Here is a 144179-nt window from a genome sequence, read left to right on the forward strand (position 1 = left end):
CCGTGCGGTTAGGGGCGCGCAGCTGTGATCTTGTATTCCGGAGATAGTGGATTCAAACCCCCATTGTCAGCAGTTCTGAAAATGGTTTCCCGTAATTTTCCATTTTAGCACCTTAATTGAGGCCACAGCCGCTTCCTTCCTTCCTTTCTTTCCCATCTCATTGTCACAATAAGACCTACTTGTGTCGGTGCCACTTAAAGCCAATTATTAAAGAAAAAGAAAAGGCTATATCTCCCGTGACAGATGGGCGAGTACTGACCTGCAATCATTACTCGGCTACATTAACGGATCTCTACTTTTATTGGATTGTGACAGGACACTCCCGTGTACAGATTAAAAGGCTCTTGGTCTTGTATGAGTAGGGTCAGGCAGATGTTATCCGAAGTTTGCATTATTTGTGAGGTTTCAGTTTGAGCTAGCATCTTTCTCCCATGCGATAATTAAACGACATCTGAGCTTTCACTAAAACAACAATAACTTCTGTATCAACCACGTAAATTATATTCTAAGCAGGTATTTTTATACTAATGAGATTACCGGTGGTAAAATATTCATGTCATAAATTTTTCATGATTGAATTCTATATATAGTTACTGATTTTAATGTTCAATTATGACTGCAAATGATGACATGAAAAGGCTCATTGTGGGCTACCACTTGAAAATGGGTACATACCCTCGCGGAATTTCTTGCAGAACTTTGTATGTTCAACAGTTTTCCACACTTACCTGGGGTCTACCGATGACAATTTAGGTGAAATATAGGGCCTACAAAGAAAGCCCTAGATTTATCGCATTTCCTTTCACTTACTATCACTAAGATTGCCACTTCTCGGCCCCATTTTGCTGAGATTGTAGATTAAGGCTTCATGCACTCAAATCTTCCTCGATAAATGTTCTGTACAAAAGTGAAAATCATATCAAAATCCTTTCGGTGTCTTTTGATATTATTCCACACAAACATCGACAGAAACCTACCTTATTTCATACTATGTAGAGATAAGTTGTCGTATTGTGGTAGCGGTCCAAGTAAGTTAGGGTAAATAACCTGAAGTGTAATTAGGAATGCTCCATTGCTAGTAGTGGTTTGTTATTTACAACTGCGATTACGAAAGAACCAGGTGAATTGGCCGTGCGGTCAGGGGAGCGCAGCTGTGAGCTTGCAATCGGGCGATAGTTGATTCGAGCCGCACTGTTGGTAGCCCTGAAGATGGTTTTCCGTAGTTTCCCACTTTTACACCACGCAAATGTTGGGGCTGTACCTTAATTGAGGCTGCGGCCGAATCCTTCCCACTCCTAGACCTACCCTATCCCATCGTCGCCACTGACCTATCTGTATCGGTGCGACGTAAAGCAAGTTATATAAAAAAATGAAAGCAGTCCTTCTATTTCGGACCAAGTACCTTCTTAGCATTTGCGTGAATTTGGTAAGGATGAATTCATTTTATCAGAAATCACCATGGCTCTGATTAATGCGAACGACCTAGGAGTTTGTCACAAGTAGGAATGAGTACAGTGGGAAAAGAAACATTGTTTATTGTCTTTTGCTTCTGAGCTTGAAGAGAATCAAGACTGAGTGAGCAATGAGATGCAGTGGAACATCTACGTAAACGTCCCAACAAAACAAACACAATTAACATCCAGATAGGGGCGGGTACGATCAGATTCCAGAATACTCCGCTCGAAACAAAATGCTTGCCGTTACCAAGCAATTCCCAAGCGCCCGCATGTCTCATTTGTTTGTGTCAAGCCAAGAATCTCGATATTCCTGCACAGCACCTAGCGTTCGCCGTTCCATCTTGATGAAGATCGTTCAGGGGTCATTTCTAACAAGAAGTAGATAACAAAAGAATCGGATTATGTCCATGAATAAGAGCAACCTTTTATTCTTTATGTGATATTTTATATCGTAACCAAAGTCACGCGACCTCCAGTTTTAAGTAGAAATGGTAGCATAAAAAACTTGACAATTCATTTCAGAAATTACACATGCATTGGCTGGGATTCGAACCGAGGTCTTGCTAAGAAGGGAATGACGATAACACCCTGTGTCTTAATATAGATTCGTTAAGTGGAAAAGGTACACACTCTACTATTCCAAATTAACGAAGAAAATCGTAAATACCATCCGTTGAATTGCGGCCTTACAAAATTGAATTGATTTTTTTATTGTTGTATTATATTCGTTTGTCCGACTCGTTGGATGAATGGTCAGCGTACTGTCCTTCGGTTCAGAGGGTCCCGGGTTCGATTCCCGACCGGGTCGGGGATTTTAATCGCTTCTGACTAATTCTTCTGGCTCTCCTCATAATATTCAGTCAACACACCATACTGGCAACCACCACAGAAATACGCAATAGTGCTTACACCCCTCCATATTGGGTTGGCGTCAGGAAAGGCATCCGGCCATAAATCAGGGCCAAATGCACATGTGCGACGCAGTTCGCACCTGCGACCCCACAGGTGTGTGAAAAACAGTAGGAAAAGAAGAAAATGAAATGGCGTATGGCTTTTAGTGCCGGGAGTGTCCGAGGACATGTTCGGCTCGCCAGGTGCAGGTCTTTCGATTTGACACCCGTAGGTGACCTGCGCGTCGTGATGAGGATGAAATGATGATGAAGGCTACACATACACCCAGCCCCAGTGCCAGTGAAATTAACCAAGCATGATTAAAATTCCCGACCCTGCCGGGAATCGAACCCGGGACCCCTGTGACCAAAGGCCAGCAGGCTAACCATTTAGCTATGGAGCCGGACGGAAAAGAAGAAGATTTTACTATACTCGTTTACGGCCTTTTGAAACCACGTTAACAACAATCGCACATTACTGGAAGCCCACTTTGCAGCCCAAAATCATTGCATACTTTCTCTGGCAAACTGTCGTATTTCCTCTGTTCATACCCTATTCATTTTCTGTTCGTCATGGAAGCATCTGAAAATGTCGATCACTGATCTGTACTTTGTTCGGTTTAGGATGTCTTTCCTATTAAATATAGGCTGCTCATGATCCTTTCTTACCTCCCTGAACCATTTGTCGGAAACTTTAGGTTTACTGTAAAGTGTTTTTAAAATCTCTTTTGTAAGCCTATCCTCGTCCATTCTAACCAGATGTCCATAAAACTTCAGTCTTCCTCTCTTAATTGACACAATTTTTCTCTTTCTTGGTATATTTGTCCCCTTCCTCGTAACTGTACTTGTCATCCACGATTTTTCGACCCATTATCTTGCGGAGGATCTTCCTCTCAAATTTCTCGGCTTCTCTTAGTCCCGACATTCCTGTCTTTCGGAAGTATACAGACACTCAATTTTATAACTGTATCGTAGTGTCTTAATTTAGCTCGACTTGAGGTGGCTTTCTTCTTGTGTACAAGGTAAGGTAGGCAGGTCCGAATCTCCGAAGAGGTGTGCATGAGCGGGAGTTTACGTACGGTAGGGTTGCCAGTTCCTTTCCGCTCCCCCATTCCCTTACCCCCACCAACAGCGCCTGGCAACCCATCAGAATCTTGACCACGCCCAAAGTTGCTTAACTTCGGAGATCTCACGGGATCCGGTGTTTCAACACGGCTACGGCCGCTGGCCTTGTACACAAAATTGAAAATATATATTCCAATTAAATTGAACAAATCACAGGTCATGTCCGATCAAATCATAAATATCTAATCTACAGATTATACAAAAATTAACGATAAAATAAAAACACTATCTACCATATGATATTAAATAATGGGCCTTCATAATTTCTTGTATGTAAATGAAAGTATAATTTTATCTGCACACTCGTTCGGTGGTCATTCTTTCTGCCATTCACATGCCTTCCCAGAAATTGACATAACTCGCTACGACCACCTTACTTTCTGTGCCGTTTCCCACATAACTAGCTTTCTTACCGGGCGCGCAGCTGTCAGCTTGCATTCGGGAGATAATGTGTTCGAACCTCACTGTCGGTAGCCCTGAAGACGGTTTTGCGTGGTTTCCTATTTTGACGCCAGACAAATGCTGGGGCAGCACCTGAATCAAAGCCAAGATCACTTCCTTCCCACTCCTAGCCCTTTCTTATTCCATCGTCGACATAAGACCTATCTGTTCCGGGGCAACGCAAAGCAAATTGTAAAGAAAAATTTCATTGTGTATCAACCTCACACTTTCCAGGTCTGTACACCCCAAAAACACCAAGTTGCCTATTATATTTTTTAGAGATAAGCCTACACCGAGGATTTCATGTTTCTCATCCTTAATTCTTTCTTAGTTTATTCATTCTCCTTTCACAAGCATGAGCACTTACTCACTATTTTCCTTACAGTACTTCTGCAGTTTAGCACTAATAACTTCATGGCATCCTTGCTCGACTTCCATTTCCCTGTAATCTCGCCATCGCTCCCTAGTTCAACCCGTTTCCCTGAATGTACCTCCTTATAACCTTCGAAGCAAACCTCCTAACTTGTGTGTACCACTGCGGCTGAAGTGAATGCCATTGAACTCCATAGTATCAATGATATCACCAGTCACCCTCCAACTAATATCATTCCAACGCAGTATTCCACCGAAAGTAATCTCCGCTCACACAAACTTCTCTCACGCTACGTTAACCAGTTCTCACATTTCCCCAACAATTTTGGTACCTATTCTTGCTTGCCAAATGTAGGTACCAATGACAGAAACTATTACCTCCTCCTTAACCTCCTCCCTCCCTTGTACGTTTCTCAAAATCTGCCTTAACCTAATTCCTTGGTAACATTGTACCCAGTTACCGTTTCCTCCACACACTTTCTCCACTTGCCTAACAGTGCTGTTCCCCAGAACCAAATCCACAACCTCACCCATCTCATTATAATCCTCTCCCCTTCTGGTCTTCCTTATCTTCCCTAAAGTCTGTAGAACCCACTTACGCCTCCCTTCTCTCCCTCTCTTGACCCTGTTCCAACTCCCTCATCCAATCATCAACTCTACGTTTCCTTTCGCTATATTTTCCTTTCCTCTTATCTCCCGCCTCCACTGTAACACTATCCTGTTCCTCATTTTCCCTCTTCTGTTCTACCTGCAGGGAACGATACCAATTTCCCGCCGAACATATTTCTGTACTTTCCCACTGTCTGGACCCATTGACTCACATCTGCCTTCTCTTTAAAAAATTAGGGCGCCTTTCTTCCAAAATTTCTCTCCACCTTTCCCTTCCGTTTGTACGCCTACCTTACCCTGTAAATTGTTTAAGGGAGACTTACCGCCATTTCTGTCATCCTTAAGAATCTCCCTCAACTATACAACTCTTCCCTCATATTATTATTTTATTAAAATTTGTCTTGCGTCGCACCGACACAGATAGGTCTTATGGCGACTATGGGAAAGGAAAGACCTGGGAGTGGTAAGGAAGCAGCCATGGCCGTAATTAAGGTACAGCCTAATTTGCCTGTTGTGAAAATGAAACACGACGGAAAACCATCTTCAGGGCTGCTCGACAGTGGGGGTAGGACCCATTATCCCCCGGATGCTAGGTCACGGCCGCGCTCCCCTAACTGCACGGCCAACCCGCCCGGTCCTCATGCTATTTAATGCCCCCTGTTACCGTGGTTTGGTGGATCAGCAGAGGTGAAAGAAGGTGCTGGGATGAATAGGTCTCAATATACGAAATTCAAGTTAATTTAAAATTTAACAAGGTTATATTTCCTTTTCAAGATCAAGAAATAACAAATATAACAGGTACTCAGTAGCCTAGCAAAAAATCAAGAATGTACAATTACAGTTGTTACAGGATTTGGGCTCCGAGACCCAGACACACAATTCTTGAGCAATTAGCGCAACTTTACCCAAATACAAGGTTTGACAAAGGGGCAGAAAACCGCAATCATGCCCAGGAGCACTTGCTCCCTATTACTCCGTAAAGACTGCTCGAGGCACACAGAAACCAACTTTAAGAAAGAGCAACCCGCTCCCAAAATTCAAGCCTATCAAAGGCCACACCAAACTCCACCTTCAAGCTGACCTCCAAGCACATGAAAACAGGGGTAAAAATACCCAACCTACTGAGGCCTATTCCATAAAGAAACAGGACCATTACATGGCCCCCAAAATACCAACTTGAGAGGAGGCGTAACTGCACTCCTAATACATTTCTTTAAAACCTATTTGGCACTAGGCCGCTTATGCAAGGGCTAATCCCATACTACGGAGGTGACACGATTGAAAAACTTTTATGACATTACGAGTAGAAGTGAATCTGTTATAAAAACGTAGTCACCTCACAACAAAATGAATGGGAGCTCGAGAGGGTTAGGCACTCTCTATCCCAATTTGTAGTTAAAGAGACAGAATTTATACCGAGTGTCTTTTACATTTTAAATATAGGTTACATGAGGAAAGTTTCGAACCCGCCCCGAGGGTTAAACTGCTGAGCTGGCAAGAAAATAAGTTATAAAACGGCCATTACCTGATGGTTGAACTGCTGCCCGAAGAAAGAGGCGCTTCCCGCCCTCTGCTACATAATTACACAATGAGAGATGTTACTGAAGTGGCGCGGAGACCCTAAAATCAGCAGTTTATATACCCTCGTGGAACATTCGAGACTTTTCATGAATGACAACACCCGCCCACAAGCTTTTTATTAGACGGTAAAAAGATTAGATGTCAAAACTGGAGAAGACAACCAGGATTGGTGGAAAATTAATTACAGAAATTTGCGATTGGCCAATTTCAAAACTGGCGGAAAGAAAGGTTTAACATTGCCATCTTAAACAATGGCTGAAAGAAATTTAATAAAGAACAAACTTATAAATACTAAATTTATTCAAAAAAAAAAGGTTCCCTCACTTCGCACTAGGGTGCACAATTGTAGTTCTTAAGAAGTGCCATCTAGAAGAGAATGTTCACACTTCTTACTACAGAGCAAATAAATACACATCGAAACTGACATAGTTCAGAACACTTCAAAATTTACAGTAGAGACATCTTCTGAGGACTCAGAGAATTAAAGTGGAAGTTAAAGTTCCGGCTTCCTCCAGTAGAGGAGTTTCAACTGGCGCAATGTTTGAATGAGCAGAGCGGAGGTGTACCGCCCGGTACACCCCCCATACCCACAGTCCCTACACTTGTATTCCTCAGCCATTCATTAATATTTTTCACAGAAATATTATGACAAATCGACAAAAACCAACGTAATCTGTGAATTAAAAAAAGTGAAAGGAAAGTATCATTGTGTACCACACAAGGATTGCATGACAAGGCACGTAAGATACTAATAAAATAACTACACTAAAATGCTACGTAGGCGTATCGCAATTACAATAACAGGGTAAGTAAAATTATAGACATTTAGTTTAAATTACCGTACATACATAGACAAATTATCATCATTATTTCCTTCAACACTTTAACAGAAACAAAAATGCAGTTACATAGTGTCTCATATATCGAATGTATCGTTATGTGAAAAAAGCCATGTTCATAAAAAAGCAGAAGACCTTGAAAGACTAGAGATAGGAAGTTCATATTGGGGAAGTTAACCCGACTGGGACATGGTCACGTCGGACCACACGCCATAGAGTTCTAAAGTGAAGGGAATCTCCTTTTGTCTGGAGACAAATGTCATCTTATCTGGATTCCCAAATATAATCCAAAATGATGAGCTAATAAATGCTCTTACGACAGTGCGATGATCCACCGCACCTCCTCCGTTCCGAGATATGAACACCGGCCTCTCAGGGCCGTTGTGCATCCGCGGCTAAGAATAACTTGTAATCAAACTTACAGCCCGAAGTGAACGGAGGAAAACTAGGATGCATTTTCTTGGCAAATGGTAAGCATAAAACTTTTAAAGGAATTTAATGACTCTTGTTAAGATCACATAATCAAATGCATGAATAATCCTGGATAATAGAAATGTATTTAACCCTGACAAATCATTTGGATCAAACAAAGTCTTGGAGATCAATCTCCCGTTGTAAATCTGAAAGAAACCTGATTACATTTTGCACAAGCATTAATTATACATTTCATTGCGTTGGCTTTGGATTTGACCAACCTTTATTGCTATTACTTGACGTTAATTACACGATTCCCAATCCAAGAACACTAATTTGAAAATCACATCGTTTAAGACACTATTAAATATTTTGCAAATGCAAAGGTATTCCTCATGGTTTTCCATTTCTATTTGAAAAACACAACACTTTAATTAATCTGGAATTGACTTCAGGGTGATAATATAATTAAAATATAAGCCTACAAAATCGAAACAAAATGTGAGAAAAAGAAATTTATAACACTACCCGTATATTTCTGACACAAAAATCCATTAGCGGATGTGGAGTTTTGGAATGAAACCTCAGTTCCTCAAATACGATGACTTCAGCACTTCAACAGTAGGGGCAGAACCCTCATCACACCAATCAACAACAACAAAAGTAACTCACGAGATCATATTAAAAAGTACACACAATAGTTACACATAAAAGCACACTAAAGTCCTTAAGAATCCCTGAAGGAAATGACATATAACACAAAATACTGGTTGTATTCTTGGAGCAAACAAGTTAGTGTGTGACAGGAGATCCATCATGCGCCCTGGGACTTGAACTGGTGGCCTCAATTGCACCATCAACATGGGACCCTGGAAATCCCTAACTACGATCTCAACAAGATAAGCATGATATAATTTACTCCAAATCTTTATTGTTGCAAATGAGGAAACAATTATCAATGCCTCTTCTAATATGAGATGTGTTTGTGGGAGAGCCCAGTAATTATCTATGACATAAAGAGCTTATGGCCATCCCTTCAAACAGCACCCCCGCAGCCATAAATAATTGGACAGGGGCTCGCCTCGACCCAGGCAGAGTGCCTCGTCTTTAAACAAGTCTCACAACAGGAAAGCATATTCTCAATATTTGCGGCTATTTATTTCAATTCGACTGCACCGTTACATCATTATCAGTGCTCAAATCAAGTAGTGTACACTTCAATCATATTATCACATTACGCCGTTTCATCTCATCACATCTCTTATTCGCAAAAGCCTCGGGTTCACACAGGGCTCATAGCATACAATGTTTCTCTACGGTTTTCCTCGCACTCTAAACATATTACTCAAAATACAAAGATATTCAAGCGTAAGGTCAGGTGACTTTAAATAAGTAAAAGCATTTGAACTCAGCGAGTTAAAAGAAAGGGACCTTATCTACTTCGGTTTGGATGGTACTTCGAGTCCAGGCACAGCGCATTTTCACACACAGATGTAAAGCCATCACTATATCTATTCATGTAAACAAAACTACAAATAAATTTAACTTTACACACGGAGTGTTTTGCTATTCCCGCAACTGATACATTACAACAAGTAATTGTGAGGACCCTGTCATCATGCTATCATAAATACATGTGAATATTTGAAGCTGAACAAATCTACTTCGTTGGGTTATCAACAACATTAGCATTGTTCCCTCTACATAAAGCACTATCAAAGCTCATTGAAAATTTAATCCCATGCGCATGCACTAATATAAATGAAGTTAAGGTGCTTGAAATTTTTTCTGCTTCTCTAGTCTCTAATTCCCAACTGAGCTAACCCGATTTAAATAACATCCTATTGACCACTCCAAGCTATTCCCTATCTAATTATCTCAATTCAACATATTCTTATAATTTTCTACTCTAACATTATCTACATGTTTACAGAAAGAAGAATACCCCGCGTTAACAAATATTTCAAATTAATGTACTTAACGTCATCGTTCAAGTCTCAAGAGTCTCCTGGCGTTTACTCCATGATTATGTTGGTGCAGGCCGTTGTTTCACATCGTCTTGCGTCCATTCCGGGTGTCTTCACGATCCTTGGTTCATAAGCTCTTGAAAAACACTAAACAACACCACGATCAATGTTAATTCGTCTTCCCTTGTCACAGTTAATTTCGCATCATTACTAAAATTTCTAAAACTGCAATAGCCGTTTCACAGATTATGGAATGCTCCTTCAGGGTAAGTGATTTATATTTTCACTAGCATAGTTTCTGTGTCACCCGTTTATGATCCATTCATCCTCTGAATTCTACAGCTAATTACACCTCTTAATTTATACACGCAAAGTTACTTTACGGTACTATATGATATGTTTACTGCTACAGTTTATGCGACACAAAAATGACGGTGGATTCCTACGTTCGAGTTCCCGTCGCAGTTTCTGTATTTCTGCAGACAAAAATTTCTTTTTCTTACATGGAAACAGTTTACACTTCCAGTTTACAGTAATACAATTTTACATGGAACCTATCCCTTCTCAATTTGCGTGTATTTCCACACTATTTCAACCAGCTTGTTCGCGATCACCATTACGGGCTTCGTCTTTAATACACGACACTGTCTGGATAACTGTTTCCCACTCCCGAACCACGGCGGGTGTTCACGTCCCGATCTCGCGGTATAAGTCGACGACGCAGTCGTCCCGTGAATAGAACTTTCACCACCGTCTACAATATTTCCACACTTATCTATGCACTTTATAGAGTCTTTACCACCGAATTACCGTTAACTTGCGCATTACACATCCGAACGAAAGCCAAGTCAGAACACTCGCCAGCCACGTGACTGCCTCGAAAACTTCACGTTAAGTGTCCTTAAGCCCTCACATACGGATTCTTTTATAATTTCTCCCTAGTTCAGAGATGAGGAGAGGGAACGTCCCCACTCCAATTTCTATTTCTCACGTTCTACAAGTCCTACAGTATTGGCGATGCGATTTTTTGTGCGGCCCATCGATCAACAGCACTTGATGTGATGCGGAAACCAAATCGATCGGTAGATTAATTATTATCCGCGATCATAAATCAGGCCCACCCACGGTATTCTCCATTGGGCGTTTGGGTTCATTGTTAGCGTGGTCACGCTACTGCCGATTACATAATCCTTAGTGGCGTAATTTTACTCACAGTGCTATACTAAGTTCACTTATAATTTTGTTGAAGATTTAATATTAACAAGTTTGACATGACACCTTTTCTTTACATAATTTAGGCGATGTTCTACAAAAATATCGTCTAAAATCACAGTCTCATGTTGGCATTACTGTGATCCAGCATTCGCTTCGGGGGCGAAGTTATCCATATCTATCTCCCTTCCTTGTCCTACCTTGGCTTACGCTTTTAGATTGGGGGTTTTTCAAGCCATGCAACTCTTGGCTTCGATGCCACCCAGTCGGGTATGTTGCGCAATATGATGCAACCTCTCTTCCATACAAACAAGGAAGCTCGAAACATGTCTTCTTCCCATGCATTAATTTCTAAATAAATATCCACATTACTGATACGGTTACAATATTTACAGGACATGTTCATTAGTGTGTTCTGCAGAAACGATTAATATTTCAGTCACCTAGGTTCAGCATGTGTCCTGTGGCCTAGTAGGCACTTGGTCCTCAATCGGCAATGATGACTTTTTCCATGCGCGATGGTATCGACGCATATAAGGTGCGAATGGTGTCCTGGGGTATAGCCATCCATTCTGCATTCATCTGGTCCCACAGTTCATCTTTGGTGGTTGGCATTGTGTCACAGCGCCGCACCCGTCGTTTCACCATATCACACACATTTTAGATTGGTGACAAGTTCGGTGATCGGGCGGGCCAGGGCAACAGTCTGACATCCTGTGACAACAAGAAGGCACGTGTTCGTGCAGCAATATGTTGTCGTGCATTGTCTTGCTGAAATATGGCGTCTGAGGTGTCGTGCAGCATGGGTATGGCTACGGGACACATATCATTCACATGGATCAAACTGGTCACAGTGCGCTGGACACGCACCAATTGTGATTTGTGGTTGTACCCAATAGCACCCCGCACCATAAGGCATTGAGTTGGCACTGTATGTCTTGTGCGAATGCAGTAAATGTAATGCCTCTCCGACTGTCTGCAGCGAACCAAAATGCAGCCATCATATTCAAACAAACACTATTTGCTGCCATTCCTGTCCTCAGTGACGACGTTCCATACACCACTGCAGTCTAACATGCTTATGCACATTAGTCAAAGGTAGGTAGAGAAGTAGATGACGTGCCAGTAACCCAGACCGTAATAAACGGCGACGGACTATCACTCCTGATAGCATACGATATGTTACACTGTTCCAAATTGCTCTAGAGCCGAACAGGATGCAGATCTGTCCTGCAATGCCATTAGATAGATAGATAGATAGATAGATAAAGCCTTTTTTCTGTGGCGAAGTTAGGGCTCTTGGCCCTTTCTTACACGTAACCACACACATATTGTTATTATTCCATACAATGATTAACTTAAAATACCAAGAACTACAAATAACACTAATTTTTAAGACAAAAATATGAATATATACATGCAAAGAAAGAAAGATAAAGTAACTGCCTACATAATAGAGGTTTGAGGACAAAAAATTTCAATACACAACGAAAGAAATACGAATGAAAAAATACTAGTAAGCTTAATAAAAATACTAAATGAAATTTAACTAATTGTATCCTTGCAAGACTAGATCTAAGTTACATACTGTACTTACTACTGGCTAGACTACTTCTACTTCGTAAATACAATATGGATGTTTTTAATTTAATTTATATTTTCATATTAAACCAATATTTAATTTATTGTGCAATAATCTCATATCATTTTCACACACAATCACTCGTTCCACTTATACAGGTACTGTACCTTGCTGGAAGCACTTAACGAGGAACTGCTGGTAGGAGGTTTGAAATATACTTTTTGATGCAGCATCCTTGATGTCTTTGGGAAGAGCATTCCACCATCCCGAAGCGGTGATAGTAAATGATCGATGGTATGTGGTTGTTCGGTGGACAGGTATTTCTAGGAGGAACACTGAGCGAGTATCATGGAGATGTAAAGAACCAAGGTGACGAAAGTTGCTGGAGAGATAAGCAGGGATGTCTTCCGAAAGTACCTTTTCGGATGAGGTGTCGATCCTCTTTCGGGGTGGTCTGGATGGTGCGACCAGATCCATCTCGTCCTGTTCTACGACCTTCTGTATACCATTCTGTACACACCCCTTGAACTGCCGACACACGTCGTCCCACACGAGCAGCAATTTCCCGAATGGATGCATCACGTTATCTCATGCCAATAATGCGCCCTCTTTAAAACTCACTCATTTCACGGTACGGCTCTCGCATATGTCTGTGAGGTATCCTGCACGTCTGCTCGAGTCACACTGATCCACTACCTTCGCTTTATAGCGACAACGAAAGCCGCAGGCACATTTTACCAATCGGTGGTGGTGCTCGATATGGACCTTGAACTTGAGGTCCGACATGATTCCAACGCTAATCATTTATTTAGAACATCCTTATGCACATGTTCTGTGAATATGAACGTCCTATCTCTAGTCTTTCAAGACGTTCTGGATTTTATGAACATGAGTGTAGTTGATGGCGGCCGCGTGGCTTCGAATAATTACGAAAAGTGGAAAAAGTTTCGTCTGTTAAAGACATTCTCTCGGAAGTTTTCAAGTAAAGTCAAAATGTACAGCAAACAAATCGTTTGAGAAGAGTCATGGCTATGAGGAAACAATTTGCAGCAGATGCTACGTGTGCACATGTGATAGCAGCCAGTAAACGGTAGGTACTCTATAGTCTACCAGTTCCTAAATTTTACGTATTATTATTATTATTATTATTATTATTATTATTATTATTATTATTATTATTATTATTATTAATATTCCATATCATGGCAATCTCTGCGAGCGGAATTCGAAATGAAATACGTAGTTTGCGTAACAGACTGTTCATTAGATTCCACATCTCGTATAAGCCAACAGCGGTTTTAGAGAATACCCAGATCAAACGGCCGTAGTGTTAGTACACATCCCTCACATAAGTTTGGTATCGGGAAGGGCACCCGGCCATAAAGATGGGATTAATACATATTAATGCTGGCCCCAGATAATTGGGAAATCCCTCAGGAAATGGGAAGTACAAGAAAAAGAGGACTTACTTGTATTCACCTTTACTATACTATTAAACGTACTGTAACAATTTTATGCAGGTCCAGATTCTCCCTGAGAGCCCATTCCCTTTTAACTGTATCTGTCATAAATTTCCATGAATTGAAATAAGTGAGGATATAGAATAGTCCGTAATCAAAACGTGCGCGGTAGTCAAGAGTGCCTGCCAGTCCCGTGACGTTCAGCAGAGAAGCAGACTTGATCTTCCCCCGGAGAACGATCACACTTGCAAAGCGGAAGGCTCCACGTACTGTGGGAATCTAGGGAAGAGTTTTATGCTCTAATATAAACTTTATTGAGAGATAAAAGTTATTAGGGCGATATAATTCTGTCGTAAGACTGGAGTCAGTGTCTTCAAAACGTCATCTGATTTCATAACTGTGCACGAAACTCTACTCCTAGAAGTTGATGAAACTAAGGATCACAATTAGAAACAGTAATCAGTTGGTATATGCTATGGCTCCTTCGTCTTCTAGATGGGTTCTTAGTGGTGTTTCTCTGGTTTTAATACAGGCGCTAATGGAATTCACACAGCCAGCGACTTTCATGCGCGTCTTCAATAATTTAAGCAGCTACTGCAGTAGAAGCGAAAAAATGCTCCTCGTTGTAAGGCTATGTGATGGTGAGCTGAGGTAATTACGTGTAATTTAAGCAAGGTAATAGCGACGTAATGGAAATTCAGAAAAGCGGTAAGTTTTTCTACTTTTAAACGATAGCCATGAAGAATATCATGAATTTCAGGTCCGTCAACGATTAAATCTTTTTATCTTTTTATCACTTTCTAAATAATAATAATAATAATAATAATAATAATAATAATAATAATAATAATAATAATAATAATAATAATAATAATAATAATAATTGTTACGGAGATATCCGTGGAGCAGAAAGAAGTGAAAGAAGGTGCTGGGTGGAATGAGTCTAACTACTAGATCAAAAATTGAATTAAAACTTTAAATAAAGGTTATATTAATTTTAGAATCTCAGACTTAACAAACTTTTCACTTGGTGAAATAATAAAGTGACAGGTACAAATAGCAATCTTGAAACAATAATTTGAAAACCCAAGATTAGGGAATTTTACAGATTTGGGGCTTCAAGCCCTTAGTTTACAAATTCTGAGATACCGGATCCAGTTTACAAAATTTTTCAAAATCTCAATGTTTAGACAAGACTCAGAATCTTCCAATTTAAGAGCGCTTTGCTCCAACAACTTTACAGCTTTCCAGAGGCGCACCTCGCTATGCTGATGAATTTAGAAAACACAGAAAAGAGCTTACATGCTCTCCAACTTTAACTAATCTCTTACAGCTTACTTACCCTGCCCCATACAATCTCTGGCCTCTCTAGGCACAATTTACAATTGACAAATGTTAGTACGCAGGGGTATCTAGTAACCAACCTAATGGGCCTTCGTGGAAAAATAATAACAGGTTAAATTAATGGCCCGAACACAAAATGAATGGAGGCGTATACTTGCACTCCTAGATGATAAAGAATAAAATCCTAACGGGGCTCTCGGCCCAGTGATACAGGGGCTAATCTCAATCGACTGAGGTGACTAGAATGAAAGATAATGAAACGATTTACAGAAAAGAAAAACAGTTACAAAATCGTAGTCACCTCAAACCAAGTTGAAGGGGAAACTGGAGAGGGTAACGCACTCTCTATTCCCGATTTACAGTTTTAAGAGTTTATGAAATTTTACATTAGCCAAAAGAAGGTTTACATTTTAGAAAACAGGTTACATAGTTAGGAATTAGGACCTTCTCCTCGTGTAAGTCTGCGGTGATAGCTACAGAAAAATAAGTCTGGTGTACATTACCTTGGCTGCTGGTCTGCCTTGCGAGCAATGAGGCGCCCCTCCTCCTGTCTTAATACATACACTCACTCAGAAATACGGCGATCAAGAGACAAGGTAGCCAGAAAATCCGCAGTTTACATACGCGAGGGGACGGTTATAGAGGGTTCTGGACTAATCCGACACTCCCTCTCAATTTTATTGGCAAATTCAAAAGTTACACCCGAAGAACCATGAAGAAGCCTGTGATAGGCTGAAAAATAATTACAGAAAATTCCTTTTGGCCAGATTCAACACTGGCGGCATGAAAAAAAGTGTTCCCAACCTAAAAATAACTGAACATTGATACAGTTATGTAAACCTAGAAACACGAAACTTCATTAAATTACAAGTTCTTCCACATCTGATTATTGTCCCAACTTCCTGCAGAAGCAGTTTCACGTTTCGTTGGATAGATAGAGTTCATTAAGGCGCTTCTTATGAATGCGCGGAGTTGAGGCGTACCTCCCGGTACAATGATAATAATAAATTATATTATATGTATATTTATATAATATAAAAATAATACTATTTATTCTTCCCCAAATAACTGAGGTTGCCAAACAGGCGAAGAAAATCATACAATATAAACTTAGCCTTTATCTCGTCATTCCGACAGTCATCCTGCCATTGTTTCCAACTGTTCGTACCATAAAACATTATCGCTACTTTCGTGTCCGTCAGTTCTAAGTTATGAATGAGATAGCCCATGTCCACCCGGATTTCACTCATCTACAGCAATATCAATCTGGAAACACACCAATGTAGAGATAGTTTCGTCCGAGAACTTACTTATTTCTTATTTAACACCGTTGATCGCAACTGCGAAGTCACTGTTTTATCTTTCTTGAACCTTGATTCAGTTCCACGTACTACTACTACTACTACTACTACTACTACTGCTACTACTACTACTACTACTACTACTGCTGCTGCTAACAACTTTGCGTCCCTCTAACTGGAATTTGTATGGCCGGAATTTAGTCCTACAGGAGTTCTTTTACGTGCCTGTAAATTTACCGAGACGAGGCTGTTGTATTTGAGCACCTCCAAATACCATCGGACTGTGCCAGGATCGAACCTGCCAAATTGGGGTCAGAAGGCTAGCACCTCAACTGTCTGGCATTTCACTTACTATACTACCAATGAGGCAGAATACTCATCCAAATGATTGAAATTATACACGTGTTCTAGGTACGTATTCCCTATACGGCATTCAATTCCTTTACGTTTCTACATTAACCCTCTAACATCACTTTCGCCTCAGAAGTGCTAATTTTAAAATCATGCGCCTTAAGTTTTCCAAAATATTACACGGCAGACTTTTAGCACAATCTGGCATCTATAGTATCTATTGTCCCACTTTTAAAAGAATTGGTGCCCGATCAAAACTAGGTCATCACCAATCAGGTTGCCAAGCTATTTACTACATTTCTACCTAAATGAACCTATCCCTACCATATTTATGCCATTCAGCAAAAGATCCAATGATTCATGTATAGTATGAAACCGTACGAATTGGCTGCGAGCTTTCATTCGGAAGATAGTGAGTTGGACTACTTCTTCACTATTTGTGTAGTGTCTGTTCAAAAGGTGCTATTTCCACATCCAAAAAATAAATCAGTATTTCGTCCATATGCATTAGAGTAGTTGAATATTATCGCATGCGTTGAGCAAAATCCATGCGCCTTTTATTTTACTCTTCTTGCGCTTTTTCCACAACTGCTTGAGGTATAAATAGTACCTTTAGAACAGGCACTCCTCATTATTGCTTTTCCGTCGCACTGACACAGATAGGTCTTATGGCGACTATAAGATACGAAATGGGTAGGAATGGGAAGGAAGTGGCCGTGGCCTTAATTAAGGTACAGCCCTAACATTTGGCTGGTGTGAATTAGGAAAGCACGGAAAACCATCTTCAGAGCTGTCGACAGTGGAATTCGAACCCACTACCTCGTTAATGCAAGCTCACAGTTGCGCGTCCCTAACCACACGACCAACTTGCTCGGTAGTGGGATGGAACACGCACTGTTGGCAGCCCTGATGATTTTTCCGTTGTTTCCCAGTTTCACATTAGTCAAATGCTACGGCTGTACATTAATTTGGGCCATGGTGGCATCCTTCACACTCTAAGACATATCTGTGTCGGTGCGACGTAAAGCAAATAGCAATATACCATGAGCAATGAAGTTGAAAAATTAGAGCCTTCTCTAACCTTTGTAACTACATTGCTGTTTATAGAAAGTGAAACACCAAGACTGAGAGCTGTGATCACAATGCAATTTATTCCACATGTTAGGGTCATGACAAGACACAAATGATTACAATTACAGAACTGTACATGTACGGTGACCGTGGAAATTCAGTACGGCGTAGCTCCACAACGCGCTGCAATCAGAGCCACTAGACATCGTGGCATGCAATCAAAGAGCACCTGAATATGCTGCTGGGGAATACTCTGCCACGCGGTTTGTAGGCGCGTCCATAAATCATCAACAGTGGCTGCAGGAGGACCTGAACGAACAAGGTGCCGACTGACCATATCCCAGACATGTTCAATGGGTGACATATCCGGTGAAAGGCAGGCCAGGGAAGCAGTGGTATACGTCGTTCTTCGAACAAGGCTTGCGCATTTCTCGCCACATGCGGCCGGGCATTGTCCTGCTGGAATATGGCGTCTGGAACGGCCTGCAGGAGGGGCAATGCCTCGGGCTGTCAAACCTCCCTGATGTAGCGGTAGCTTTTCAGATTGCCCTCAAGGCGTAGGAGGCGAGATCGCATGTTATAGGCAATTGCGCCCCAAACCATCACACTTGGCGTTTGTCCGCTGTTCCGCTCAACAATACAGTCTGCCTGATGGCATTCACCACGGCGGCGTCTAACGCGTATGCGACCATCACTGCAGGACACGTTGAAGCGGAACTCGTCCGAAAACACTACATTTAGCCACTCAGCACGCCAGTGTCGGTGTTCACGTGCCCATTGCAGTCTACGGTGCTGGTCGTTACTGGTCAATGGAAGCCGGCGCAATGGCATGCGTACCACCAGTCCGGCCCTCAGAAGACGGCATCGAACCGTCGATGCAGACATGCCCACACCCGTTGCAGTGCTTCAACATCGAGCCAACACCGTGGACAAAGCTGTTCTGTCCGTTACGGCCAAGCGGACAGTCACCTCGCGCTGTGGTCATATTGTGTCGTTCAGTACCCTGTCGGCGCTGTGTAAAGCCCTCTTCTTTCTACTGGTTCCACATACGCCTCACCGTTGAAGCAGCGTACTCTGTACGAGCCGCAATATCACGGAACGACAGACCCATCTCCCGGAGCTCTATCATTCTGCCCCGTTCGAACGCACTCACATGCTGATATTCCCTCCTCTGATGTCGGCGAGGCATAGTGGCACTTACGTACACGTTTCCACTTCGTATGTCGGCTCCGCACTGACTGAGCGTTGCGTAACACTACCCTCACCGGTCACACACAGAAGAGCACTGCTGGGCCTACGTGCACGCCATCTCTCTGCAATTTTAAACACTTGTTAAGGTTCCACTGCCCAATACGTCCTCTGATTTTGGCGTGCTTCAGACCATTGCTTCTGAGTGTTTCACTTTCTAGAAACAGCACTGTACTTTGAGCCAATAACACATTCTTATTATCAATTCCCACTGCCCCACTGGGAGGCGATTGTGAGCGCAATTGTCAACATAAATGCCCTTGGTTGTTTGTGATAAACCGGCCCCATGGTGTAGGGGTAGCGTTCCTGCCTCTTACTCGTAGGCCCCGTGTTCGATTCCCGGCCAGGCCAGGGATTTTACCTGGATATGAAGGCTGGTTCGAGGTCCACTCAGCCTGCGTGATTAGAATCGAGAATCTAGCTGACGGTGAGATAGCGGCCCCGGCCTAGAGAGCCAAGAATAACGGCGGAGAGTATCCGTCGTGCAGACTACACGTCACCTCGTAATCTGCAGACCTTCGGGCTGACCAGCTGTCACTCGGTAGGCCAAGTCCCTTCACGGGCTGCTGCACTATGGGGTTTTGGTTTGGTTTTGTGGTTTCTGATAATCTACCCTAATTCCATAATCCAACAATACAGCCAAAATCTTATCCCTTAGTACGCTGCCATATTGCCTTCTCTATATCTGCGGAAAATCAATACCCAAATATCAAGTACATATTAAACATAGATATAAAAGAAGCAACAATATATCACAGAGAATACACGTAAAATACAATATTAGATAATAAATACTATTCTAAGCGCTAACAATTTGTAGTAATGAAACGAGAACATGATATTTAGCTCATACGTCATGCATCGTGCCGAAGAAATTCGATAGTGCTGAAACTCTATATTTCTGCATGACGTATGAGCTTAAATATCATACCTTGTATAAGGTATTACAATTAAACAATTGTGATGCAAATACTGAATATAGAGTATCAAGCGGAGATGTTTAGTGAGACCAGTAGGGACAATACGCTGCCACTTTACAGGTATGTTCCGTAAAGATTAAGTTACAGTATCTAGTTACAGGTTTACTGCGGCACCCGTTTGTTCATGCAGTCACTGGACAACCAAAGCTCTCGATCCCATTCAAACGCGTTTGATTTCGACATAGTGGAGTCACCGTAAACTGTCCTTAGCATAGCCAAAATCTCCGAAGATATTTTCCTAAAACATTAAAGAAACTGGATGTGTGCGTGCCAATCTTGAAAATTCACGTTTTTGCTAGTGGCTTTACGTCGCACCGACACAGATAGGTCTTAAGACGCTGATGGGATAGAAAAGGTCTAGGAGTTGGAAGGAAGCGGCCGTGGCATTAGTTAAGGTACAGCCCCAACATTTGCCTGGTGTGAAAATGGGAAACCATTTTCAGGGCTGCCGACAGTGGGATTCGAACCCACTATCTCCCGGATTCAAGCTCACAGCCGCGCGCCTTTAACCGCACGACCAACTCGCCCAGTTCAAGTTTCTGAATTTGCAGCATAAATACGAACAGCAATAGGTGAATGTGCCTGTGCGTGCTGCTGTTTTGGTCTTCATTGGTAAAACTAGTGTTATTACTAAAGAAGAGAAGTATAGTAGGATACATTTCAAACATCGTTACAAGTTCAAAGTTTACCGGGTGTACCAGTTCCCCAATATTCCAGATCGTACTCCCTATTTTGTTCGCTGTTGGATCAGAAGTATCAGGACACTTACCTCAAACTGAAGACAGAATTTACGGATGTGAAAATTGAAAACCACAAAATTATCTTCAGGACTGCCGGTTACGGGGTACGAACTAGGGCGACCAGATGATTACTACAAAACACATTTCCATTACCTCAGGAGAAATTGATACCCTGAAAAAGTATTCTAAACTTGGTTATGATCCCCTCGGTAACATTACTGAAAATGAAAACAGAAACCATTGTATGTTTTTGAAGTAGTTGGAGGTGTTGTGTGCAGATGAAGAGATGTGTATTTAGGCGAACACAAGCCCCCAGTCCTCAAGCCAGAGGAACAAACCATATTCAGTTAAAATCCTGCACTGTCGGAAATCGAACCAAGGGATTCTTGAACCGAAGACCAGTACGCTGATAACACTAGTTAACAAATTTAAACATTTTTTTTGCATCTGGTTTGTAAATGGGTGGATTTACCTAATTTTGGGGTGCTGAATACACTGGTAAAATCAGTTTTTCTCTATGACGTCACATTTCCTAGATATACAGCAGAATAAAAAATGGCAATAGCGAAAATTGACACAATTAAGTCAAACAAAAATACACATTCAGAACGTTTGAAATCAATACTGTTTTGTATGTATATATGGGCATGATGCCAATAAAAGGTCCAAATTAGTTCAGAAGATATTTTCACCTTTAATCGTCTTTGGTTTTTGAAAAATGCGACGACGGAGCTCTTCTTTTGTTTGCCGTTTCATCACTCTCCCTAACAAGACCCCAGCAGTAGTCACCCATCATCGAAGGGTTCCAATGGCCTTGGTAACGGTGTTCCATGGTAAGAATGTCTTGGTGAAAGCGTTCACCATGCTCATCGCTTACGGCTCCCAAATTTTCCGGGAAGAAATCAAGGTGAGAATGTAAAAAGTGAATTTTAAGCGACATTCTACACCCCATGTTCTTATAGTTGTCCAACAGATCATTCACAATGGTAACATATTTTTTGTCTTTCCTGTTACCCAAAAAGCCCTTCACAATTGCTTTAAAAGAAGACCAAGCAGCTAATTGGATATCTGTGAGTTTGGTATCAAAGGTTGGGTCTTTCAGCAATTTTCTTATTTGTGGTCCAACAAATATACCCTCTTTCAGCTTTGCCTCACTTAATTTGGGAATCTTTTCTTTTAAGTGATTGAAGGCCTCACCTTCTTTATCCAGAGCTTTTACAAAGTTCTTGATAAGGCCCAACTTGATATGAAGGGGAGGCAAAATGATTTTATCGGGCTCAACCAATGGGGTATTGTTCACATTTACGTTTCCAGGAACATGTAACTTCCTTATAGGTCATTCCTTGACTGTATAGTGGTTCTTGGTGTTACGGCTGTCCCAAAGGCACAAAAAGCAGCAGTATTTTGTGAATCCAGCCTGTAAACCTGTAAGGAGTGCAACAACTTTTAAATCACAGCAAAGCTGCCATTCATGACCCTTATATTTAATTGCCTTTAGCAGCAAAGACATGGCTTCATAAGTTTCTTTCATGTCTACTGCGTAAGCCAAAGGTACCGATGGAAATGCATTGCCATTATGCAGTAGTACTGCTTTCAAGCTGGTTTTACTGGAGTCAATAAATAGTCGCCACTCCTGTGGATTATGTTGTACACCTAGCTGCATCATCAGACCATTGGCATCTCTACATACACACATTGAATTCTGCATATCGAAATATTGAGCGAAGGAAGCACCGCTTGATCTGAAACAGGAAAATTTTGTCCCTGGAGCTAGAAGATTCCGTTGCTGCAGTCTCGACCCCAAGAGTTCAGCTTGCTGTTTCGAAAGTTTTAGATCGCGAACCAAATCGTTCAATTCCTCTTGAAGTGTCACGATATTGAGGGCAGTACGCTTCTATATGTTCAGTACTTTCTGATTCACTTGACATGGTGTCTGGTTCCGTGGCTTTCAAGTTATAGACAGGAACAGGCAACCCCTCATCATGGGGCACAGGCAAATGCACTGAAGATACATTTGGATACTTTATTTTATGTCTAGTTTTGCTTGAATGTCCCGAAATGTTTGTAAGACAGAAGTAACAGTCTGATTAATGGTCTTTAGGCTCACACCACACCATCGGAACAGCGAATGACATGGCTCGGCGTTTTCCTTTCAACCACTCGGTTAAGGTTGTAGTACAGGTTATGCAGGCAATATGAGGTGCAAAATTTTTATCTTGATCACCAACAGGACAATCAAAATACAATTTATATGCCTTCTTAACCAAATCAGTGATTGGTTTTCTTTGGGCTTTTGGAGTGAATTTTCCACACACATAACAAAAGTTGTCGGGGTGGTTTAGACAGCAACGAGATTTACTAGTTGCCATTTTTCTTAGTGTAAGTTTTAAACACAAAAAGTTTGCACTATCTTTCACAGAAAACACTCACTGAGGATCTCTTTCACACCACTGGATTACCACACCAACCATTTACTGACGATTTGTAGATCTTCTAGCTCTCCTCTGCAAATCAATAAGAAACAATTAGACATCAAAACAGAAGAACAGCAAAAAGCGAAATACTGAATACAAAAATAAAAAAACCTTTAAAAACTCAAACATGGTACGTGCTAGAACATTTTGAAAGATATATTCGGATTCTACACACCAAAATACATACTAGTTGATGTATCACATTCCAGATGCAAAATGGCTGTTGACTAGTGTAATATAAAGAGCATATAAAGCATAAAAAGCATATTATATAAAATTGAAATGCAAAAATAAAAAAGTTTCAGATATTTTCCTTCCCTTGAATTTTCAATGCCATTCCGGAAATGAGCAAATGTGTATGTTAAGGTATGATGTACTGAACTATCTGTAAAACATATCATTTTATAGCTGGAGAGGTATTTTTTAAATTTTCATTATTCACTTCCCTAGTCAAAGGAACAGAAAAACGAAAAATTATTTTGGAGACAAGTGGCATGATCTCCCGAACCGTACCACATTTATTTATGCTATGAGACTTGAAGTCGTGTGCATGCGGGGTAAGGGGTGGGTTGCTGCGCATGCGCCAATCTCAAGTCTCAAGGCCTGACAACAAACATCGGTTCCGACCGTGGTGACTCTTGTGAACTGAGGTGCTGCTGTGATGTTTCAATTTGGTAGTGAAATTGTGCATTAGTTACACATTTACTGTAATGACTGCATAATGAACACGCATCTCTTTCAGAGAGCTCGCACTGTTTATCACGGCTGATGTTTGTAGCTTACTGTAGTATCTGTTACTCCTGCAAACTGCCACGACTCCTCGTGAGACGCAGATGGTGCGTGCGTGTCTTTTTGCTCGCTAACATCAACATTTCCCTATATTTCCTTTTTCATATCAGACAAGCTGATGTACCAGAGCTTCTCTACGGAATTCTACATTTTGTACAGAATTCTAGGTTAAGTAGTGTACACGTTGTGAGTAAGATTATATTACATTCCGTAGCTCTTTTAAACATTACTCCAGAAACGAGACGGGAAAGTTACCATACGTCTGTTCTCATGTGAACACTTAGTTAGGGAATTTGTATTGTAATGCCAGACCCTCTTGCCTACTATCTGTCCCAATCAAGTTGGCTAGTTTTCATTATGAAGGCAGGCCCATTTGCCTACTGTCAGTCAATCGATCTGGGCAGTATTCATTATAATGGCGACACTCAATCTCTCCACCTGCCATTTTACATCCTTAAAAGGGCTGTCTTTTTGGTTTTCCCACCTGAAATCGACATAGATCATTGCATTAAACTTGGTAGGAATGTCGCCATTAAAAGCAATGCTATCGTATGAAATACTCGATCGAATAAAGAATCGCATATCTTCTCACTTTTAACAAACAGTACTACGCTGCAGACCTTAGAGTCCAACGTTCCCGAGCTGGAATGACCAGGCCGCAGACAGCCGTGAACACTCCTCTGCCACTCTCCCTTTAAGAGTGCACTCTTCTCATTCCAATCAGAGTAGGAATCCAATAACTGAAATAGTATGTTGATCCAGTGTGATACGTACCAGTAGTACCAGAAAATTTATGAACCAGGGGAATGGCATGCTAAAGACGAAAGATATCTAACTCCCCAGCTACTTCCCGGCAATATTCAAGCAGGCTGTTATATTCCGTACGCAGAAGTAATCCCATCTATCGGAGATGAGTGCAACAGAAGAGGCAAAGCATATCACAAAACAATGGCCAATGCAATGTTATTGTTGAATATTTTTATGAGCTTTTGACACTGTAGGCCTTCACATTTAGTTTTCTTCCGATTCTATGATATTAGGGCATCTGATGTAAAGGGAGTCTTCCTTTCTTTCATTACTTCCTCTTGTATTATTCTGCAAGGGATCGTTCCTATGCGATCTCCCTTGGTCAACTCTTGTTATTTTCTGAGCCGGACAGTATTACGTATGGAAGGCTAGGGAGTATTTCATTTTTACGCCCTTCGTGGCCTTTGTCTTCCTTAGTGTCGCATCGCTCCATTTTTTCTCTATGATTATTATTATATAAAGGATGGTTGCCTAGTTGCTCTTCCTCTTAACACAATAATCACCACCACCACTCTTATCATAGTTGGCACGGTAAAACTGAATAAGGCATAAATGATCGGAAATTGTATTCTCTATGACTATTGTTATGCAGTACTTTTTGATAGGATAATAACAGACCTAGGTATTTAAACATTAAATATGAGGTGCCTTCCCCTAAACTACCATTTCATCCAGCACGAATCAAATTATTTGTAGCCTATACTGATGTTATTTATTCACCGACTTTACATACCGATATTCATTAAGTTCTGTTTCCCCATTTCCTCGTGGCTCGGCGTAGATATGGACTTAGCAACTAAAATCGAAATTCATGAATATCTCTGTTATTGTAGCCGGTACGGTAAAAAAGTACAAGACATAAATGATCGAAAATCTAATTCTGTATAATTTATGTTACTTAGTAACTTAGAGGTGAAGCTTCCGCGGTGTGTAAAGTTATTTAGTTTATTTTTCGGGTTGAACTGTGTTGTTGTTTTCTGTACAATACGTACAGATTGCCGACGTTTCGAATATATCGCAGTATTCTTGACAAAGGATAACACATAAATCATCGGAAACTGTATTTTCTATAACCTTTGTTATGTAGTACTTTTTGATAGGATAATGACAGACCGTTGGAATTTAAAAGTCCGCCTCTGTGGTGTAGTGGTTAGTGTGATTAGCTGCCACCCCCGAAACCCCGGGTTCGATTCCCAGCTCTGCCACGAAATTTTAAAAGTGGTACGAGGGCTGGAACGGGGCCCACTCAGACTCGGGAGGTCAACTGAGTAGAGGTGGGTTCGATACCCACCTCAGCCATCCTCGAAGTGGTTTTCCGTGGTTTCCCACTTCCCCTCCAGGCAAATGGCTGGATGGTACCTAACTTAAGGCCACGGCCGCTTCTTTCCCTCTTCCTTGTCTATCCCTTCCAATCATCCCATCCCTCGCAAGGCCCCTGTTCAGCATAGGAGGTGAGGCAGCCTGGGCGAGGTACTGGTCATTCTCACCAGTTGTATCCCTGAACCAGAGTGTGAAGCTCCAGGACACTGATCTTGAGGCGGTAGAGGTGGGATCCCTCGCTGAGTACGAACGAAAAACCAACCCTGGAGGATATTCAGATTAAGAAATATTAAAGAAAGAAAGATAGAAAGAAAGAAAGGAATTTAAAAATTAAATATCAGTTGCCTTCCCCTAAACTACCATTTCATCCAGCAGGTTTATTTGTACATTGCAGTATTCCTGACAAGGAATGTATTCGAAACGTCGGCAAACTGTACGTAAGGTACAGAAAAGAGCAGCAGGATTCAACCCGGAAAATAAACTAAATAAGTTATTTAGTATTTATCGATAGGACGTCCGGCTCCACAGCTAAAAGGTTAGCGTGCTGGCCTTTTGTCACAGGGGTTCCGAGCTTCATTCCCGGCATGGTCGCGAATTTTAACCATAACTGGTTAATTTCGGTGGCACTGGGACTGGGTGTATGTGTCGTCTTCACAATCATTTCATTCCCATCACGACGCGCAGGTGTCCTCGGACACGCCTGGCACTAAAAGCCATACGGCATTTCATTTTATTTCATCGATAGGCCCACTAATAACATAAAGAACTAAAGTTTAGGCCTTCCCGTAAACTACCGTTTAACTTAGCGTGCATAAAATTATTTATAGCTAGGTTTTACTGGCTCATTCCTTGCCTTAACATACCGATGTTCATTACATTCTCTACAGCCATGTTCTCGTGATGCTCGTACATACGTACAGACAGATAGAGAGAGAGAGACGGACAGACAGACAGACAGACGGACAGACAGACAGACAGAGATGACGTCAAAATTAAAAAGGCGATTTCCTTGTTATTGTGGACACGACCAATACAGGAACATTTTTTTTTTTTACATTCTGAGCAATGTACAGACAAAACTATATATATATATATTTACTAGCAAGATACCCGTGGGTTCGAACCCCACTGTCGGCAGCCCTGAAAATGGTTTTCCGTGGTTTCCCATTTTCACACCAGGCAAATGCTGGGGCTGTACCTTAATTAAGGCCACGGCCGCTTCCTTCCCACTCCTAGCCCTTCCCTGTTCCATCGTCGCCATAAGACCTATCTGTGTCGGTGCGACGTGAAGCAACTAGAAAAAAAAAGATACCCGTGCTTCGCTACGGTATTATAATGAAATTTAGAATGGAATGCTTAACCTTTTATATATAATCCGACGAAATTCTCGATTTAACTATTTTCTGAGAGAATCAGCCAAAATTATTGATCTGACACGTTTTCTGAGAAATTACGGCAAATTTCCTCCCATTTTTCAATATTATTTCCAGCAATCGATTTCGTACTTCCCGGGCTAGATCCAGGTACTCCACCCGGTCAGTTGGGTCCCTAAATCTTTGCCATCTTTTCCTATAAGAATTTTTAATATGGATCAAATCCTTGAGGAGATCCGGCGTGGTATCGTCTTGGGTGCCTTGGCGGTACTGAACCCGCGGCCGGACCGCAATCGTAGTCATTACCCGGCCAGGACCCGCTTCCAGCGCGTTCCGCACATTTTGACGACGGTCCAGAACATTATTATTATTATTATTATTATTGGTCTGGAACCCACAGCAAGGTGCAAGACCGCTACATGGTGCTAAATTACATCTGCAGCCATTGTCATTGCTGACAATCTGATCAGCACCATCGTCGCGCGTAGGCAAGTGCGCGAGATTTCTGGCGAAAGGAATGATATACTTGCGTCCATTATTGACCTTATTATAGTGGTGAACAATTGCACGGTCAATATCATTCCTATCATTTATGTCAAATGTGTTTAAATTTTTATTTATATGCCAGGAGATTCTACTGTAATCTAACTTTATGTTCTCTAAAGGAAAATATGGTTCATGAAGACGAACCCAGGAAAGATTAAAAATGATCAGTTTTTGATCAGAATAAGTATATTATGAACAGTAAAAATCAATTGGTCTCAACTCCTTTTTCACCAGACCGCCGTTAAATTGATTTACCCCCGTTCCCCCCCAAAAATTAAGGCGTGCTTTCCTTATGTTTAAAAGAGATCCCAAATACCAATGTTCACGTCTGTTAACTTAATTCACTTTTTCACTTCATTTCACACTCCCCTCCCCCTCTTAAGTAAATTTCCCGTTAAAATACTTGTTTCCTTAAAAGTAAAGGATCTTCTAAATGCCAATTATCACGACTCTAACATCTTCAGTTTTTGAGGTATGTGTCCTCATAAATGGAATTCAACTCCTTTTCACCCCCGCCCCTAAGATGATTTCCCCCCAAAAATGTATTTCTTTGTTTTTAAAGGACATCCAAATACCAATTTTCACGTCTGTAACAACTTTAGTGTTTATTAGGTGTAAGTATCCTTATACAATTATATAATTATTTTTTAATTATTTCACCTCTCCCCCCCCACATCATTGGATTTTCCGAGAATACGTGTTGCTTTAATTTTAAAGCAGATTACAGATACCAATTTTCACGTCTGAAAAATCTTTCGTATTTGTGGCAATAGTATCCTCATACAAATAATTCAACTAATTTTTCAATTTCCCTCGCCCCTTTAGGTGGATTTCCGAAAACAAAAAATACTTATTCCTTTATGTTTAAAGAAGATTCCAAATACCAAATTTCACGTCTGTAACATCTTCAGCTTTTGAGATATCAGTATCCTAATTAAAAGAATTCAACCCCATTTTCAGTCACTTTTACCCCTCCGCCCAAGTGGTTTTAAAGAAAACAAAAAGTACTTTTTTAATTTTTCATAGAGATGAAAAATAAAAATTTCACTTCGGTAACATGTTAAGTTTTTGAGATATACTGTAGAAATTCTCATTTGAAAATATGATCCGCATTTTAATTCCCCTTAAGTGCAGTTTCCAAAAACAAATCACCTATGTTTCTTTACTTTTACAGCACGTTCCAAATACCAGATATACTGTAGATATAGTCTTTCTAAAAATTCTCCCCAAATTTTCATTCCTGTTTAACCCCCCTCAAGTGGATTTTTCAAAAACATAAAAATACGTGTTCCTTTATTGTCAAAGGAGATCCCAAATACCAATTTTCAGGTCTGTAATATCTTCTGTTTCTGAGATATAAGTATCCTCATTTAAGGCATTCAACCCTTTTTTCACAGTTTGTCACCCCTCCTATTGGGATTTTCCGAAAACAAAAAAGTGTTTATTTTTAGAGGGATGTTAATTAACAATTTTTACATCTGTACACATTAAAAGTTTTGAGATATATTATATATATATATATATACACTCATTTTTAAATCTCACCCCCTTTTCACCCACCCTTTAATTGGATTTTCTAAAAACAAAAAAAGTGTTTCTTTATGTTTAAAGGAGATCCCAAATACCAATTTTCAGGTCTGTAATATCTTCAGTTTCTGAGATGTAAGTATCCTCATTAAAGGCATCCAACCAGTTTTTTCCCCTTTTCTCCCCTCCTGTTGGGATTTTCCAAAAAACAAAATATGCGTGTTTCTTTATTTTTAAAAGAGATTCTAAATACCAATTTGTACATCTGTAAAGTTTCAAAGTTATGAGATATAGATACACTCATTTTAGAAATTCACCCACATTTCACCCTCCTATTAATTGAACTCTCCAAAAACAAAAAAATACGTGTTTCTTTATTTTTAAAGGAGATCCCAAATACCAATTTTCAGGTCTGTAAAACTTCAGTTTCTGAGATATCTGTATCCTCACTACAGGCATTCAACCCATTTTCCACCCTTTTCCACCCCTCCTATTTTGATATTCCGAAAACCAAAAAAATGCATGTTTCCTTATTTTTAAAGAAGATTCTAAATACCATTTTTTACATCTGTAAACCTTTAAATTTTTGAGATATAGATACATTAATTTTAAAATTCCGACCCATTTCCACCCCCTTAGTGACGGAATAGCCAAAAATCCTCTCTTAGCGAGCACCTACATCTTGATATGAATATATCCCCAAAATTTCATTTCTTTATGTCCAGCAGTTTTGGCTCGGCGAAAATGAATCAGTCAGTTAGTCTGTTAGGGCAGGTTATTTTATATATATAGACTAGCAAGTAAACGCGGCTTCGCTCGCGTGGATTTCGTAATTAATTAATCAAGTTCCTCGGCATTGTACTAAGACATCTGAAAATCCCTAAAGTATAAAAACTCACCCAAAATTGAGTTTCATTTACCCCAGAAATTCTTTGTAAACCGTGTTTGTGGTATTACCTTTTGGGGCTAAGACGACTATGCGACATAGAACTGTACTTGTGAGAAACAATCTTCTCTCAAGTCGAAAGAATAAATACATGTTACTTTATTTTTAAAGGAGATTCCAAATACCTATTCTCACATCTGTAACATCTTCGATTTTTTAGATATACTTAAGTATCCCCATAAAAAGAATTCATCCCCTTGGTCAGTCCTGCCCCACCACCACCCCACCCACCCCACCCCACCGCCACCACTGCACACCCACCCCCGCTCCCAACCCCATCTAAGTGTATTTTCTGAAAACAAAAATACACGTTTGTTTATTTTAAAGGGAGATTCCAAATACCAATTTCCACATCTGTATCACCTCCAGTTTTTAAGATGTGAGTATCCACATAAAATTAATTATACTATTTTTCACTTCTTTTCATCCCCCGTTAAGTGCGTTCTCCGAAAACTTAAAGGTGCATGTTCCTGTATTTTTAAAGAACTTTCCAAATACCAAGTTTATTGTGTCTAACGTGTTACGTTTTAGACATACAATGTAGATATTCCGGTACTCATTTTAAAAATTCACCTGCTTTTCAATTTCTTTTCAGCTCCTTAACTGAATTTTCCGAAAACAAAAATATACGCTTTTAATTATTTTGAAAAGAGATTTCAAATACCGGTTTTCATGTCAGTAACCCCTTCAGTTTTCTTCTTCTTGCTAGGGGCTTTACGTCGCACCGACACAGATAGGTCTTATGGCGACGATGCCCCTTCAGTTTTTGAGACAAATGTATTCTCATAAGAATAACGCATTTTCTTCTTCTGGACTTCTTTCCACACCTCTCCCGGCTTAAGTGGACTTCCTAAACCAAAAAAAAAAAAGTATTTCTTTATTTTGAAAGGAAATTCAAAGTACCAACTTTCACGTCTGTAACAGCTTCAGGTTTAAAGATATCAGTTTTTAAAATAGAGTATCCTCATATACATATCAAAGCTCCTTATTTACTTATTTTCAACCCCACACCACTTACGTCGATTTTCCGCAAACAAAAAACAAATGCGTGTTCCTTCATTTTTAAAGGAGGTTTCAAATACTAATTTTCACGTCTGTAACATCTTCAGTTTTGAAAATGATTCAACACCATTTTCAACACCCTCTTTTCCTGCCCGTTAAGTTAATTCCGCCGTTTCCAAAAGTGCGTGTTTCTTTAGATTTTTTTGGTATAAGTATCCTCATACAAATAATATAACTAATTTTTCAATTCATTCACCCCCCCGCCGTAAGAGGGTTTTCCAAAGTTAAAGGAACACGTGTTTCTTTACTTTGAAAAAATATTTCAAATACAAATAATCATGCCTCTAACATCTTCAGATTTTGAGATGTAAGTATCCTCATAAAAATAATTCAAATCAACCCCAGCCCGTTAAATTTATTCCCCCCTCCAAAAAATGCGTGTTTCATTATAATTGAAGGAGATTCCAAATAAAAAATTTTCACGTGTGCAAACTTAAGTTTTTGAGATATAAGTTTCTCTTTAAATTGAATTAAAGTTTTTCACTTCCTTTCACCCTCCCCCATTAAGTTAATTTTCCGAAAACCGAAAAACTTGTTCCTTTATTTATAAAGGAGCTTCCAAATGCCAGTTATCAAGATTGTAACATCTTCAGTTTTGAGATATTTGTATCCTCATAAAAAGGAATTAAACTCCTTCTTCACCACCCCCGCCGCCAAGTTGATTCCCCCCCCCCCCGCAAATGCGTGTTTTTTTTTCACAAAGAAGATTCCAAATACTAATTTTCACGTCTGTAACATCCATAGTTTTTGAGATATAAGTATCCTCATACAAAGTATTCAACTAATTTTTCAATTAATTCATCCCCCCCCCCCCTTATGATGATTTTCCAAAGACAAAATATTACTTGTTCCTTTACCTTGAAGGCAAATTTCTAGTACAAATTTTCATGTCTGTAACATCTTCAGTTTTTGAGATATAAGTATCCTCATGAAAATAATGCAACTCCTTTCACACCCCACCCCCGCCCGTTAAGTTGGTTTCCCCCACCCGAACAATACGTGTTTCTTAATTTTTAAAGGAGATTCCAGATGCCATTCTCCACGTCTGAAACCTTCAGTTATGAGATATAAGTTTCTCCAGAAAAGATTTAATTTTCTTTATTTCCTTTCACACTCCCCACTCAAGTGAATTTTCCAAAACAAACAGTACCCGTTTTAAAAGAGCTTCCAAATACCAATTATCACGACTGTAACATCTTCAGTTTTTGAGATAGATATATCCTCGTAAGAGGAATTCGTCACCGTTTTCACCCCCCCCCCCCTATCAAGTTGATTCCCCCACCAAATACGTGTTTTTCATTTTTAAAGGAGTTTGCAAATACCAGTTTTCACGTTTGTAACGTCTTTAGATTTTTTGGTATATATGAACATTCTCATACAAATAATTCAACTAATGTTTCAATTCTTTCACCCCCCCCCCCCCTGTTAAGGGTTTTTCCGAAAACCAAAGAATACGTGTTTCCTGATTTTTAAAGGAGATGCCAAATACCATTTTTCGCGTCTGCGACATGTTAGGTTTTGGATATATACTGTAGATACGCTAATTTTAAAAATTAACCCCCTTTTTCAGTTCCCCTTAAGTTAATTTTCCGAAAATATATGTATGTTTCTTTACATTTACAGGAAATTCCAAAGACCAGTTTTCAAATCTGTAATATGTTACACGTCTGAGATAATTTGCAGATAATTTGTTCTTAGAAATTCACTCCGTTTATCACTCATGTTCACCCCCTATTCATCGGATTATCCAAAAACACAAAAATACGTGTTTCTTTATTTTCAAAGGAGATACCAAATTTCAATTTTCATCTCTGTAACATCTTCAGTTTTTGAGATATAAGTCCCCTCATAAAAGGTCTTCAACCCCCTTTCTCCCCTTTTTCTCCCCCCTTAATGGGATTTTCCGAAAACAAAAATACATAGTTCTTTATTTTTAAAGGAGATTCTAAATACCAATTTTTACGTCTGTAATATTTTAAGTTTTTGAGATATAGGTATCCTCATTTTAAAAATTCACCCCCTTTTCACCCCTTTAGAGTTATATCCAAAAATCCTCCCTTAGCGGGCACCTAGATGTAAATATGAATGTTATCACCAAAATTTCGTTTTCTCCGACCAGTAGTTTTGGCTCGGCGATGATGAATCAGTCAGTCAGTCAGTCAGTCAGTCAGTCAGTCAGTCAGTCAGTCAGTCAGGACAAGTTATTTTATATATATATAGATTTTAGATATAGATTAGATATAGAAAACTGAGAACAGGTTTATTTATACCGTTGTTCGTTTGATTGTTACAACGTATAACACATGTGAAATTTTATTTTAAGGAATTCTACTCCACCTTTCCGAGTATTAAGTATTGTTGCTTAGAGTAAACAGTTTTTTGATAAGGGAGTATATTAGCCAACCATGTTCCCACGAAGGCGAATATGTGGCTGTGGCTGTGGTTTTGAACGACAATTTTTTTTTTTTTTTTTTTTTGCTATTTGCTTTACGTCGCGCGGGCACAGATATGTTTTATGACGACGATGGGATAGGAAAGGCCTAGGAATTGGAAGTAAGCTGCCGTGGCCTTAATTAAAGTACAGCCCCGGCATTTGCCTGGTGTGAAAATGGGAAACCACGGAAAACCATCTTCAGGGCTGCCGACAGTGTGGCTCGAACCCACTATCTCCCGATTACTGGATACCGGCCGCACTTAAGTGACTGCAGCTATCGAACTCGGTGAACGACAATTTTGACGTTCCGTACCAGATGGGAGTGTAAACTAGACATCTCTTGTTCGATCTATGACTGAGTTTTAATTAATATGTAAAAGCAAAGATGTCACCATGCCGGCCCTGTGGTGTAGGGAGACCGTGCCTGCCTCTTACTCGGAGGACACGGGTACGATTTCTGGCCAGGTCAGGGATTTTTACCTCGATATGAGTGGTGGTTCCAGGTCTACTCAGTCTGCGTGATTAGAAGTGAAGAGCTATCTGACGGTGAGATAGCGGCCTCGGTCTAGAATGCCAAATAATAACGGCCGAGAGGATTCGTCGTGCTGATCACACGACACCTCGCAATCTGCAGGCCTTCCGGCTGAGCAGCGGTCGCTTGGTAGGCCGTGGCCCTTCAGGGCTGTAGTGCCATGGCGTTAGGTTATGTTGGAATATGTCACCAGAGATCTTTTACATGCCTGCGTTGCGAGGAGCCTTTTTCCTTCGCCCTTGAAATTTATGACTACAACAGCTCAACCAAGTTTGAACCCGCGATCTTCGTATCCAGAGGCCAACACTCACCCACTGAGGGAGCTAACTGAAAAAAATCAACATCTCACTTGTCGCATAGAAATATTGTCAGATACAAAAATTTAATATTATTTATTCAAATGCTCTTGAAATATAAGTTTCCCGGGCTGAGTGGCTCAGACGTTTGAAGCGCTGTCCTTCTGACCCCAACTTGGCAGGTTCTATCCTGGCTCATTCCGGTGGTATTTGAAGTTGCTCAAATACGTCAGCCTTGCGTCAGCAGATTTACTGGCACGTTAGATAACTCCTGCGGGACTAAATTCCGGAAAATCGATGTCTCCAAAGAACCGTATGAAAGTACTTAGTGGGACGTAAAAATAATAACATTATTTAACACATCCTTTATCGCAGGCGATACATGGCAAAACGTTTGTAAACCACTCTCTGCGTCCAAAACAAATATCTATTTTGCGTGACTGTTGATACCGTGGTCAAAGCCACACAACCTCTAGTCTTAAATGGAATAAGGCAGACAGGGACATGGTTTATCTCGATCTCGCTGTGGTAATGTTTCCTGGAAAATGGCAGGTGCGTATAGAGAGGGCTGTTGTGGATTGAATGCAGTTTTTCACAGTTATTTCGATGGTCAGACAATTGGATTATAATTGAACTGATTTTGAAGACAGTGTAGACAACTTCTCTTCAGAGAACGCGTGATGCTGAGCGAGATTTCCGTGCGGTTAGAAGTGCGCAGCTGTGTGCTCGCATTCAGGAGACAGTGAGTTCGAACCCCACTGTCGGCAGACCTGAGGATTGTTTTCAGTGGTTTCCCATTTTCGCACCGGGCAAGTGCTGGGACCGCTTCCTCTCCTCTCCTAGCCCTTTCCTATTCCATCGTCTCCGTAAGACCTATCTGTGTCGGTACGACGTAAAATCCAGTGTAAAAGAAAATAATGCGTGATGCGTAGAGTTTTGAATTTCGGAGATGAAGTTCCTATGATCCTATTTGCTGACACTAGTGATACCCATACGAGAATTTCATTTCTCAGTGACGTTATTTGTTCATTTTATATTCGGACGCTATCTCGGATCGTATTATGTTGTAACTTTATTGCTCCGTATTTCCTGAGGCTCTCCTTGATCACACGGCCGCCTGCCGGGCAGCACAATCACACGCACGCAGTGTAGAACATAAATTGCGTGTATTGGGGAGCGCCCTGTGAACAATAAACAACACGCCTGCACTCAGCTACAGAGAATGGTAACATGACTTTAACAAAACAGAATAAACTGTACTTTTTTAATTAATGTGTCATTTCATTTACAAGTAATGTAGTAGCGCAGCACTGAGTAGATTTTTCATAAAACACATGACCGAATAATACATTACATTACCTACGCAAATTTGTTACAATACTGTTCCTTTAAAATAAATGCTATTGAAGTTTCATTAGAATTTTGAGTAATTTTTGCACATCTGACAGGTTTACTGCCGAGATGGTTTTCTTTCTTTCTCTCTCTTAATCCGTTAACCCCCCAGGGTTGGTTTTTCCATAGGACTCAGAGAGGGATCCCACCACTACCGCCTCAAGGGAATTGTCCTTGAGCGTGAGACTTTGGGTCGGGGGTATACAAATGGGGTGAAGGAACAATACCTCGCCCAGACGACCTGATCTGCGAATCCAGACTGAGCTGTGGCAGAGAGCGGTACGCTGTACTCTGGCTTCAGTACGTGTGACGTTGGTGCGGTAATATTTTCCAGTAAAATTAAGTAGTGACAATGGCAACCAATAGCATTAGGATAAATACAATAAAAAGTGCATTTACCGACAGGACAAATAAATCAGGGCCAGCGGAAATTCATGAGTGAATTCAGCTAACCTTATAACGTAAAGTTGATCAACTGGAAGCCATTCAACTCGACAATCTGGAAACCACTGTCTACATCAAACTAACCAGTAAACTACTGATGGAGAAGATATTACTAACTGCAAGCGGAAAATCACAGGTACGAAAATGTAATGGTTCCTACTCTGACGTTGTTATAACATGTGCAGATGTTCATAGTGAATAGGTGAGAATAATGAACCTACCACTAGAAATGCCGAACGAGAAAATAATGTCATTTTTAGCAAGTACGGGAAAGTAAGGGAAACTATAAATTAAAGATAGTCTTCAACCTACATTTGGAACATTTACAGTGGTATCAGAGCTATACTAATAGAACTTAAAACTGCCATACCACCAATCGTGGCCATAGTGGGATATAAATCGCAGGTAATATATGAAGGGCAACCTAAATCTGCTTTCACTTTTTTCTCGCTCCCCACGCGTAACCATCGACTCAATCTACATGGCCTCCGACATGCTATTAATTTGTAAGAACTAAGAGATAGCAGGGAAGAGTGGGAAGTGATACAAGGAGTATCTGCCGGTTTCCGAGTAAACTCGCTGCCACGGCAGCCTGTTTCCATGTCAGACACGTTACCAGGCGAGATTGTATTGGTTGGATAGTATTAAGGTGTGGTATTGAAGGATCAGGGAAAAACCACATAGGCAGAAAAGAGAAATAGCCTACATGTAAAACCTGATATCTTGTGATAGCACATGCAAGGAGATGGGCCAAAAAAGTCCAGTGGTAGTGTTAGTTGGGAACAGGTATCGTGCACATGTCGAAAAACCTATTCTTCGCCATTCTATCTCCCAGGGGATCAGTCCGTCTGGGCACTGCCGTGACTAGCGCGGGCCTTGCCGGTTGTGGAGCCATGCGTCAAGTACCTTTAGGGCACGCCACACAGCGCCACCTCCTTGAGGTCCCTCGTACCCAGTCTCCGATCCCGGAGAATGAGACCAAGCCCGCCGAGGTGGGAGCCTCCTGGAAGGGGGTGGGTCATGACGCCGGGCCTCCTTCCTCTCTATCCGCCCCATGGCCCGGTAAACAGGGCAACTGCGGTGGGAGGCCGGGTGGCACCTCGCGCAGTTGGCTCACACTGGCGCCTCCTTAAGCGCTGCGCAGGCCGTGTAGTGGTGATCACCACCACAGCGGTTGCACCTCACTAGGAGCCCACACCTCTCCTGCCGGTGGCCCCACCTCAGACAGCGGAAACTCTGCAAGAGCTGCTGAGGGGGACGTTTCAATCTCACCTGACTGCCGCTACCCGCTGAGGTCTTCTTCTGATTGGCTCCTCGGTCGGCTGCTGTCCTGGTAGCAGTCCTGGGTTGCGGCTGTGCGGCCCTCTTCTGGTGGGCCGACGTCTTCTTCTTTCTCCTGGTCCTGGATAGCGTCTTCTTACGGGGGATCTCTTCTCGGCTGGGGAGGAGGCCTGTCTCTGGTGGTCCTCCTCCCGGTCTGGTGTCCCTGGGGTAGCGGGTGGCTCCGCTGCGTCGCCGTCTTCTTCCTCCTCCTGTTTGGCGGGGTTGGCGTCGGTCAGTGCTAACACTCGACTGTGTTCCCTGTCCTATGGGGCGCACATCGAAGTCTGCAACTTGACAGACATGCAGGCGGGATGGGCTTGGACAGCATTCTCAGAACGCCAGGGGGCGTCCTTCTCCATTGCCATGCTGCCATCCACCGTCACGGGAGATTTCCTGGCTTGCCTCCGGGTTACAGGCCCTTCCTGGTGGGCCTGGGTCTGCGTCCACTTCGCCCTGGCAGGTGGTCGACGTTCCTGGTTGGCGGCCTTGTTGGTCTGCGTGTACTTCGTAAAGTACAGTAGTCCAAATGGGGTCGCGCCGTCGTGGCGCTCGAGAGTCGTCCTCGGACCTCGGCTCCGTCTGCGTGGCTGCCTCCTGGTAGCCAGATACGTCCAGGTGCTCCCTGAGTGCTGGTAGCCGGGCGACCTCTCCCATGAACTCGGCAGCCGCGTTGAGGAGGTCGAATATGCGGACCGTCCCTCGGTTGGTGCGCATTCCCCAGTGGTTGTGCACCTACAGCGACGGGGGTCTGACGTCCCGGGCGGCCCCTGAGCTGAGCTCCGCTTGTAAACTCGCTACGGCTCCCCTGTAGTCATAGCCGGCCGCTGTCGCTGGTAGGCTTAGCTTCTCCATCCTGGTTCTCCTGAAAAGAAATCCTGCAAGAGAACAGAAAGCGAGCTCTGAGAATTGCTCAGCTCTGACAAAACAGGGCCCAGATTACTCAGTGAGATAGTTGCGAACAGGGAACGTCACACTGAATCACCCGCTGTATTAGAGCTGGATAATATACCCACAAGCATACCCACACACACAAACCTGCCTCAGTACAAACACAGGCTGCAGAACAATACGAAGTGGATGAGTCACTTCCTCACTCCAGTGCCTTGTCGACGACACAAGTCAGCCAGGCGACATATCCACACAGCAACAAATACAGCTATCAAAACGAGACGAACACGAGTAACAACAAACATCCGACAATGGTCAAAACACAAGAATGATTGTAATGTATGTACAAAACTTTCTCTAATACACAACCACGAACAGGAAACTTTAAACACACCTGTCAACACTGAAGCGGAGAATATAATACATGCTAGGACACTGCAGAACCAGGAGAGAGGGACATAAGTATTCAACCACTGAACAAGAGCGTTATTCAAAACAGTACGACTAATAGCATGCAATGGGCCGATGAGATCGAAGCGGAAACCCCGAACCTTATGGAAATACGAGAGACGAGGTCACGGAATCAAGAAAGCTTGAAGACAAATGAAACACCAACCCAAGAAGTTGCCATTTCGAAAAGCAAAACAAAAGTAAAAACACATGGAATCTAGAGGGAGGAAACGAGGAAGCCATACAACAGCAGAGACCGCGGCTGCATGAAAGTAGAGTAGAAGAAAGACGATAGAATCTCTCCCCCCATCTCCGTTTAATTTATTAGGAGATGAAACATGCATATTTTCACGAGTATGCTGTTAACATACACGCTGATGACACTAAATATAAATTGTATTCAAATTGCAAGTAAACAGCCGCTTCTTAAAGAGATTATTCGTGACTAGGACGCGGATATGGATATGTTGCAAGAAGTGGCAACCGAAAACCTTGCTCCCATTCTCGGATACGATAAAATTAATGTTAACGAGCACTAACGCGGTACAGCCATATACATTAAGAACACTGTACTATACAGGGTGGCCCGCTTAAACGTTTCACCGCAGATATATCTGGAAAAACAAGGGATATTGAAAAATGACTTTCACGGACATGAAGGCAGGGAAGGGGCTAATTAAAGTAAATACTATGAGCCAGTCTAAAACGTACAAAAATAGTATTTTCAACATCAACTTACGTTTTTTAAATGGACACCCTGTATTATTTCGTAAGCAATCGTTAATATGAAAAATCACATGCGTAACGGCGTTTGTTTCATCGCAATAGGTCAATTACATCCCGAGATATTGCAACGTGAAGTTGACGTTTGAGATAAACGAAACGCGCAGCAGTTGCACATCGCGAGAGTCAAGCACGAATCTCACGGTCCTCTTACTTGCGATATGATTGCCGTACTACAATGCGACAGGCGCTATACTTAATGCTATTTACACTGCTATCAAGAGGGATGAAAATAAGAGAATTTCGTTACAGTAAATTTGTTGTACGAATTATGTACATTCTGAAGTAGTACATTACAGAGTAATGCAATGTACTGTGTAGGTAAATAAAATACGCAAGACAGAAACCGTTATTTACATATCCTTTTGCTGTGGCAGGAAACCCTTCTCTTATTTTCATCCCTCTTAATAACAGTGCAAATAACATTTAAGTACAGTGCCTGTCGCATCGTAGTACGGCAATCATATCGTGAGTAAGAGGACCGTGAGGTTCACGCGGGAATCTCGGGATGTGCAACTGCTGCGGGTTTCGTTTATCTCAAGCGTCAACTTCACGTTGCAATATCTCGGGATGTAATTGACCTATTGCGATGAAACAAACGCCGTTACGCATGTGATTTTTCATATTAACGATTGCTTACGAAATAATACAGGATGTCCTTTTGAAAAAACGTAAGTTGATGTTGAAAATACTATTTTCCTACGTTTTAGACTGGCTCATAGTATTTACTTTAATTAGCCCTTTCCCTGCCTTCATGCCTGTGAAACTCATTTTTCAATATATCTTGTTGTTCCAGATATATTTGAGGTGAAAGGTTTAAGTGGGCCACCCTGTATATGGAGACAGCACTCCTGCCAAATTCTTGAGGAATAAGCATACGTATTCGGAACTTACTAATTGTAAACATCTATGCCCCATCAGGTTCACATACAAGGACTCAAAAACGGCTGTTCTATACCACAGAAATCCTTCCACTTATTTGCAGATATAGAGACAATATGATCCTTTGAGTTGATTTTAACGCAGTATTATCACCCAAAGACCAAACAGGACAGCTCCAGGAATGTCCCGCGCTATCTGATTTAATATACGGGCTACACCTAAGATACGCATGGAAAGTGAAGCAACGGAGGTCAGCTAGATATACGTATTATCACCAAGGTGGCGCTGCTCGACTAGATAGAATATATGTCAGCGGGGGATCTGAGGGAGACAGATGGATGCCCAATGGAATTTTCAAACCATTGTGCTTTTATCTGTAAGATCCGGAAACCTGAGTGGGGACCAAGACGCATTCGACGAATTTGGAGGTTAAATGAATGTATTTTGAAGAACATGGACTTAAAAGAAAGATTTTTCGCTGAATAGAAAAACTGGAAATCATACATACCCCGACATAGAGATACTCTTGATTGGTGGCTGTTATACGCTAAACCTCGCACGATCTGCCTATTGAAGCCACACAGTGCCGAGAGGAGAAAGCAGTTAAACCAAACGACATAATTCTCTTTTAAATGTTTAAGACAGTTATATGAGGAGGATCCTACCGACCTTGATACATATCTAAGAATAAAGGAAAAAAGAGTACAGCTACTAACGACACAGCGAATAGAAAATTGAAGGTCTGAAGATTCAAGCGCAAGATCATCAAAATCTTGCCAACGAGTCCCCTTCCAGTTACCACCTTATAAGGAATTGCAGGAAAGGACTTCGAAAATACATCCATCACATCGCAACAACTAATGGAAAAATAATGAATATCCCCGAAATAATAAAGGAAATTGCGGGGAGCTTTTCCCAGTTCTTGTATAAAGAAGAGTCGCCCAACATCATAAATCACCTGCACCCATTCTTTGATGGTATAAGAGGAAGAATTCAGCATAGGGAACAAAAAGTTTGACCCAAGACATCACCTTAGTAGAAATCCAGCAGGAAATACTACTAAGCGCACCGAACAAATCTCCTGGTCCCGACGGTCTTGGGAGAGATTTTTACAAGACATATTGGTCCATCATTTGCGTTGGAATTGTTGCAGCAATGAATGATGCCTGTAATCCAGAAAGAAACATCGATAAGATGAAAGAAGGCCTCGTGGTTATTCTTCCCAAGATGATAAAGCCAACCAAGTTAACTGACTTTAGGCCCATAACGCTCTTAAATTTTGACTTAATGTATTCATGAAATGTGTGAAAACGAGACTAACTGCGTTTATGGAGGACGCCACATTCGAACACCAGTGTGGTGCGATACCAGGAAGACGTATATAAAGTCTCTATGTGTAATTCGGGATATTATAAGCGAGTCACTTGTCAACATTAAAAATACCGGTAAACTTCTAATAGCACTTGATTTTGAATACGCACTTGACAGGGTAAACCATAAATATATATTATTGAAACACTAAATGCCCTTGGCTTTGACACTCGATTCAGGACTCTCATGGGTAAAATTCTTAATGGAGGCTCTTCGAAGATTAACATAAATCATTATTTAACAAGGCCAATCCACATCCACAGAGGAGTACGACAAGGGTGTCAGCTGTCTATGTTGAACTTTGTTCTCTCCCTAGAACCCCTTCTTAGCAATCTACAACAAACTTTCAGTACTAGTAATATAGATATTGCCGCATTAGCAGATAACGTTTCTGTAATATTAGATCAAACCATTGATATCCAGCATTTTTGCAATGTAATCGAGGATTACGGGAGATATTCCGGTGCTCAGCTGAACCCAAAGAAGACAAAGGCGATGTGGGTTGGGAAAATGGGCCGTATCCAATGGGCACTTACTGAGTGTGTAACGTTAACATAAGAAATTAAAATTCTACGTATAACCTGCTTTAACAGTGTGCACAAGATTATCAAAAAGATCTGGACCGATACTTTGCATTCTGTAAGGGGCATATTGCAACAGGTTAGGTATAGATCTATCCTCCTGCAACAAAGAACTATATATGTGAATATGTACAGTTTGAACAAAATATGGTATCTCAGCCAAATCCTTCCCATGCCAAGGATGATTTGTAAACGTATAATTTCGGTTGTTGGTTGGTTCATTTGGCAAGGACCATTAATACGTCTTGCCGTAAAAGCACTCACCTTACCTAAATCCCTGGGTGGGCTGAGACTGATCGACGTTAATGAGAATGCACCAACCTTGTTTCTAACAAGAAACTTAAAGCTATTTCACAGAGCAGAGGATATTAAATCGAAGAATTTCCTCACGAGATAATGCAGTCTTGAACAGTGCATTAACTCACCAGCTTATTATGACATCCATCATCATGCACAGCACGCAAGATATCGAGAGTAGAGTTAAGTTTTATGCCAAAGGAAGTCGTCACATCTGCAGATGTCGCAACGAAACAGGTTTATTACTGTATACTGTCTCAACAGTATTTATCCCCTAACATAACGAAAGCAGCTATGATAATCAACTGGAATCGACTATGAAGGAATATCTCCAATCGCATACTTCCAGACTCAGTGAATATAGTTTGTATACAGTAATCCATGACATTATACCGACAAACAGCGGACTTCATATTCATATGATGAAGACGGATTCGTGTAACATCTGTCAACATAAAAATACAATCCAACACTGGCTTATAAATTGTGCGTAGATGTGGAATGCATTTAAACTGATGCTGAAGTGCATCATCGGACGTTCGAACACATATATCGCACCTGAACGGGTGATCCGCCCTACATTTACTTCACAACCACCGCAACTGAACAGTGCTGTCGTGTTGCTGTTAGGTTGCTATACCGACTGTGTGCTGAAATCTTCTGAGCCTTACCATGAACTCGAAAGAATGTCCGAGATAAGTGACTATGTTTTAATGTGCATTCAGTGATGGTTGGGAGAATATGTAGAGCAGCTAAGTAGTATTCTGTAAGTGTGAAGTGCTGTAAGTGCCAAGGGTAAAATAAATCAAGATGGACTGTATAAAAGTGTGATATATGTTTCTGCGATTCATTTATTTGTTATTTTTTAATTCTTGTCATCTACTGATGGGCATTATTGTGATATTCTGAGACATGAACTTTAGGCAATAAGAAGTCATAAAGACGGTTTCTGTTTGTGTTTTTCTCTATGTAATTGTGTGTTCATTTGTTAAACAGTTAAAATAATTGTATGTATTGACTATGATATGTAAATAAATCAGATGTGAAAAAATCTGCTATGTTGAACAGGTGCCTTGTGAAGGATGGGAAGATTGGAAGGGATAGACAAGGAAGAGGGGAGGAATCGACCGTGGCCTTAAGTTAGGTACCGTCCCGGCATTTGTCTGGAAGAGACGTGTGAAACCACGGAAAACCACTTCGAGGATGGCTGAAGTGGGAATAGAACCTGCTCTCTACTTAGTTGAGCTCCCGAGGCTGTACGGACCCCGTTCCACCTCGTACCACTGGAGATAGTTTTAAAGACAAAATAATCAAATATAAACATTAATTTATGACTGCGATTACGTTCCTGAAACTGAGGATAATTTGGAGAAACACAGCGATTATGTTCCATGAACACGTTTGTTGAAATGAAATGGCGTATGGCTTTTAGTGCCAGGAGTGTCCAAGGACAAGTTCGAACACGTTTGCTCTCGGAATGATACTCTGCATATTAAACGTTCGGAAGAAAGGAAGTTCAGTGTTATTTATTTATTTATTTATTTATTTATTTATATATTTATTTATTTATTTATTTATTTATTTATTTATTTATTCATGCATTTATTTAGTGTCTTTGTATGTGGCGAAGTTTGGGCTCACGGCCCTCTCTTACACTTAACCACAACATGCAGTAGGCCTACATAGTCACATAATTTTGAAAATAACACTGTATACAGTCTGTAGAAAATACCTGAAGTGATAGAGTAAATATAGTATTACACTCTGCTTTACGTCGCACTGACACAGATAGGTCTTACGGCGACGATGGGCTAGGAACAGGAAGGAAGCGGCCGTGGCCTTAATTTAGGTACAGTCTCGGCATTTGCCTGGTGTGAAAATAGGAAACAACGGAAATTTTTTATCAGGGCAGCCGACAATGGTGTTGGAACCCACTGTCTTCCGAATACAAGCTCACAGCTGCACGCCCCTAACCGCACGGCCAACTCGCTCGATAAAAGAAAATATATTATAATAGTTACTTTGTTAATGATTAATATTATATATCTACATCGCCTAACAATAACTCTAAATCATGCATGCGTTCGTTCGTCTAACATTCATACAAGCCGTTAACTTATTTAAGGAGAAATCTCGACAAGTCCGATTGGATGAGGCTATTGAAGTGCTATTACGTGTACTGACAAGGAAAATGTTCCATAGCCTTGCCCCAGATACCTGAAATGAACGGCTGTATATAGATGAATGATTAACCGGTATCATAAGGGTGGAAGTCGATCTGGTTTTATATCCATTGATATATGAAATGAAGTTAAAATTTGAGGATAGGTATTTCGGTGTAGATTCGTTCAGAAGTCGAAATCGTAGTGTCGCAGTATGTAGGCTTCTTAGTTTATCGAATTTCAGCCAGAATATCATCTCATAATAAGGGGAGGTATGTGTCCTAAAGTTGAAAGAAAATATAAATCATATGCCCACTGAAGTTTCATTGTTTGTACTACAGTTGCATCGGTTAGTACAACTTGAAACCAAACCCCATGACACTACAGCCCTTGAAGGGTCTTGGCCTACAAAGCGACCGCTGCTCAGCCCGAAGGCCTGCAGATTACGAGGTGTCGTGTGGTCAGCACGACGGACCTCTCGGCCGTTATTCTTGGCTTTCTAGACCGGGGCCGCTATCTCACCGTCAAATAGCTCCTCAATTCTAATCACGTAAGATGAGTGAACCTCGAACCAGCCCTCAGATCCAGGTAAAAATCCCTGACCTGGCCGGGAATCGAACCTGGGGCCTCCGGGTAAGAGGCAGGCATGCTACCCCTACACCACGGGGCCGGCTAGTGCAACGTCACAGTAACAAATTATTGGAAAAATGGGGGGTTGAATTTTTATTTTCAAACTACGCGGAAGAATGGATTGTTTATTTCTTATTGGGTGAAGACATGCATATGCCCTTCTGTGGACACTTGTTATCTGGTCATTCCAGTTTAATGTGTCATCCACGAGAATGCCTAGGATTTCAAAAGACTTCTGAAAAGGTAGCATCACCACAGAGCGTCAGGAAGGCAGATGTGTGATATAAAGTGTATTTAAAAGCCCGGAGTTTCCTATTATGATTGCTTGCATTTCATTTGGGTTAATTAATATTCAGTTCACTTTTGCATAGGAGCTAATTGAATTTAAAATCGAGTTCATTTGGTGGATTGCATTGTCAATGTCGGAAACTTTAAAGTGTGAGTATATCTGAAGATAGTCTGCATGAATGTGATGGTTACAGTCATTCAGTTGAGAAGAAATGTCTTTAATATAAATTAAGAATAAAAACGTTCCAAGAATGGAACCTTGAGGAACGCCAGATCGGTATTATGTCTTTCCAGTTTTAAGCATTTCTTTATTGATTCCTTAAATCTTCCTCCATTTTAAATTTAGAATAATTTTTTATTGAAGCCCTCCTTTGGCATACCGATACCTACAATCCATCACTTCCTGAGCAAAAAGCAATATTCAGTGGAATTATATTCGTTCGTTGTATGAATCCTCAAAATCACATGGACATCGAATTGTAGTTAGTTATCTGACGCTTATGAGCAGACTAGGATTAAAGTATTTGTTTTCAAATCCACTGCAGCAGGGTTTTCTATGCAAATCCAAGTTCACGTCGTGAATATTCACCATCACGGACGGCAATGCTCTGTAAGTCGTACGACTACTGTTATGCTGATAGACTTGGCTTAGGGAAACTTTACATATTTTAAGTTGCTACATTATTCATCCTCTATTTTTAGTTATTTCACTACATTTAAATTTCTCGTGTATAACACGGATCTATATTACGCAAGCAGCGACAAACTCCATTTAAATCTCGCATGGTTTCCATCTCGCAGTCACGAACATCATATTTACAAGCTTTACGGTATGCATATCAACTGCACCATATGCGTGTGGCAACTAAAAATATTCGCACCACGAATTCCAGATTAGTCTGATACCCAGCAGCAAATACTTAATCCTCATTCTTATTTACGTTGAATTTGTGTGGAATAGATCGCGCTTTTATTCCCATACTTCTTATTCATTTTTGATATACTGAGAAAAGTATGATAACTTCATTTCTCTCTTCCTATGTTTAATAGGTAAATGGTTGTTGTCTTCCTACAGTGGTAGTTGTGTTGTAGATTCCGAACTGTTCCATCGGTTTATTATAGCGTTATGTGGTTTTTGTGGAGGATTCTCTCTAACAATACAGTAATATGAGTGCCTGTCATAAATATTATTTTACTTCAAAACAAAATACTGACTATTTTCTTTACAGTTTTGCCATTATTATATTAATCGATCTATCAAGTAACACCACTGCCATCTTACGAAAACTCCATGCTAGCATAGGGATGCTGAACACGAGGTTAACAAACAAGACCTTACCATTCTGTCTACAAATTCAAGGTAATACTTCAAATCAGGATCTTCGCTCCACGAATCAGAGTAGTGTTTTTCCGGAGGTAGTTTCATATCCTGAAATTTTATTTTTGAAACAATAGTTCCAAAGCTGGTTATCTTCTGTGGTACAGCCGTATATAACTTTCCTTTTTTAAAAAAACAATATCGTGGGCCCGTTTACTTCCACATAGTACGTATTTACCGCACCGCCAAGAATTGATCCTCTTTCTTGTCTGAAGAGTATTTGTTTGATTATTGATAAGTTACCTGGAAATGCTAAAACGAACTTTTCATGACTTTGTCGATCTCTGTTTTCCTGTCGCAAGGAAACTATTCCTTGCTCATCTCTCGAACTGTTCCAAACTTTCTAATAATTTCAATATACTTCTGAGGATTTATGATTTCGTCCACATTTTTGTATTTCTTGCTGTGCTCTCGTACTAGGTACAGTCTGATCCGGAGTTTTCATACTATCTCTATGCATTAATCAGGTTTTAAAACCAAGCCCGTATTTCACTGGTGTTTTGAATGCGGGTATGTAGTTTATTTTGATATGGACAGTTAATACACTTAGTAGAGTATGTTACCGAGTACAGGCTACCATCCATAAATGAACTTAACCTAAAACAGCATTAAACAGATCTTGAAACCTCCCCTCACATCTAGACCTAATTTAGAAATAAAAAATATCCAGCCAATAGATGTGCTATTTCTGGAATCTCTGGTCTCTTCCAATATACAGACTTCTAACTGGCTGTTGACATCACCAAAATGGACGCAGCATTTTGTATTGGCTAGTGGCATACACTTGAGTAAGTTACCCCGTACGCTTGGAACCACCGCGAGGTACACCCGTGCACAGAAATTGTGTCCCGACATAAACCATCAATACTGCCCCACTCAAGTACTGAAGAGATGGAGAGGGAGTGAACGTAGTGCTGAAGGCACAGGGTGTGCATTGCTGTACATCCACCACTGTGCCCATTTCATTCACAACAGCCTTGTAGAGGACTGTCCGTCTGCAGCAATGCGTTAAGCGAGGAGGGGGAGAATGCCATGTTTTGCTTATGTCGGGACGCCATTTCCTTGCATGCGTGTACGCAGCAATGCTGATCATTTTCAGACATTAAAGTTCAATGGGCCAAGGCAGTGCTCGATGTTCATCACATACAGGTGTGGTGCTCGTGAAAAATCAATGAAAAAACTGGGTTCATGTACGGACATTATATGATATTACGTAGTCAACGAGAAAAAGTACGTTTGACAAATACTTTGCCTCCAAGACGTTCACAGATAACTACCTCTTATCAACCGACGTCTTAATGCAAAATAATTATGTTATCGTTAAAGGAAGTGAAACAACAGCAAAGTGACGGGAATAATTATACATTTTTCTAATCTGACGCTGTTAATGGGGGGATATAGCGAACTGGGGAAGCCTGTCTTCAAGTTTTAACGTCTGTCCTACAGTAGCGTTTGATAACATTACCGAGCAACATAAACCGTCTAGAACTCGGGACTAAATTTTTCCAACCGCTGTGCTTTCTCAGTTCGACTGCAGGTGATACATGTCACGAGTCCCTAAATAATCAGTATTTACCAGTGTAACATACAAACAGATGAAAATCAGGAAAATGCTGCATTATATTATGTGTAACTTGTTCAGTATAAATGTATGTAGCAGTTTCCTACTGCCTTTCTATCAGAGAGACATCCACTGCCTGAACGAGGATCGAAGAGAGTGTGCTACTTGAATCTATAAGATAATCCCTGATAGGTTTCTACCTGTTTTCCGTGAGGTATAATTTCGAGAACCTCTGAATGGACTTTGATGTAGTTTTCATCGTTATATGGGGTGATTATAGTTATAAATGTAACAAACATTATTTTGTGACAAAAGGAAGCCGGGTGGTGGTGCTTTTTAGGGAACGAAGTGAAAGAGAAAACGACCAACCGAGCGCCTTTTTTATTGTCAACGATAGATCCCGAAAGCTCTATAAGAAGTCCGCGAGGGAATGTATATAGGGGAAGGGGGGGGGGGGGGGGGGCAAGATGGGGACGCTAAGGAAAAAGTAGTTCAGGTACGTTATACATGTTGATAATATGTTCAGAAATAGTTCCATTTTGTTGCGTCACCATCTGTTTCTCATAGTGCACTAAAATAGTTTTTGAAAAGTTAAACACAAGAACTCCACACACAAAAAATCGTGCCTACTACCAAGGGGCAAGACGGGGTGGATGTTTCTTTGTCTCCATGGTGCTGCCACTGGCCTGGAAACTTGCATTTTTCAGTAAAAATTATACTAAAATTTGAATTTATTCCCATAACCTTGAATTACTAACATCAACGTAAAGTATTACACCATAATAAACCATCATAAGGCTCGTAGATGGCATAATGAGCAAGAATACAATTTAAATTCATTCTTATGGTAAAAATGTATGGATTTTTAAATGGCCGATTTTTTCGTGTGACCTCCTGAGAGGCCGTGTGCAGGTCTTTAAAGTCGACTCCCGTGGGCGACCTGCGCGTCGGGATGAGAGATGGAATGGATGAAGATGAATGAAACTGGGCAAGGGTGTCGAAGGAAATGGCCGTGGACTGTGAGAAGGTACCGTCCCAGCATTTGACTGGTGTTGAAAATGGGAAACCACGGGAAACCATTTCAAGGACGGCCGACGGTGAGGCTCGAACCCACGCGTCTACCGAGTCAGCAGAGAGCTTGGCCCATGACCTATCGCTGCGCTTTAGCCAGCGTAGCCACTGCTGTCTGTAATGACTGATTGAGAAATCCACTACCCTTTGCACTCAGTATTTGATCCCTGGGCCTATACCAGGGGGCATAATTTATAAAAATGAAATATGACTAGAAATTATATAAGTACCTATAGGGGAAATACTATGTATCCTAAAGGGCAAGATTAGGACTGGGGCAAGATGGGGACTAGGGCAAGATGGGGACTGGGGCAAGACGGGGACGTCCCCATCTTGCCCCAAATGTTATACTGAGACTAACGGAATAAAAATATCTTCATTTATGTATGAATTACCTCCACAAGCTCAATATATATACATTAAGGTACAGTCTAATGGATAGTGTTCAAGAACAAATGTTTTGCAATTCCAGCTTACCTCATTAAAGTCCAAAGGATGCATGTGTATAAGATCACAGGGGTGAGAAACAGTAAAAAGGCCACTCCAAGCATCCAGACAGCTCACACTGACTAGAAGTCGTACAAACAGTGTAACCTTCATCTGCCCTTCAAGCTATTTCCATTTTCAGGCCAGTGGCAGCACCATGGAGACAAGAAAACCCCCACCCCGTCTTGCCCCGTGTCCCCATCTTGCCCCCCCTACCCCTACTTGTAAAAAGTAGCCCTAAGGAAGTTCTGTCATATTATAGTTTGTAGTAAAAGTCAATCTTGTCCGGCCCCGTGGTATAGGGGGCAACGTGTCCGCCTGCCACCGGGCGGCACCGGGTTCGATTCCCGGCCGGTTCAGGGGCCTTTAATTGTAATGATTAATATCCCTAGCCTGGGGACTGGGTATTTGTGTCGTCCTTAACGTTCTTTTACTCACATTCAACACTCTACACTTCCGCAATTCAACTTACACGCAGTTTCATATCATATGGTGAAAGTAGTGATCTACACAGGTCGACCGACGCCACGAACAAATAGAAAAAAGGTAACCTTAAAATTAAAATATGTTGAGATTAAGAACGTAGTCCGCCTCTGTGGTGTAGTGGTTAGTGTGATTAGCTGCCACCCCCGGAGGCCCGGGTTCGATTCCCGGCTCTGCCACGAAATTTGAAAAGAGGTACGAGATCCGGAACAGGGTCCACTCAGCCTCGGGAGGTCAAATGAGTAGAGGTGGGTTCGATTGCCACTTCAGCCTTCCTGGCAGTGGTTTTCCGTGGTTTCCCACTTCCCCTCGTGGCAAATGCGAGGATGGTACCTAACTTAAGGCCATGGCCGCTTCCTTTCCTCTTCCTTGTCTATCCTTTTCAATCATCCCATTCCCCACCAAGGCCCCTGTTCAGCATAGCAGGTGAGGCCGCCTGGGCGAGGTACTGGTCGTCCTCCCCAGTTATATCCCCCGACCTAATGTCTCACGCTCCAGGACACTGCCCTTGAGGCGGTTGAGGTGGGATCCCTCGCTGAGTCCGAGGGAAAATCCAACCCTGGAGAGTAAGCAGATTAAGAAGGAAAGAATAACGTAATCCTTTTAAAATTTAATTTTTTTATATATATAAATATGCACTTTAGAGTAAATAATGAATAGTTTAGAAATTATTGTCCATTTAGTGAGTGCAGGAATGGCCTAAATATCGCGTTGGAAGAAAGGGCAGAGCCAACAGGCAGGCGGCCAGAAGGACCTCATATAAACGCCGCACTGAGCTACGAGCCTACGTTGTGAGGTAGCTAATGTTGTCTACAAGGAAATCTTACAAGATCTATGACTATCAATTCGAAACTGCGAAACCGCAAAAGGTCACTGTTTATTATTGTGCTTCTCAAAGTCTGCCTAGAAATGAGTGGAATGGGAAGGGGGGGGAAGGGGAGAATCGAAGTTTTTCCAGTTTTCTTTCTGCAGAGCAGTGTTTTTCTGTTTCAAGTTTACTGCTCACTTTATATTTATTGTATGGTTTGAAAAATTAAGAAGTATTAACATCCCACATTCTCTACATGATAAATAATAATAATAATAATAATAGTATCGCCTCAGCTACCGTGTGCAGACATTTCAATTTGACGCCATCTGGCTGTCTGCTCGTCAATTTCGACGTTCCGTTTTACTCTAGGCCCCCACTAGATGGCAGACCAAGTAAACCGAAACTCTCTTGGGCGTCTATGGCTGAGATTTAATGAATTTTGTCGGGTAAACACCAAATGTGTCACCAGAGATCTTTTACATGCCGACATCGTACGACATGGAGTGTCGAATGGACTTTTTTCCGCCCTTCAAAAATCCGACTACCTCTGCCGGGTTTGAACCCGCTATCTTGGGATAATATGAAACAAGACGATAAGATATTGCTACCCAGCACATTATTCCAGAAGGAGTTGACAAGAAAGTGTCATCCAACATTCTGAGGTTTTCATCGGATACCACAGGGCACTTAATGGTGCGGCTTGAGTCAAAGAATATTTTCCCGTAATTTACTTAAGCTGCCATTGGCGCGACACTAGGAAAGGAACAGTCAGCAGCTCTGAAGATGGAGTTCCATGGTTTTCCATTTTCACTTTGCATCTTGTTTGTGAAACAATTTGCTATTAGCAATAATAATAATAATAATAATAATAATAATAATAATAATAATAATAATAATAATATGTAATATTATTAATAATATTACGTCTCAATAACTACTTTTGATGTTTTCGGAGACGCCGAGATGCCAGAATTTTGTTCCAGTAAATTTACCGACACGACGTTGACGTAACTGAGCACCATCAAGTACCACAGGACTGAGCTGGGACCGAACCCACCTACTTCAGCTCTGAAGGCCAGTGCTCTACCGTCTTAGCTACCAGCCCGGCGCAATGAGTAACTATTTCCTGTTAGTTTTTAAATATCATGGTTATTTAAATAAAATATAAAACATAACAATGCAATACTGTCCATAACTGTTTCCAAGTATACGGATTGTGATTAAAATTCAAATGAAACCCTAATATGTTAGTTCAATATTTCAACATGGAGAGACTAGTAGAATCTAGCATGAACCGGTCTCTCTTACAGAGCGACAACTACAGATACGATCACAACATAAGACAGGAATGTACTGTGGTTGTGTTAACGGACCAAATACACCAGGGCCACACTTCTTTATTTGCATGCCATCCACTACAATTTGAAATTACCCCCATATCAGCTTGCATTTGGAAGATAATGGGTTCGAAACCCACAGTCAGCAGCTCTGAAGATGGAGTTCCATGGTTTTCCATTTTCAATTTATTGGCAAGCAGATATTGTATACGAATTTCGTCTTTTTGAAATTCACGTAATTTAAACCATCAATTAACAAATACACCATGTTGACGAATTTCACCAACAAACAATATTTCTTCGTCGAAATATTCGTTGTGAGAAAATCTGCTAATCAATATTTCTCTGGAATATTTTCAAGCCACTTTCACCCTATTTAGTTGATAGGGATGGCACGTGGTATGTTTGGTGAGCAATTGGCGGCCAACAGAGTAAGGAAGGATTGTAGAAAGTCAATACCCTCAGAGTAATTAACAATTTAACATGTGTTTTTACACATGTAACACATGTTATTGTACGTGTAGGGAAGTAAGCGTGTGCAAATGGGTTGACTTTTGACACGTGTGATAAAGTTAATTACACAGATATACTAATGAAACCGACAGGTTTATATGCGTAGATAACATTCACGATGCGGTGCAGCTGTTCCAGCTCTCTCTCTCTCTCTCTCTCTCTCTGACGGCTATGGATTTATTCCAATTTCCCAGTCTTGCTTGTTGTTTCGCTTAAAGAAATTGGGACAATGGAGTCGTCAAATTTCGTATAATTAATTGCTTTCATTCATAATGAATTTCATCTTGTGCTAAGATGGCTGGTCCTATTGAGATATATGACACTGAGGTTCCTAATCCAACAGAGATACCAACTCCAGTTCTGTGGAAAAGTCTCCTTCACCTCTATCCCTTCACCCTCTGACGTCGTATTCGTCCCGAAACCTCTAGATCCCAATCATGTAAAATGCGGTATATTTCACAAGCAGTGGGAAGAAATGTTGATACGATTAGAATTTTCTTAGAATACAGTACTAGCCAAAATTTAAGTCCACAGTCGAATACAGCAAGATCGATAAATCGAAAACCTGCGTTATTCAAAGTTTTAGTCTGTCCCTTTTCGCACGGGAACAAAATCCTTGATAATTCGAAAAATAATCAATAGGTACATAGCATTTTTCTAGGGTATCAAGCAGAAATTCAACATTTGTAATTCGCAACGGGAAACTACCTCACTCCTCATTTCCCTAGTACGCCTCTTCAGTGACGCCTAGGTTATTTATGACAGCTGTTGGCGGAGCTGCAGAGGATCAAACCAGCCTTCGGGCTGAAAACGATTTATGGTAATAAAAACATCTTTAATTGAAGATAAAGGCTGCGAAACCTCCACAAATCGATGTTTCATGATCCGGAACTCTGACAATCGAATCGATAACAGTTTGCACACACGTTCAAATAGAGAATGAGCACCGGTACATGCTAGAATAATTTTCTGAAAAATAATTGTACCTGTACATATAATGTTTGTTGTGAATGATCACAGAAATGTTACCTACGTAGGAGGGGTTATACTTTGATAATACATTAATTTCAATAATTAACCCTAGGAATGTCAACTAAGTAGGCCTACTTTATTTCATTGTATACCAACGTGTTGGGAGGTGGCGGGGGGGGGGGGGTTGAGGTACTTTCTGACCACCACTTCAAGTCAAGTTTCTGGAGATCTATGATGTTGATTATTCGATATATTTATACAAACAGCATTTAACAACTTATTTTATATTCCATACAATCAACTAAAGAAATCCTTCAACAATAACGGAGCTTAATTCAACATGGTCATGCTGTCAGTTCCCAACCTTTCAACAAATAAACAGCTGACTGATCTATTATGACCGGGCCAGTTGGCCGTGCGGTCAGGGGCACGCAGCTATGAGCTTGTATCCGGGAGATAGTAGGTTCGAACCACACTGGTGGCAGACCTGAAGATAGTTTTCCGCGGTTTCCCATTTTCACAGCAGGCAAATGCTGGGGCTGTACCTTAATTAAGACACGGCCACTTCCTTTCCATTCCCAGCCCTTTTCTATCCCATCGCTGCCGTAAGATTTATCTGTTTCGGTGCGACATAAAACAAATTCTAAGAAAACTGTTCTGTTGTTAAAATGCACATATTTTCAATGTTCAACTTTCAGTCTGATGAATCATAACTTTAACTGTGATTTCCACACGTTTGGCAGATGACAGTTTTGGAGGAGTAGCCTATATCTGGTATGATGAACATATGACGGTAATCTTGCTCATTTTGTTATAATTTTCACTTTTCCAACGGAATAGAGGCGTGTACATACGGCACCGACCACGTCCACCACTTGCCAGCGTTGACATCCGTTTTTATCTTGTCGTGCTCAAAATTCCTTCCATAGAAGAAATGACTGATTCCTTCAGCCCTTCGCATGTTTCAGCGTGCTCTTGGATTTGAGATTTCACATGCTGAAGTCCTAGATCCCTTAAGGACATTCTTCATTTATTACGTTCATTTTCATTCCGTGCAGGGAAATTTAACATGAAGACTGCAAAGGTGTAATAAATGGACAATGGCCACCTGCGGCTACCCCTTATGTTGAGTATTTTCTCACCATATGATGTACTAAATGCACACAACCTTTCGCCACATTGTAGTATACATTTATGACAGTTTATTTCATCGGGCGAGTTGGCCGTGCGGTTAGGGGCGCACAGCTGTGAGCTTGCATCCTGGAGATAGTGGATTCGAGCCCCACTCTCGGCAACCATGAAGATATTTTTCGGTGGTTTCCCGTTTTCACATTCGGCACCTTAATTAAAGCCACGGCCGCTTCCTTCTCACTCCTAGCCCTTTCCTATCCCATCGTCGCCATAAGACCTATCTGTGTCGGTCCGAAGCATGGCAAGTGGTAGGAAAAGTAAAATAAAATAACAGTCTTTCTCTTGGGATCTCCCTGTGAACCAATCGTTGCCTCTGAATGTTGAGTAGATACAAGGAGGAGATTTCTCTTGGGTTTGTGTTTTGCTATACATGAAACGATGGTGACAAGAACACTTCCTTCTGCGAAAGCAAGCATGCTAGAGTAAAGCCCTCTTATTTGCACCATTTTAAGCTCTTTGGGAACGTGTTTTCTATTTATCTGTTGTTTTCCAAGTAAAGTAAGATCGTGGTAAATCCACGAATCCTTCGCCAACACAACTGAAGTGGAATAGCTGCCTGCTGTGACGTTGCGCCCAGAAATCAAACGTTTCACAACTGCTGATGGAGTGTTTAAACCCTAGTTCCGACCAACATATGGCTCCACACATTGTTTTAACTGTGAGCATACGTATTAGTCTGCAATACTTCCCGGGTTTCGAATTTATGAACACTTTGGATACGCATCTGCCTCCAAAAAGTGAAAGAATTTTATCAACAACAGTATCTGTACCTGGATCATAGTAAACCATTAAATAACTGATTTTATCAAAAACCTCTCGAGCAGAAGTAGATTTGTCCAAATCACGTCTTTCAGGTCTGGTTGTTTTGTCATCAAATTTAACAAAGCGTAAAATTCAAAGAAAGTTCTGCTCATAGTTGCAACATAAAGATGTCGGTATAATTCGTATAATTGTAGACAGTTTCATACTATCTATCCTCTGCAATTTGATTTTATTCCTGATTGTTTCTATAGTAGAAAATAGTTTCTTTTAACACTATTAAGCTTATACACTCGAAGGTGTTCACAGCGTGGTCTGAGCTATTGTATGTTACACTACTTTGCCATATAATATTGACGTGATTCGTTGGAAATCCAGTCACACTTTACACCTACTGTAGGCTGCTACTTGTACGAGGCCCGTTCAAAAAGTAAAAATTTAAAAAAATACGGCGCAACAGCCACGGAGGGCCATGGCCTAACAAGCGACCGCTTCTCAGCCGAAAGGTCTGTAGATTACGAGGTGCCATGTGGTCAGCACGACGAATCCTCTCGGCTGTTATTCTTCGCTTTCTTGACCGGGGCGCCACCTCACCGTCAGACAGCTCCTCAGTTGTAATCACGTAGGCTGAGAGAACTTCGAACCAACCCTCAGATCCAGTAAAAGTCACTGTCCTGGCCGGGAATCGAACCCGAGGCCTCCGAGTAAGAAGCAGACACGCTACTCTTATACCGCGGGGACGGCTATTAAAAAATAACGTAACTTCCTTTAAAAATACCACGAAAATGTGAAATCATGGCGGTTTCCGGTACTTGACGCTGTATTAATGGTATCTTCCTGAGTAACTGTCCATTTGCCGCGCATATCTGAAACAATTAATCATAGCTCAGCAACTGTTAGTTTGTGAATATGTAGAGTATCTGTTGTGGGGAAAATGTTTATGGAGACACACGGTGGTGTGGAAATATTCTCCGAGACCGTTCAAAGCGCTGCACGTCAGCTCCAACGTGCAAATATTGTTGATGGTCTATTTCTTTGTTTATACGGTACCTACTGTGTTGTGAAACATGAATTCTTATCTGAGGGTCGGATGGTGAGCCTCTCGTGTTAAATCGTAGCCTCAAAACATTTCAGAGAAAATATTATGAGAAAAACTATAATTTAGGATAAACAAGTCCAGGAGCCTCGAACGCGACATCGCCCCAGTTCAAGCATCACTGCTGCTTCTGAATTTTGTGAAGTACACTAACAAGGGAACATCGGCAATGGTCAAGTCGTCGATCGCGATGAAACTTGGAAAACACATTGAGGTACGCGTAAAAACGATGTCGGCATCAATTTTGGGTGCCAACATTAATTAGGGCGTTAACTACGGGGCCTAAAATTTGCGACATTTCAAACTCCGCGCGATCAGCGATGAATATCTGCTGGCCAATGCTAAGCCTGCACACTGCTTGCTTGGTGACACGCCTCCGCACCTCCTCCCCTCCACGCTCCAATTGGTTCGCCACCGCAGGTTTCCCTTTGCTCCGCGCTTGCCAGCTTCTTATCTGTTCAACGGAACCGGCTCTATACTTTGCTTCTTTTCGTACTATAATTATTGAAATACTTTAAATAAGGTTCCGTTTCACACATAATGATAATAAATAACCTACACTAATATAACCGTATTTTATTAAAATGTCATATTTTCATTTCTGCTAATTCCGGTGAGTTGCCACATTCGTGGGTACAACTCCGAGTTAAGTAGCACCGGGCGTGGTCAAACGTGGGATGGGGTACTGCGTCCTACCTACGCTTAAATTATTATTTACTTCTAAAACGCCTTAAAGCTGTCGGTAGTATCCTTTAGATTTGACATATGGAATTAATTAAATTAAATCGCCCACCACTAAATAAATCTCCCACCTTTAAACAACGTTAAATACCATTTTATGTAAAGAAATTACGTACCCGGTAGAGGATCTCATTGAATGTAATGAGATTCGGTATCTCGGGATATCAAAACCTGGTTATAGGTCCAGATCATCTTTTTATGTCCCCTCGCCCCCCCCCCACCAATTTTGTGTACGCTATTAGTTGTGTCATAACGAAACGACATCGCGGACTAAAACAACAACGATTATAAACTCCGAGTTTGAAACTACTGGTATTTTCCGTATTGCGTACTCTGGTATAAGGAATAGGCCTATAGGTAGAATGTGTTTTTATTTGTGCTTGTACTGAACGATTTATTCATGTTTTGCAGTGACAGGCACAACACATTTCAATTGCAGCAATGGTTGTCGAATATAAATAAATTTAATGCATAGGCAACTTTGATATGAGTATGACATGGAATGTAGTAAAGTTTGACTTAATAAGAAAAGCCTTGAAAAATAAAAAAGATGTGCATTTATATAGACTATGCAGTAGATGTACAGTAATCACAGGCAGGCCTGTAGTCTTACTGTACCGGTACTTTTGCGTTATAGCTGAAAAAGGTCTATGTATTCAACAAGTACCGATATTAAAGTATCACACTACCGTCTTCTGGGTATAATGGCAGTTACATACACAAAAAGTTAAATGGCTATTGTACGAACTGGTACAACAACATACAATTACAAGGCAACACAATAAATGACTCCGTATACATTACATCGGGCAAACTCCCCGCCAGTAACTGATAGTTAAAAAAACAATCTTTGGTCTATTTGAAACATTAAAAAATAGTGAAAAGGAAACCGAAACAAAACACAATTAACAACAGGCACCATACTTTTTCTTTGCTAATTGCTTTACGTCGCACCGACACAGATAGGTTTTATGGCGACGATGGGATAGGAATGGGCTAGGAGTCGGAAGGAAGCGGCGTAGCCTTAATTAAGATTCAACCCCAGCATTTGCCTTGTGTGAAAATGGGAAACCACGCAAAACCAACTTCAGGGCTGCCGATGCAAGCTCACAGTCGTACGCCTCTCACCGCACGGCCATCTCGCCAGGTGCAAACGTTTTCATAAACATTTCAGAAAACGTAAACTGATTAACCTTTACCACTCGTCTGTCGGGTGAGGCCCGACATTACGATATTCCCGTTCCGGTCGCATGTCGGGGGAGACCCGACATGGCATTTTATCGCCCACCGCTCGGCTGCCGTCTCTTATCCGACAAAATACACGATGATATACTGTACTGCCATCTTTTGGTTCCGCGTGGAACTTTGTAGAATCCAGATACTATTCAACAGTCAGTCAAAAATCCATCATTTAGATGGCAGTGTAGCCGTCAGCTGTCAAATCACGCACATAGGAAACAAACATGGCCGCCATGTGCTCTTCTAGTCATATATATGTTGTATATGTCAGGCAACACACAAAACCTCAGTATTTTCGCACCTCTGCTCCTAATGAATATATCTAATAGCATTTCACGATGCCTAAAAGTGAACTGACGATGGTCGGTTTGTGTACCGTAACCCAACATGTACCTGATGCTGACGGCTGGCACAATTATAAATCAACAGATTCAGATTTCAAGAAATTGCCGTTTACAGTGGTTTCAGGCTACAAACTACCGCGAGGTATGAAAACAGAGACTGAATAGAGTTTTTCAATTGCCTTTTAGCGATAATTTGTACACTAAATTATTAACGAAACCAATCGGTATGCGATAACGGTAATAATAATAATAATAATAAAAATGCAAAATAATTCGTCTTAAATTCCACATATTGCTTTTATTTGCTCCAGTATAACTTGCTGTAAACGTGTATAGCCTAACTACATCATTTAAAACCAAGTGCTATCTCCAAAATCGTGAAAGATTAATACAGGTCATATAAGATAAAAATGTACACTTAAAATACGAGTAGTAGAGGCAACACAGAGAACTATAATTCGAGGGGTAAGGGTTAATACAATGTGGAAATTACAAAGGAGAGATATGAGGAAGGCTGATAAGGTGCCCAAAGTGTAGCACCGGTTCTCTTCGTCAGCTAAGAAAACGGGCTAGCGAGGGGTGAAGGGAAACGTGCGGTGGCGAACCAATTGGAGCGTGGAGGGGAGGAGGTGCAGAGGCGTGTCTCCAAGCACGCAGTGTGCAGGCTTAGCATTGGCCAGCAGGTATTCGTCGCTGATCGCGCTGAATTTGAAATGTCGCAACTTTTAGGCCCCGTAGTTAACGCCCTAATGAATGTTGGCACCCAAAATTAATGCCGACATCGTTTCGACGTGTACCTCAATGTGTTTTCCAAGTTTCATCGCGATCGGCGATTTAACCATTGCCGATGTTCCCTTGTAAGATATATGAGTTTCACTTTCCATCCTATCCACTTGACCTAGCCCGGCAGACTACTTTCTACTCCCTAAACTGAAATCTACTCTGAAAGTACGACTCAGTCAAATAAAATAAAATCGAGAACGTAGAAAGACCTGAGCCCGATCCTTGAAAATGCCTACCAGAATTGGGAGTAAAGGAAATATCTCATTTCAATCCACCTTGGTCAATACATTTAATGTTGATTAAAAGTACACTAGAAATACAGTTTCGGCCGTATTGGGTCTTTTACAGTTTGGGAAAAATATTTTATAGACATGCTCTAGATAAATACCACTCTATAACAAACATAACAAAAAATCATAAAGAAGAATGGATAAAAACACTTATTCTTGAAGTCTTGTTGGAAAGTATCAATAACATCAGAAATGTCGTGCTATAGAAACGAATTTTTAAAATATATTCTTCTTTATGGTTTTTGGTTATATTTATTTTTTACGTTACGACAAAGATAAAACATTCAAGATCAATTCTTTCTTATGGACTTTCAGTGTGGTACTTTTCTCGAGCGTTTCCATAAACTGTATATTATTTATCAAGACTGTAGAATGCCCAATAGGGCAGAAACATGCATCTTTAACGCGTTTTCAATCAACATTTAATATATTTACCAAGGTGGATTAAAATTTCATATTTTCTTTACTGTAATGTCAATACAGAACAATAATGCGATTCTTAAATTGCACAATTGCGCGTGTTGTGTTAATACAGGGTTGGGGGGAGTACTTGGACGGACGCAAAGCTAATTAGAATTGAGCGAATTAGTGTGAGCTAAGGGTCACGTAGCTGTGAGTCTGCGCTTGGGAGAGGATGGATTCGAATCCCACTGTCGGCAGCCCTGAAGATGGTTTTCCAGGGTTTTTCATATTTATACCTTTCTCCACGGGAATATTCAGTCAAGAGATAGCCACGACTACTTTCGTTTCTCCACAAAAGTGGTGGGCTGGACTATGCGACCCCGGGTAACACAGATCATATTTAAAGGAACACAAATTATTCACATAAGAACAGATATTCCACCCACCTATCAACCCTTCCCTTGATCCCTGAGATGACGTAAATACGCTCAGAAGACGCGAGTGAACTCCAGGCACCTACATTTATGAATGCAAGTGCCAAATCAAATCAAGATCAAAACTAAATGTTGATATTAATTCTATTAACTGCATCTGCAAGGAATACACCACTTTCTATTCTAAATAATTGCTTGAATGGGAATATTAAAAAATATTGGAATGGTGGACAAGAAAGAAAGGACAAAAAGTGCACCGATACTACCTTAATTAAGACCACGGCCGCTACCTTCCCATTCCTAGCCATTTCCCATCATTGCGTCACTGAAAACCTTTGCTGTGTAATGTGCAAGGTGCAGCACTTTTACGCACAAGTACGTTGCATTTACGCAAATGGAGATGGTTACAGTAGCACAAATGTTGACATATCATTAGCGCAAATGAGCATTAAGGCTTACCTTACACTAGACGTGTGGCGTCCACTGTATTCTCCAAAGGATTCGCCATAGCACTCATTTTCCTGAGAGCTGTTGTGGCTGGTAACGATATTGTACCAGCTCAATAACTTTTCCATAGATCCATGTAGTATGTGTGTGTTTCTGAACTTTTGCGGTTTATGTGACTTTAGCAGTGGCGAAGATAGGGTACGTAACCCTCTCTTAGACTTAACCACATAATTTAGAGATAATACGTATATAAAAGAAATGTACTATTCTATTATAAAATCAAAGATAAGCTAAAAATTACAGATTTGGACAACATGTAATGAAGAAAGAAAGCAAAGTTCAACAAATAACATAGAATAAAATAAAGTAAAAGAAGTCCAGAGCATAAAGGTAAGAAGAAATGAAAAAGTGACAAAGTAAGATACAAACTGAAAAATATAAGCAATGCATAAAGAGAACACAATACGTAACAAAGTAAATGGAAATATAAGTATGACATTAGAAAGTGATCTATGTTCATGAGTAAGATGCTAAATATTATGTAAATTTACACTATAACAGTACTACTACTACTATTACTAATGATAATAATTATACCGAGCTCGATAGCTGCAGTCGGTTAAGTGCGGTCAGTATCCAGTATTCGGGAGATAATGGGCTCGAACCCCACTGTCAACAGCCCTGAAGATGGTTTTCCGTTGTTTCCCACTTTCACACCAGGCAAATGCTGGGGCTGTACTTTAATTAAGGCCACGGCAGCTTCCTTCGCAGTCATAGCCCTTTCCTGTCCTATCGTCACCATAAGACGTCCCTGAGTCGGCGTGACATAAAGTCAATAGCAAAAAAATAATAATATAATAATAGGTACATTTACACTATAATGATAATAATAATAATAAAAATAATTACAACAATCATACAACGTATCATACGTGTCCGACTCCTTGGCTTAATGGTCAGCGTACTGGCCTTCGGTTCAAAGGGTCCCGGGTTCGATTCCCGGTCGGGTCGGGGATTTTAACCTTCATTGGTTAATTCCAGTGGCCCGGGGGCTGGGTGTTTGTGCTATCCCCAACATCCCTGCAACTCACACACCACACATGACACTATCCTCCACGACATTAACAAGCAGTTACCTACACATGGCAGATGCCGCCCACCCTCATCGGAGGGTCTGCCATACAAGGGCTGCACTCGGCTATAAATAGCCACACGAAATTACAACCTATCATACGTCACCATACACAGGAAACAATTATACCAAATAATCAGCTGTATTCGACAGGTAATATCTACAAGCATTCCTAAATTTTGATATTGAACTGGAGTTCCTGATAGCAGCTGGAAGTGAATTAGAAAGTCGTGACCCAGCCACTACATCGATGAGTAGTCGACGGGAATGGCGAGGGAAGTGCCAGATCTTGTGTTACAAGCATGGAATGAGGATAATAAATGGAATTTGTGTTCAATATATCAACAAAAGTATGTGGAATTTCCGTCGCCTCTCGGGTTTCAGCCAGAAAAGAAATGTGTAGATTGGGGTTATGTGAGCATCATAACTCAAGTTAGAAAGAAATCGACCGGGCGAGTTGGACGTGCGGTTAGAGGCGCGCAGCTGTGAGCTTGCATCCGGGAGATAGTGGGTTCGAATCCCACTGTCGGCAGCCCTGAAGATGGTTTTCCGTGGTTTTCCATTTTCACACTAGGCAAATGCCGGGGGCTGTACCTCAATTAAGGCCACGACCACTTCGTTCCACTTCCTAGGCCTTTCCTATCCCATCGTCGCCATGAGACCCATCTGTGTCGGTGCGTCGTAAAACAAATAGCAAAGAAAGAGACATCTGTCTCGGTGCGACGTAAAGCCAATAGCAAAAAAAAAAATATGTTATCGAAAACCAGAGGTCAATGGTCGCTGAAGTTTCATAGTTTGTTCAAGGGTCTCATCAACGAGGACAATGTCGCAGTAGTCAAGTATTGGTAGTATCAAAGTTTGGAGAAGTTTTATCTTTACGTCTTGTGACAAAATGTACTTATGTCGTTTCAGAGGGTGTAGCGTCCCGTACATCTTTCTACATGCAGTTCTTACGTGTGCAGACCAATCAAAAGTTTCAGTCAGGGTCATACCTAGGTCCTTTACTTCCTTACTGAATGGGATTACTCTCGAAAGTAAAGTCACCGGAAGAATAGCATAATGTTTATACATGATTTTTAACCACTTCTGAGAACCGATTATGATTGTTTGAGAATTTTGGGGGTTGAGCCGGAGAGAGTTTTCACTGTAGTACACAATGAGTTATTGAAGGTGGGAGATAAAACTTCTTATTGCGTTCGATATATCATTTATGTTAACGTGGCAGTAAATTTGGAGGTCGTCGACGAAGAGGTGATATCTATTATACTTTACTTTAGAAGAGATATAATTAATATAGAGAAAAAGAAAAGGGGACCAAGAACAGAACCCTGCGGGATGCTGCCTTCAGGGTATCTTGTACTATAGCACGTTGCATACGATCTGTAAGATATGAGGTGTAAAATTTTAAAGCAACATTACCGAAGAAAGAATTGAATTTCTTCAACAAAGTCTGGATGTTTTTTGTGTAAAAAGCGCTGCTGAAGAGAAGGAGTGTGAGTAATGTCACTCGTCTTTCTTCCATTGCTTGTCTGATGTCCTCAGTCACTTTGAGTAAGGCAGTTGCTGTGCCATGGCCCTTCTTGAAGGCAGATTGAAGCTGGTCAAGAAGAGAATGAGCGTGCAGGTATTCCAGTATTTGCGAATGTACCAACCGTTCTAACGCTTTGAAGAGAGCAGGGAGAAACGAAATGGGACAGTAATCGTATAGTAAATTCGAACCTGGGATTTTAGGAAGTGGAATTACATTAGCGTACTTCCAAATTGCCTGTAATGTGCCGTTTTTGGGACAGTAAAAAATGTGTGGGAATGGGTAGAATGGCGCCAATAATATTTTTATGAAAGCAATGGGAATTTAATCGACACCACTTGCGTTGGATTTAATAGAATACAAGATTTTCTAAACTTCATTAGTGCTGACGATACGAATAGCAAATCAGGGGTGATTTTTTGGGACAAGTGATGGGTCGTTATTTACAACATCTGGTCTGTTAAGCGGATTGACTGAGCTCTCTTTTCCGTGAAATACGCATTTAAATCGTCGAGTCGAATGTCAGGTACCGGAAGCTGTTCCCGTGGTTTTCCTATGCCCATGGCTCGGAGATGCCTCCAGGCACTAGCCGTATTTCGGTTACTTACTGATTCGCGAACATATTTAAAATTAAGATTACGGATGATTTGCTTAGTTTTATTCCTAATTAGTCTATACTTTTCATAGTCACTTGGGTCATGAGTACGTTCATAATGTCGGTGAAGAGTATCACGTTGAGGCATCATACTTTTAACTGCAGAGGTTAGCCATGAATTAGATTTTCAGGATATTATTATATATCTTTTGGGTGCATGTTTCGTGTATAGATTGTGTATTAACGAATTAAATGTATTTATTTTTGCATCATTGTCTATCAGATTTAAAATGCCATCCCATGGAAGATTGTAGGCATCGTGTCTTAATTCATACATGTCAATATCTTTCATATTCCTGCACGTTATATAACTAGTTTGGATCACGGGGTCAAGTCACATGAGGAAAACAAGTCTTCTAGTTTCTTAGTCTCGTATCTCCTCGTAAGTAGATTAGTATTAAATTCCCCTAATATAATGATATGTTGATAGGCTGGTAGCAGGTTAAGTAGGTACGTTTCAAACTCGGTCACGTAAGGTACTTTAGGTGGTCAGTAAACCAACCACTCCAATAAGTATATTCTGTCCACTAGCAACTACCTCAACGAACATAAACTCTATCCTCGGCAATTTACCGGTCGATGAGGTACAAATCACACGGACCTTCAGGTCATCTCTACAGAAGAGAACAATACCTCCTCCCCTCTTATGCGTGTAATCATGGCGATGGAGGTTATAGCCATGTTGAAGGCAGTAACCAGCTTCCACTAATACATAACAAAAGGACACTATTCTTGTTAGATATAGCTTGAATTTCGTCAAAGTTTCCGGGCAAACTTAGGCTGTTCCGGTGACAATACTGGAGAATATGAGGATATAGTGATAGTTCTTGTTTCAAAAGGCTGCCAGCATCTATGCTCTGGGAAGGAGTGAGGAAAGTGCTATTCTTAGAGATGTCATTTTCATGGGAAAATACCATAGCTACCTGACTAACGGGCATAGTATAACCGAAACAAATAAAATCTTACCTATATTTCCTGAATAAATAGACCACAGACGGGTTAGCGCACCACAAACACACACGACCACACATGTAAATCTAATAATAATAATAATAATAATAATAATAATAATAATAATAATAATAATAATAATAATAATAATAATATTTTACCGGGGTTTTCGTGGATCTTAGAGGGATAACAAGCACCCGGGGTGAATGGGGGGCAAGGAATTAACTAGAGGAGAACCTAACACAACAAATTTTGGAATTTTATTTCTTTCCTTATTTTTCTAATTTAAATATTGATAAACAGAAAATATTAATGAATAAATACAATATTAATTAGATCGTCAGCTCTAGAAATAACAAGGACTTAAAGGCCGAAAATCAGGTACAAACTTTACAATTGTTAACAGTTTAGTTGATTTACTTAGAAAAGAGCACTATATTACGGAGAGGATGTTTTGCTCCGATTATTAATACGACATAGGATTCTGAGCTCCTAGAGGTACCATAGTCCAGCCTCGCTACTTCATAAATTTTTATGGTGTACTTACAGTACGTTACACCTGACAGCCTGTAGGTTGTGCTCAATTAATGTATTCACACCAAGTAGCCACGATGTGGGCATAATCTATTGCTTAACAGTTTATTACACACTGGAAATAAAGGGCACTAACACGTGAAACAATTACCAAGTAAACAGGGGCGTAATTGCCCGTATTAAATGGCAATGGTTGAACATGACTGGCCATAAACAAGAGGATTGGAGGCGAAACACTTGCCCCCCTACAAATAGTTGACAACCTATTTCACACCGGGGTGAGTAAATAAGAAATATTAAAGCCAAATATGATTTAAAAAATGTAGAGGATTTTAAAACAGTAGTCACCCCATGCCAAGTTGAATGGGAACCGATAGAGGGTAATCACTCTTTGTTCCTTTACGTTACATATTTCCCAGTAGGGAATAGAACAGAGTCCTCAGATATGGCAAAAATTCTACATTTCAACCACAAAATTCAGAAATTTACATCACATAAAAGAGGTTGAAATTTCTCCTCACACTCTCCGCAGGAGCTGTAACATAGCTATGAAAATTCTGCCATTACCTTGAGTTGCTGGGCCTTCCTAACGCAGGCCGCGCCCCTGCCTCCTGTTTTAGGTCAATTCACCGTCCTCGCACTGGATCAATTTAGACAATACGACCCTAAAGCGCCTTGCTTTTATAGTACTTCTAGGGGAATTTTCCGGAAATCTTTACTGATAGGCTAGATTCCTGTACACCCCCCCCCCCCAATTATAATTGGCTAGAGAAAATATTTACAAGTTTCTGATAGGTTGATTACTGTTGAAGAAGAAAGTGTTGGAAACTTTGATACATAAACAAAACAATCCTGAAACCTTAAGGTTTGCCAACTGAGAAAATAAACATTCCTTTGTGAAATAATTTGAGTTCATCCCGCTAGAGAGAGCAATTAAACCGATGATAGACATGATAGAGTTGAAGACCAAAATATATTTTAATACACCAGTTCAAGTTTGTTTGCACGGATGGCCTTAGATGAAGCGCGCAGTTTAACTGGCCGGGGAAGGTGTACCCCCGGTACAATAATAATACTAATACAAATAATAACAATAACATTTGTTGGGCACATCACATCACTCATCATATCACTCTGATAATCCACCTAACCGCCTCATACGTAACTTCAATTCATTAAATGAAGTAATGTGGAGCTTTATCCCGTTTTGTAAATGAACGATAATGTGTCTGTCCTGCGTCGAATCCCGCCACACACACCAGAATTCCCGGGCTTTGCGCAATACTTCCTTCCTTGTCAGAGATTCGGTGATTAATAATTTGGTACCTTTAAAAGCAAGTTTGGCGGGCCAGGTGCGGTCTCTTTCATGATACCTGAGGAATTTAACGATGATTGGCCTATTTGCTGAGGACGCCACCTCAGCTGCCGTCCTCTTCAAACGGCCCAGGTTATGACATCGATCTATACTGTCCATGCACAAATGGATTTTCGGACTGTTTTGTAACGTACCCAGCGCCACAGTGTAGGTGTCCTCGCCGGGGTTCTCACAGACACCATTAAGTATTAGGCAGTTCCTTTAGCTATATTGCTCTGCCTCGTCAATCAGAATGTCCTGCTGGTTGAGACATTCCTGTAGATGGCTTACCTCCTCTGCATTTCACTTAATTCCTCCGAAATTATTCCTTGAATATCCTGGAACTCTAAATCGAGGCCGGTTAGTCTGTCGCCGAGTTTGGCAGCACTGCTCGCGCCAGTAGCCATGGCTTGCTCCAAGCGTGCTTGTAATTCTCTCATTCACTTCTCGAACATCGAAAGACGTTCATTTACGGCTTTCAGGGTCATAGTACTTCCATGGGTATTGAAGTTCACACTTAAATAAAGCACACCCACTATTATTAAAACAAATATTATCTGGCTGATATGGCAGGTGAATTTCGGAGCACGTTTACTCGCGTTGTATAGCGCGTGCCATCTTGAAGAATCAAATGATATGTTTCCTAAATTTTCTCTTCTGCAAAGAAGTGATAGAGGTGTATATTTCTCTCTGGAATTCCTTAATCATTGCAGTCAGCACATTAACAGATGGATGTGTATTTTGAAATTGTTGTTTTTAAATATGTATGGAAAGACTCATCCCCATTTGGCGTTCGGGAATCACTTGAAGGGCAACTTGCCCATAACACCGGTTTTTGAATACATACTCGACGAAAGCATTCATTTGGGGATTACCGGAAATTATGCAGTGCAATTCAGCAAACCCTTCACCGACAGTGTCTGGAGGCAAATACTGCAAACCAAAGAAATATTTTAGATGTCCTAATTCTGAGCTTTTATTCATGTATTCACGTTTCAGCCCTATGTTTACAATTATCCGGAGCGAGGGTTGTCCCAAGCGAAAGCTGCAACATTTAGGACGCGCGTTCTGAAACACATTTCTTACAGGAATACGAGCTGTTAGTTCAAAGTATAAAATTATACATTCAGGGTTAAAATTGTTTTGATATAACTGGCGAATACCGTTCCACATACTTTATTTTTATAGATTTCAACAGTTTTGGATAAAAGTAAACAAAATATAAGTTGAATGCATCCGGCATTTGTATATCGGTGAATGGTATACATCTGATAAAAATGCTTTGGGCTCACATAAAATGTGCCATCTGCTCATATGGTATTAGAATTATTGCATAAAATTTTAATTTGTTTCACACGTAAAGAACACCATTTTGTTGCTCACACGTAAAGAACACCACTTTTTTGCTAAGATCCACGTAACAAAATTATAGAGGCTACGTTCGTAATAATGTTCATCACTGCTGTCACACCTGTACCATAGAGGCGTCTTCGTAAGTTCAGAAATTGAAAGGCGGCTTGATAAGTTTATCACATACTCAATCTTCCTTTTTAGGAACGATTTATATGCCATAGTTAGTGCTTAGGGCCATACAAACTTAGTCACTTTCACTATGTGATTAATTTGTCACATTCATTTGCGGTACTGTAACCTGAATTTTTGTGGTAATGTAACTGAGCCGTATCCTGACGGCCCATAAGAGACAATCAGATGTATATTTGTCATATTAAACAATTATATTTAGATACATTTCAGTCAGGCATTGTAAAAGTAGTAGATTGCAGGACAGTTCAGACCGGAAGTCCATGGAGACATAAAGTCGCTGTATATTGCGCGATGCTGGCCTGTGGCCGTGGGAAAGTTTCAGCGTAACCAGAAGTTAGCACATCTCGGCACGTGTTGAAGACGTTGGCCAAGAGGAGCATTCAGCCAATTAGGAAGCGAGGATGTGGCCAATATGAAGTCTGGACCACGCGGAATTAAAATCCCAGGTTGACCAACGTGGATATCTGCGTGAAGAACACACCGATATAGAGAAATCAGTTCTGTTATTTGATGGATTTCCACAGGTCTGAAAGTGAAAAACAATAAGGAATACGTTATAGCAATTATATGAATCTTTTTAAGTCATCAGAAGTGCTTTATGTTAATTTTAATTAATATAAAAGTCATTGTGAATAACAAGCACGCTGATTCGTGGATTCTTCGAATATACGGGAATCCCCTAGCGACAACGACGTTAGCCAAGCTTCGTAAGCGTCCCAATCATTGGGAGCGTCATTCTGATTGTGTGAGTCGCCGTGAGTGAACGTCGGTATATACTGCTCTTATATTTGTGCGCCAATGTTGCCACGTGGGTAGACATATAACAGTGTATGGTCTTTTCGACCTCAAAACAGTGCATTTAGTTGTGAAGTTTGCTAAATTAACTGGTGAAATGATAAATTGCCGATTACATTATGACGCAAAGTTTTACTCTAAAGTAATAGACGGTAATATCAGCCGCAGACTGGCGAGTGAAGGAGGGACGCTCCGCTGCATTGTATTTTCGGGTCGGTGGTGTATCGCGAGGGACTCTCGTACCGAACCGCGAGCTGCTCTAACTAACTATGTTAAACCCTAAACATTTTCGTTCTGAATTTCACGTGTGCTTGTTCTGTCAGATTAATGTTGGCTTAGTTCACAGCTAACAAGCGTTTATTCGGCACGTGCACATAGAGCGGTGAAGAGGTATTTACTTGAAGTCTTCTGGGTTGCAGTGTACAGGAACTTTCATCAAGAAGATGGCACCGCTCATAGAAGGAAGAAGATTGTTTCCATGTGTTAAATCCGCGGTGAAAATGGAGTGACCTAATACCGATGCGGGGATGTGAGCCGCTGCCGATGTCCAGGGAGTTGTCAAAGATAGGACACATGCTTTTTAATTAAATGGCATGTTATATGAATTATGATTCATAGTAGTGAAGATTAGTGTAGGGATTTCCTTTAATGTAATTTTTGCCGGACGGCATGTGTTTATTTTGCATTTGTGATGCTGTAAATACGGATAGGAGAGGAATGCATGATTTCTCAATTTTTCTTTTACTTTACGATTAGTTAGATGGGGTATTGTGGGAGACGTTATGATTTATTCTGTTTTTGTGTCATTATGCGTGTTACTTAGCTGAGGATTATTCCGATATTCTTGTATGTTAGAGATAGGAGGATTAGATTGCCAAGATCTTCCACTATCCGAGTTAAACACTTGCTGCGTTCAGAGTAAATTCAATTTTTCCATTTAGATAGGTTAGTAACAGTTAGAGTGCATGACGCATGTTATTTCAGGAGCTATGACATATGTACAGCTGCATCGCAACGTTGACCAGAAAAGGATTCTTCTAATGTGGGTTGGAAACTGTTTCTTACAATGATTTGAGTGGGAATCGAACCTGGACTTATAATGAGAAAGGCTGATAAGATCGTAAGAAATACAAGAGAATTTAATGCATGCTGACTTATGAAGTTGATTATACAGGCCGAGTGCATGCCTGATGATGTGATAAGAATTGTGTGCAGTGATAATAGTCTTGCAATTGTATTCTGAGAGATTATTGAGAATCAGAATTGACGGGAAATTAATGTCTGGCCAGAGAATCTGATGTGTGTGTTCAATTATGATAGCATGCTAGCAAGAAGTAGAATTGTATGTGAATTTCCGAGCTGTTGTCCGGCTCCATGGCTAAATGGTTAGCGCGCTGGCCTTTGGTCACAGAGGTCCCAGGTCCGATTCCCGGTAAGGTCGGGAATTTTAACCATCATTGGTTAATTCTCTGACACGGGGACTGGGTGTGTGTGTCATCTTCATCATCATTCCATCCTCATCATGACGTGCAGGTCGCCTAAGGTTGTCAAATCGAAAGACCTGCACCTGGCGAGACGAACATGTCCTCGAACACTCCCGGCACGAAAAGCCATACGCCATTTCATTTTTTCCGAGCTGTTAAAGAAATACGAGCTCGCCTTACATGTTTACTTATCAGCCGTGTTTATATAGACAGTGTGAATTGAGATGTCGTTTCCGTAATACAATCTTGTCGAACAGTGACCAAGCATTCAGTGCAGTACTGAATTTTAACATTTCTTTCCAGCCCACAGCAAAGCAGGAAATATGTGACAGAGGAACGCACTTTCTGGTGCGCAAGTGCAGCAGAGGAACGCAATGTTCCCCATTGCTTTCCACATGTTTATTATAGGATATTATATGTTTTCTCTTACAGGATGGTGGTTTTGTGCAATTTCATGCGGTTTTGATATGTTGTCTTATTGTTTAACGGGGAACAGCTCGAGTACTGAGTGAATGTTGGTGGTCAATCTAGTTCCTACCAGATCTTTTTGGTGAACCGCGATTCACGTCGAGCCAGTGTAGTATATAAGTTTTCCCTTTCCTAATCCGATGTAAATTTTTGAGATATTTTAATTATGTTGTGATCATTGTAAATATAAAGTAGGTAAATGCCACCGGTATTTTTCATAGTTCATAACATGTCCCATTGCGTCTTAATTGTTGTTTAATGTAAATTTTTGCGACAACTCTCCGGGATTTCAATCCCTATTGTGGTGATAGTTAAAATCGTGTTACTCCTTACGAATCAAATACGTATACGCATTCGATTCGAGTGTGAACATGAACATTGGACAATCATGTGAAGTCATTTTAAAGTTCACAAGTATTTAATGCTGTGTTTGGACTTTCTTTTTGCATTTAATTGATTGCGTACTTAACGTTTTTTGTCCATTTTCTTTTCTATTTTATTTCTTTGACAATTTTATACTCATTTAATATTGGAATTTCTGTTGTGATTGTATGATTCGGGGTTATTTTCTGAATAAACTCATCCTACCCCATATTATTGTTTCTCATTCTAGTTAAACCTCCATTATTGTCTGTCATCTATATATGTATGGAAAAAAACCTATGCGCTTTTTTTGACAGCTATCATCCGCCATCTTTAATCCAGAGAGCACCGTGCTGCCCTCTTTGTGCCGGTGGCAAATTCCACGTGCTCTTGTTTGGAAACAAACTCACGTGCTTTTTGACAGCTGTCATCCGCCATCTTGCATCACAAACCTCAGTGCTGTACTCTTTAGCTAGATACCTTTGAAATGTGGTGGCGGCAATTTGAAAAATTCTATGTGCTCTTGTTTGGAAACAAAGCCACGTGCTTTTTGACAGCTGTCATCCGCCATCTTTAATCCACAGAGCACCGTGCTGCTCTCTGTAGTAGCGGGCAATTTGAAAAGTTCTGTTAGCTGTCATCCGCCATCTTTAATCAAGAGAGCACCGTGCTGCCATCTTTAGCTAGATACCTTTGAAATGTGGTGGCGGCAAATTGAAAAATTCCACGTGCTCTTGTTTAGTAAACAAACTCACGCGCTTTTTGTCAGCTGTCATCCGCCATCTTTAATCTATAGAGCTCAGTGCTACACTCTTTAGGTACATACCTTTGAAATATGGTGGCGGATAATTTAAAAAGAAAAATTCTACAGCAGCCATCTCTCGACGCTAATTGCACAAGATGGTGGCTATACACGACTCCTTAAAGGTGCTTATGCAAGATGATCGCTATGCATAGGTTCTTATGAGATGTCCTTGGGATGCTTGCGCAAGTTGGCGGTTATACAAGGCTCCTTATGAGACACCCTAGGGATGCTTGCGCAAGATGGTGGTCGCTCTTATGAGGCGGCTTAAGGGCCCTTACACATAATGGCTAGAGACACCCCTAAGGATGCCTGCGCAAGATGGCGGCTATACACGACTCTTATGAGACGCTTTAAGGGTGATTGCGCAAGATGGCTGCCGCTCGTAGCTTAGAGGCTAACGTGTCGTGCTAGTTCGATTCATTAAATTCAATGCTTAAATGCAAAATGTTAAATATCTCGTAAAAGGTGCACCGTAGAGCAAAACGGACAAAATTGTTCTGCCAAATACGTAGGTTCGCAGTATGAGGAACAAGAAAAACATAGTCTAATGATGGGATCAACGATTCGATTCCTACTTAAGCCCTTTGGCATTGGCAGCTATCTAATCCTACAAGACGGTGGCTGCTCTTTTGAGACACAAGATGGCTTGAGACGTCCTAGGGATGCTTACGCAAGATGGCGGACACAAAATGGTGACTATACATAGCACCTTATGAGACAGCCTAGGGGGTGCTCGCACAAGATGGCGGCTACTCTTATGAAGAAAGCTAGCTTAGAGGCTACTGCGCAAGATAACGGTTGCTGTTATGCATGCGGTGGAGAGCAAATTGAAATTCTATGTGCTTAATCAACAGAGTACCCTGCTGCCCTCTTTAGCTGAAATGTGGTGGTGGATAATTTGAAAAATTTCTTTGACAGGTGTCATCTTTAAACAATGGCGACTATTCATAGGCTGTTAAGACATTATCATTCTCCTCCTCCTCCTCCTTCTCTACCTCCTCCTCCTCCTCCTCCTCCGCCTCTTATGTCAAGGCATAGCTTTATATCGAACAAGTTTAAACCTGCATCGCGAAGGCAAGCGTGTGCGGCGATAACATTATTGTACATGTTTAGACTTGCGAAACATAAGAAGAGTAGAATCAAACGCTGTACTCGATACAACATGTGATCAGAACATTGATTGATGTGTTCAGAACACAAAATAAGTGATCAAGACTAGAATCGAACACTGTACTCGATACAAGATGTCAGGGGATACCCTTGTTCTAAGAAGATCAGATTGAAACATAACAAGACTTGAATCGAGCACTGTACTCGATGTCGTTATCTTCAACATGTGATTAAAACATTGTTTGGTGTGTTCAGAACACTACATAAATAGAATCGAACGCTGTACTTAATACAACATGTTAGGGGATACCTTTGTTCTAAGAAGATCAGATTGAAACATAACAAGACTAGAATTGAACACAGTACTCAATACAACACGTCAGGGGATAACTTTGTTCTAAGAAGATCAAATTGAAACATAACAAGACTAGAATCGAACACTGCACTCGATGTCGTTAACCTTAACATGTGATTCAGAACATTGATTGATGTGTTAAGATCACTAAACAACTAGAATCGAACACTGTTCTCGATGTTGTTAACTTCAACTCAGATCACTAAACAACTAGATTTGAACACTGTACTCAATACAACACGTCAGGGGATAACTTTGTTCTAAGAAGATCAAATTGAAACATAACAAGACTAGAATCGAACACTGCACTCGATACAACATGTGATCAGAACATTGATTGATGTGTTCAGATCACTAAACAAGTAGAACCGAACACTGTACTCGATACAACATATCAGGGGTACCTTTGTTCTAAGAAAATTAGATTGAAACATAACAAGACTAGAATCGAACACTACACTCGATGTCGTTAACCTTAACATGTGACCCGATACAACATGTAGGGGATAACTTTGTTCTGAGAACATTAGATTGAAACATAGCAAGACTAGAATCGAACACTGTGCTCGATACAACATGTGATTAGAACATTGTTTGATGTGTTCAGAGCAAAAGTACAACTGCAATGATTTACCTAGTGTAAAAATCAAAAACACACACTGTGCACATATCGCATAGCTATCTCGCCTATCACTTGCCTAGTACGAAAATCAAAACACACTGTGCACATATCGCATAGCTAACTCGGCAACACTTCAAATGATTTGCTTAGTACGAAAATAAAAAAATCTATACCGCGTAGCTAACTCTTTCACCGCACTGCTAAGACGCTTAGTAATTGCAAATACACTGATATATGCCATGCGAAAATCAAGAAAGCACACTGCGTAGCCAACTCGCTCGGTCACTCGCTTTGTAATTGCAACACGACTAGAACACTGATACACGTTACTCTTTTTTTCTCGAAACACACACACGCACACACACACACGGATAAGAATGTTGCGAGATACTACATACTTACATGTTAACAAAATAGGGGGGTTAAAAATCATAAATTATATGTACACATGTTGTCTCCTCCAATTTGTAAGACGAAATAGACGCAGTACTGCGAGTTTCCGCTATAGCTGGCGAATGGAAGTAGCATGATATCTCAGCAAAAAAATACGCGTGAGCTTGCATACACGCAAGTCAGACACTATGATGGATACCGCGATTCAAATCCTGGCAACTTATGCCGTCAGGAAGGGCATCCGACAAGATCATGTAATTACACGTAATGACAATCGCGCAGGTCCCTCGCCTAGCATTTGCTATTTTTTACGGCTTCCGACAGTAGGAGTTCGAACCCGCTATATCCCGTGACCGTGAAGTGTACTCCAACGAAGACATTTTTCTATCTTATCTATTTGATGAGGTTCGGCTCTTCTGATGCGATGAGAGTATTCCCTCCGCCCTTGTGCCTGGCCCACAGTGACGTCCTTGCTTAAAATGCGGTCTCATCTGTTCGCATCGATATTTCTTTTGGATGCTGTCGGTCTCTTCTTCGTTTAGCGATGACAAGATATTTCTTTGTAGGATGAATTTCATCACACCGTTTGACGTGTCCGTACCAGCTGAGTTTTCTTCCGTCATTTTCTCACCGATAACGGTTTGTTCGCCTCAATAGCTAAATGGTTAGCGTGCTGTCCTTTGGTCCAAATGAAAGAGGGTTTGATACCCGGCCAGATCGGAGATTTTAACTTTCACTGGTTAAATCCTATGTCTCAGTGGCTGGCAGTTTGTGCCGTCTTCAACATTAGAATTCATCTTAGGCAGGGTCCATTCCTCACAGAAGCGTAGGTCGTCTGTAGTACGCAACATCTAAAGACCTGTGCAAGGCTTTGTCGAGATCACACGCCTTTATTATTATTATTATTATTATTATTATTATTATTATTATTATTATTATTATTATTATTATTATTATTATTATTAGTAGTAGTAGTAGTAGTAGTAGTAGTAGTAGTAGAGCTGTCGACTTAAACGATTAATCAAACCCATTAACCGATCAATGTGCTTTAACTGATTAATCGAACTTATAAAAATTACAGTGTGGTGAAGGAAAAAGAACTGTTTTACGTGGCACAAAACTTGTGTAGGGTATTATTATTTGTCATTTGGTGGGCTAGCCTCAGCTATTATACGATGGACAGATCTTTAATGCCGGCCGCGTGGGTAATAGGGGTAACGTGCCTGTCTCTTACTCGGAGCCCCGGGTTCGATTCCCGACCAGGTCAGGGATTTTTACCTGGACCTGAGAGCTGGTTCGAGGTGTACTCAGCCGACGTGATTAGAACTGAGGAGCTATCTGACGGTGAGATAGCGGCCCCGGTCTAGAAAGTCAAGAATAACGGCAGAGAGGATTCGTCGTGCTGACCACAAGACACCTCGTAATCTGCAGGCCTTCGGGCTGAGCAGCGGTCTCTTAGTAGGCCAAGGCCATTCATGGGCTGTGGTGCCATGGGTTGGGTGTACAGATCTTTAAAGTAAACTGATGCTGACTTCTTTCCTTCAGAAATGTAAAAATAATAATGAATCATGAATTGCTTTCTTCTAAAACGTGGGTTACAACCATTGCTTTTACAAACTAGTAGAAAGGCTACTGTAGTATATTTGCGGACTGTCAGGCGGAATTATGGTATTTTAAGGCACTTTAATTAAGGAAGTTCCATTCAGTGTTTGTGAGTTTCAGAAGGATAGCACGCAGGTCCCGCTGTATCACACAATATATAATACAAAAACATTTCTAACAGGGAACGTGTGAACAGAAAGACAGGAAATTCCGAAAAGGAATTCTCAGAGCGGCGATAAGCAGCTACAAATGCGTGAACAATTGGAGTTTCCTCGTTTAAGAAATATGATGTGATGAAAGACTCGCTCATATCACAGACACGGCGCGACCGATGGAAGGTTAAAGATTTTCCAGGAATTTACACGTAATGTGGGAATGAACAGATACCTATTGCCAGAAAGAAATAGTAGAAAATGCGACAACTTTAAGCCTACTTCATGCGTGGTTGTTATTCGGAAAACAGTATATATTCACATTCAGTGTTTGAGAACTTCAGTTACAAATATGGCTTATGAATCTATGCGAGGAGAACTTGGTGAAAGTTTCGGATTTAAACTAATCGATTGTGGAAAGGTGACAGACAGGCAGTGTTTCGTAAGAAATGCGGAAAATCGCTCAGTCAATCAATATCACTACTAATTCATCTTCTCAGTCAACGTTGGAGCACCTTACAGTGAAGCATGTGTCCTCTAACAAGGAAACTGAAATTAGGAATAAACTAGTGCAGCGGATTGTGCCGGTCAACATTGCCTCTGATCATGGTCTAGAAAAGGTTTCACGGGAAGCTCTCAATTCGTACAATTTTGGTCTTCCGTAACTACCTGTAACTAACTGTTACAGAAAAACACAATGCCGCTAACTGCACAGAAGGTTTTTTTTTTTTTTTTTTTTTTGCTAGTGGCTTTACGTCGCACCGACACAGATAGGTCTTATGGCGACGATGGGATAGGAAAGGCCTAGGAGTTGGAAGGAAGCGGCCGTGGCCTTAATTAAGGTACAGCCCCAGCATTTGCCTGGTGTGAAAATGGGAAACCACGGAAAACCATCTTCAGGGCTGCCGAGTGGGATTCGAAGCTACTATCTCCCGGATGCTAGCTCACAGCCGCGTGCCCCTACGCACATGGCCAACTCACCCGGTCTGAAGGGTTTTTAATCTAATGTTATTTGCTTTACGTCCCACTAACTACTTTTACGGTCTTCGGAGACGCCGAGGTGCCGGAATTTAGTCCCGCAGGAGTTCTTTTACGTGGCAGTAAATTTACTGACACGAGGCTGTCGTATTTGAGCACCTTCAAATACCACCGGACTGAGCCAGGATCGAACCTGCCAAGTTGGGGTTAGAAGGCCAGCGCCTTAACCGTCTGAGCCACTCAGCCCGGCCTGAAGTGTTTTCAGATGTAGTTTGTAAATGGGGTTTGGAAGATAAAGTAATCGGTATTTGCACGGACAATGCAAGAAATATCGTTCTAATAGCTGAAAGATCGAGGTTCGACAATTTTCGAAGTGCAGCCCACACACTAGAATTACGTTTAAATAAAGCTCTCAATGCCGCTGCTATCGGAACATTACTTTCAATGTGGAGGAAAAGTAGTGGAGCATTTTAAGCACAGCTCTTATCTAGAAAATCGGCTTGATAAAAAAAAAAAAAAAAAAACTTAAAGAACAAGGCCTTGACGCTTGTAAATTAAAACAGGACATAGTTACTCGATGAAATAACACATATTTGATATTCGAGAGCCTTTTGCAAATTAAAAGTGGTATTATAGACGTCCTATCAACCCACTCGTCTAATATCAAACCTCTAACAACAACTGAATGGGTGATGATAGAAAAAATGTTCGTGCCATGCTTAGTGGTAGCAAGTGTGTGGCAGGTAGTGTTGTATTGGCTGCGGTAACACACTTGAAATTATCTTTATGTTGCTCCAGTGTTGATCCTGGATAACTTACATAGCTAGATTTGAAAGGACTCTTGTAGAAGATTTAATGGCAAGGATAAATGATTGGTGTAATTTGAAGACATACCAGGAAGCTAATGCTCTTCCTCCTAGATTTATCTTAGACGTATTGAAAAAAATAAAAGGGCCGGAAATTCGTGTGGAAAAGAATGTCGAAGAGGGACGTGGTCGGAGTGCAAGTTCTAGTTAAAATGCAGAAAGAAGAGGAAACTGAATTTTGAAACAGACGAAGACGAACAGGAGTCTGGTCATGCCATTTCGGTTTCGAGTTCGACACCACTTGAAATGGAGATTGCAGTCTACAAGTCGTTGGTGGAACTGGAAGATGACTTCACAGATCATCTGCAATGGTGGAAAATTAATTCAGTCGAACTTCCACATCTCGCACGCATAGAGAAAAAATTGCTTTTCATTCCTTGTGAGAGAGTGTTCGGTGATGCTGGAGATATTGTTACTAAGAGAAGGGAGGCTCTTTGTTCCGAACATGCCAACGTACTAACATGTCTAAAATCATGGAGCAAAGAGATGTGATTGTAAGTAATTATCAACTTCACAATTTCATACTTTTGTACCAATAAATTACCAATATGGAATATATATTTAATATATTACTTTAAATGCTATTTAATATTTTTATTGCTTGCACGCCACCAATACAGTTAAATTTTAAATTTAAAAATATGCCCTCTTTATAGCTTATCGAATTATAACAACGTCTTATGCCAGGTGTTTTTCTTGAAGTTGTAGTGTGGGAAACCAATTAAAATTCGAATAATCGGCCGAAGAGTCGATTAAAATCATTCGGTTAACCGATCAAAATTTTTAATCGTTCGACAGTTATTATTATTATTATTATTATTATTATTATTATTATTATTATTATTATTATATTACACTGACTACCTGTAGCCACACGAAACTGACACTTCTTACGTTGCAGAATACACCACACTGAATCTTCTGAGCGAAATGAGAGTAAGGATTCTTGTGCGCTGCGTGAGTACCAAACAGTTGATTGTTGATCCATGCTTGCACCTGTTATTTCCTGAAATTAAGACAGGAGTTTGAAGCCTGGTATCATATCAGCCATTAAACAAAATGTAATAGTTAATGATCTCTCTACTCCAATAATACCGAGCGAGTTGACCGTGCGGTTAGGTGCACGCAGCTGTAAGCCTGCATTCGGGAGAAAGTGGATTCGTACCCAACCGTAGGTAACCCTGATGTTGGTTTCTCGTGGTTTCCCATTTTCTCACCAGGCAAATTCTGGGGCTGTAACTTAATTGAGGCCACGACCGCTTCCTTCCCACTCCTAGCCTATTCCTATCCCATCGCCGCCATAAAATTTATCTGTGTCGATGCGACTTAAAGCAACTCGCACTCCTATAATGAACCAAAAAACTGTGGTAAGCATTTTATTGATGTAAGGTATACATACGAATTATATGCATGAAGCTCGGTTGATTCTTGTTTGCTGTTCGCAAGCTGCCATCACATATGAAATACGCTTAGATATTCTAGTATATGACTCTCGCGGGTAATCTAGGAACATAATGACTTCATCGTACTGCACTGTCTCGTGTGTGAGGCGCATGTTCGAGTTACAGTCCTTGTGGCAAGTTCCCTAACGTAAAACGTTATTTGCAAGACAAGCTTTTGTACAGATAAAATGCATAATATTTTATACAAAAAACTATCTCGTTATTTGAGTTCCTCCTTACATTCAAAGTCTCTTTTTCTCTACTTCAAAAGCAACAAGATTACAGAAATATTGAAATTTGTTCTGAATATAGGAACTGACGCACTTCTCATGTATATACACAGTACACTAGCAACTCCGTTCGCTTTTCTGATTCATCTTCTTCTACTACCCTACTAATAATTCCTCTTCTTCTCAATAATTCGATAACTCTATTCAGTGTGGACAACTTGACATCGATCAAATGACCATCGAAGGAAGATTTTGAATTTTTTCATACCGAAATGAAGATGATCTTAATCACGAGACAAGAAATTATCCGTTACGCGATTTTTTTCGGTTCAAAAGTGTTAACTGTAAGTCTGTTATGTTCATTGACAACTGAACAGTCTGCTTGAGGAATGAAATCTGTCACTCGTTACTTAACCTACAATGCACCGAATGGATTATTTTTTGCTAGTTGCTTTACGTCGCACCGACACAGATAGGTCTTATGGCGACGATGGGAGAGGAAAGGGCTAGGAGTGGTTAAGGAAGCGACCCTGGCCTTAATTAAGGTATAGCCCCAGCATTAGCTTGGTGTGAAAATGGGAAACCACGGAAAACCATCTTCAGGGCTGCCGATAGTGGGGTTCGAACCTACCATCTCCCGAATACTGGATACTGGCCGCACTTAAGCGACTGCAGCTATCGAGCCCGAATGGATTTTACCTGCGCTTAGATGTCGAGGTGTCCCAAAGATATTGAGGTTGAAGGCCGTATGCCATACGGTCTGTGTCATTTACTGCGGAGAACAAAGCCCGCACGGCGTACGTTTTCTGGTTTTCATCGTTGTTACTAGGAAACAAACGTACTATGTGCGTACATCTGCAATGCAGTATAAGATCTGGTTCATATAATTCTCGAAAAAAAAAATATTGATAGCAGCAAACTACAGTTCTACACATCATGTTCTTCCTTTCAAATCATGTGAGAGCTGTGTCGAGTCGATAACAGTGTGCTCGTAATGGCGACCGCGCGGGAACGTACAGCAGACTGACGACATTGATTTATACAAACAGAACAGACTTAACAGCTCACACACAATGTTTATATACTAATTATTATGTAGATTTATCACTGTACGCCTTTGTGGTTAGTGTGATTAGCTGCCATCCGCGGAGGCCCGTCCTCGGCTCCCGGCTATGCCACGAAATTTGAAAAGTAGTATGAAGGCTGGAACGGGGCTTACTCAGCCTTGGGAGGTCAACTGATTAGAGTGGGTTTCGATTCCCACCTCAGCCATTATCGAAGTATTTTTCCCGTGGTTTTCCACTTCTCCTCATGACAAATGTCTGGATGGTATCGAACCGCTTCCTTCCCTCTTCCTTGTCTTTCCCTTCCGATCTTCGCATGCCCCCACAAGGCACAGTTCAGCACAGCAGATACGAAATTCTCACGCTCCAGAACACTGCCCTTGAGGCGGTAGAGGTATGATTCCTCGCTGAGTCCGTGGAAAATCCAACCCTGGAGGGTAAATGGATTAAGAATTTTTTTTTATCACTTGTACAAACAATATTGAACGGCATAAAAGAAAATATAGTGAAATGAGAAAATACCTAAGTTCAAAACTAGTATTAAAATTTAAAAGCCGAAGTTAGTTCAAAATGTATGAAAGTGAGAAAGACCTCAGTGTGTTAACAGAGCAGGCGTGTCTCCCACCCAAGAACTGCGAAAAAGGCCAAGTATTATTATTATTATTATTATTATTATTATTATTATTATTATTATTATTATTATTATTATTATTACTATTGTTCCGGGATATTCCGTGGAACGCAGAGATGAAAGAAGGTGCCGGGATGAATGGGTCTAACTACAATGTCAAGAATTGAATTTAAAACTTAAACTCAAGGTTATATTTTCAAAAACTTCACACTTAACAATTATACAGGCACAAGTAGCAATCGTTAAACAAGATGGAGATAAATCCTAGATTCAGAATCTTAACACTTTGGGCTTTAAGCCCCTAGCATTACATTTCCTGAGCTATAAGCTCAAATTTACAAAAGAGCACAAATTTATACAAGGACAGAAATCCCCTAATTCGTGGAGCACTTGCTCCCTAATACAATATCAAGCCTCCCAGAGGCATTTTTACAACACTTGAAAAAGAGCTAACGTGCTCTCAGTTTCTCAAGCCTACTCAAGGCAACACCCAAAAAAATAAAAAATAAAAATAAAAAATCTTACACTCTTTGGCCTTCCATGGCCCAACTTACAAATTGAAACAGGGGTATCTCGTGCCCAACCAAACTGAATGGAGGCGTACAGTGCTCCAAGATAGTGAAAATTTAAAATCCTAAAGGGCACTAGCCCGGTGGAACAGGGGCTATTCCCCAACTACTTAGGTGACTTGTATGGAAAGTAATTTACCACATTACCGAATGAAAAACAGTTATAAAAACGTAGTCATCTCAAACCAAGATGAAGGGGAGCTCGAGAGGGTACATCACTCTCTATCCCCGATTTACAGTCGAAGATTTTATGAACCTTTTTACATTAGCAGGCAGAAGTTACATTTTTAGAAAAGAAGGTTACATAGTTAAAGTTTCGGACCCTTTCCTCGGGTTAAACTGCGGAGCTAGCAAGAAAGAAAGATGTTATGTGGCCTTTACCTTGTCGATGTACTGCTGCCTGATTAAAGAGGCCGCCCGCCTCCTGCTTTGACACACACACTTAGTAAGATGACGATCAATTGGCCCAGAAACAAGAAAATCCGCAGTTTATAAACCCTCGGAAAATGTTCGAAATCATTCAAGATTAAAATTGCCACACCCTCTCACGTCTATTGGTCAATTTAAAAATGACACTCAAAATCGAAGAAGTAGAAGAAGAAGAAGAAGACTGTGATTGGTAGAAAATTGATTACAGAAATTAGGCATTGGCTAGATTCAGAACTGACGGATATAGAAAGGAAATATTGCCAACCCAAAAATGAACATCAATCAGTAAAAAAATTCAAGAATACAAAACTTCTTTGAATTATAAGTTCTTATACTTCTCACCAGGGTACATGACCATAGTTCTTAGTAGTGACATCTGTGGAAGAATGTCCAAACTTCTTGATGGATAGCAAACAAAACTAGCTGAAACACAGTCAGTTCAGGAAACTTCACAATAACAAAATTACACCATATTTTAGTGGTGACATCTTCTGAGTAAGTTTCTAAGTTGGTGTAGTTCAGTTTCACTGTTTCATCAATAGAGGAGTTCATTTAGGCGCTAGATTTAAATGCGCGGCGTTGGGGTATACCTCCCGGTAGAGGCCTCCTCCACCCCCACCGACAAATGTTCTTCCTTCGGGTGACACAGAGAATTTTGAAAAGAAAAAAAAAACATTTCCAATTGAAGAAAATTTCGAAGTTTTTGTTTTTGTTGATAGGTAGAAACTTGTTAAACCCCAACTTTAGAGTGTCCTTGTAGTCATAGAAGTTTAAATACACGTGAATATTTTTTGACGGCAAGTCTTGCCGCCGCTGCCGTTGTCCAGTTGAGGTCGCCCGGACCCCTCAAGTACCCTCAGATACACCTCTCCAGGTACTATGAGAGGGGTAGTCGTGGTGATGGTCGCCGCAGATTAGAAGTATATGTGCGGTCCCCGGATGAGTTGGAGGTAGGGTCACCGCACTTCAGCCTTTGCCGGGAGATGGACTCTGGCAGGCCGTTCACAAGGAGCCTTCGCGGGAGTGGAGTGGGCTCGAACCCCACTTCAGTTGCAGTACGGCGGAAAACGGCTGAGGGGGCACTGAAACAGTAAGATCTCGGCGAGAGAACGGTGTTGTTGGAGACTTAAAATTAGAGGGCACGATCTTTATTGGTGAAGCTGACGAGCGGGCGGCGTGGAAGGTTCTTTACTGCCAATCGTGTGGATATGCAGGAAACGGGGGCTTGGTAATGGCCACAAGGAATTGACAACCGGAAAACCAGAGGGGAAGATCGTACATACAGATTATATATATAACTAAATAAAATAATTTAGGGCAGAAGGCCTCCCAAGAAAATTATAACCTTCAAACTCCTGTTAAATTTTAGCGGCTATGAACATTAAAAAACTAATTATACAGACTTAACTTGTGAGAGGTGCACTCTAAAGATCCTCTCTGTGGCTGGATTGCTCACTAATAATGTAAGGGGAGTCAGAAAATCCAATATAATGCACGGCCCATGAAATCTGGGGGCAAGCTTGCCCGCGGGAACAAAATTCCTAACCGTGACTTGATCTCCGACTTTTAAATTGGTGGGCCTCCGTCTACGATCATATCTTTCCCTAACCTTTTCATGAGAAACCTTCAGGTTGTGCTAAGCCTTTTTCCATACATCTCTAAAATTATCGGGATCTATTGTCTCTGGAAGGATATCATTCAGTGACCAAAGGTTGGAGATCGGTGTGTTAGGCACAAATTTAAACATCAGAGAAGTCGGAATGAACTTATGGGACTATGAACTGCCGAACTCAAAGCAAAGGCCAGCCAATGAATGGACGTATCCCACCCGGAACGATCTTCATGATGAAATGCGATGAAAGCCGATCTAAGATTACGATTGACCCGCTCCGCCAGAGATGGTTGAGGATAATACGCCGAAGTAGTTACATGTGAAATGGACAGATCAAAACAGAATTTACAGAAGAGTTTGCAGGTAAAAGCTTTTGCATTATCAGAAACTATATATTGACACGGACCAAAGGAAGCGAATATGGTATTTAAACAAGAAATGCTGGACTGAGCGGTAGCCAGCTTAGTCGGAAATAACCAGGAAAACCTAGTGAAACCATCTACACAAACGAGAATGAATTTATTGGCGTTCCCCTTTGATTTGGGGAAGGGTCCGACGTAGTCTATATACAGGCGCTCCATGGGGCGGGACGCTTGATGAGAAGATAATAGACCTAGCTTAGTGGACAAGTTGGGCTTACTAAGCAAGCAAGATTTATATCCTTTTACCAATTCACGAATTTCGCTGTCCATACCTTTCCAAATGAACATCTCTCGGATCTTTTGTCAAGTTTTGAAGATACCTAAATGTTCCCCTAATGGGAACTCATGGTAGTACTTGAAGATCATAGGTACAAGCACGGCTGGAACCACTACTTTCATCTTTTGATCATGCCTCGACGGGCAATATAAAACCCCGTTCCTCAACACATAAGGGACAGCATGTTCCCCAGAAGAAAGGGTTTCAATAATTGGGGCCAGCACAGGATCTTCTCGTTGATATTTTTCAATATCCCTGAACAGCATGGGGTCATCAGTTAGAATGGCGTTAATGCCCGAAGGAATGGGCGTGGGGAGAGAAGAAATATCATCCTGTTCGGCGGTCTCACATCATGAGAAAACATGCGGCTTAGTCCATCCGCGACAATATTTTCAGATCCTCTGATATGCCTAACATCAAACAGGAAGGCAGAAATCCTGATGGCCCATCGGGCTATACGACCAGTACGACGCGGCCTAGGTAAGACCCAACTTAAGGCTTGGTTATCTGTTTCCAGGTCGAATTTGACGTGTTCCAGATAGAGGCGGAAGTACTCTAATGCAAATAAGACTGCCAAACCCTCAAGTTCATAGATACAATATTTGGCCTGTTGAGCCGATAATGTCCTAGATGTATAGGCGATGGGTCGCCTCCCGACTTCAGTTTCTTGAAGCAGCACAGCAGCCACCGCCAATGACGAGGCGTCGGTTTGAACAATGAATTTCTTCGAGAAATCAGGCATAGCAAGGACAGGGGCGTTGCAAAAGGCTAATTTCACGTCTTCAAAAGCGGCTTGTCATGACGGCCCCCACTCAAATTTGACGCCTTTCCTACGAAGTAAGTTCAAGGGCGCCGCTCTGTTAGCGAAGTTGGGAAGAAATTTCCTGAATAAATTCACCATGCCGATGAACCTGGCAATACCTTTGATGTCCTCAGGCGGTTTGAACTCACGGATGGTCTGTGTTCTTGAATGATCGATCGAAACACCATCGGGCGACACAATATGCCCTAGGAATGACATTGAAGGTTTAGCAAAAGCTACCTTAGATATCTTCACAGTCAGCCAGGCCTTGCGAAGGCGATTAAGGACCTCTTTTAGATGATCAAGGTGTTCTTGAAAGGTCTCAGAAAATACGACGACATCATCCAGATAATGATACAAGTATTCAAATTTGATGTCGGAGAAGACCCTATCTAGCAGTCTCGTGAGCACGGCTGCCCCCGTGGGGAGCCAGAAAGGCACGCGGTTGTACTCACAAAATTTCCAATTCGTGGCAAAAGCTGTTAGATGTTTCGATTCTTCAGCCAGAGGGATCTGGTTGTACGCCTGGTTAAGGTCTAAGATGCTGAAGAACTTAGCTTTCCGAAACCATGCAAAACAAGAGTGAAGGTCGGGAAGAGGCACAGACTGTAACACCACCTTCCGATCTAACGCCCTATATTCAATCACAGGCCTGAAGCCACCTTGGGGTTTCGGCACCAGGAAGATGGGCGATGAATACGCCGACTTCGAAGGCCGAATAATACCAACTTTTAACATCTGGTCGATGATCTCTTTAAGAGCCTTACTTTTGGGAGGAGATAGCCAATAAGGAAGAAACCTAACGGGGATCGAATCCGTAACCTCAATCTTGTATTCAATAATGTCAGTCAAGCTAAGAGTATCGGAAAATGCATCCGGAAACGACTGACAAAACTTACGAATACTATCAGCCTGCTCCTCAGGTAGATGTCTAAGGTCTAACAAGATCTCATCCTGGGTGGGCGAATCAGATGAACATGACACAGAATTACACTTAAGCAAAGGAATTTTACGGTTACTAGCAAATTTGAAAGTGCACGATTTGCTCTGAATGTCGAGCACTAGACCAGTATGAGACATGAAGTCTGCTCCTAATATTATGGGACAAGACAAGTGCTTAGCCACAAACAGTTTTATTTTCCAAGTAAATTTAGATATACGAATTTTGGCAAAGATAAACCCTAAAATTTCTAATGGAGGGGAGTTAGCCGAAACGCATTGAACAGAAGAATAAAAGTAGTCTGGAAACTTACAAATGCTCTTTAATTTAGAATACCTTTCAGCCGAAATAATGGAACAAACACTCCCTGAGTGCAATAGAGCAGTAACTGGTTCACTATTCAATTAACATCTGGTCGATGAGAAAAGGTACAAGTGCGGGCGTCTCCGGCGCAATCCTAAGGCATTCTTTAGGGCATTCAAATGCGGTTTTAGAAGAACTTCTACCCTGTTCCGAGCTTTCGGTGGGTTTACCAGGGGCTGGGCCTGGAAAAGATGAAAACGCCGACTCAGGCGATGACACTAGTCACATTCGATTATTAGAGTTCGCGGAGGTTGCACCAGAAGTTGAAGAGGAGGGGGTGCTATTGGCGTTAGGGCAATTCGTGGCGATATGAGAAAACGAGCCACATTTAAAACATCATTGTGGTGACCCTGCTCCATTCTTTGTCCCACTCGATTTTATTACTGAGAATTTGTTACGCTGATGATCCGTAGAACCACTAGCATAGCATTAGCGGGTGGTGAAAGTTCGGCGGGGTGAAGGCCGAAAACTATTAGAAGATGGAAGGGGCTCCTTAGCGACTCTTAAGGTGTCGGCATACCTAACTCCTTCGGCTGAGACCGCCATAGCTTCTAATTCAGCAAAGGTTTGAGGACGCGACGCGAAACACTGGTACGACCTACAGGGCGGGGAAATGCCTTCAACAATGGTCTGCACAATTTTATCTTCAGGGAAGTGAAGAGCGAATACCCTGTGTATACTTCATATCATTGATGAAGTCCGCCAGATTTTCATCCAGTCGTTGTACTCTGTAATAGTACTTTTGTATTAGTGATGACCTAGCTCGAGCCGTAATAAAATTAGCCAACAGATGAGAGTGGAAGTCTTCTATGGAAGATTGCTCAGCTATTGCTGTAACAATTTTGTCCGAGAGAACACCTATGGAGTAAAGGTAAATAATTTGAAGAATTTGAGAGTGAGAGAGGGAGAACACTAGTGCGTGATCTTGGAATTCAACTAAAAACCTTAGAAACGAAATGTCATCGGTAGTGGAATTAATAGAAAACTTAAGAGTTTCCCCTAAGCAACATAGCCAAAGTATGAGGCAAACTAATGAAACCAGTAGACATAGAAGGTAACGGCTTAGAAGGCTGAGAAGTCTCAGACACAGCATTATTTAAAAAGAAGAGTGGATTTGATGCGCGACGATCAGACTCGGTTTCCAATAGGGCAGATGTTTGTTGAGCAGCTACAGATATTCTGTTTTCTATATTCTTGGAGGAATCTTCCTCACTCACCATGTTTATCGTGGGGGCTTGGTCGGTTTTGGGAGTAGCTGGCCCAGTCAACAATTGAAGAACTTTATTTGACATTTGAGACTGGTGTTCAACAAGGTTACTTGCCTCCTTGGCATGGTCTTCTTTTAGTTTGAGAGAAATTAGGTCCCTAACCCTATCATAAAAATGGAACAATCTAGCCTGTACTCTTTTAAGTTGGTTAGCCGAAGGATCACTCATTAAAAAAACTAACTACAGATGGTAACTCAGTGGAGTTATGAGTGATCGTGGAGAGAGTCTCCTCAATTTCCTTTTCCCCCAAAGTTGGGATACTAATAGGTAACTCTAATGACTCTTTGAGCTTGGTGGTATCTGCCGCAACCGTGCCTCCGGATTGAACATTTCTAATAAATCATTCATAAATCAATTCCTCCTTGCGCAAGTAGCCGGGATGGGGAACTTCGCGAGCGCCAGACATGCTGAAAGAGAATTTACATATGTAGAAAGAGAGAGAGAAAAAAATTCCAGCGATTGTTAGAGTACAAATCGAATCCTATGTTTAGTCGTCAAAAGGGGGCTTAACTGAGGCCCATTCAACCACGCTCTGCTACCACTTGTTCCGGGATATCCCATGGAACGCAGTGGTGAAAGAGGGTGCCGGGGTGAATGGGTCTAACTACAATGTCAAGAATTGAATTTAAAACTTAAACTGAAGGTTATATTTTCAAAAATCTCAAACTTAACAATTTTACAGGCGCAAGTAGCAATCGTTAAACAAGATGGAGAAAAATCCAAGATTCAGAATCTTAACACTTTGGGCGTTAAGCCCCTAGCTTTGCATTTCCTGAGCTATAAGCTCAAATTTACAAAAGAGCACAAATTTATACAAGGGCAGAAATCCCCAAATTCATGAAGCACTTGCTCCCTAATACAATATCAATTATTATTATTATTATTATTATTATTATTATTATTACCGGTATTCTTATTATTATTATTATGATTATTATTAATTCACTTACTTTTCTCTCGTCCTGGTGGGGTCATGAGTGTGATCTATGAAGTATATTTGGTCTTGGCACAGTTTTACGACCAAATATCCTTCCTGACAGCAATCCTGTGTGAAGGGATATTTTCAATATTGCGTGTTCATGCAGTGATTTGTAGTGTGGAACATTGTGCATATGTGAACGGCTATGTATTATCACAAACACGAATTTCCAGTCCTTGAGTCAAACAAATTAACCTCATATGGCTAAACTTCTCGACCTGGTCGATAATGGAACACGAGACCTTCTGAACCACAGGTTATGAAGCTAATCATTCAGGTAAGGAGACGGACTATTATTATTATTATTATTATTATTATTATTATTATTATTATTATTATTATTATTATTATTATTATTATTATTTGTCGTTTAGGCCTACTGAGGACCACGGGGCTCGTATCTACTCTTGGGTAAAGTTGTTGCTTTCTTCTTCTTCCAATACTCCTTCATTTGCTGACTATGAGCCAGCTTTCTCTCCTCGGTCCACTTAGTTCCTGTAGTATTCTTACTTGTAAGGGACATTGGGAAAACTCCGTGTCGGATGGCTTGACGGAACAGTAGTCGGTCATGAGTTTGTCCCGGTGGGATATCTAGTTGTTCCATATCTGACTTAACTGACGTGATCCATTTGTTCTTAGAAGCCTTGCCTCTCCCTGTTACTGTGAATATCCTTTTGGTGAGTCTTTCGGAATCCAGACGGGCCAAGTGTCCATAAAAGGTCAGGCGCCTTTTCCTTATAGACCTGACGATGTCCTCCTTTTGTTCATACAGTTCATTATTATGGCGGATTCTGTAAGTGCCTCCTTCCTCTCTGATTCGTCCTATTATCCTCCTCAGGATCTTCCTCTCTTTTAACTCCAGCTTTCTGAGTGGGCCCTTCCTAGCCATTACAAGGCACTCAGAAGCATACAGAACAGATGGTTTGACTACCGAGTTGTAGTGTCTGAGCTTGAGGTTCTTGGAGAGGCACTTAGATGAATAGATACTACGACACGAGTGATAAGCCCTTTCAAACTTGGTACATCTGGCATCTATGGCTGGGTTCTCGCTCTGATTCGCAGAGATCCATTCTCCCAAGTACTTAACCGCAGGTACTTTTCGTATGGTAGCGTCTGTGAGAGGAATTGTAGAAGGGGCCTCCTTGATATTGGTCATAAATTCAGTCTTCTGGATGCTGATTTTCAGACCAGTCTTAACTGGTACACAATAAAGACTCTGTAAGTTGTAGGTAGCCTCCTTTATATTATTTGCCAGTAGAATGAGGTCATCGGCAAAGGCTAGGCACGGGACAATGAGGTTCTCTCTCTTGTACCCAAGCTTCAGTCCAGCTCCCGGTGGTAGCATAGTTCTCCATTCTCTAATGATCTTTTCCAGGAAACAGTTGAAGAGAATGCAGGAGAGACCATCACCCTGTCTAACTAATGTTCTGATTGGAAAGCTTTCAGATAGTTCACCTCTGAACCTGACCTTGGACGTCGTGTTCCTCAGAGTGGGTTGAATCAATCGAAGGGTCTTCCCATCCAGACCAAGTTCCCATAGTATGGAGAAAAGGGTGTCTCTGTCCACAGAGTCATAAGCTTTCTGAAAATCTACTAGGACCACCACCCAGGGATGTCCACCTCGGCTTTTGTAATTGAGAACTGTCTTAAGATTGTGCATCTGTTCTGGACAAGATCTAGTCTTACGGAAACCAGCTTGGTATTCACCTAACTGTGAGTCTAGCTGTGTGGTGACTCTATTAAGCAGGGCTACAGAGAGGATCTTGTAGGTAATTTGTAACAAGGAAATACCTCTATAATTGTTGAGATCTGTCTTACTTCCCTTCTTGTGGAGGGGGTGAATCACGGCAGACGTCCATCCTTCGGGTAGGGACTCTGTTGTCCATATGTCCTTTATGATTTGATGGATGCTCTCCAAAGACTGGCCATCTGCATGTTTCCACATCTCGGCAACTATGCCGTCTTCACCTGATGCCTTGTTGTTCTTGAGACCAGCGATGATGTCCTTTATTTCTTCTCTCGTAGGTGGTTGAGAATCAGGGTTCCTGTGTGAAGGCTCATGGAAAATAAGCTTTTCTTTAGGTTCCTCTGCGTTTAGTAGCTTCTGGAAATAATCTGCAAGAGTTTTGGTGCAGTCTTTATTGTTCAGTTGAAGTTTTCCATCTGGCCCGTGGAGGATGAGGGTAGGAGCTGTGTACTGGGTCGTTTGCTTCTTAAGTCCTTTGTACAGGTCTCTTGAGTTGTTTCTCTGAAAATTATTTTCAGCCTCTTGCATTAGGCTCCTGAGGTCATTTCTCTTGGCACTGCGGATGGTGTTAGCTGTAGCTTTTCTTTGCATGAGGAAGGCTTCATAATTGGCTTCAGTTTTATGTTGGTTCCACCTAGTCCAGGCTTTACGCCTTTCTTCTATAGCCTCATCACACTTTGAACTCCACCATGGGTGTTTGCCTTTGGTTGATGAGGCAGGGATAGTTTCTTGAGCGGCATCCAGCAACGCCTTTTGTAAGGCAGGCCATCCTTCTTTCTCTGTATTCTTCCTGAGGGTATCCTGAAAATCACAATCCTCATCGTGCAGCCGCAGAGTATTGAACCTGGGTATCTTACGACTACTTTGGAGAGTTGGTGTTTTTCTAAAGGGTTGCATATTAATCTTAACAAGTGAAAGGTAGTGATCAGAATCTATGTTGGCTCCTCGTAATACCTTGACGTTCTGTATGTCTGTATGATGTTGCCGTGCTATAGCAACATGGTCTAACTGGAATTCACCACGCATAGGATTTGTACTCCTCCATGTTTTGGCCTTTCTAGGCAGATGTTTGAAGGCTGTTGATTTCAGGACTAAGTTGTACTTGTCGCAGAGTTCAATGAGACGTTCTCCATTTCTGTTTGTTCTCTTATGGGCTGGATAATGGCCTACTATCTTCCGGTACTTCCACTCCTTACCGACTTGTGCATTGAAGTCTCCCATGAGTATGATGGAATGGTGGGAAGGGATCATGTCTAGAGTTTCTTCTAAGGTGGCCCAGCATTGTTCTACATTTTCCAGGTTTGAACGGTTTGTGTCATTCGTGGGTGAGTGGAAATTTACGATTGTGTATGCTCTATTACGAGACCTGAAGGATAACGCGGAGGTCCTTCCGTTAGGTGAAGTGAAATCTAAAATATGGTCAACCATCTTGTGGTGTACCGCGAACCCAGTACCAAATTGTGGAAGTGTCTTGATAACTCTTTCACCAGGTTTCCCCTTGTAGATTCTGTACACTCCGGACTCTATTGTATCCTCGTCGGTAAACCGAGTCTCTTGTAGCGCTGCTATCATAACCTTGTACTTTTCCAGCACGTCAAGCGTTTGTTTGAGCTTACCTACCTTCAGTAGGGAATTAATATTTATTGTAGCAAAGTACTCGATGTTTCTCTTTGGTTGTCGTTTAGCAGAATTAGATAGAAGTGGGAAACATGAAGGTGCAGGTTCCCCAGAATCCGATGACCTGCTTGCTCCAGACTGTGTTGGGGTGGATTGTTTACCACCTGGGGTACATTTCTGAATATTCTTTGTCTCCATGTTTCGAGTATTACGAGAGTCGTAATGGTGGTTACCTAAAAGGTAACGGGTTTTTAACTATCAAGGTTGTAAGCCTTGAAGCCACCAGCACTGATCGGCTCACCGACCCAGTTTCCCGCTGGGATTGGTTACCCAACCTTCCACTGGGTTGCTCGGTTTAACAGGGACACCTCTTGTAGGTTACATGCTGGAGTTGGAGTGAAAGAGGCTAAGTTAGGTTCTCTTGCTGAACCCAATATGTTATAGTTGCAGATGACAAGCAACGACGCATTTCACTCCCATTTGCCCAGAGCCATGTGATGACAAAAGCCACATGGACTCCTCCCAGGTTAATTCCTGGGACCTATTATTATTATTATTATTATTATTATTATTATTATTATTATTATTATTATACTTGTTTTACGCCGCAACCGACACAGACAGGTCTTATTGTGGCGATGCTATGGGAAAAGGCTGACTGGGAAGTAGGCAACTGTGGCCTTAATTAAGATCCAGTCTGGTGTGAAAATGGGAAACCACGGTATACCACCTTCAGGGCTGCCGACAATGTGGTTCCTAATGCAAGCTCACAGTTACTTGACCATACCACGCGGCCAAAGTTTTCGGTATTATTATTATTATTATTATTATTATTATTATTATTATTATTATTATTATAATTATTATTATTACCGACCCCGTGGCGGGGAGTACCGTGCCTGCTTGTTACCCGGAGGCCCCGGGTTTGACGTCCGGCCACGTCAAGACATTTTACCTGGATCTGAGGTCTGGTTCGAGGTCCACTCAGCCTACGTGATTGCAATTGAGGAGCTATTGTCGGTGAGATAGCGGCTCCGGTCTAGAAAGCCAAGAATAACGGCCGAGGGGATTCGTCGTGCTGATCACAAGTCACCACGTAATTTGCAGGCCTTTGGACTGAGCAATGGTCGATAGGTAAACCATAATAAACCATAACCCTTCGTGGCTGTTGTGCCATGGGGTTTGTTTTATTGTTATTATTATTATTATTATTATTATTATTATTATTATTATTATTATTATTATTATTATTATTATTATTATTATTATTATTATTACATTCCCTGGATGGATACGTTCACTGATTTTGCTCGCGAGAATCCTTAGCTCTTAATTTTGAAGCAGCTGTCTGCCTCCATATTTTCTGTGTTTTATTAAGTCGCAAGGCGGGTCTTATTTTGAGCTCTTTCACCTCAGATAACCACGAATTCAAAAGAAATTACTTTCTTCGTTCATTTCTATGTTTATGAATTTTCTCGTCATCGTTGGTAGGAAACATTGAGCCTTATGGTGTGACCGTTTCTATGGCAGCCATACGAGCATTATCCTGCCGCATACAAGCTCCAACGCCTCGAGCGAATGTGGCGCTCACTGAATAGGACGGGGGGATGAACGGGTCGCGCGAGGAGAGGACGAGTTAATGATAGCCACGCACCGCCTCAGGGACGCTCAAATAATTCTGACAAAATGTATAAGTTTGAAATTAATGTGCATAACAAATGACTGAGGGAGATACCTATGTACCATCTAGGGATCTCCATCTCAGTGGAACAAGAAAAGGCAACAAATTTGAATTCTTTTTAATTCCTACGAACGTGCTACAGACGGCTTGTTGTAATGGCATAGGCTGAAGATCAACAAACCTTTCATTGAGAACTCAGTCCCATTCTTGGCTGTGGCAATGGCGGTAAGTGATGACTTGATAACAGATTCGCCCGAAAAGTTAGACATGATAATCTTTCGGGATTTTACCGTGTCAAAAGAAACGAAGGAAAATTATTTACGTTTCATGCAGAAAAGAAAGCATGTCTGTCCTCGACAATGTCGGTTTGAACTTAAAAATATTTGACCATTAGTCTTCCTGTATGTCGTACTCTCGTTTATCACAAGATGGCTCACTGTTCGCTAGCCTTTCGAGTGGGAAGGGACGACGCCATCTTAGCTGAAAGTAAAATGTTTTCTGTTCAACATCTCACCGAGAGTGTTGTCGCTTGGTTTGTGTCACGAAGCTGTCAGCTTGCATTCGGGAGATAGTGGGTTCGAATCCCAATGTCGGAAGCCCTGAAGACGGTTTTCCGTGGTTCCCCTTTTCACAGCACGCAAATTGCTGTGGCTGTACCTTAATTAAGGCCACGGTCGCATCCTTCCCGCTCCTAGCTCTTCTTTCTCCGATCGTTGCCATAAGACGTATCTGTGTCGGTGCGACGTGAAGCAAAATGTACGCTCAATACGTCTGTGTGTTGCGAAATGGACAGCAATGTCATCACACTAATTAAGGACGATAGGGGAAAAATGTGGTAGAATAAGTAAATGAAGTGCAACGAAAGACAGAGAAAGACAAAATAATAAAATGGAGATGGAGATGAAAAGAAAAGTGAGCAATATAGGAAAAAAAAGACCCAAGTGTGTGGGAATCGAAAGGGAACGGGGAAGGAAAACATACTACAACGTGAAGTTGAAGAAATTAAAGTAAAGAGAAGTAATAATAATGCATAAACAGGTGCACACACATGGTGAAAATATAGCATATAGCTAGAGCGTACGTAGGCAATTAGAGAGTCCCGCTGCTCGAGCTATCGGCATTTCTTTTAATGTTATCCTTCTTTTCTGATGTTTTCTTATTTTTCTCATTCTTTACTTTTTCCCATTTATTTTCTATTTAAGTAAATAATAATAATAATAATAATAATAATAATAATAATAATAATAATAATAATAATAATAATAATAATAATAATAATAATAATAATAATAATAATAATAATAATAATAATAATAATAATAATAATAATAATAACAATAATAATGTTATTTGCTTTACGTCCCACTAACTACTTTTACGGTTTTCGAAGACGCCGAGGTGCCTGAATTTTTCCATTCAGGAGTTGTTTTACGTGCCAGTAAATCTACCGACACGAGGGTGACGTATTTGAGCACCTTCAAATACCACCGGACTGAGCCAGGGCGGAAATTGATAAGTTGGGGTCAGAAGGCCAGCGCCAGAACCGTCTGAGCCACTCAGACCGGCTTTCTATTTAAGGACGACAACATACACGAGCCAGTGGAAATAACCAATTAAGGTTAAAATCCCCGACTCGGCCGGGAAACGACCCCGGGGGCCCTCGAACGGAAGGCCAGCACACTAACCATTTAGCCATGGAGCCGAACTGGCATTAGGACGAGGAAGAGCCGAGAGTAGCTGACTTCGATTAGTTAGTGCTGTAAAGACTAGATAGCGATATGCGGAGTCAAGGCGCAAGCCAAGCCATAGCAATGTAATTGGCAGAGTATATTAAGTTTACACAATGCAATCGCAAAATTCGATCGCCGTTCTATGCTGTGTTCTAGACTAATTTTTATGTATGCCTATTGTATTTCCATGACTACAGGTAATAGTCCAATTTTGTTTCCGCACCACAATCTAATGCACTGAATAGAACAAGACATTAGGCACAAGTAAACTGTTAAAAGTTTAATTCACCGAGCTCGATAGCTGCAGTCGCTTAAGTGTGGCCAGTATTCAGTAATCGGGAGATAGTGGGTTCGAGCCCCATTTTCGGCAGCCCTGAAGATGGTTTTCCGTGGTTTCCCATTTTCAAACCAGGCAAATGCCGGGGCTGTACCTTAATTAAGGCCACGGCCGCTTCCTTCCAACTCCTAGGCCTTTCCTATCCCATCGTCGACATAAGACATATCTGTGTCGGTGCGACGTAAAGCAAATAGCAAAAAAAAAAGTTTAAATCTGTTTCGATATGTGCCCCTTCACCAGATGTAACTGAGAGCCGTGCAAGCAGCTACTAGGCTGCACCAGTCTGAGCCGAATTGTGCCCACCTTTGGCCTAGAGTGTATCACCAAGTCATGATTCATCTACGTTAATAAAATTAAAATGTTATCTGTGAACTTCAAATGTTTTGCCACATACTTCATGTTTATACCGGATTAAGTATACCGAAGTCAAAAATAGGTTCAGTTCAAGTTCTGCTTGTCTGTCCGTCGGCTTATTTGTTTGTTTGTCATGACTTTACACCTTTAACAAACGTCCAAACATATCCACAAATATCAGCTTAAGCAAAACACTGGAAAAATAGTAGACAATTTAATTTCCAACCCAGTATGTTTGATATTCCCCACGAGCTCTGTTAATTGAGATGTTCACGAATAGCAACGGCGAACATCGCTAACCTGTAAATATTGTTTCGTCGTGATGGTAACAAGTTAATCGGTGATTGTGCTGGTTTCCGTCATCATTTGTTTATAAGGTAGAAAAACCAAGAACTCACCATCCTACATTTACCATTAAATAATGACGATTGCCATAGAAATGAGCATAGATGACCACTCAGAAAATGAAGGAGAAAGAAATCATAGAGGAGCATCTATTTCAAGCACACTGACCCACGGTTTAATCTGTACCTATGTCTTTTTGTATTTGTTTCTTGGTAGAGACCAGATTAAAATACAGGGTAGCTTCCACGCAAGTCTCATTTGTTTCTGTGACAGTATGGAAGCAGCTATGGTACGGGTGGTGCTGATTTATCACATTTAAAGCACTTGGAGTGCATCTAGATGTCATGAAAGGTGCAAGTCACACGGCCAGCCTTGCTGTAATAGCACTTTCTGGCCCAGTGAGGACATCAATGGGAAACTACCTCACTTTTCATCGTGCTCTGTGCGCCCCACATTCGCGTCGCCATCGGTGTTTCCGGTTTCCATAATCCATATATAACATACGGTGGAGTTATTGGGGATCCAACCAGCCAACGAATGACGACCTAACAGACAACCACACTATCGTTATGATGACGGTCAACAATATTACAGTGAACGGTATGTTCAGTTTACAATCTAAAATCCAACTTTCAAGGCTTCTTAGAAAATAGGTTCAGCAGATCAGTTGATTCAACGGTTATGTGACTAATTCTGTTTACTTCATTTTTTGTAAAATTTCGATGGGAGTGTGTTCTAACGGTTGACTACGCCCTTGCTTACAATTCTACAACTCTATACAACGCCGTTCAGAGCACAGGATGAGACATAAGTATAGACAGACTGGAGGTAAACTAGCCTTCCATTTTGATCTAATCACGTATAGCTGTGCAGTCTGCTGCAGTACAGAGTTGCAATCGCTCATGTGCTATTCATGATGAACACTAATATCTGCTGTGAGAGCGGAACGTACCAAAGTAAATTGTGTGTCATCCAACATGTCATTACTGTCATATTTTGTCGTTAATCAACTTCCGCACTGGATTGCCAGCTATAAACCTTGTAAATCAGCGCCAATATTACAGGACTTTGTGCTGTACTTAATTTGAACCCATTCATGCGAGGCAGCTTATTACTTATAGAGGTGTACATGTAATATAATTGTGCAGATATCATTCACATATGACGAACTAATAGAGTGACGATGCCTCGCGATAGATGAAAGACACATCCAAATCGGAGTCTGGTAAAAATATACTTGAATAAAATTATAATTCTGTCTGAATACCTCAAATTTGTTGCCTCATACTTTGGTTTTATCTCGAATTATTTATACACAATTAGAAGGTAAGCTCAGTTCAATTTTTGCCTGTCTGTCTGTCTGTCTGTCTGTCTGTCTGTCTGTCTGTCTGTCTGTCTGTCTCTTCGTCTTATAAATGAAAAATAGCTTAATAGTATTTGTACCGGGCGAGTTAGCCGTGCTGTTAGGGGCACGCACCTCTGAGCTCGCATCCAGCAGATAGTGGGTTCGAACCCCACTGTTGGCAGCCCTGAGGATGGTTTTGCGTGGTCTCCCATTTTCACACCAGGCAAATGCTGGGGATGTACGTTAATTAAGGCCATGGCCACTTCCTTCCCATTCCTGGGCCTTTCCTTTCCTATCGTCGCCATAAGACCTATCTGTGTCGGTGCGACGTAAATCCTATATCAATAAAAAGTATAAAGTTTCTCAAAATTTGGTATTTGGGTTCAGGGACAGTCCTGTTGTACATTAGGTTATATGTTTTTCCCCTATTGTTAACAAATACATTTCAATTTGGTCCTATCGTCGCCATAAGACCTATCTGTGTCGGTGCGACGTAAATCCTATATCAATAAAAAGTATAAAGTTTCTCAAAATTTGGTATTTGGGTTCAGGGACAGTCCTGTTGTACATTAGGTTATATGTTTTTCCCCTATTGTTAACAAATACATTTCAATTTGGATATACAGTATCCCTGTGACAGTGCCTGCTTTCAGTGTTTGTTTATTGTTGAGTACCCAGCCCGAAGGATAGTCTGAACCTCAACAGCTCACAAATTAGCTGACATACATGGCCTGAGAATTACTGAAGAGGTGCACAAGGGAAGTGAGGTGTGAGGTAGTTTCATATTTCTTTCCCCACCGAGCCAGAAGTTGCTATTACATAAAAGCTGCCAAGCCTACTGAAATGCATGATCCTATGATAAATATTTTGATACCATTCAAAGCATGGACTGGCTACACAACGAATGACATTAGTGACATCGCTTATACCTCAGTCACTTTCATATCGTCAAAGCCAAGCATGGGATTGAGACTGATCATTGAAAGTAACAAATTCCTTCTAGCCCATACTAAAAGCCTTAGTGCACTGTAAACGCTACATCTCACCAGCAAAGGCATGCTTACACTCGCATAGCAGCAAAATAGAAACATATATTATATTACAACAACAAATAGAGCAAAGCAATTACCGGAAATAATGCCGTGTTATAAGTAAGGTTCGAATGTTAAGGAAAAGTCATGTTTCTTCCCTGATCGCGATTAAAGCAACTTTATGTTGCCCATAAATACATATTTTGAGTATTTTGGTAGTTTTGGTCATATTTTGCTAATTTCAATGACATAAGGTCATATCTGGTTTTAATTTCAGCATTCTTTTTGTTTAAATTCAGGCGTCGCTAACAAAGTACGTGTTCTGCGTCGAGTTTCAAGCACAGGATTTCCAAATAGTGTAGTAGGTGTATTTTTGTTTATTTTCCCAGAACAGTCAGGTTTAAAGATCTGATTCCAAGAGGGAGCTTTCAGCACATCTTTCTGGACAGGTGAGATTGCGACACTATACGCTTGAGCTCATGGAATGTGACGATAGTAGAGTTGGGCAATACGATTCTGTTTCAGGAATCGATTCTAACGATTCATTCATACATTACGGATCGAATCTTACGATTCGTTCACGATTAGTTCACGACTCCTTTCCGTTTCTTTCGCGACTCATTCAAGCCAGACGGAGAACGATTCCAAAGACCGATAGATGCGTGAAAGGTTTCTTCACTAATCAATACTGAAAATGAAAACCTACAACCTGTTTTCCAGTCAGTGACCGGGTCAGGGATGTAATGAATGAATCATATATAGGCTATTATTACGATGGGGTCGCCACTCCCAAAGTAATATATTAATGAATGATAGATGCTATGAAATGAGAATGGAGAGTGTTGCTGGAATGAAAGATGACAGGAAAAACCGGAGTACCCGGAGAAAAACCTGTCCCGCCTCCGCTTTGTCCAGCACAAATCTCATATGGAGTGACCGGGATTTGAACTACGGTATCCTGCGGTGAGGGGCCGACGCGCTGCCATTTTAGCCACGAAGGCTCCTACTAATCACTACTCTGTGTACAAAAAAATATCACCAGCAACATTAAAGTATACTGAACCTCCAATTGAAATTCATTTATTGAATTTTGTCAAGCAACGTAATTCGTAATACTGGATTTTACCAAAAATTGTAAATGAGTAGGATATACAAAATAATTATAAATGAGTAGCTCACGTATTTTGAGCTCACGGATAGTAAATAGAGAGTCGAAAATGATGTAAACATACATCATGTATCCGCCAAAGTATGCACGTTGATTGGAGAAAACCTACAACCAGGGACCAGATGAATGAAGTCCCCAACTTGCGGCGAGGATAGGAATTGTTCCGCCTGCCGAGGCCTGTCGCACTCCTCTGGGGCAATGATTAATGATTGACAGATGAAATGAAATGATAATGGAGAGTGTTTCTGAAATGAAAGATGACAGGGAAAACCGGAGTACCCGGAGTACCCGGAGAAAAACCTGTCCCGCCTCCGCTTTATCCAGCACAAGTCTCACATGGAGTGACCGGGATTTGAAACACGGTCTCCAGCGGTGAGAAGCCGGCGCGCTGCCGCCTGAGCCACGAAGGCTCCTTGATTGGAGAATGACGAGGATACTTTCGAGCGCGCGGCAAGGGCCGCGTGTTTATGTGTGGTTTGTTTACCTTTCGAACTGGCATTACCTCGCCTGATTGCAGCCAGACTGTTACCGGATGGCACTGATGTCAACGTGTAGAAGAAATGCCATGCTGATATATTTTTTTTTGCTAGGGGCTTTACGTCGCACCGACACAGATAGGTCTTATGGCGACGATGGGATAGGAAAGGCCTAGGAGTTGGAAGGAAGCGGCCGTGGCCTTAATTAAGGTACAGCCCCAGCATTTGCCTGGTGTGAAAATGGGAAACCACGGAAAACCATTTTCAGGGCTGCCGATAGTGGGATTCGAACCTACTATCTCCCGGATGCAAGCTCACAGCCGCGCGCCTCTACGCGCACGGCCAACTCGCCCGGTCATGCTGATATAGATTACGAACCAAATTATATTCACTGTCCGTGAGGAATTATCAGCAAGCGAATAACTTATCACATCTGGATATTTGACATCTCAGAAAATAAATAAATAACAGAAGATTAGTTGATTTGAGGTTATGCCCAAGAGGTAAATACGTAATAAATCATTCACAGCAGCACATATAAGGCAGCTGTGAGCTGTGAGCTGCATCCGGGGGATAGTGGGTTCGAACCACTGCAGATGGTTTACCGCGGTTTCCCATTTTCACACAAGGCAGTTAATAAATACCTCATGAAAATGAGAAAAAAGACCTTCACGAATCGACCCAACTCTAGACGATAGTGTGTGTTTCTGCTTTTGAGTGGGATGTCACTGCAGTAGATGTACGCCTCCGTAGCGTAACGGTTAGTGTTATTAGCCGCCGTCCTCGGGGGCACGGGTTCGATTCCCGGTACTCCCAGAAATTTAAGAATGGCAGGAGGGCTGGTATATGGTTGAAATGATACATGCAGCTCACCTCCATTGGGGGTGTAACTGAAAAGAGCTGCACCACCTCGGGATGAGGACAGAGTTTACTTTACTGCAGTAGATATTTTTAACCGGTGTATAATCACTGATTGCGTTTTGGTACTTCAGACGTTTAATGTTAGTAATACTCTAATACTTGCTGCCTGTCCTTAAAACTCCTGTCGCCGGGCTGAGTGGTTCAGACGGCTGAGGCTCTGGCCTTCTGACCCCAACTTGGCGGGTTCGATCCTGGCTCAGTCCGGTGGTATTTGAAGGTGCTCAAATACGTCAGCCTGGTGTCAGTAGATTTACTGGCACGTAAGCAACTCTTGCGGGACAAAATTCCGGCACCTCGGCGTATCCGAAAACCGTAAAATCAATATAAAAAATTAGGACTGCATGTAGAGGTTACCAGTTGAATACCGATGATTGTTTCGTGTGATTGTTTCGTGTGTATGGTGACGTATAATAGGTTGTGTGATTGTTGTTATTATTATTATCATCATTATAGTGTGAGTCTACATATTATTATTATTATTATTATTATTATTATTATTATTATTATTATTATTATTATTATTATTATTATTATTATTATTATTACAGTGTAATGTACATAATATTTAGCTTCTTATTCAAGTACATAGATCACTTGTTTGGCCATACTTATATTTCCATTTACTTTATTACTTATTGTGATCTCTTTATGTATTGCTGATTTTTTCAGTTTGTATCTTACTTTTTTATTATGAATTTATCTCTTATTATCTTTATGCTCCGAATTTTATTCTATTTTATTTCTTGAATGCTGCTTTCTTTCTTCATTATATGTTTGTCAAAATCTGAATTTTTTGCTTGTGTTTGATTTTATAATAGAATAGTATGTATATGTATTATCTGTAAATTAATTATGTGGTAAAGTGTAAGAGAGGGCCACGATCTCTAACTTCAATAAATAAATAAATAAAATAAATAAAACATGATTAGTGGAACGTAATTCAAATGACATTAAAACATTATTAAAATTCATGTCATATTTGATCGTTTTCTGCTCATATTTTATAATTTTTAGTTCTTACTTAGCTAGTTTTTAGGGTACGTTTGCTTAAATATCTTTTTACTTCCTTAGGTCAAAACTTACGAACCCTAGTTATAAAAGGACGACTTGGTAATACGCTTTCGGGATGGGCAAGGAACTCTTGATGATAGTTTTGAGGAAGTTCGATCTCGGTCACACGTGTCAATGAAATCTTCAGTAATTTCTATGCGTGTCGCCTTCAACTCGTCAATGAATGTGTGCAACACGAATGCAGAACAGACCTTTCCCTTACAAAAATCGTTGTCAATGACTGTATACACACTGTCCTTGCTACTATCTAATTCCACTGATACAGAGCTCGATAGCTGCAGTCGCTTAAAGACGGCCAGTATCCAATAATCGAGAGATAGTGGGTTCGAACCCCACTGTCGGAATCCCTGAAGATAGTTTTCCGCGGTTTCCCATTTTCACACCAGGCAAATGCTCGGGCTGTACCTTAATTAAGGCCAGGGCCGCTTCCTTCCCATTCCTAGGCCTTTACTGTCCCATCGTCGCTATAAGACATATCTTTGTCGATGCGACGTAAAGCAAATAGCAAAAAAATAATTCTACTGATATTCTTCTCAGAGACAGTCGGCAGTTTTGTGCCAGCATCTGTCGCACTTGCTAGATGTTTCCTGCACTTCTGACGTCGCCGTTTTAATGTTGAACACATTTCTTAGCTGCCAAAGTAGAGGTCCCCATACTATGAAGAATGTAAAATTAAGCAATTGTGTCGAACCTTAAAGGGCTAGAGTCACTCCCGGCCTAAATCGCTTGTTTCTTTATTCGTTTCCTTCTTGATTCAAATCGTAGCCACATTAACTTATTTACATCATTCTGTTTGTACTGTAGGGGCTGCCTTGCCGAGGCGATAAAGGCGTGCTCGGTTCGCCCGGAAGGACGTGGGTTCGAATCCCCGTCAGGAAGTCGTAAAATGTAAGAAACGAGATTTCCACTTCCGGAGGTGCATATGGCCCTGAGGTTCACTCAGCCTACACAAAAAATGAGTACCAGGTTAATTCCTGGGGGCCAAGGCGGCCGGGCGTAGAGCTAATCACTCTACCGCATCACGTGCCAAGGTTAACAATGGTGGAAACATTTACCTTCCACTCCTCCAACGACCTTCATGGCCTGTACGGAGGTAACTTTGCTTTGCTTTGCTTTTTGTAATGTGTCCTTTCCTTCAATACCCTTAGGCGTTTTTTAATTTTTTTAAAAATATCCACATGAATGTAGTTATAAGCGCTTAAGTGAAACTCTGCATGTCTCACATTAGCGCTCGTTGTGGTAGAAAAAAAAATGTAAACTGTAAATCTAATCGACCGCATAACGATGATTAAGGAAAGGATTGCAATTTTTAGGAAAAATATAAATAATATAATCTCATACTTTATTATATTTTATTTAGGCCTGCGTAAAATTCGTAGCTCATATCCCTAGGATGTTTTCAACTTTGAGTTGCTTGCCTGCAGGACTAGAACTGTGGATTTTTCCCAACTTTACCAAAACATGATGTTTATACGTTGCTCCACTGAACTATGACATGGGGCTTTACATGCACTATGTTTGACTGGCCCCAGAAAGTTAGCGTGCTTCATCTCCGTGCGTTCAGCGCTACGTGGCGCTTCTCCAGATGCCTCTCTATTCACATATGAATGCACGCAGTGTTACCACACGTTTTCATCGATACCGGTCCAGTCATTGTATTCTTTAGACACACCCTTTATAAATGGACCACAGGACTTCCATTTGAAATCATAGGAAGTGAACTAAACGATTAAATACACATTCTTCAGTGATGCATTTATCATGCTCAGCTGTGTAAGTTGTAGGCCTATGCCTCATCAAATAAGCCCGACTCATGGATTTATAATTACAAGGTGCTTTACCGACCAAGATAGGTCTTATGGCGACTATGGGACAAGAAAGGACTAGGAGTGGGAAGGAAGCGGCCGTGGCTTTAATTAAGGTGATTTGCCTGGAGTGAATGTGAGAAACCACGGAAAACCACCTTCAGGGCTGACGACAGTAGGGATCGAACCCACTATCTCACGAATCCTGGAAACTGGCCACACTTAAGCCACTGCAGCTACCGAGCTCGGTCGATTTATAATTGGTCGTACCATTGGAACTGAGGTTTCTGAAATCCAACCAGTGGATGTTCCTTAAGAAAAGAGCGATGTCTACGAATGTACATTTTAATATTGTAAAGAAACATGTAGGTTAACAATATGATGGAAGTAGTCGGAGCATGATTGAAACTAGAGGCACAATAACAACAAGGATTTTACTGTTCAGTTAAGCTGTTCCGACTGGATAACGAAATTATGAGCATGGTAGTAGGAAAAGGTTAAGTATCTATTCTAAGGAATCATGTGTGTAACAGTTATTAGTGACTTGCAGAACAACTGAAATTTCTCTTCCTGAATACATTTCTTTTTTACCGTCTCAGTCATATGACACGTGTGTTTGGAATGCTTTATCTACCGGTGTCCGACTCGTTGGCTGAATGGTCAGCGTACTGGCCTTCGGTTCAGAGGGTCCCGGGTTCGATTCCCGGCCGGGTCGGGGATTTTAACCTTAATTGGTTAATTCCAATGGCCCGGGGGCTGGGTGTTTCTGCTGTCCCCAACATTCCTGCAACTCACACACCACACTTAACACTATCCTCCACCACAACAACACGCAGTTACCTACACATGGCAGATGCCGCCCACCCTCATCGGAGGGTCTGCCTTACAAGGGCTGCACTCGGCTAGAAATAGCCACACGAAATTTATTTTATCATCCGCTAGGAAGATGAATGTCATTTATTGTTGTTGTCGTCTAATTGGGATCAATTTGATAATTTGCTTAATTTGATGGCACGTGAACCTGATCATTAACAACAGTAGGTTTTAAAATCCACTATCACGGTGCTCCAATAAATAATTAATTTCATTACCTAACGTATGCCTCTAAATAACATGCAGCGATGATAATCGCGTAAACACTCCCCAAACGTCACACCGCGAGGGCTAGAAGCTCAATGTTAATTTCAACATTTCATACACTTCATGGGCCTACTGGTATTTGAATTAGTTTAGTTCCTCAAGTACGAGGAAAGTTTGGTTTATAGGTTCTGAAAGGGATGGATTTTTAAAGAAAAAGTTCTTTATTTTCTATCCAAAATAATTAAAAAATGCTGCCTTAGCTGCACGGCTACCCTGGTAGACGAAGCTTGCCAAAAATATGTACGTTGAAGTACAGTTGCTCAAAAAGAGGAATGAGCGTATGGTGTTGTATAAGTTCCATGCATGTACACTTGTCCCAAAAATAACTGAACGTAACAATCTTATAAATAAAGTTGTAGGGGTCCGCTGTCTGTAACATAATTTATTTTGCCAAATTTTGTTAAATTTATCCATTTTAGGTCAAATCAAGATCGCATCAGTAGTTTTTATCTTCCGTGTTTGTTTGTCTGTCTGTTTGTATGTTCGTTTGTTGCACCATCACGGATAAACGCCTGAATGGATCTCGACCAAACTTCATATTTAGAGTTTACTTATCCAGAACCAGGTTCTGATATGCATATTATTCAAAAATCACTATACAGACTGGAGGTCTATAGAAAGACCAAAAAAATTTCATTCAATTTTCTCTTAGGATATTGATTATTGTTCGACCAAAGTTTATATTTATAGTCTACGCATCCAGGAGCAGGTTTCAATATGCAATACATTTAAAAAATTAGTAAACAGACTGGAAGTTTATAGGAAGACCAGCTTTCTTCCGATTTATCTTACACTATTCACTGTATCTCTACCAATCTTTATATTTAGAGTCTAGTCTTCCAGGAGCAAGTTTCGATGTGCATATCATATAAAAATCACTGAATAGACTGGGAGTTTATAGGAAAAAAGGAGAGTATTTTCAGTTTTTTTCTTGCACTGTTGATTACATCTCGACCAAACTTCATATTTAGAGTCTACTCATCTTGCAGGAGGTTTCAATATTGCATATCATTTAACATTCACTGAGCAGCCTGGGGATTTATAGGAAGACCAGAAGAGATTTTTTTAATTTTCTCTTACACTGTTGATTGCTCGTAAAATTTGTACAATGTATGTGAATCTCTCCTTCATTTTAAATCAGTTTTTTATGTACATAATTTCCCTTACTCTTCAAATGACGGAAAAATTACTATTTCCTACGGGTTTCATGCTGTGCAGCCAGTGAGGGACACCTTCGCGCACCTGCTGTTATTTGAATGATCTATAACAGGATAAAATCAGAGGATGCACAATATTTCGCTCATCTTGAAAATTAACCTCACCTAATATAACTGAACACCGAGAAAACATCAGGTAGAACTTTTCCTTTTGGTGTCTGTCTGTCTGTCTGTCTGTCTGTCTGTCTGTCTGTCTGTCTGTCTGTCTGTCTGGGTGGCTGGGTGGCTGGCTGGCTGGCTGGCTGTTTATTAGTTTGTATATTCCTAAGAGTGGAAGAATGCTGGACTTTTTTGAGGCAAGCTATTTATTTGGAAACTACTCACTTAGGATTGCGTTATCAGGTGCATTTGATATCGCGGTACTCTCATGGAGTTAGTATTTATCGGAAGATTATTCTCAAGTATTATCGTTAATATTAGGTCTAATACAGGACTGTATACAACAAACATTTATGAATATGTTACTTCCGTTCCTTTATGCCATGTACGTATTTATCGTATGACTGATAATGCCGCAGATTATCATGTAAAATTGGATTTTCAGTCCAAGTCCCGTGGGACAAGTCGTGCATGTCCCTTCCAGGTGGAAAAAGCCACATAGCCATTAGCCTATTAGAATTTAGTGTGATTATTTTATTAGTGTGAAATATTTGTGTAGTACTGGTGTAGTAGAGGTATCCGTAGAAACTCTTACTAAAATACTGTTGTTGTAATTAGAATAGGCTTAATTGCAGTTTGGAATTGTGTAGTTCTTGTGTAGGCTATTACTTTCGATATTCAGTAATTAACAGCAGTTTTTATCCTGTCAGGGGTTGTAGGATAAAAAAATAGAGCACGACTAAGTAATATTGTAGTGTAGTCGTATATTAATTACCTTATTTTTGTGTACTATCCCAGACAATATATCCCTCCGTTCATTTACTTTTTGCAAATAAGTTATTTTATTTTTAATTTCATTTTTCCCCGTAAAGAATGGCTAAGGAGCGCGAGTGTACTTACTGTGGGTGTAGCGAGGCATTGAGAGGTATGAGGGAGGAGTTGGAAAGTTTGAGGGAGATAATTAGGATTCTCACAGAAGACAAGAAGGAAGATAGGACTCCCTCAAACAATGTACAGGTTACAGTAGGTGTACAAGAGGGAGGGGAAGGAAAGGGAGGAGTTTTAGAAGACAGGTGGTCTAATGTTCTAAGGGGAAGGAGATTGCAGGCTAAGGGCTCTATTCAGGATCAGAATTCAGGACAGGTGTCTGTGCGAAATCGGTACGAGTCACTCCAGGTAGAACAACAGAGGGAAGATGAGGGACAGGGAACTGTTGGTGAGATGTGTGGAAGTAAGAGGAAGGGAAAAGGTAGGAAAGGAAAACGTAGAGTAGAGGATAGGGAAAGACAGGTGGAACAGGGTCATGGGAAGGAGAAAAGGGAGGAGGAACTAGCTTCTGCAGCTATCAGGAAAGATAGGGCTGACCAGGAGGGTAGGGGATCAAATGAGGTGGGTAGGGTTGAGGCTCTGGTCATGGGGGATTCCATCGTTAGACACGTGGAGAAAGTGTGTGGAGGAAAGGGTACCAGGGTAGAATGTTATCCAGGAATTAGGTTGAGGCAGATGTTCAGGAAAGTAGAAGAGAGGGAGGAGGGGAAGGAGAAGGTGGTAGTGTTTCACGTTGGTACCAACAACGTAAGGCAAGCTGATATAAGTACCAACATACTTGGAGATGTGTGGGATCTGGTAAATGCAGCACGGGTGAAGTTTAAGAAAGCGGAGATTGCTATTAGTGGAATACTATGTAGAAGGGATACTGACTGGAGGGTGATTGGGGATTTAAATGAGACTATGGAGTGGGTATGTGAGAAACTGGGAGTGAAATTTCTAGATCCTAATGGGTGGGTAGGAGATAGGGATCTGCGCTCAGATGGCCTTCATTTAAACCGCAGTGGTACGTATAAGTTAGGAAATTTGTTTGGAAGGGTAATAGGGAGGTACATGCAGGGAAACGGGATGGCCTAGGGAGCGGTGATAAGGGAACAGGGAACTGGAAATCAAGTACGGATGACATAAAATTGTTAGTGTTGAACTGTAGAAGTATTGTAAGGAAAGGGATAGAATTAAGTAATTTAATAGATATATATTTACCAGATATTGTAATAGGAGTTGAATCATGGCTGAGAAATGATATAATGGATGCAGAAATTTTCTCACGGCACTGGAGTGTGTAACGTAGAGATAGGATAGGAAGGGTGGGAGGGGGAGTGTTCATTCTGGTGAAAGAAGAATTTGTAAGCTACGAAAAAGTTAAAGATGAGACACATGAAATTCTGGGTGTAAGGCTCATTTCTAAAGATAATAGGCAACTTGATATATTTGGAGTGTACAGATCGGGAAAGGGTAGCACTGACGCGGATTCGGAATTATTTGATAGGATAGTCAGCTATGTGGGAAACGACATGGAAAGAAATGTGATTGTAGCGGGAGATCTGAATTTGCCAGATGTCAATTGGGAAGGAAATGCGAACGATAGGAAGCATGACCAACAAATGGCAAATAAGTTAATATGGGAAGGACAGCTGATTCAGAAAGTGATGGAACCAACCAGAGGGAAAAATATCCTGGATGTCGTGCTGATAAAACCAGATGAGCTCTATAGGGAAACTGAAGTAATAGATGGTATTAGTGATCATGAAGCTGTTTTTGTGGTATTTAAAAATAAATGTGATAGAAAGGAAGGTCTTAAAAGTAGGACTGTTAGGCAGTACCATATGGCTGATAAAGCAGGCATGAGGCAGTTTCTAAAAAGTAATTATGATCGGTGGAAAACGGTAAATAAAAATGTAAACAGACTCTGGGATGGGTTTAAAGAAATTGTTGAGGAATGCGAAAACAGGTTTGTACCATAAAGTGTGGTAAGGAATGGTAAAGACCCACCTTATTATAATAGAGAAATAAAGAGACTAAGAAGGAGGTGCAGACTGGAAAGAAATAGAGTTAGAAATGGCTGTGGAAGTAAGGAGAAATTGAAGGAACTTACTAGAAAATTGAATCTAGCAAAGAAGGCAGCTAAGGATAACATGATGGCAAGCATAAATGGCAGTCATACGAATTTTAGTGAAAAATGGAAGGGTATGTATAGGTATTTTAAGGCAGAAACAGGTTCCAAGAAGGACATTCCAGGAATAATTAATGAACAAGGGGAGTGTGTATGTGAGGATCTTCAAAAGGCAGAAGTATTCAGTCAGCAGTATGTAAAGATTGTTGGTTACAAGGAAAATGTCGAGATAGAGGAGGAGACTAAAGCCAAAGAAGTAATAAAATTTACATATGATAACAATGACATTTACAATAAGATACAAAAGTTGAAAACTAGAAAAGCGGCTGGAATTGATCAGATTTCTGGGGATATACTAAAGACAATGGGTTGGGATATATTACCATATCTGAAGTACTTATTTGATTATTGTTTGGTCGGAGGAGCTATACCAGATGAATGGAGAGTTGCTATAGTAGCCCCTGTGTATAAAGGAAAGGGTGATAGACATAAAGCTGAAAATTACAGGCCAGTAAGTTTGACATGCATTGCATGTAAGCTTTGGGAAGGCATTCTTTCTGATTATATTAGACATGTTTGCGAAATTAATAACTGGTTCGATAGAAGGCAATTCGGTTTTAGGAAAGGTTATTCCACTGAAGCTCAACTTGTAGGATTCCAGCAAGATATAGCAGATATCTTGGATTCTGCAGGTCAAATGGACTGTATCGCGATTGACCTGTCTAAAGCATTTGATAGGGTGGATCATGGGAGACTACTGGCAAAAATGAGTGCAATTGGACTAGACAAAAGAGTGACTGAATGGGTTGATATATTGCTAGAAAATAGATCTCAGAGAATTAGGGTAGGTGAAGCTTTATCTGACCCTGTAATAATTAAGAGGGGAATTCCTCAAGGCAGTATTATCGGACCTTTATGTTTTCTTATATATATAAATGGTATGAGTAAAGGAGTGGATTCGGAGGTAAGGCTTTTTGCGGATGATGTTATTCTCTATAGAGTGATAAATAAGTTACAAGATTGTGAGCAACTGCAGCGTGACCTCGAAAATGTTGTGAGAAGGACAGCAGGCAATGGTATGGTGATAAACGGGGTTAAAAGTCAGGTTGTGAGTTTCACAAATAGGAAAAGTCCTCTCAGTTTTAATTACTGCGTTGATGGGGTGAAAGTTCCTTTTGGGGATCATTGTAAGTATCTAGCTGTTAATATAAGGAAAGATCTTCATTGGGGTAATCGCATAAATACCGAGCTCGATAGCTGCAGTCGCTTAAGTGCGGCCAGTATCCAGTATTCGGGAGATAGTAGGTTCGAACCTACTCTCGGCAGCCCTGAAAATAGTTTTCCGTGGTTTCCCATTTTCACACCAGGCAATTGCTGGGGCTGTACCTTCATTAAGGCCACGGCCGCTTCCTTCCCACTCCTAGCCCTTCCCTGTCATATCGTCGCCACAAGACATATCTGTGTCGGTGCGACGTAAAGCAACTAGCAAAAAAAAAAAAAAAAAAAATCACATAAATGGGATTGTAAATAAAGGGTACAGATCTCTGCACATGGTTATGAGGGTGTTTAGGGGTTGTAGTAAGGATGTAAAGGAGAGGGCATATAAGTCTCTGGTAAGACCCCAACTAGAGTATGGTTCCAGTGTATGGGACCCTCATCATTATTACCTGATTCAAGAACTGGAAAAAATCCAAAGAAAAGCAGCTCGATTTGTTCTGGGTGATTTCCGACAAAAGAGTAGCGTTACAAAAGTGTTGCAATGTTTGGGTTGGGAAGAATTGAGAGAAAGAAGAAGAGCTGCTCGACTAAGTGGTATGTTCCGAGCTGTCAGCGGAGAGTTGGCGTGGAATGACATTAGTAGACGAATAAGTTTGAATGGCGTTTATAAAAGTAGGAAAGATCACAATATGAAGATAAAGTTGGAATTCAAGAGGACAAACTGGGGCAAATATTCATTTATAGGAAGGGGAGTTAGGGATTGGAATAACTTACCAAGGGAGACGTTCAATAAATTTCCAATTTTTTTGAAATCATTTAGGAAAAAGCTAGGAAAGCAACAGATAGGGAATCTGCCACCTGGGCGACTGCCCTAAATGCAGATCAGTATTGATTGATTGATTGATACTCTGTTCGATACGTGAGATACTAACGGAAGTATCATAAACGTCAGAGCGCCACGCCAGTGATCATATATATAATATGCAACCTAAGAACCACGGAGAATTTCGCACAACTTAGGGACCAGGAACTGTATCGTACAATGAATTTGGGAATCGTCCTTATTCCCTCTCGAAATTGTTCAGCTTCATCATATTTCACGGGGCTGAAATGCGCTTTCGTAGGAAAATAACATTTTAACATGTTGCATTAAACGTATGAATAGGGCCATATTACGTCGCATAAATTCCTGAAGGAAATATGTAAGCCACTGCAAATTCCCTTGCAAGTAACGGGTACAAATGTTAGTCAGATCTATATATATAAAATAACTTGTCCTGACTGACTGACTGATTCATCATCGCCGAGCCAAAACTACTGGACATAAAGAAATGAAATTTTGGGGATACATTTATATTAAAATGTAGGTGCTCGCTAAGGGAGGATTTTTGGATACTCCGTCGCTAAGGGGGTGAAAAGGGGTGAAATTTTGAAATTAGTGTATCTATATCTCAAAACTGTAAAAGTGTACAGATCTAAAAATTGGTATTTAGAATCTCTCCTAAAAATAAAGGAATACGTTTTTTTTTTTGTTTTCGGAAAATCCCAATAGGAGGGGTGAAAAGGGGTGAAAAATGGGTTGAATGCCTTTAATGAGATCCTTATATCTCAGAAACTGAAGACATTACAGACCTGAAAATTTGTATTTGGGATCTCCTTTGAAACTAAAGAAACACGTATTTTTTTGTTTTTGAAAAATCCAATTAATGAGAGATGAAAAAGGGAGTGAATTTTTAAAATTAGTGTATCTATATCTCAAAACTTTCAATGTTTACAGATGTAAAAATTGGTATTTAGAATCTACTTTAAAATAATGAAACACGTATTTTTTTTTGTTTTCGGAAAAGACAAATAGGAGGGGTGAAAAGGGTGAAAAAGTGGTTGAATGCCTTTAATCAGGATACTTATATCTCAGATACTGAAGATATTACAGACCTGAAAATTTGTATTTGGGATCTCCTATAAAAATAAAGGAACGCTTTTTTTGTGTTTGGAAAATACAGTTAATTATGAGGTGAAAAGGGGGTTGATTTTTAAAAATGGGTGTATCTATATTTCAAAACTTTAAAAGTTGACAGTTGTAAAATTGATATTTAGAATCTCCTTTAAAAATAAAGAAAGAAGTATTATTTGTCTTCGGAAAATCCCAATAGGAGGGATGAAAAAGGGTGAAGAAGCGGTTGAATGCCTTTAGTGAAGATACTAAACGCAAAATGTTACAGACGCAAAAATTGGTATTTGGAATCTCCTGTGACAGTAAAGAAACATAGGTGACTTGTTTTTAGAATATCCCCTTAAGGGGAAATAAAAGGGGGTTGAAATTTTAAAATGAGCAAGTCTACAGTATACCTCAAAAACGTAACATGTTACAGAAGTGAAAAGTGGTATCTTTATCTCTATTACAAATAAAGAAACACGTATTTTTTCGGAAAACCACTTGGGTGGATGGGGGTAAAAGGTAATGAAAAAGGGGTTGAATTCCTTTGATTAGGATACTGATATCTCAAAAACTGAAGATGTTACAGACGTGAAATTTGGTATTTGAAATCTACTTTAAAAATAAAGAAATACGTAGTTTTTGTTTTCGGAAATACACTTAAGGGTGGCGGGGGGGAGGGAAATTGAAAAATTAGTTGAAATATTTGTATGAAGATACTATTATCTCAAAAACTTAAGATTTTGCAGACGTGAACATTGGTATTTGGAATCTGCTTTAAAAGTAAAGAAACACATATCCTCGGAAAACCAATGAAGTGGGGCGAAGGTGACAGAATTGAAAAAATAGTTCAATTAATTGTATGTGGATACGTACATCTAATAAAATCTCAATTTTTTACAGACGTGAAAATTGGTATATGTATCTCCTTTAAAAACAAAGAAAAACGCGTTTTGGGGGAAATCATCTTGGGTGGCGGAGGTGAAAAGGAGTTGAATTCCTTTCATGAGGACTCATATCTCAAAAACTGAAGATGTTAGAATCGTGGTAATTGGTATTTAGATGATCCTTTACTACTGAAGAAACAAGTACTTTATGCCGGAAAATTCATTTCGGGGGGGAGTGTGAATGAAGTGAAAATAGTGAATTATTTTTATGGGTATACTCATATCTCAAAACTGAAGGTAACAGGCGTGAACGCTGGTACTTGGAATCTTCTTTAAACATAAAGAAACACGCCTTCTTTATTCTTGGGTTGGGGAGGGGGTAAATCAACTTAACGGCGCTGGGGTGAAAAAGTAGTTGGGACCAAATGATTTTACTGTACATAATGTACTTATTCTGTTCATAAACCGATCATTTTTAATCTTCCTGGGTTCGTTCTCAAGAGCAATCTTTTCCTTAGGAGATCTTAAAGTTAGATTACAGTAGGTTCTCCTAGCATATAAACATTTAAACACATTTGAAATAAACGATAGGAATGATATTCACCGTGCAATTGTTCACATCTATAATAATGTCAATAATGCACGGACGTTTATCACTCGTGTCGCTAGAAATCCCGCGCACTTGCCTACGCGCGACAATGGTGCCGGTCACATTGTCAGCAATGTCAATGGCAGCAAATGTAATTTACCGCCATGTAGCGGTCTTGCATCTAATAATAATAATAATAATAATAATAATAATAATAATAATAATAATAATAATAATAATAATAATAAGATATTTTTTGCTAGGGGCTTTACGTCGCACCGACACAGATAGGTCTTATGGCGACGATGTGATAGGAAAGGCTTGGGAGTTGGAAGGAAGTGGCCGTGGCCTTAATTAAGGTACGGCCCCAGCATTTTCCTGGTGTGAAAATGGGAATCCACGGAAAACCCTTTTCACGGCTGCCGATAGTGGGATTCGAACCTACTATCTCCCGGATGCAAGCTCACAGCCGCGCGACTCTACGCGCACGGCCAACTCGCCCGGTGAATAATAATAATAATAATAATAATAATAATAATAATCATAATAATAATAATAATAATGCTGGGCTGAGTGGCTCAGACGGTTAAGGCGCTGGCCTACTAACCCCAACTTGGCAGGTTCGATCCTGGCTCAGTCCGGTGGTATTTGAAGGTGCTCAAATACGACAGCCCCGTGTCGGTAGATTTACTGGCACGTAAAAGAACTCTTGCGGGACTAAATTCCGGCACCTCGGTGTCTCCGAAGACCTTAAAAAGTAGTTAGTGTGACGTAAAGCAAATAACATAATAATAATAATAATAATAATAATAATAATAATAATAATAATAATAATAATAATAATAATAATAATAATAATCTGGACCGTCGTCAAAATGTGCGGACCACGCTGGAAACGGGTCCTGGCTGGGTAATGACTACGTATGAAGTCCGGCCGCGGGTTCAGTACCGCCAAGGCACCCAAGACGACACCACGCCGGATCTCCTCAAGGATTTGTTCCATATTAAAAAATGCTTAAAGGGAAAGAGGGCGAAGATTTACGGACCCAACTGACCGGGTGGAATACCTGGGCCTAGCCCGGGAAATACGAAATTCGATTGCTGGAAGGAAACATTGAAAAATGGGAGGAACTTTGCCGTAATCTCTCAGAAAACGAGTCAGATCGCGAATTTCGGCGGATTTTATATAAAACGTTAAGCATTTGATTATAAATTTCGGCATAATACCGTAGCGAAGAACGGGTATCTTGCTTGCGTATTTATATACAGCGTGTCTTAAAACAAAATACATAAATTTATTGTAAGGAGACATAGTGTTCTGAAACTAAAATCAATTTCTAGCGTATTTTAATTTTTCCTAGTGAAATTTCACCAGAAAGTCGACAATGAAATGCACATTTATAATTGATTTTTCAGGAAATGACAGAGTGGCTGAATGAAGAATACTTGCGTAGTGTTTGAGTGTAGCTTTTGCTATTCGCGAAGAAAGACGGAAGATAACGGAGCTTCAGTTCACAAATTAGTAGCTTACTTTTGCTTATTAACATTCATTGGTATTTTATTTACGTAATTTATTTTACCTATACTAATAATTGTACTCAGTTATCTAGGAGACAGAGACCACCTACTTCCGACTTATTTGTTATCGTGTGCAAAATTAATTGACAACGGGTCTTCAGGTAGACAGGTCACGGATTTTTTTCATACACATACTGTAGTACGTGAAAGTGTTCCCATCGAATATGAATGTCTCAAAGCCGTTGGGCTAGATATCCAGGCATTCTCGAGAAAATAGGCTTGTATACATTTTAAGTGCCTTATATCAACTAAACATTGAGCACGTAGCTCAGTGGGTAACGCAGCAATCTAGGTATCGAGGGATAGAAAGTTCTACTCCTGCTATGTATGTGTTTTTCTTCTTCTTCTTGCCCTTCGAATGTTTCATTCAGTCTGTATTCTGTGTAAGAATATTTGCAACGGTTCAATTTCTTTTTCTTTTTACAATTGGCTTTACGTCGCAACGACGCAGGTAGGTCTTACGGCGACGATGGTAGAGGAAAGGGCTAGGAGTGAGAAGGAAGCAGCCATGGCCTTAATTAAGATACAGCCCCAGTATTAACTGGTCTGAAATGGGAAACCATGCAAAACCATCTTGCGGGCTGCAGACAATGCGGTTCGAACCCACTATCTTCCGAATGTAAACTCACACCTACGCGTCGCTAACCGCACAGTCAACTCACTCGGTGTGTAACGGTTAAAACGTTGGGTACAAAAATGAAAAACTTTGGGTAGGAAATGAAACGTTTCATTTTGAAGTCACCTGGACGTAAGCCTACTAAAAGTTTCACCGAGCAAGTGGCGTGCGGTAAGGGTCACGCAGCTCTGAGCTTACCATAGGGAGATTGCGGGTTCCAATCCCACTATCGGCATCCCTGAGGATGGTTTTCCGTGGTTTCCCATTTTCACACCAGGCAAATGCTGGGGATGTACCTTAATTAAGGCCACGGCCGCTTCCTTCCAGCTCCTAGACCTTTCCTATCCCATCGTCGCCATAAGACCTATCTGTGTCGGCGCGACGTAAAACTAGCAAAAAAGAAAACCCACATTGAATGACAAGCGCGTAGTGTGAACTTCATACGGGAGGAATGAACGAGCATTTTCACAGGAATTTATAACTTGTCGCTACACTCCTTCTTTAACTTTTTTTTAATGCTATATGTTCAGAGCGTCGACTTTTGAAGATCTTTTGCCTCTACTTGCACCATATGTGAGGAAACCTGCGTGTATTATGTAAATGGCGGTAGTGTAAAGTGTTGAATGCGAGGAAAGGAACGTTAAGGATGACACAAACACCCAGACCCCAGACCAGGGATATTAATAATTTAAATAAAAAACCCTGACCCGGGCGGGAATCGAACCCGTGACCGCCTAGTGACAGGCGGACGCGTTGCCAACTACACCGCGAGGCCGATAATTACGAGTCATTTGTGCCACGTTTTACAGCGCAGCACTTACAGACTTGAACCGCTTGAACTCCTCCGTCCGCTCGTAAAGAATCATCCCTTACTTCTGCACGTCTTTCGCGTTTTTTTTTTTTGCATATCTGCAGAGACTGAAAGCGAATTCAAATTTAACTTGAAACTACTGTATTCTAGCGCCAATATAATGGGAATATTTCAATAATAAAGATAATAATAATGAACGAAGTGTACTGTGTAGGTTCTGCACAGGTAGGGCCTGCACTTTTCTGAGAAACAACTGAACATATTTAGATATATTGTTTGTTGTATCTACAGGGTTTATACCTACAGGTATATGGGGTATGTATTATATGTCGATATAATTGCATTTTCTTGATAACAAATGAGTGGATGCATTAATTATTCTGAATGACTATACGTTCTTTGTTAAGGGGTATTGTATGGAATATCGGTGATATAGATAAATTTTTGTGTATGTAGGTAACGATTTTTATAGGGCACCTACATTCACGGACGTAAGTTTGAAATTACAGCCCACTACGTCCTTACACTCGGAGCTACTGTTGCGAATAGGAGGCGGCCCTCCGGTTAACCTCCGGAGCTCCGTAACTGCTTTGCCTCCGTCGGTAGTACCGTAGATCACCGGAGGAGCGCTGTAATCGCATTATCCGATTCAATCAACAGGAGGTCCGCCTCCTCTTCACAGCGCTAATGGTAACCTCGGCACTAGCGGATTAGAGTTGTTGCCCAATGCCCGACCGCCTTTGCCCCCAGGAATTAGCCCCGTACTCATTTTTGGTGCAAAAAAGTATGTGTTATAAATACATAAATGTGTTAATTTCTTAAGTGCATGGCCTAAGTTTCTCATAACTCTGAATCACTCTAGATTGCCTCTACTTGGATTGAGTTAGGCGTTGCACAAAACGATCCTCACTTTGTAATATTCTTAGCAAATGAAATTTCTACAGATTTCACACCGCTGACTGACTTCACGCCTGAGACAAGATTCGCATCTCCTTTCCTTCAAAATTTGAGTTTCTTCTTCATTCAAATTTTCCATCATTAACTCATTACAAATTACAACGTCAAGGCCCAATGCATATCTTAAGCAGACCTTAATAACCACTCTCTTTCAAAAACGAAGTACAACGACAATGGAAGTCTAAATAACAGTGTGAGTAATGTCTCAATGACCGGGCTGAGTAGCTCTGATGGTAGAGCACAGGCCATCTGAGACCATCTTGGCACATTCGATCCTAGCTCAGTCCGGTCGTATTTGGTAGGAGTTCTCTAAAGTGCCAGTAAAATTAGCCCCGTGCCTATAGATTTTACTGGCACTTTACAGAACTCGTAAGAAACAAAATTCCGGCACCTAGCCACCTCCTGAAACCGCAAAAGTAATTGGTGGCACGTAAAATAAATAGCATCATTAATTTAAAAATGGTATCTACAACTATTAGTGAATTACTGAGTTGGCTGCATGATTCGGACCGTGCAACTCTCAGTTTGTCTTCGGAAGAGTTAGGCTCGAATTCTTCCATCGGCATTCCTTAAAATGTTTTTCCACGGTTTGCGGTTTTCACACCAGACAAATACTGGGGCTAGGCCTATACGTTAAATAAGGGTACGGCTGCTTCCTTCCGAATCGCAGCCCTTTCCTATCTCAGCGTCGCCAAAAGCCTGAATTGGTTGGACGTTACCACACTAGTGAAAGAATAAATAATAATGATAGGAATGACAAACAACGTCGGACTCATTGGCTGAATGGTCAGCATTGAGGCCTTCGGTTCAGAGGGTCCCGGGTTCGATTCCCTGCCGGGTCGGGAATTTAATTAAATCCACAGCCGCTTCCTTCCCACTCCTAGTCCTTTCCCGTCTCACCGTCGCCATAAGACCTATCTCTGTAGGTGCGACGTAAAGCAACTGGTCAATAACAATATGCCTGAAATGTCAATCACAGGTCGTGAAGTTTCGTTTCAAATAACCCCATATGCAATGGCTATGATATCACTTCTTATATTTAATTATTACTACAGGAAGGCATTAGTAAGCATAATACCAATATAAATGTTCAGTTATAGGACATTATAAATTTTCCAGCTAGCTCATTTCTGGTTGCCAGCGTTTCGCCCCAGTGTGCTAAGTTGGGCTCATCAGTTGGTGAATAGCACAAGTATTTCAATACACATAATAATTATGAGTAGAATATCTGGAGAATGAAATGCGCATGGTTTTAAAATGTCGGGTTATTTAAAATTGAGGATGAATGGGGTCAGGGAAGCTCCCGGGCATGCAGCCGGAATTATGGATGGTTAGGGAATATCACTAACACTGAATGACGTATTGGCCTCAAATGGTTGACAACGTAGCATCAGTAGGAGTTATTCCAGGCCAGACCTTTGGCAGTAATCGTTGTTGACATAGTCACACCGAGATCACCACTTAAGATACGACACACGCAACTAATCTAAGACACCATAGCATTTGCTCCATTCTGGGCAAGAGCTGGAAAGATTCGACTAGTTCTCCACGAAGTTGTTAACGGCAGCTCCACCACTAGCAGCAAACTTCTTCTATGAAAATGTAAAAATCGGTCATATAATCCACCAAACCATCAGATTCGAGACTGACGCAACACAACCAGGGGAAATGATACAATCGGTGTATCTCCTCCTTTCTTAAAAAGTATCACCTCAAGAAATTTGAAGACATGGGGTTTATGGTCGGAGTCACAGGCACGATTACGTCTTCCTTTAATGATTTCTGCAGCAGACTCAGGGTTAATAAAAGTAACATACACGCTGTTGCCCTCAGATCAATGAAGGGATCGATATTTATATTTTATTTACTTTATTCATAACTGCTCTAGCTACGTGTTGTAGAGAGGAAGGGGTGCATTCGAAATTCAGAATTAAATTACCTGTTCAATTTAATTAACTTCGCCTTCAAAAATAAACCAAATATTACATGAAATATGAGAAATATAATTCTAAATATAGTTATTAAAACAAATAACTATATCATTACTGACACCGCTGAACGCAATGAAATGGGGCATATAACTCTAACATTTTAATACAAATAATTCAGAAGCACGTATACAATATATAACTCTCCGTTTTGGTCCTTGTAAATGGCCCAGTAGTTGCAGCACATTGCATTAGTAAATAATTGAGTGATTAGTGCCTTGGTTGTAACAAACAAGCGCTGTACAACTGAAGCGAACAAAATCAAATGCATGTCATGTTTCATTTGTTTAACCGACATAAAATTTTAAATGCTGGTTTACATATGTAATCCAGACAGAGTGAAATACATAATGAACCATCCACCCTAATGAAGTACAATGAGCGCGTTCAAAAGAGGACCCCTCCCACAGTTGCAATTGATTACACAAAGTTACTATTATATACTGATTTCACCTGATGTTATCACAGTACCTAAGAAAACAGGTAGTAACTTAAGTATTTACGAGACTGCTGATATAGCTATCATAGCCGCCAGATCAACAGTTATACCAGTTATACCTGAAATGTACAGAGCTCGGTAGGTGCAGTCCCTTGAGTGCGACCAGCATCCAGTATTTGGGAGATAGTGGGTTCGAACCCCACGGTCGGCAACCCTGAAGATGGTTTTCCGTGGTTTCCTATTTACACACTAGGCAAATGCTGGGGCTGTACCTTAATTAAATCCACAGCCGCTTTCTTCCCAGCCGGGCTGTGTGGCTCAGACGGTTGAGGCGCTGGCCTTCTGACCCCAACGTGGCTCAGTCCGGTGGTATTTGAAGGTGCTCAAATACGCCAGCATCGTGTTGGTATATTTACTGGCACGTAAAGGAACTCCTGCGGGACTAAATTCCGGCACCTAGTCGCCTCCGAAAACCGTAAAAGATTAGTTAGTGGGACGTAAAACAAATAGATTTATCGTTATTGCTTCCTTCCCACTCCTACTCCTTTCCAGTCCCATCGTCGCCATAAGACCTATCTGTGTCGGTGCGACGTAAAGCAACTGGTAAATAACAATATGCCTGAAATGTCAACCAGAGGTTTCGTTTCAAATACCCCCATATGCAATGGCTATGATTCAGACAGTGGCTGCCTTGGTAAAAAGCTAGCTGCCACAGCCCCGGTAAGTGCGAAAACTACAGCATCATAAGTTCACCTTCTCTCGCAAGAGGACTTTTAACACAAATTATTTAGATAAGTATGGGTCCGGCTTCCTAACTCAATGGTCGGCGTACTTAGCGTCTGTTCAGAGCACCCCGGTTCGATCCCTGGCCGGATAAAGAAACTTAAGTGCGTATGATTAATTTCTTCTCTTCGATTACTGGGTGTTCTTTTCCATCTTAATCCATTATCTTCATCTGCATACAACACACCTTAATATTAACCACCACTCAATCACGAAATAGTAAATACATCCCTCTATATAAGGTTAGGGTCAGAAAGGGCATCTAGTCGTAAAACTATACCAAATACACGTAACTGCAAGCTCACTGATTTATTATTTCGTATGGCTATTGCTAATCTACTGCAGTCATTGTAAAACAGTCCCTCCGATTGTGGTGGGCGGCATCTGCATTGTAAGGGAAACTGCGGGCTGTTGTGGTGGATATTAATGTTGTGTGTCATGTATAAGTTGCAGCGATTATGGGAACAGCAAAGACGCCCAGTACCGAAACGAGTGTAATTGAACATATAAGACTAAAGTTACCGACGCGGCCGGGAATCGAACCTACAGCCCTCTGATGGAAAACCGCTACGCTGACCATTCAGCCAAGTATCCAGACAAGAGCTCACTGCTACACGTTGATTCAATTTAATTTACTACATTACATTACTACACACGCCCTGAATACTTGAAATGATCAGTCAATTCCAGTTATGTATTCCCGACTTAACATTCAAACATCTTACCCCACATCCGACTGACTGCATTTCCTTCCAAGCTGCCGGTTGTTAGATGGTAGGATTTCAGCACAGTCTACCACTGAGGCCACGTCAACAGCATAAACCGAACTGCTTACTAAAATTCCACCCAGCTGAATCTCTCCCTGCTATTGTATACCTCTCAGGAAATGACGCACTGTGAACAATCATGGTGAGAGATTACAGCCTCCTCTGAACTCTGTAACTACTATGATCCAAAACTCATGCTAATATCAGTTCTCACTGCGACCTGATTGTCAGCATAACCTATGAATGCCCGTATTATCCGAAGCCCAGAATCGCTAGTTCGATCCGGACTGATTCTGGTGTTATTCAAAAGTGCTCAAACACGCCTGCCTTGAGTCGGAAGACTTACTATCGCGTATAATAACTCCTGCAAGACAAAATTCTGAAAACCTATGAAAGCCGTAAAAGTACTTTGTCGAAAGTAAAACCTACAACATTAAAATTTTCTGCTTTCCGTCAACACAGAAGGACGCTTAGGTATTGACAACAAACGTCGGTGAATAATGTAAGTAGATCTCGAAGGAAATAAGGAATACAACATAGTGAACGGTGTGAGTATCAAATGAGCAGTGTCTGTTCAAAAGGTCAAAATATAAATTAGTATTTCGTCGACATGCAATAGAGTAGTTCAATATTACCGATTGCCATGAGCAATCCAGAGCAGGAAGATGTAATCCGCTAAAAGCTGACCATGGGTACGTTCCATGTGCGTCTTAGTTTACGTTTCTTTCTCTTTTCTCACAACGTCCTTAAGGTGAAATAGCACGTTTTAACCAGACACTCCTCAAATGTAGACTGCTTCAAAATATTTCAGATCGTGTCTGACTTTCCAAGGGCTCTCGCATTCACGTCTTGCAGTTTGCTCGGTTTCAAGGAAACTGTGAGGGGAGTGGTCGAGTCGTGTGAATCGCACTCAAGTGAATTGTTTACGTAATTCAAGTAGCGTCATCTGTATAAACAACTCTGCTTTTAACTCACTCCCATGTATACACCTAGGTGTAACCATGATTTTTCTCTCGGCGCTGACCTGAACTCAAGTTGACAGGTTCAGTCCTGGCTGAGTTCGGTGGTAACTTACATGAAGGTGCTCAAATACGTCAGCCTCGTGTAGGTAGATTTACTGGCACGTAAAAGAACTCCTACGGGACAAAATTCCGGCACTTAGGGGTCTCCAAAAACCACACATGTAGTTAGTGGGACCTGACACCATTAAAAACACCTCTTACCGTCCAAAGTTCACAGCTGAAATATTTCGCATAGCGCTTTTCGCAGGCAAAACCATTCTAAGTTAAGACGTTGTGCATATGGATATGCCTCGCCGGTGGGGTCTTGTAACGTGAATGGGGTAACGTATGTCACCTAGGACACTAACAGACTCGACCGTGCATGGCAAGAGGAGCAAGGCAAAACTTAGGGGACTTAATAACTTCAAGATGGGAGGCGTAGAAGTAGAAGAGTCACCACTTTATCCAGACATTTCCTTCGATCATAGGCATTTGGTCGGATATAAAACTGGGAGGAGGACCTCGCCCAGGCGGCCTCACCTGCTGTGCTGAAAAGGGGCCTTGCGGTGGATGGGAAGATTGGAAAGGAAAGGAAAGGAAAGACAAGGGTAAGGGATGGAAGTGGCCCGCCGTGGCCTTAAGTTTGGTTTGCCTTCAGAAAAATCGGGAAACCACGGAAAACTACATTGATGATGGCTGAGGTGTGAATCCAAGCCCTTCTACTCAGTTGACCTCCCGAGACTGAGTAGACCCCGTTCCAGTCGCCGAACGACTTTTCAAATTTTCAAATTTTGTGGCAGAGCAGGGAAACGAACCCGGACCTCAAGGCATGGCAGCTAATCACACTAACCACTACACCACAGAGGCGGACTTCTGATATTTAAGATTCAGTATTGTGCGAGTAATTTCGAAGCTCTCCGGTTCCTTATGATATATGTGCTGCGGGTCAGTATTTCTCCCACTACATAACATAGAGGATATCGCAGGCGCAACGGCGTTATCTCTTTTCCGAATTTCGGTCAGTAATTCCTGTCCATTGCTCCCTCTGCGGATAGGTGGTAGAGTTCCAGCCTTCGGATCCCAAGATAGCGGGTTCAAGTCCAGCAAAGATGGGTGGTTCTTAGTAAAGCTGATTTTGTTATTTTAGTAGACACAGAACATTGTTTTGATTCCTAGTAATATAAGACGTTATTTTCTGTTTATTCTACATCGCACCGACACAGACAGGTCTTATGGCGACGATGGGATAGGACTTCGAGAAAACGACTGTAGCTTTAATTAAGGTACAGCCCCAGCATTTTTCTGGAAATTTTTAAAGGAGGAAAAGATTCAATCCGGCATTTCATGTCGTTCGATGCCGGCACGTAGGAGATATGTTGTGACATGCCAAGTGTGTCATCATCTATTAATTGACCTAATATTAAAACTCTTTCTTCATCGCCCAGTAGAGATCCGTTTCTCCTGCCTTCTGGTAGAGTAGAACAAAGCAACGAACGCCGAAACTGACACGCGGTAGCCTACATGGTGTTAAATCAATATATCTGCATACGGTAGCTGAGATTCTACGACGTTTTGTCTGTCCATCCGTACGAACAGTCAGGTTCACATGTCCCCCATCCACAGCTTATGCATTAGAGATCCAAATCTATCTACATTCTACTCTCACACAGCTGAGTCGATCACTGAATAATTCTTCATTTGTCAGGGATGAACTCAATGTTGCCTTCGGTTGAAATAAATCATAGGTGTTTGAGACAAAGTAGTCCCCTTTATTTCCACGTCCATTCTATTTTTAGAATTATATACACATAAAGTTCTGCAATGACACTGAAATTGCCAACTGATTTTCCATACTAAGACTTTTATTCTAGAGATACCGAAGTACATGGAATTGAGATGGCACAGTGCTGGTGAATGTGGAAGCATTCTGCGGGCAACGAATGCCACGTGAGGTGAAGATACCCACACTGTTCGCTGGGCTGTGGAATTGTCTATCGTATTGTGTCGCAGACTGTCCGATTGTGCTGGAGTAGTTCCTAGTAAAAATTAATTTTTGATTCCTGGTAGGATGCAGGTTTTTCTGCTTGTTTTACGTCGCACCGACATTCACAGGTCTTATGGCGGCGATGGGATAGGAATGGAAAGAAAGCGAGCGTAGACTTCATTAAAGTACAGTCCCAGCATTTGCTTGGTGTAAAAATGTTGAACCACATAAAACCACCTTCAGAGCTGCCGACATAGGGGTTTAAACCTACCTTCCAAAGGCAAGTTGACAGCTATGTGACCCGAACTGCGTAGTCAACCTGCTCGGTGAAGTAAGAGTACTTTTGCTGTTCACCTTATCTCGCTGCTGACTATTCTTAAAAAAGTTTGAAGTACTTTGTGATACAAGAACTTCTGAGAGTTTATAGGCAGTTGTACGTAATATGTTCATACCATATTGAACGAATTTAAGTTTCTCAGAGTGTTTTATGTTTAAACTGGCTTTGTACTTAATTAATTAGTAAGATTACTTGGTCTTACTTTGCACCTAATTCCATTACTTTTTAATGTCTTGGTTTCCTCGGCAGCTTTTGTTTTGTATCGTAATTACATACCTCTTGTTATTACAATATCACTACCGTATGTCTCCATAGGCAATGAGGAAATAATGTACACTTTCCCTTTAATGGAATATTATTTATTCATTTCTAGTCAATATTAATATTTTTCGTTACTGTTTTATTGTGTTATGAGTAACGACTTCACCCATATAACAGAGCTCTCAAAATTGCTACATCAAAATTATATTTTAAAATTATAGCACAGTGTATTTTAACAGAAATGCACATAACAGCAGTGTTAAATCACTAAGTAATACAGCAGAAATGTATTTTATCTACATAGAAAAAGAAGAAGAAGGTGATGATGATGATGGTGATGATGATGATGATGATGATGATGATGATGTTTATCGTTTTATGGGGCCTAACAGCCAAGTCATCAGCCAAATATTAATATAGAGCAAAATACCTTTAGAATTAGTGAGATTTAAATACAAGAGCTGATTGGCACATGCAGTATAATAATAATAATAATAATAATAATAATAATAATAATAATAATAATAATAATAATAATAATAACAATAATAATAATAATAATAATAATAATAATAATAACAATAATAATAATAATAATAATAATAATAATAATAATAATAACAATAATAATAATAATAATATAGGTATATTGTTAAAAATGTCGCGGCTTGTCGAAGCGAATTGGCTGCGGTTGGTACCATGTAAGTGAAGATGGTTTCCCAGTTGACACAAATGTTGCGTCCGCTGGCTACCTTAAGTCCACGATCGTTTTCTGAAAATGATCAGGGTTAGCGCAACGCTGTCGCTAGAAATGAAAAATGCGGCGGCTTTTCCAACGCACCTGTAATACTGAAGGCATTCTTCGATGTACGAGTGGACAAATAGATTACCAAATTGATTAATATTGGAGTGGTTTCTGGAAAGGGAGGTAGTGCGTAGATCAAATATTAACAGATAATTACTCCTCAAATTATCTGGTAATGGTCATCGAAGATATCGTAAAAAGTATGTGATTCTTTCGACCGAAAATTACTGCTCGACATCTTGATAGAAATCGGAAAGGACTTCAAAAGGACTGAAATTATTAAGCAAGCCTTAGCACAGAAAACACCCAAAATTAAAAATGACGGGAGAACTTTCCAATGAATCAAAAATTAGAACTGGGAACGGAATGGTCTTTCACCGGATCACTCCAATATTTTGTTCTTGAAGGTCATCCTCAAATGGGAGCAGGTGCATTCCAAGGCAGGTGTTCCGAAGCGAGTACACTTCGGAGAATCAAGGAACAGTTCCAAGGTTAACTGCCGTGCATTTGCCGTCGGCCTGGCGAATCTGCCTAGAAACATGGTCACCGCTGCAGAACATATACAGTACATTTACTGCTATCTTATATAATTCCGTTTTTCATATTTCGTTCAGAAACAGAAACACAATTAAAATATGAGAAATATCTAAATAGCATTTCATCACCTAAAAACTACAGAATGGGAAGAATCGACAGCAAAAATATAGGAAAATATATATCTATAACAACAGGTGAGTGTTAGTGGTCGCTTCTCTTCTTACAACAAAAAATAAATGAAAATGATCTCAGGAAGATCTTAACATACAACTTCATTATAGACTGGTATGCCGTTTTGCGTTCAGTCCGCAAGACTCTGAGTATTAAATAACGGTCTCAACAATTAGCTCTGTGGCCTGTACCACGAAGAAGTGCCTAACCAGTCGTCCTCAATTCACCTCACATGGCCCTACCACCGAGACTGGTATATGCGAACAGCTTAATCCATCGTATTCATTCCTAACTTAGACTATATCTCCTCATTCATAATACTCTCCTGCCATTGTTCTCATCTATCTGTGTCACAGTCGTTCACTACTTTCATGTCAGTTACGTACAACATATTCTGAGTCCAACCACCTTTCACTTCCTTACAGGGAATTCGTTCTGAAAACAGACCGAAGTAACGGTAATTTCGTCCGAGAGCTGAATTCCTTTTTTTTTTTACAGAATAGAGTTGATCGCAAATGTAAGCTCACTGCATTAACCTTTCTGCACACTGACTCAATTTCATTAATACCATACTACCATCCTTAATATTTGACATTTAATGATCCACCTTTTCCACTATCGTATTTCCGACCTGGCCCGACATTACGTCCTCCTATATTTGTTCTCTACTGACGTCAATGACATCAGATAAACTCAGTGATTAAATCCGAGTGTCTGTACGCAGGCGAGTGCATTCGAATGAGTGGATAAGGCGGACTGAGAGAAGCCGAGAATTTCGAAAGAAGATAATGAAACAGAGATGGTAAACGAGCAGTATAGGTAACGAGGAAGAGAACTGCATCTAGAAAACAAACGATACGTTTCAGGATATAATTGTTATTGAGTTTGCGGTCAACTAACTACTCTTACGGTTTTTAGAGACACAGGGTGCCGGAATATTATCCCACAGGTGTTCATTAAGGTGCCAGTATATCTCTCAACATGAGGCTTCAAATCCCACCGGAATAACTCGTGATCAAACCCGCCAACTTGAGCTCAGAAAGACAAACGACTAATTTAGTTCATATGAAAACTGAGGAAGGAATGAAATACGGTTTAAAAAATTTAGAAAATTAGGTAATAGAACTAATGTCTGATACAAGTATTCCATAGAGGTCTGAAAGAACCTCGAGATTTTGAACTAAATAGGGGAGATATTTCAAACCGAAGAAAGTACACGTTAGAAATCAAATACTTCCACAAAGAATAAATGCTGAACTGTGGATGAACGGAGGAAAGAAACAAGCTGCCGGAGAACGAATCAAGTGATTCTGGGTTACAGATATGGGTCGCAATTAGATCTTTGAGTACTTAAATACATCCCTTTTAAAGCACAAATATGCAGCAATAGTTAGTGGAACGTAAAACGAATATCATTGTTATTAATTTCATTTCTATGACTAGTGTTATTTTTATCAAGTTCTTTATTTCACGCTTAATAGAAATTTTGAAAAATTTATACAAAACTGATTTAATTACGGATTTATTTCTCACAGTAAAAATGGATATTTCGAAGTTAATTAGTTTGAAAAATAGATTTGCAGCTCACATGAATACAGTAGGATCGTTATTGCAAAAATTCTGAGCCTCCATGAGCGGTCGGAACAACCGTAGAATTTGACAGCTTGTTTTGAATTCGAAAATAAAACAGCTATTGGAAACAGTGAAAAAAGTCAGGTTGGTAAATAATGAAGCACGCCTCGTCGTCGTGGTCAGCTACACTCAATACTAAACATACTACACAAGCTGTTACCTCGACACCATGAGAAGAGCGCACGAACATGACGCACCCTAGAATTTCCTTTTCCATTTTTAGCAGTACAACGTCGCTGTAATGCGGATAACATTTCGGCAATGCTAGGAAGGGAAAGATTCAGGACTTTTAAGGGAGAAGCCGTGCTCTTAATTAAGGTACAGAATTCCTTGTGTAGACATGGGAAACCATAGAAAATTATCTCCTGGCTAGTCGATGGTGGGATTTAATCCGACCATCTTTAGAACACAATATTAGAGCTGTACGGTACGTGCCACGTAGCCAACATACTCAGTTTGAAGAAAGGAGCATCGTAGTTTCTGTTGAAATGAATTTCCTTTAAAGCAATGATAATCTCACACTTCAAATATTGATTTCACGTAAAGAAATGATATATATTCATTTCGTAAGTATACAAATAGGAAAATCTGGACCAGCTCCTTAGCTGGATAGTCAACGTACTAGGCTTCAGTTCGATTCCTGTCAGTGGCGTTAAACCCTACCAACCACCACAGAAACACGCAATAATGAATACATCAATGCATATAAGATAGGTGCATGGAAGGGCATAGGGGCGTAAAACTGAGCCAAATTTACATGAAGTGCCTCCCTTGATAAACTCGTAAAATGCCCAGAAAAACAATAAGCAATGAGGTCTAGGGAAGTATGACATTGGATTAATTTAAATGTGTAAAATCTGTTACCGCTATGGAAACGAAATTCGCATACCCATTATTCTTCAAATATAGATGTCTCGAGTGGGTACCAACGACCTAGGACACTTGGAATGTACCTAAGTATTATATTATCTACTGAACTGTGCCGGCTTAGATATGTTGCTCTTTATGCCCGAACAACTGCACTCTGTGAAAGTAAAGGGAAAAATCAACATGGGACGACAATTTTCTATGGAAAAAAGTCTTCTTCCTTTTCTTCTACCGCTTTCCCACACCTATGGGGTCGCGGGTGCGAACTGTGTCACACATGTATGTGGATTTGGCCTTGTTTTACGCCCGGATGCCCATCCTGACGCCGACTCTTATGCAGAGATGTAATCACCTTAGCATGCTTCTGTGGGGTTGGTTGTGTAGTGCATTGTCTGAATATGAAGAGGAAAGTGTTGGAACAAACAGAAATACCCAGTCCCCGAACCAGAAGAATTAATCAAACGGCTGGGAATCAAAACCTGGACTCTCTGAACCGAAGGCCTCAACGCTGACCATTCAGCCAAGGAGTCGGAATATGGATAACAATAAATTTGATAATGAGTAGTCTGACTGCGAGTACGAATGATGAAGTGAACAGCTCTTCTCCTTGTTTACGTTGGTGTCGGTGTGTTTCCGAGTTCAGCTGCACACCTTCTCCTTCTGCTGCTCAGGCCAACGTATACTAATGAATGCAAATTGTTATCAAAAGCACCAGTTAAATTTCGGAAGGGGAAGGCCAAAAATTACAACTATGAAAAATTACTTCAAATCAAAATAATGTGCAAAATCCTATGACTTTTCAATCGTCAGAGCTCCTGAAAAGCTTAAGAACATACATGAATTGTTTCCATGTGTTCCCCTTAGCGTGGGATAAGCTTTTTGTCAACATAACTGAGGCCCAAACTCAGGTAGCACATCTCATATCCAATACCGCCATGTTAAATCTTTATATACTGGTGGCGTAATTATAGAATTTAGAACTTCCCAAAATATCCCTTTAGATTTGCCTTAGTGATATGCCAGAACATAAGTTAATCACTCTTATTATCATACACGCAGGACTTGGAATATGGCCCATAGTGAACTCATGGTTACGGAGTTGGGAAGGTTAGTATACCAGAAGAGCACACGACGACAAAAAAAGCTCAAACGACGTTAAATACCAAGCCAAATTACGATAGAATTTGTAATCTACATTCCAAGTTGGCTTGTTAACACCATTTAACTTCCAACCCATTCCATGAATATATTAGAACTTTATGTAATATTTCAAAAGGTGCACTTTATCAATATATGAAAATTATTAAATTGAACAATACTAATTTTAGGATACTATCATTTAAAAGGGAAACAAGGTAACACTCATAGTGAATACCTAAAAGTATTCCGCGTGGATACATTTTTTATCGAACCATGTGTCCCTGCCGGGGTAGGGAGGGTTGTGTGTCCCAATGAAGCAGGTAATCGAGCCGTAGGTGCAACGATATAGGCTGGGTATCTGTCGAGAGGAGTGCCGTTAATGGTGTACCGTTACGCGTCACCTATTCTCGGAATGGAGCTGTGACAACCTGCTCCAGGAGCTTCTTCGCTACCGGTCCAGTGCTACTTCTTCCTTACCAACACACTGGCACTGCGATTCTCAGTTTGCTGTACTGGGAAGTGTTATTACTGCTACCCGCAAGCGGTCCAAAGATATCGGAGGTGTTGGTGGTCATGTTCCACCGTTAGGGAGGTTGCGCCAAAACCAGGTCGGAGACATATCGGTACGGTATTCATTATTTCATGTGAAATTAGAGAAAGTACAGTAACCTACTTCAACATGAACATGTACTTACAAATTCTGATTATTAATGGTTATTTTTGATAAGATTGTTAAAATATAGTCAGTGATAATCGTCGATTTTGATACTGTAATGGAACATTTAATCTGAAGAATATGATCAACAAACATTTTTAGTTTACAACACTGAATACTTTTAAAAACAATTTCAGATGTTTTAGAAAGTTGATTGATGGTCTCTAAATAATATTATCAGGATATTAGGGAAGTCTTGCAAATAAAAGGCTTTCGTATTTCATATGACTGCAGATTGCTGTTATACTACAAAAATAACTAGAGGTCCACAGCATACGCTATGGAAACAAGCAAATCAAACTGTTGCAAGAATACACCACGGTTATGAAAGCGATCTCAATTATATACAGGTATGGTACCTATACAAACTTGGTAGATTCGACCCTTTATTAGTCCGATGGTATTTGAAAGGTGCTCAAATACAGCAGCCTCGTGTCGATAGATCCACTGGCACGTTAATGAACTCCTTGGGGATTAAATTCCGGCATCTCAGCTCTCCGAAAACCGTAAAAGTTGTTAGTGGGACTTAAAAACAATAACATTAATTAATTAAACATTAAAATATAAGTTATTGACTACTAGAATGATAAATAATGGGTTGTATGTAGATTTTCATTCTGTATATTATTATTTATGTACTTTTTGAACACTAAGAAGTACACATTTTTTAAGAAACACAGAGGACAGTATTTTTAATCATTTTTAACCCGCCAGTGGTCGTTAGGATAAAAGTAACACGAGTGGTCGTGCGTTGAGCAAAATGCTCACGGTATGATATGGCGTGTTTACATAACAGATACCAACCGATTTCAAGCGTAAATGTATTAACACATTAAATGAACATAAGAATAAATCTCAAATAGTTATAAAGAACATTAAAAACTACAAATAAAATTACAAATAAAACTACAAACAGTCATAAATCTTATATAGTTATAACTGTATCTGGGATAAATAATTCCCAACTTTCTAAAATAGTGTGTGCGACTTTCGCAATGCCCTTTACACAAGGAGAATGTTTTCCCACAAGTACGCGAGCATGGATTTCTTCTGCCCCACTTTGTCAAGTTTTCCCTATATAAACATTATCACTAAACTTGAAATTCTCATTTACCTCCAACATATGTTGTTCGCCAGCCACAGATTGCGTTGCAGGTTCGGTTCCATCAACACGTCCTGTTGGCTCGGACTGTTCAGTATTCGTATTATGTTTACTGTGTTCACTTTCACACTCCGAGTCACTGTTTTCACCCTCGAGTTGATCACTACGAATTTCATCAAACCAATCTAAAATGTCACGACTTGAAGCCATCGTCACACACTAATTATACAACACATTAATACAATACGTTGCAAAGAACTGTTTCAACTATGAAACAGCATACAACAGCGAAACTATAAAACACCCAGAAATTGCCGCCAACGTGTCTGGTCGCGGGTGAAGCAAATTGCTCACCTTTGACGGTCGCTGATAATTCCTCCCTCCCTGTCCCTTCTCAAGGTCACAGATGTGACGTCTTTACATAATAAATACCAACCGATTTCAAGCGTAAATATATTAACACATTAAACGAACATCAGAATATATCTCAAATAGTTATGTAGAACATTAAAAATTACAAATAAAATTACGAATAGTAATAAATCTCATATGGTTATAACTGTATATGGGATAAACAATTCCCAAACTTCGAACTTTCGAAACTAAATACTGTATAAAAGTGCAGATGATTTTCAATGACCGTGAATATTTGGTTCACATAGCGACCACTGGCAGGTTAAAGGATATGGAATAACTGATACATGCATGCATATATATACTGTATATGTAGTTTCTTGGTGAGTGGGCTAGTTCGATGGTGAGGAGAGCCTGCAGATTGTCTTATACTCTCTGTGTGATGATCGACAGAGGTAGGGTGATAGGGGGGTAGGGTACCACCACATAGCTTATTCTATGGAGGTGGCTGATCTTCGGGGTAAGGATCCGGTGATCATGGAGTGGGTACAGTGTGTTTAAGGGAGATTTGAAGCTCATCTGTAGGAGTTGCGATGTGATAGGATTGCTGGGGTCGAGGACCTTGTCGAGGAATAGTTGGAAGAGGAGGGAAACATGCATTTTAAGTCTGGATAACGCGAATGTGTCATAAAGTTCCTTGGTACGGAATAAATGAGAGGGTGGGAGGTGGAGGTGTGTCCGAGGGCAATTCCGCATTCGATAGACAAAAGGGTACTATAGAAATTGGGTGTGGTGTCGCCCACAGCTGCCCAGGCGTGGTGACCATAGGTTAGCAGAAGTTTGGAGTAGAGACAGCAGGTGGTACCGAAGAGCCGACGTACCAGATGAGATCATTTTGAGGACTCGGACGGTAGGTTCTGGAAGTAGGAGTGGAATGTAAGGTGCTTCTGCTACTGCTACTACTACGCAATGTTCTTATTCCTGCCCTGAATGAGAGGCGGGTCTCTTAGACGGTGACGCCATCATTCAGTCCAGGAAAAAATGAAATGGCGTATGGCTTTTAGTGCCGGGAGTGTTCGGGGTCAAGTTCGGTTCACCAGGTGCAGGTCTTTCGATTTGACTCCCGTAGGCGACCTGCGCCTCGTGATGAGGATGAAATGATGATGAAGACGACACATACACCCAGCCCCCGTGCCAGAGAAATTAACCAATGATGGTTAAAATTCCCGACCCTGTATTGGAGAAGGAGATTTGTGGTGAAGGTGAGAGACTTGGCGACTGTGGCCTACGCTACGAACTGTCCTAGCATTTGCCTTAGGGCAGGAGAATGTAAAACTACGGAAAACCATTCTGAGGACAGCTGATGGTGGGGACCAGCCCCTCTCTGTTTCCCGAATGCAGAGGCGTAGGGCCACGGTAGAACTGCCACTCCTCTGCTCGGTGCTGAGCTATCGGTCCACCGACCAACCGTGGCCACTTACATGCCGAAACTTAGTCTGCAACCGCCGAACACACCACAACTACAAAAAAAAAAAGTCATTCCGTTCCTGAAGGGGACGGTGGACCTTTTAGACGGTAACGCAGTCTCACAAGTCAAGGGGATGTGATGCGGTGAGGTTGTTCGAAGAAGGTGAGGGGGTTGGTGGCCGTGGCCTATCTAGGAACTGTCCTGGCATTCGCCTTAGTGCAGGAGAATGGGAAACCATGGAAAACCACTCTCAGAACAGTCGACGGTGGAGACCAGCACCTCTCCGTTCCCAGAATGCAGAGGCGTACAGCCACGGCAGAGCCGCGGCCACCCCTCCACTTCTCGGTTCGTCGGTCAGAGTGCAGAGCTGTCGAACCATGGACCAGCCGTGGCCACGTGCAGGTCCAAGCCCATCCTGCATCCACCGATCCATACCACTGCAAGCTATCATGTGATAAGAACAAATACAGCGCCTACCTGCTAGGGGAAAAATAACTTACACCTTCTCTTGCTTTATATGCGTTTTCGGGCTAGTATGACCAAAAATATCGCTTCCCACTGAGGCAACTAAATTAAATTCAGGAAAATAAAATAAAATTTAGAAAGGTGCGGAATCCAACTGATGAGCCATTACCTCAACGGGGCGATAAACTGGTAATTTTTACGATTGAGTTTCCAGAATTGTATTTATAATCGGTCCTTGAAACTATTTTTATCTTCTTCTTTTTAATCTGCTTACCCTCCAGGGTTGTTTTTTCCCTCGGACTCAGAGAGGGATCTCACCTCTATCGCCTCAAAGGCGAGCGCATGTAGCATGAGACTTTGGGTCGGGGGATACAACTGCGAAGAATGACCAGTACCTCGCCCAGGTGGCCTCACCTGTTATTCTGAACAGGAGGCCTTGTCGGGGGACGGGAAGATTGGAAACGAAAGACAACGAAGAGGGAAGGAAGTGGCCGTGGCCTTAAGTTAATACCATCCTGGCATTCGCCTGGAGGATAAGTGGGAAACCACGGAAAACCACTTCGGGGATGCCTGAGGAGGGAATCGAACCCCCTCTACTCAGATGACCTCCCGGGGCTGAGTGAACCCCGTTCCAGCCCTCGTACCACTTTTCAAATTTCATGGCAGAGCCGGGAATCGAACCCGGGCCTCGGGGGGTGGCAGCTAATCACACTAACCACTACACCACAGAGGCGGCAAAACTATTTTTATAAAGGTAGAATAGTAGAAGATTATTCAGCTGTTCTTTTTCTGAATAAATGTTTTATCTTTTGCAAGTACTGTTCAAATGCTTCGAACTCAAAGCATGCAATTGTTGAGTTCGTTCTTTGTATCTCACGCCTCACATAATGTTGAAGTGAGGGTTGACAATTACATATTTCTGTAGTGCTAGAAAAGCTCCTGAGAGTCCATCTCCTAGGAGACGTACACAGTCAAGTCTGTTTTAAATTGTTTCCACTCCTTAGCGAAGCGTTCTAGTCCCTGAACACTGGAGAAAATTTAACGGCTTCTTTGAGGACAATATTGTTATATATTTGAAGGAAAAAAAGGTATATAAATGATATTCGAATGCGGCGGATGTGGCTCTGGATGTGGAACGAAAACATATTTGCATCGGGGTATGTTCACCCCTCTCTTTCTATCTCTCTTCCTTGTGTGTGTCTTGTTTGAGAGCGAGGGAGATAAGGAGAAGGAGTTAGTTCCTGGATTCTGTAGCTAGAATATGTCTTCCCCTAGGTGCAGCGGAAAGGCGGGAGTAAAATTTATTTCGTCAATTCCTTATGTGCCGGTTGTATTCCTTTCCTTTCCACACGTGCCTAAGGCACATGACCACTGCCTTGCGAGTTTTACTGCGCTCTAACTTGGTGATGCTAAGTATGAGATATGGCAGCAGTTACTGTACTAAAATATCGTAATAGAATGCAACGTCTCCTAAACGCGCCGAGGCTTCACGCTGCTTTCGAGAATTGCTGCAATTTTACCAATCACCTTGCCACAGATTATTCTCTCCACCGTAAATATCTATTTTCCCATGAAAGGTTTACTTTACCATCAGTATAATGTGAGTTTATTACTTCGAATCCTTGGCTTAATGCTCAATGCATTTCAGTAAACCTGGGTTCGCTTTTCCGGCCGGGTTGGGAATTTAAGCCGCGTCTAAATTCCTTTGGCTCAGAGGCTGGGTATTTGTGTTCGTCTTAACATATACCTTCATTTACATACAACACATTACACTAGCAACTAGAAAATAAACACACATCCGTCCGCATGGAGTTAGCAAGAGAAAAGACAACCAGCCATGAAACTGTGCTTAATCCACGTCTGCAGGCAATCCCAATCATTTGGAAAAAGCCAAGTAGAAATAGACCGAGTGTTTGGGCAGCGTTGTACGAGCCACGTGACTGTATGCTTGAGATATGGTGGGTTAGAATGCCCCGTCTGCAACACTGAATATGGTTTCCATGATTTCCCATTTCCACGTTGCAGCTGTACTTTAATGAATGCCACTACTACCGGTAATTTCCTCCCTGTCCTGTCTTCTCTGACCGAGCGAATACAGTAACAGTAAGCTTTGCTGTACGGATTGTGTACCTGTCAGTTTGCATACGGGAGATGATGTGTTTCAATCCCCACTAGCAGCCCTGAATGTAGTTTGACGTGGTTACACGCCAGGAGTATCTAAATTAACAGGACGGCCACTGTCTTCACAGTCCAAGTTTTTCCTATCATATCGTCACCGAAAACTGATAGGAGTTTAGTGTGACGTTAAGCAAATACCAAATTAAAAACACACCTCACAATTACCTTGACATAAATTAAAGGAAATGAACTATTGTTGTTATTGTGATATCTTGGTAACTTGTTACTGTTGATCCCTTCCTGTATAAGAACTGGTCGGATATTGCAGAATCAATAGTTCTTTCTTCTTTCTTAATCTGCTTATCCTCCAGGGTTGTTTTTCCCTCGGACTCACCGAGGGATCCCACCTCTACCTCCTCTAGGGCAGTGTGCTGGAGCTTGAGACATTGGGTCGGGGGTTACAACTGGGGAGAATGACCAGTACCTCGCCCAGGTGGCCTCACCTGCTATGCTGAACAGGGGCCTTGGTGGGGGATGGGAAGATTGGAAGGGAAAGACAAGGAAGAGGGAAGGAAGCGGCCGTGGCCTTAAGTTAGCTACCATCCCGGCATTTGCCTGGAGGAGGAGTGGGAAACCACGGAAAACCACTTCCAGGATGGCTGATCGAACCCATTTCTACTCAGTTGTCCTCCCGAGGCTGAGTGGACCCCGTTCCAGCATCGTACCACTTTTCAAATTTCGTGGCAGAGCCGGGAATCGAACCCGGTTGTCCGGGTGTGGCAGCTAATCACACTAACCACTACACCACACAGGCGGACATCAATACAAAAGGGTATGAAGAAGGAATTGTCTGTACCTAGACTTTGGTTAGTCACTAGTGTATATAGCTACAAAAAAGAATGCAAAATGTCTCTTATCGGACGAGTTGGCCGTGCGGTTAGGAAGACGCAGCTGCGAGCTCTCATCCGGGAGATAGTGGGTTCGAGCCCCATTGTCGGCATCCCTGAAGTTTGTTTTCCTTGGTTTCCCGTTTTCACACCAGGGTGTACCTTAATAAAGACCATGGCTGCTTCCTTCCCACTCCTAGCCCTTTCCTATTCCATCGTCGCCATAAGACCTACCTATGTCGGTGCGACGTGAAGCAAAATTGTAAGGAAAGAATGTCTCGTAAATCTTACATATTGTATCTCGTACCATGTTTAGCTGTACGATATGTCTTCTACATGGAATGGTGTCCGGCTCCATGGCTAACTGGGTTGTGTGCTGGCCTTTGGTCACAGGGGTCCCGGGCTCGATTCCCGACAGGGTCGGGAATTTTAAACTTAATTGGTTGATTTCGCTGGCACGGAGGCTGGGTGTATGTATGGTCTTCATCATCATTTCTTCCTCATCACGACGCGCAGGTCGCCTACGGGAGTCAAATGAAATGACCTGCATCTGGGGAGTCGAACTTGTCCTCTAACTCTCCCGGCACTAAATGCCACACGCCATTTAATTTTTTTTCATGGAATGGTCCTCTAAATACGGCAGAGGAATAACCTTAGTAGACTGCGTCAAAATTAAGAACTATACTGTACGTTAAGAGTAAGAATTTACGGTACAGACGGGAAACAAAAATACCGCGTACGTGACATCGTGGATTAAGAGTCTTACTTCCATGACATGCAACACTGTTATCTAGACATCACAACGGTGCAAGTGTTTAAAATGGTAACCTCAACACTTGTGAGTACTTAATTTCCTTTGCGGAAATGTAATCAAAATACAACCGTATGGAATGAGTTAGTGTACATAAAGTAGTAACAAATAACGTTGACATACACGTTGTAATAAAGGAAGGAATCATAGATAGGCCTATACATGTCTGCCTTTCAAACTAGAGTAAGAATTGCTTTGTAAACAGTCATAGCCAGTTATTAAGACAATAAGCTACTTCAGAGAATCATCATCATCATCATCATCATCTTCTGTTTACCCTCCAGGTTCGGCTTTTCCCTCGGACTCAGCGAGGGATCCCACCTCTACCGCCTCATGGGCAGTGTCCTCGAGCTTCAGACTCTTGGTCGGGGATACAACTGGGGAGAATGACCAGTACCTCGCCCAGGCGGCCTCACCTGCTAAGCTGAACTGGGGCCTTGTGGAGGGATGGGAAGATTGGAAGCGATAGGCAAGGAGGAGGGAAGGAAGCGGCCGTGGCCTTAAGTTAGCTACCATCCCGGCATTCGCCTGGAGGAGAAGTGGGAAACCACGGAAAACTTCTTCCAGGATGGCTGAGGTGGGAATCGAACCCACCTCTACTCAGTTGACCTCACGAGGCTGAGCGGACCCCGTTCCAGCCCTCGTACCACTTTTCAAAGTTCGTGGCAGAGCCGGGAATCGAACCCGGACCTCCGGGGGTGGCAGCTAATCACGCTAACCACTACTCCACAGAGGCGGACTACTTCAGAGAATAATATATAAATTATTCTCCTTTGCTTTCTGTAACTAATCGTCTTTTATGAACTAACGTTATGAATGTGACCTGCTTAAAATAATGTTTTCGTTATGCACATTAAGAAATTACATTTTCAATTATTTAAAAATGTAATAGTATATCACAATTTGTTTTACGGAAGGAAGCTTTAAGATAGCATTTTATGAAGTTTTGCAAATGTATACAGGCTGATATTCATCATTCGAAGGACATTATTGAACTTCACGTCAGGAGCGACATCAAATGTCTGTTGCGCCAGTATTGTGAAATACGTGACAATGGAATGCCTCCTATGGTACGGCCCGCAGCGTTTCGTATAGTTGCCAACTCCGTCCAGCATATCGACGTAGGAGGTCAATCCCCCAGAGGATGACCAACGGAGCACTGACACGGTGCAATAAATTTGGAATGAAGATCGTCGGTCTGAAGCCCAACAACTCATAAAATCTAGAAAAGTTCCGTTCTTTGACCCTCAATGTGGTCTCAGCGCCAGAGGGGCAAGACTGCGAAGAAGAAGTTGATGATGATTCCTTGATTTTAACATTTCTGTTCAACCATACATATATTCATACAAGTTATAATAGGTTTTGAGATAAACAAAGCTGATGATGGGAAATATGGGCCATTAATTCTGTGATAAAAGTTAGAAAAGAACAACTAGGATAACATTTTAACTGGAGTAACCAGTGTGTTACTCTGTACTCATGTCTCAACTATAAAAACGCGTTTCAAAGGTAAATGACTATTATGAATAATAATAATAATAATAATAATAATAATAATAATAATAATAATAATAATAATAATAATAATAATAATAATAATAATAATAATGTAAGGTTTACTACCCACTAGCTAGTTTTAATGTTTCCAAAGACGCCCAGGTACCAGAATTTTATCCCGCAGGAGTTCTATTACGTGCCGGTCACTGCTTTGAACTGATTTTAGAAGCGAGTGTATAAATAACAGTAGTCCTGGGAGAAAAGGCTCTGTTAGTAAACTGCGGTTTGTGAATTGTGAAAATTTCACAAGAATATGGGAAGCATGGGTGAAAACAAAAGTAGTAAGGTAAAACCAACTGAACGACAGAAAACCACTTCACAAAGCTACCACCAGGAAGAGAATGAGACCTATGTAACGTGCAATGGGGGCTCCACGGGAACCACGGAGATCGTAAATAACGTAGTCACTTATGAGCTCTTTACTTGATTACGTTGGTATATAAGGTTATAACAATTTTTTTTACTAGTTGCCTTACGTCGCACCGACACAGATAGGTCTTATGGCGACGATGAGACAGGAAAGGGCTAGGAGTGGGAAGGAAGCTACCGTGGCCTTAATTAATTAAGATGCAGCCCCAGCATTTGTCTGGTATGAAAATAGGAAACCACGGAAAACCATCTTCAGGGCTGCCGACAGTGGGGTTTGAATCTACTATCTCCCGAATACTGGATACTGGCCGCACTTAAGCGACTGCAGCTATCGAGCTCGGTGTAACCAAATTAAAAGACGGTGT

Source organism: Anabrus simplex, chromosome 2 (assembly GCF_040414725.1).
Source record: "Anabrus simplex isolate iqAnaSimp1 chromosome 2, ASM4041472v1, whole genome shotgun sequence".
In the NCBI taxonomy this organism is placed as follows: domain Eukaryota; kingdom Metazoa; phylum Arthropoda; class Insecta; order Orthoptera; family Tettigoniidae; genus Anabrus; species Anabrus simplex.